The 135,049-nt window shown below is 40.3% G+C and overlaps 3 protein-coding genes across 13 annotated transcripts; all 3 read left to right on the forward strand.

The window, feature by feature from the left end:
- The first annotated feature begins 8,693 nt into the window (after nt 1–8,693).
- Nucleotides 8,694–56,731, forward strand: PTBP3 (polypyrimidine tract binding protein 3). Of its 4 annotated transcripts, none has more exons than XM_015849860.2 (16): nt 8,694–8,798; nt 15,976–16,084; nt 17,095–17,128; nt 28,528–28,603; nt 31,337–31,506; nt 35,224–35,370; nt 40,596–40,760; nt 42,424–42,534; nt 43,084–43,258; nt 45,610–45,687; nt 46,430–46,515; nt 49,198–49,231; nt 49,878–49,970; nt 50,507–50,723; nt 51,599–51,676; nt 52,363–56,731. In XM_015849860.2, exons 2-16 carry the CDS (start codon nt 16,038–16,040, stop codon nt 52,493–52,495), a joined length of 1,644 nt encoding a protein of 547 aa, XP_015705346.1. In that variant the 5' UTR covers nt 8,694–8,798; nt 15,976–16,037; the 3' UTR covers nt 52,496–56,731. The 4 variants fall into 4 exon arrangements, with proteins under 4 accessions (XP_015705346.1, XP_015705345.1, XP_015705344.1 ...); XM_015849859.2 differs by lacking the exon at nt 8,694–8,798 and adding an exon at nt 8,895–9,002; XM_015849858.2 differs by lacking the exon at nt 8,694–8,798 and adding an exon at nt 9,011–9,141.
- A 1,277-nt stretch (nt 56,732–58,008) lies between these two features.
- Nucleotides 58,009–66,181, forward strand: LOC107306577 (PHD finger protein 7-like). 2 transcript variants are annotated; one of them, XM_015849856.2, is made up of 10 exons: nt 58,009–59,849; nt 60,595–60,768; nt 63,268–63,359; nt 63,447–63,548; nt 63,773–63,897; nt 64,085–64,247; nt 64,339–64,445; nt 64,649–64,762; nt 64,913–65,031; nt 65,187–66,181. In XM_015849856.2, coding segments are annotated over exons 2-10 (1,623 nt in total). In that variant the 5' UTR covers nt 58,009–59,849; nt 60,595–60,767; the 3' UTR covers nt 65,987–66,181. The 2 variants fall into 2 exon arrangements, with proteins under 2 accessions (XP_015705342.1, XP_015705341.1); XM_015849855.2 differs by lacking the exons at nt 58,009–59,849; nt 60,595–60,768 and adding an exon at nt 60,775–62,996.
- A 6,199-nt stretch (nt 66,182–72,380) lies between these two features.
- Nucleotides 72,381–107,703, forward strand: SUSD1 (sushi domain containing 1). 7 transcript variants are annotated; one of them, XM_032441367.1, is made up of 17 exons: nt 72,381–72,657; nt 73,819–73,932; nt 74,533–74,688; nt 75,328–75,480; nt 76,221–76,397; nt 77,242–77,424; nt 78,513–78,692; nt 85,836–85,930; nt 87,523–87,712; nt 88,576–88,670; nt 89,667–89,853; nt 97,876–97,969; nt 99,034–99,289; nt 102,140–102,179; nt 104,459–104,552; nt 106,300–106,381; nt 106,616–106,728. In XM_032441367.1, the coding sequence occupies exons 1-16, from the start codon at nt 72,582–72,584 to the stop codon at nt 106,352–106,354; spliced, it is 2,145 nt and encodes a 714-aa protein (XP_032297258.1). In that variant the 5' UTR covers nt 72,381–72,581; the 3' UTR covers nt 106,355–106,381; nt 106,616–106,728. The 7 variants fall into 7 exon arrangements, 5 of the variants coding, with proteins under 5 accessions (XP_032297258.1, XP_015705348.1, XP_015705351.1 ...); XM_015849862.2 differs by lacking the exon at nt 106,300–106,381 and having other exon boundaries at nt 106,616–107,703; XM_015849863.2 differs by lacking the exon at nt 106,300–106,381 and having other exon boundaries at nt 72,431–72,657; nt 77,245–77,424; nt 106,616–107,703.
- The last annotated feature ends 27,346 nt before the right edge of the window (nt 107,704–135,049 follow it).

Below are 135,049 nucleotides of genomic sequence, written 5' to 3' on the forward strand. Positions count from 1 at the left end.
CATACCTGTTCATGGTAAACTGTTTTGTATAGTATTTATAATATTATAGTAATTGTACAGCATAGTAATATTCCTTCCTCAATTTCATGTTTCAACTACTTTTGCCTCCAAATGTTCCTAGATCTGTGCTTAAATCTTGTGTTTTGTAGCCTAGTTTAAGCTTTGAATTAGCAGAGAGCTGTTACCCAGTTTTGTCTCTACTCTCACTAACTCTTTGTCCAAGTGATAGAAATGTTTCGTTTTTTATTGAAAGGAAGACAGAAATAGCTGAAGGACACAGCAAAGAAGCAGAAGTTTTCATCGTATCATCCCTTAATGACTGTTCATTTTATAAGGATAAGAAAACCTAACCATCCTTTCCATGTCATGCTGGAGGATCGGTACAGAGCACCATTCCCAAGAACAACAGCACACCTTTTATCCTAGCACTTTTCATACACATAACTGAGCTTCAACAACTTTATTCATAGCATTTCTATAATCACTGTAAAAAAAAATCCTAAACAGTAACAGCACTGGAAACACACATTGAACAATTTCACTGTACACACCTCTGGCAAAGGAAGACAAACTTGTCTAGGGTGCTCTGATACAAGACTTTACTGAAACTGATCCAGTTCCCTTCTGGGAAATCAGCAAGAGTTAGACAAAACAGGAGTAAGAATCTTCATCAAGGCACTCCTGTTTCTTTTCAGTCCCAGGGTCATATTAAGCAGGAATCAACAAGGGTACTCACTACAGATAATTTTTGACTATGGGAAGGTCTTCTATGGGAAGGTGAAGCACAAGCCACTCTGGTACTTCCATCTGCTTGAACTGATTTCATACATAAAGAAACAGAGGCAAGCCACATGTTCGGTCCTGTTCATGTAATGCATGTCTGAGGTACCACTGAGATCAGTAAGACCGTTTGACAGAATACAGGGAAAACAGAATTTCACCTGCAGAATACATGGCATGAAAATACTAACTTTTAAAAACAGATTTTGTGTGAGAGTGTGCGAAGCTTGATCTTCTGGTGTGTTAAGTGAGTGGGAAGGCAGCAAGAAATTACCAACTCTGGATGAGCTGTGAATCTGCTCTAGATTTGTAGGACCTGCCCTCACTGTATTTATGACTGTTCTATTATCCACAGGACTCCTACTTCCAAAGGGGTGCACTTAATGGACTTATATTTTAAAGGACTCATAAGTATAAGCTGGGTGAATGACAACAGCAGTAGGAATTCTCTCTAAGCACACTAGGTATTTCTGAGGCATGTTTACCAAAAATACAAGAACGTGGTTAATTAACTTGGTTCTGACACAATGCCCCTTGAAAACTTCTCAAAAACAATACAATTAATCACTGTTACAACTGACCATATCTTCTATTAAAACTCTGAAAACACAGTTTGATACCAGAAATACTCCACTAATCACCTATGAAGACCTAGTAAAGTGTCCCCAGCTCAGAAATGAATGCTTTGTAATTTTGACCAAGCACCTCACAGAATTTGAATTCAAACTTTGAGTCTGTGCAAAGGTCCTGCAGAATTGGGCACTGGTGCTTAAAGCCTGACAGGAAGGTGCCCTTACAATAAGGTGGACTAAAGTGACTGCCACCCAGTGAATTATATGAATTCAGTTTGTATCTACAGCAGAACACAGTAAGCCACTGCTTTGTACTACATACTTCCTTCAAAAAGCAAAAGATATGATGAAGTGTGCTACAGGTCATGCTTATAATGTTGAAGTTTCATGCTGTGGTCAAATTATATGTGTAATTAAAAATAATGGAACATACCTGCTCACAAGATTTTCCTGCTCTGAGCTTTCAGGAATAAAGAACACCAAGAAATACTAAAATAATACGTGCAGACACTACTGCAGTTACTTGAACTAAGTTTCTCTCAGTTTTCTGAAAGAAGCAGAAATGAAAGTCCAAAAGGGTAATGGCTAACCCTTTCACTAGCCTGTCTTAAGAGTTGTAAGATTTTGCATCTCTAGCAAAATAAGACTGAGTCAATGAAGCAGTGATATGAACAAGAGGATTGAGTGCACCCTCAGTAAGTTTACAGATAACACCAACTTGGGCAGCAGTATTTTATGCTTGAGAGTAGAAAGGCTCTGCAGTGGGATCTGGGCAGGTTGGACTGATGGGTTATGTCCAACCATATGGCATCCAACTCAGTTCTGAGTTCAGTTACCAGAGATATTGCAGAGATGTGTGGACATGATGCTAAGGGACCTGGTTTAGTGATGAGATTTTGTAAACCAGACTGATTGTTGGATGTGGTGATCTTGAAGGTCTTTTCCAAACTAAATGATTCTCTGTTTCTATGGATTTAGTTTACATCACTGTCCATGAGAAGATTCCCCCACAGAAGCACAGTCAGAGTTGATTTGACATTCCTCACAACTCACAAGGACATAACTGAATGATTAAGAAAGAACAAGGGAAGTGGAAAGGCACTTTCCTAAAACAAGTGCCAAGTCTGCATTGGACAGTTTATCCCCTGCCAGATCATCAACTTCTTTTTAGCTCTGTTAGGTCAAGACTTTCTATGATGACTGGACTTCAACTGAGCTGAAGAAGCAATTTCCTTTAAGAAGGGAAGTACCTCTTTTATTTTCTAGTTGTGCCTAGAAAGCAAAATCACTCCATCTCTCATATTTCTTTTGTGATTTTATTGTTCATTTGACAGCCACTGAAAGAAATCAAAATACAGAAATTAGCTAAAAATTCTAAACTCTGTTCAATTTAGTGTACAGGAGAAAGCCTAGGACATAAGCTCTAGGTTTAACTCCTGCAGTTACCAGCAGCAATCGTTACCAGCAACAATTAAATGCTCTTCCAATGGAAGAAGCAAAAGACTGGGCACAAAATTACCAGTCATGGTCTCTGTTCTTGAGCATTACACAGACCTTTGGAGCATGATTCAATAAAAGACACAAGTACTCAAAAGCTGCATTATGCAGCAGTTGAACCAGTTTTGGGGTAGCTGGCTAAGGCTAGAAACTGAAGTCTTTTTAGACCCACACAAATGCAAGTGGAAAAATGCCTTTGTGAGTGCACTCTTAGAATGAAACTGTTTGTGGCCATACATAATCACATAATACACAGGTAAATGTCAGTGTGAACTCTGCAACAATCACCAAAACAGCATTTGGTTCCCAATAATTCCAAATGTCTGCAGAAACGTAGCCAAGTAATAGATACTGTGTGTAAAAAGCAACGTTGTGTGGTTACAGATATCTTTTATTCCAGATGCCCAGAAATCTTAACATTTTACAGTAAAGATGTGTTTCATTTTGCTAGATAATCACTCACTGAAAGTTTGGTCCACTAATGGAATGGAATACTGAAAGACTACGTATAGCACTGAAAGAATGTTGAGGAAATTGTATTATGGAGAAAGTTGTTGTGTAGCAATGATATTCCAATACATCAGCAAGTTTTACTTCCTCAGCACTTCCAATTGCATTATAAATAAGTATATAAGCTATCCAATAGACGTCACTATTATGTCAAGAGGAATAGAAAGGCAACTGGAGGTGATAATAAATCTACTACATGTGTTAGGTCAAGCTGTAACAGAAAGGCAACTTAAAGAGGTAGAAAATCTAATATATTTGAGCAGAGCTCTTGCTACATAGAAGTACAAAGACTTTTTCTGGAAAAGATGTGATCATTTCTCCATTATTTAGCACAGCAGTGGCCTCAGATACAAAAAAGCTTGACACAAGAGAAAACTAAAGATGTCATGACTTCCTGAAAAATAGCACTCACAAGAGAGAGGGCAGCACTTTGCACACTGAATGGCAAATCTTTATATGGTTTATTGTACCTTTCCCAGTCCGATTAGGTCCCACATCAGAACTCTTGGTCACAGAATGTCAAAATGTAGGCATGATAAATTATTCCCTGTCCTGAAAAGTGAGCGACTAAAACTGGTAAGGCAGGATAATAATAATTAAAAAAAACTGAAACAACAACAAAAAACCCATACACAAAGCAACAACAAAAATACATGTTTCTCTTCAGTCAACAATCAAAACGACTCAGAAACCTTTGGTCAAATGGTTTTCAATATTAAGAGTTTATTTAGTATTACCAGAATTATTAAAGCATCAAGATATTCTTGTATGTTACACTGTGGCACTAAATACTGCTAGATGCAAAGTAAATCATGATTTCAAAATGCATCTGTCTGAAAAAATAAAACAGACCATATGAAACAGAATTTTGGTGTTATTCAAAGGGCTTGAATATATATATACATATATAATTTTTTAATAAAGAAAAATCACATACACACAATGAAATAAAAAGAATATTTCACCCAAACAGCACAATAAAAATGTAATGAGAAACACTGGATAATATTTGATGACCATTTTGAGGCATGCGTTCTAAATTAGACTGAGAGCAGGCCACAGTCTTACATGCACATACAGAACAGCCACTAGATTTGCAGTGACTCACTACATACACACCCAAGATTCGTGCTTGTTGATTCCTGAGAGAAAAGCAGCAAAAGTGACTGAGAATGAGATCTCAGCTGCCATACTCACTGGATGGATCCTAGACAGTTTTATTTTTCTTGTACGACGAGGATTATCTCAGGACAGGCAGGTGCAGCAGGTTCTGTTTAGTTCTATTTTATCAGCAAACAAAACCAGCTATCTCCAGAGGTGAAACAGCAAGTCCCACGCAGTCTGAGCCTGCCACTTGTCTCCTGACCTATGTGATTAAAATAGCTCCCTCTGAGCTTAGAAATGGATTTGGGGTGGCATCCCAAGGGTTTCCCATGAACTGTCGAATGCCCAATGCTTAATTTAATAACAGAATTTATTTATTGCTCTGGGAGGTGGAATTTTGCAGCTCCAGGCAGTTCTACTAATATGCTAATTTTCTAGTATAATTTTATATATCCAAGCTTGTTAGATCTTGCGTTAGAGATTAATCTTTGGTAACAACAAACACAAATGATATATATATATTTTTGCCCTGCTATAGATCATGTACCATTTCCTAGTGCATTCAACACTCAGATCTGTGAAAATAATCTCTTACTGTCTTCACATGATCTCTTGTCTTCTGTGACTCAGACCTTGCTAAAGCATTCCAGCAGTTCAGGACTCGGTAACAGCAGTGCACTGCACTTACAGCTCACAAGTTAGCTACGTTGTTTTCATCACGCATGATTTAGTTGCTTTTGTCTCTTAGCAATTCCATGAGATACACAAATACTACTTTGCCAGTGGTCAACAAATGCTGTTTAGGTTCATTACTGCCTAAGAGTGGTTCTGCACCGAAAACAAAATATGAACCAAAACACTCAGTGGCAATCAAATCCTAACTAGAAAACATTTTCACACGAGCATATTTCAGACTTTCTTGCGAAGCAGTTTTAATTGAATTCCTCAGTAGAAATCTAATATGTAACTATTGCAACAGTACCTATAGTTTAATACATTTATTCTTTATGCTTACTAGCTGAGTGGAAATTTGTCAAGTTCATCTCTCAGGAAAAAATAAAGTTAAAATCCTTTTAAACAGCAGCCACACAAAGGCACTCCAGCCTGACTTAAATTTGGCATTCTGATAAACAGCCTGGAAAAAAAACCAAACAAATATTTCTCCTTTTTGTCCAGTCATTAAGAGCCTGCTAAGATTCTGTACCCAGTTTCTGTACTGCATCAGTCCTCTGAGTACAGGACAGAAATGTAAACCACAACATCTAATTGTCACACTGGTCCATTCAGCAGAATTATTTCACCTGGATGAAGAGCCTTGCTCAGCATCTCCCCAGAACCCAGCCCAAGTCAGAGATGCAGTTTGTACTGCAGGGACAGTGTACACAATCAGGAGCAAACATCCATGTGGCCATGGATAGTGATGTCAAGACTGGTGGGTGTTAAGTTCATGGCTGCTCTCTCCATCATGTCTGCTGTCCTCATTTCTGGAAATGATTATCCTCACTTTGGCCAACACGTCTGACCTCAACACAAAGCAGAGAATGAAGTAACTTTTTTAAACTGAGTTTGGGGAATGGCCTCAATAAGTAGTTGGGTTAAAACAGCAGATGACCCAACAAATTGCAATGAGTTGTTGGGCTTAACTGGAACTGCTACTTCTCAAGTCACAGTTGTTAGTAAAGTTCATGCATTGCCAGTTAAAAGCAAACTACACACCTGGTCATGTGTAATAAAACCAGATATTTATTCTCCCCTAACAAATCAAACAAAGAAAATCCCAATAGAAGTTGTATTGAATCTGTGGAAGCAGCACATCTGAGTACATAGAGCATTATACAGAGAAATGAAAAGGTTTAGTATGAGAATTTCAGGAAAGACAATGATGTAAAAAAAAATTTTAGGTAAATGGAGTCTAAACAAAAATGGAGAATGGGCTATTTTCCTCATTGCACTAAATACAGGTTAGAGGATCTTTTAGCTGCCAAAAACAAATGTTAAAAAAAAAAAAAAAAAACAATGGTAAAACCTTATAGAAACTATAAATATATACTTCAAGTAACTATTACTTGAATACTACGCAATGACTTTCTGGCAAACATTACAAACTGACCTAATCAGAATAGAGAAAATGTGTTAACTTTCAATACCATAAATGAAAACTTTTTAAAGAGGCTGGCTTATTCATGCAATTAGTTCAAAAATATATAGTTAAAGATGATGAAAATTCTGTTTATTAGGGATATATTAAACAAGTATTATTGATATTCCTATTGGCCCTATTGATAAGATACGAGTAAGATAAATATGCAAGGTACCAGTTTGTTTGTTTGTTTTAATCTGATATAAATAACTTCAAAGACAATTATTTTCCATAAAACACTTTGCTGCTGAACATAGGTAAACATTGGTTGTTGACATTATGTTAACTGATTTTGTCTATCTAATCATATTCATATACTGCGTAGAATAGCTACTGCACACCCAGGCCTTGATCCTATAATTGGATCTATGCATACAGACTGCTGCCATTGCTAGAAGTTCTATTTAACTAAATTACACCACACACTCCTTTCAAGTAAACAAGACCATCATCCAGTTTATATGTCTTTATAAAAGTGTTAGCTGAAAAACAATACATCCATCCAATATCATCACTCACTCCTTATTTGTAGACAGTACAATTCCACCAACTTCCCCAAAGTCACCATAAATATGAATTTGACACTTATCAGGAAGAGAACAATTTACAGGAACAGGAAAGGAACAGACACAACAGGCCAAGGAAATAAGCAGAAAAGGATGAGTAAAATTGCTGAACTAATAGAAAAAACAAGAAAACATACCAGTAAAAGTAGTCAAGAGAGGGTAGAAACAACTCCCAGTGCCTAATCTTACTTCCTAGAAGTGTTTTCTTTCACATCCTTTTTATATCCCTCTCCCCTTTTCTTCTTCCTTTCCATGATGAGAAAGTTTAATTTTTACTTTCTTTCTTCTGTTTCCTGCATGTGTTACATCCAGCTCACGTCTGATCACAAATGGTTTATTCTATTCTTCTACCATAGGATCCTATTAAAATTTCTATTGGCATAGTGAACAGCAGCTGGAAATGAATTAGAACGCATTCCTCAACAGCAGCAGGGTCTAGATAATTACTGATGAAACACATTCATTTCTTTTTTATGGTGTAGAGATCAATTACGAGAGAACACTCATAATATCTTCAAATTACACTGTGTATTTCACTTGTAACGTGTGGCAAGGAATTACACAGCAGGGCATTTTTTACAGCCTGACTTCCAGAGAGATGTTTCAAAATTGACCATGTAACACTGAAATACATATGTATAAACAACTGCTGATATATATGTATATTATAAAATGCAAGCAAATTCAAATGTGCATATATTAATGCATTGATATACTGGACACACTTGTAGATTCTGATGTATATAGACAAATACTCTTAATATATATTTTATCAATATTATTATATATTAATATAATATTAATATATAAATATATTAATATTTATTTTATTAATTTATCTCTGCGCTCTTTTATCATCCCAGATGATTTTGAGTTTGATGCTAGGACCAATATTCATCTCTTCAAATGCATGTTCATCGAAGTACTTCTAATCTTACCTTAACAGTCATTATGCTGGGCAGGTTGTTGTTTGCAAGAGTTACTTTTGAAAACTGACCAGCTAAAGCAACAAATACATTCATATCCTCATTCCTTCCACAGGTGTTAACAGCCTTTAAATTCTTATTTCAACTGGAAAATAAAATAAAAATTATTGTAATTCTGTTCACCCAGATTTAGACCAGTTTAAAGAAATAGCTTAAGATTACATGTTTGCTGCCTGACCTGGTACACTCAGCTTTCTGAAGCAGCGATAACACTGAATGTTTTGTTCATGGAAGAGTGGGACTGTGGAACCCATGGTGGTTTGGGACTGTCATTTATATCAGTGGCTTGTCATTTCAATGCATTTTGCACCACGTGCTGTGTTGCTTTCGCTAGAAGGCAGTTAAACAAACACCACCAGCTGATGGAACGGCACCACGGCCGAGGGTCTTCCCTCTTCTTTACTCCCTGAAGCGGGTCCCCCCCCTCCGTCCATCACCCCGCTGCCCCTATACCCAACACCCGAAGACCCTCCCCACTTTAACACCCACCCAGCGCATGCGCATCCAGATGGGATTGATGCGCTCCCTCACTGCGCCTGCGGGACCGACGGGGCGGGATGGCAGCGGGGGGTCCCGCCCCGCTCCCCGCCCCCCGACGGCGGCTGTCGGCCGGCCCCGCGCCCCAACATTGCGCAATAGACGGGTGAGTCCCCCCGGCAGAGCGGCCCTACGGCGGAGCGGCAGCGCGGTGCCCCGGCTCTGCATCCCGGGGGCTGGCCATCCCCGGGGGGCTTCACCTGGGGCGGGGCGGGGCGGGGCGGGGAGCGGCCTCACATCGACTCCCTCCTCCCACTTCGGGGGAGGGGAGAGAGGCCTGGAGGACGGCCCCGCCCGGGAGCGGAGAAAGGTGGGTGCCGGCCCGGGGGGCGGTGCTGGAAGGGGCCGGGCTCAGGGTGTGGGGATATTGCCGCCCGCCGCCCCGCCAGGTGGTCGGCAGGAGGGAGCTGGTTGACGGTGCGCCGTGCTGATCGCTTTCTGCTTCTCAGGTTCGTCTCTTTTCCCGTCTTGCTTTCTCCCTATCCGGCTCGGCAGCGATGCCGGTGCCCGGCTTCCCTCCGGCTCCGCGACTCTGCTTTTTTTCCCTTCCCTTTTCCTGGAGCGGCGGTGGGTGCGTGCTGCGGGCGGGCAGTGCCGTGCTCGGGGCCGGGCGGTGCGGCGCTCCGCTGCGCTGCGGGAGAGCCGGGTGTCCGGCTGTGCTGCGGGACCTGCTGGAGTTTGGAACTGGGTAGTAAAGTGGAGCGGTGATGCGTGCTGTCAGCTCTGCTTGTTGCTTAGGTACCAACGCGGTTGCGGATGTTGTTTTCTTTTTCTTTTTGTCCTTTTTCTCTCTCTTTTTCTTTTACCTGATGCTCTTCTCGGCGTGCTGAGAAATTTGGTTGTTCCGAGGAACTGTGCTTAACGTGAGTTCGGTGGGATAAAAGCGAGCCGTCCGTTCCGTTTTCCTTATGTCTGAAAGCGATCGCTCAGGGCAGTACGTCTGCCTCTGTGCGGGATGTAGGTGTAACCAACGCGAAGTTCACACGGTGACTTGGAGCAGCCGGGCTGCTCCTGGGATCCACGTACTCCGAAGCAGAGATTCGGAGAGCTTCCTTCTCTCTGTCTCAAGATTGGCGGCAGTGCAGCCCAGCCTTCTCATGTATCTTTCAGTGCGGTTGGGGTAGAAGCTGTGATAGGGAGGCAGGCTGAGGGGAGCACTCTTGAGTAAGCGCTAATTAATAAAAAAGAAAATGGTGTAAGGAAGTACCTTTTTGGGAAATATTTGGAAAAAAATACAATGAAGTGTTTGTTACGATCAGTGTTTTTTTACCTTTGCTTCAGATCTAGTTTTTTCAGAAACTTCCAAAGGAGACCAAGAGGCTTATCGCCGCGCTGAGAGTGAGGATAAGGCGCAGACTAAGGATGGCATTACAGGTGGATCAGTGGAGGATTTTGAAGGAAATCTTCCTAAACAGGGCTTTTCAGGTGTTTTGGGAGTGATGTGTTTTGGGGTGTTTTGGGATTTTCTGATGAAAATTGGGGGTTCACGCTGTGGTTTGTGAGGTGCGCCCTTGGCACTGCAGGGAGGCCTGGCCTGCAGGGTGCTTGAGGAGACTGGCTTTTTATTGGGAGGCGCTGAGGGCTTTCTGAGAGTTGGAATTGATAGCAGGATGTCTGAACTGTTAGGCACTTAAAACAGAAGCTCCTGAGACGCTGGAGTTAAAACTGCCCTAGAGTGAATAATTTATAGTAAAAACTTCTTATAACTTACGTTGTATTTTAGTTGATGAATACTTTTCAGAATAAGAAGGGTGGCAGAATAAAATTGTACCTCGTTGGAACCAATGGATATTACTTACTGGAAGCAGTTGTGTCCTTTTAGATGCGAAGGCTACTTTGAATACAAAACTTAATTCTAGTGAGGATAAGTTGAAGTTAAAGAAAGAGGAAATGTTTTTGTTTGGATCAGGAAGGTTCTCTCCAGCAGCAAGTTGAATCTGAGGCAGCACCGTGCCCTGGAGCCTGAAGGGCCAACCATGCTCTGGGGTGCATCGGGCCCAGCACTGCCAGCAGGTGAGGGGGGGTTGTCTTCTCTGCTCTATACTGTGTGGCCTAACCTCCAGCTTTGTGTGAAGGGTGGGTGCTGGTGCAAGAAGGACATCAGACTGTCAGAGTGTCTGAAGATAAAGATGGAGAAGGATCTGGAAGACAAGAGGTGTTAGGAGAGGCTGTGGCCCCAGGGTCTGCTCAGCCTGGAGCAGAGGAGCTGAGGGGAGGCCTCATGACAGCTGCAGCTCTCACATGGAGCGGAGAGCAGCAATGAGCTGTGCGCTGTGACAGCAACAGAGCCCTAGGGAATGGCATGGAGCTGTGTCAGGGGAGGGTCAGGGAAAGGCCCAGAGGGCGGTGGGCCTGGCAGAACTACCCAGGGCAGCGGGCACAACCCTGAGCTGATGGAGCTCAGGGAGCATTTGGGCACCGTTCCCACACACTGGGTTTGGATTTTAGGTGTTTCTCTGTGGAGTCAGAGATTGGACTTGATGGTCCTTGTGTGTCCCTTCATGTTTGGGTTGTTCTGTGATTGTATGAGAAATCTCCTTTTTTATGGCAAAGCAATCGGCTCTCTGTTTAATATTATTGCATTTGGAGGTAAATGTGATACAAGTTAAAGTGATTAAGTTGAAAACCATTAGCAATGACATAAGCTATAATTTTCAGTTGACTGTTGATGGCAGGCCTTGTGTGTACATGTATGTTCTTTAAGTGAAGACACTGACTTTCTTGTGTTTCAGTAAGAGGAAAAAAAAAAAGAAACCGAATATCTATTTGCTAGTTAAATTCATCCACTCCATTATCAGATAAAACCTCTGTGTTTAACAAGGCTTCTAAATTCTGGAAGGTGATGTTGGATGTGGACTCAGTGAGCATTAAGGTCTTTTCCAACCTGAGCAATTCTCTGACTCTTTGCTCAGGCTTTTAAAGAGACACATACATGTAATTATCCCAAGATTTCATAAATATTTACAGGATTGACGTTATGTATTTTTTTGTATGATATGAAAATGTAGGATATATAATTCTAATATAACTCCTCCATTGATATCTATTTCTAATGCAGTTAGGGTTTTATGTTTAGGAGAGAGGTTATATGTTTAGTACTAAGCATATTTTGGGTGAAAACATCCCTCCACATGAGAATGCTGTTCACTGAATGAACTTGCTTACTATGAACATCTAATGTAATTGGAGGTATGACTTGTCAGACATCAAAAACATGAAAATAGCAAATTTTAAGTCACATTTTCTTTACCAGTTGTCAAAATATTATTTACATTATTTTGTCTGCAGTCAAGAAAACTGATCTGTTTTGGTGCCCTGGGGGGGGAGATCAGTAATTGAGTATGCAGACTCCTGTCAGGGGCTGTGTATGAATTTTCCTTCTGTAGAAGTGCCGTGCTAGCTGGTTTGCCCCTGGAAGTACTGAGAGGCAAGTACAGATATGTGTAGACTGACTTGCTTTTTAAAGCCAGTGTTGTATCAGAACGTGACTTTCTATAGTGAAAGTAAGCCTGTAGCTCTCCTAAGGAACAGTGTTTCATGGAATGTCACTTTTGCTTTCAGTTTTTCCGATGTTGACCATCGTCCACATGTTTTTTAAATTTCATTTTGTACTGCATAAGTTTTGCATTTGAGCCTTTTTTACGTTTCAGTATATGGAAACAGAGTTAATAAGGCTGTGAATCCGAGTTTCCCATTGCAGTGGAAGGCAGCATTTTTGACACTGTGGATAGATGAAAAGGAAAAAAAGTGTTTTGGCTGTTCCTGTTGATAGCATTTTTCCTTGCTCTTGCTGTTTCCCATTTAACTAAAGCTGTTTTAACGGGACAGATGCCAGAAGTGCAGCACCGTACTCAGCAGCTCATTTCTGTACCTGAGTGATGGTGCAGCACTTGTGTGTGTAGGTTACATGGTAAATTGTTCTGGTACCGTGCTGCCACACTGCTGATAGGTTCAGGGAGAGCTGTGAAAATAGGTGGGTGGGGAATAGTATGGCTGGCTTCTCTCACTATAGCCTTAGATCAGCATAAAGTGACCAGGAAACCGCACCCTAAATTTCCAGTGATAGCCAATGGAATGAATGCTCATATGATTCAACAATCTGACTATTATCTCTGCAATTAACTTTCTTAATCACACCATACTGCAAATAATATAACATGGTGCTGTTATTCATTAAAAGACATGGTGTTTTATAGTGGCATTTGAAGTCTAGGAGAAGACAAACTTCCTCAAAAGTGCATACCAGAAGCACATGAATCAATACAATGCTTTCTTACATACATTCTGGTCATGTGATTGACCCCAACAGATGCTCACACAGTAAACCCTACCGAGATCTTACCACTGTAAATAAATATGACCAGCTCTTGGGAACCAGACTGCTTTTACCATGGAAACAAGGGTGATCCATAGACAGTTCAACTGGCAGAAATCAAATCTTAGGATTTCTCTTAGTTTGGGATTAGATCACATGGAGAAATCAGGGACTTGGTAACCCTTTTCTTGACTTTAGGGGGCATGGTTGCTGTGTGTACAGTAGCATGTGAAAAGTACACGAAGCAACTTCCCTCTGTAACCAAGACCAGACTGCTGCTGATTTATTCTCCTATATCTTGCAATGATTTGATTGAGAGCATTGCTCCAACTTTGATTCTTGCTTTCTTGCAGCTCTTAGACTCCAGCACTTTTGAAAAGCATGGAGGATTTGAAGAACCTTAATGGGAAAGTCGGAGAGACAATGTTTTTCTAGGGTTTCTTTTGAGTAAGCATGTGAATTAAGCTTCATTCATTATCAGATGACAGACTAATGCTTAGAATACAGTTTACCAGTCAGCATTAAATGCATGTTGTCGCAGTGACCCAAAGATCACTGCAAATTAAATGAATGCAGCGTTTGAGATGCATGCCAGGTGACTTAGTTCAATCTGTAAGCTGTACATAATCCTTCCTGATTTTCATAGGTCTTATTTTCCTACCAAGCCTTTCTTGGCTTGGTGAGCATTTTCCTTCCAGGTTCATTTCTCTGGGAAATTTTTTGTTGTTCATTTTTTTTCATTTTACTGCCTACTATAACGCATGCGTTTTCTTCCTTTTTTAAAATGTCACTTCCCTCTATTTTCCAATCTAATTTCTTTCTCTTGCTTTATGTATGTAGACCTTGTGCTATCAGAAGAATTACTCTAGCTTTACATATGTTCATTCTCTTTTGTTTCAGTTACCTGTCATTTTCTGAAACGCCATCAGATGGGAATCTCTAGGGTTTCTTTGTTTATTCGATTTCAAGTTATTCGTTGCACAGTTTAATACATTGGATATGGTAGTGTGAAGCTTCCTCTATGGAAGCTTCTTGAACTCAAAGGTACGTTATTTGTTATCTTTCCATTTGGCTTCTGTCAATGCTGCCAATCTTTTTGTATGATAGGAATTGGTAGAAGTAGACAGAAGCTTGCTCTCCATATAGAATTGGGCTATTTCAGAATATATGTATGAATGCAGATATCCTTATTCTCTTGATTTATTTATGTATTTATTTTGTCTTTTTAAATGTTTTATATCTCTCGCTCTTTCGTCTTTGAAGAACAACATATTTATAGGGAAAGGGTGCTGAAGAGTAACTGAAGATATGCACTGAAAAAATACAGATGTTGCCCAGTCTTATAGGTCCATAACACTGTACAGCTTGTGCCCTAAGGGAGAGCCTGTGAAAATATACATTGCTTCCTGATAAAGGAAATGAACTGGTGTCTATAATCCTACTTATTCGTTAGTTATACGTGGGGTTTTGTTTTTATTTTTTTTCCTAGTTGAAAAGCAGCTACTTGTTGCTTTAGAAATGGAGTTGTTTTATCCATCATTAGTCTGGAAGTGTTAGGTAGCTCAGTCAGTCCAGGCTGATCCTTTCTGTCTGAATGATACCACTTTATCCAATAACATATGTTATTCAATTTATTGAAATACAAGTTTTTATACATACAATGGCTCTCTTTTCCAAAAATAGAAAAATATATATGGAAATAAAATTGACTACTTAAAAAGTGTAGAAGTAACTTGAAAGTAGTTCTTGGTTGTTAAGTCTTGTCTGCAGGATTGCATGAAACAATGTTTTCTGTAGGCTGAAGGATGAGACAGTAGCAATGTAAATAGTGCTATAGAATTATCAAGGAACAAGATTGTGATTCCTTGGGAATTCTTATTCTGTGAATTTTATCTTGCAGCCATGGAATTTATCTTTTATCATAAATAAATAAAATTTATTAATGCTTATTGTGACAGGCATTATTTGGACTATTGTGAACAGTGTTCTCTTGGAGGTGCTCTTTATCGTGGTATCACTGTATTAGTATGTATCTTAAAAGATATGGAGGGAGACTGATAATAAGTAAAATCTCAGTAAGATCCGGAGTTCTCAAAAAAAAAAAAAAAAAAAAAAAGCCATCGGAAGCCTGGATTAAAACTGTTACAGTGTAATGAGTGTTAGTAACTTGATGTTTAACTAAAGCAATCTGATTTAAAACTATAGGCTGCTCAAAGGTGATAACTAATTTAATTGCTAGTGTAAATACCTAGAATGCTAACATGATCTGTGGATTTAAATACTAATAGAATTCAGAAATAGGTCTTCTTACCAGAATCAGGTCTGTCCCCTGCCAAAAGGAAGTCGCACTTTACATGTTACAATTAAATCACTTCAGTATACCTTGATCAGGAAAAATTGTAACTTTGCAAACAAACTCATGTATTCAATTCAGAGTTTCAAGAAATGAGGGCTGCTAGTCGATGCGTTACTGTAGGTAGAGCTGGAGGGGGTGTTGCGTTCTGTATGAGTGATGATATCTCTTATGACAGAGAGAGAGGCACTTGGTACTGCATACTGAAAAGATGCAGCATTCATTTCTACAAGAGATGTAGGCTTTATGGGTATAGGGAAATATGTAAACTACAGTAGAGTTGTGTGTTTCTTCACTAGGAGAGTGGTTAGGCCCTGGAATGGGCTGCCCAGGGAGGCTGTGGATGCCCCGTCCTTGGAGGTGTTCAAGACCAGGTTGGACGGGGCCCTGGGCAACCTGATCTAGTAAATGTGGATGTCTGGTGGCCCTGCCAGGCAGGGGGTTGGAACTACATGATCCTTGAGGTCCCTTCCAACCTGGGTCATTCTGTTCTCATGAGTCTGTTGACAATCTGAGAGATTATTTTGTCCTTATTTGTATAATTAATATGCTGTTACAAAATCCTACTTTCTGAATGATGATTCTAACAGATTCTATTACTTCTTATTTCAACAGGTGAAGTAGGGTTGGGCTGAGGATCGAAGGCTACTGCGTATGAACATACCATACAGGAAGAAATGGCGAGTGAGGATGAAACAAAGCGGACCAGAGGAAAAGAACAAGAGTGGGTATCATAGATGTGACTGTGCTTTTCTTGTGTACAACAATACTCTTCTAGAGAATCTTAAGCAGTAATTTAAAATTCAGCTTGTTTATGGAAGTATTATTCTCAATTGATAATCTTGATGCAAATCTTTTGTGTAGCTTATTCATGTGATGTTTAATTTACATGATGCACGTAATTGTGCAGTCTTCTGTTACTTTGCATTTGCTTGATTTCAAGCGTGCAATTCAGAGATTTTAAATTCTACAATTATATAATTGTTTGCGAATATGAATCTTCATTTAAAATGTACACGTGTATGGCATTTGTTGTGGAGAGAAGCTTAAAATGTGAATCCAGGAATTGAAAACTCGTAAAGAAAAATAATCTGAGATAAGCACCTTTGGAGTGTTGTGATTGAGGTGAGAATAGGATTACTTCTATGCTCTTGAACAATTTTATCACTCTGAAGTAAATAGTTACCAAAAGTAGTTTAATGCTTTTAAATGAATGATCATTCAAAGTGCAAATCAGTTTATAGTTGTGGGTTTTTTTTTTTTTTTGGATACATGGGAAGGGACATTGGTGTTGTTATTGGTTGTTTTGTTTTTTTTCTAAATATGCTGGTCATGAGCTAAGTTTGGTACGTTATTTAGTCTTGCAGAACAATAGAGATAATAACAGAAATGGGTGTCCTTCATTCTGTAAGGTGTAGCTATTGATAAATACCTGTAATCCTGTTTATTTGTTGTTGTTGTTTTCACAAGGAACTGTTTTTTAAATCCAATGGTAAAAAGGGTGGGGTATATATAGAAATTTTGTAGAAGTTTAGCTGGTTGCTTTTGTGATCCTGACTGTCATATGTTATTTTTTTTCTCTCCACACTGTACACTGTTAAATCATTTCCTTTGCAGGAGGAAAGTCCACAGCTCATCACAGTTTAATTGTTCTTTCTTTAGTCTATTTACCATTATGTTTGCAATAATTTGCCCTCTAACATCTTTCATTTTCTCTAATTTTTTTTTATACAGACTTGCAACAGATGTTTCACTTGATGGTGATAAGGTATGAATCATTTTTCATCTTTTACTGTGCTCTTGTTCCTTCTTTTAGTTTAAAACAACAAAACACTTGGGGTTGGCATGGACCTAAGATATATTCAAGGTTCAAACCCCTGTGCTGTCAGAATACAATGCTGCTTATTCTTACTGATACTTTATCGGTAGTTACAAGTCTCCTGTACTAGTTCTGCTTCCCTTAACCATATTTTTCTCAATATTAATCCTTCACAATAATATATTATAAAATAGAAGTGTCATTACTGGACTATCTATTCTTCAGAAGTGTGTGTAAGGATTGTTTTTTTTTTTCCCTGACCAAATGGAAAACAGCTTGCTGGTGGTTTAAGTAGGATACTGTTTGTTTACATCACGTAAATATCTTCAGACCTGTGGATAGTAAAGTGTAAAATACAGCAAAACTATACATGTTATCACATCATACAGGTACATTTGTAACATGGAAAAGGATTAAGCTTAAGGAAATGAGGTTCTCACAGTACAAGTTTCATTCTCTGTGGTATTTATTTACAGATGTACCCACATATTCAATTGCTTTTGAAGAATTAGGATGAAAGTTTTAGTAAGGATTGTATTGAGTATCATATTTGTTGTTTAAAGACAACAGCTCAGGACTATCTGCCAGCTAATAATGGACAACCTGGTAGATGCTTTCCACCTTGTAAATGTCTCATCTACCTTATTCTGAATGAGTGAGGTACAACTGTGCCTTCAGGGATACCCAGCCTTGGAGGAGGTCTGGGACACCTGGGGTCAAGCTCACGTGGCTGTAGCTTTCACACTCATTGCCTTGTAACTTCTGATAGTCACTGCTCCTTTTGACAACGAAATGGAGAGAACCGGTTTTCTGTAACTTTGTAATGATCCTCACATTAATTATTACCCTTTTACAGAAAGGATAAAAATACAAATACTTGATACTGGTCCAAGTTGTTGTGCACAAATTAATGCATTTATTCTGCCCTGATCAAAACCATGGCAATTTACAACTTTGAAGTCCATGTTTTATGAAGCTGAAATTCTTACTGCTTTTCTCTAGACCTCTGTGTTACCATCTGCATTTTTAGAGTATGATGCTTTGTAGATGTTTTGAAAGTTGTGTTAGTATTCCAGAGAGGGAAGAAGTGTGATTAGTATGCAAAATAATTTGGCATTTGTTAACTCTGTTAAAATAAGGAGATAATTATGTCTGTATTGTGTGAACAGACAAGGCGTTGCCTATTGGCATTGTCTCAGTGTTGTGATCAGCAGTACAGTCTGGTTGGAGGTCTGTAGCTAGTACTGTTCCCCAGGGACCAGTACTGTGCCCAATCTTGTTCAGCATCTTCATCAATGACCTGGGTTGGGGGATAGAGTGTACCTTCAGTGAATTTGCCAGTGATATGAAACCAAGTGAAGAGGCTGAAACGCTGGAATGCTGTGATGCCATTCAGCAAGACATGGACAGAATGAGTGGAGAGGAACCATAGGGGGTTCAACAAGGACAAGTATGGAATGCTACACTTGGAAGGGAATAACTGCATATATCAGTACAGGTTAGGGGCTGACCTGACTAGAAAGGAGCTCTACAGAACAGATGGTTGTCTTGTTAGACAGCAGGTAGAGCATGAGGATGTCCTTGTGGCCAAGAAGGCCAGTGGTGTCCTGGACTAAATGATCTCAGAGATCCCTCCCACCCCCTGTATTTTTTTTTTAATTTCCTGGCTTTGTTTGTATCCTTGTATCCTCTAGTACTAAAATCTATTTCACAAAGGAAAAAAAAAAAAAAAAAAAGGAATGTTTCAGGGATGTGTATCCCAGAAATGTAAGATTTGTTATCTGAATCTTAGTCCATTTTTTTTTTTCAACTGTTTTTTGTAGGTTTACTGCCATAAGCTTTTGAAAGGTAGTTTAGAGAGCAGTGAATGTTATTTAGGTCAAGACTCCTTGTCTACAATTAAGTATAAATACAGCTGGCATTTTTGATTCTTCCTTTACTTTTTTTTTTTTTAATTTTGTGTCTGGGATGGATAGGCTATATTTGCACGTTTGCTCTGTTTAATATGTTTATATCTCTAACATTTTAGTCTTATTTTTAGATGTGTCTGTCTATGTAGTTCTGTGGAGAGTACTTTGACAAAACATTGCTGTGTGCTTGTTTTCTTCTGAATGTTTGTACCAGGTAGTCTTAGAAGTGTTAAAGACAGCATTTTGGGACTTGTGAACTTTTGGACTGTCACATTCTCAGTTTACATAGGAATGGCAATGCTGTTAAACTAGACAAATACCTTAAGTACTTCTTAGTTAAATAACAACTTCCAAATCTGTTGAATGTATGTCAATGAAACTGAATTTCCTTCAGCAGATCTTTTTCCAACAACAGTTTTATTTTTGCTTGTTCACTTGCTTACTTCTTTTGATGAAGACTGTCCACTAATCGGATTACTTGCTAGCTTTGGCTGAAGTGACATAGTAATTCATGGACATTCACGAAACATGGAGACCCTTTAACCACATCTGAATTTGAGCCTGGCGCAAGTAAGTTGTGCTGAAGTCAGGAAATTCACAGTGTAAGTGTGAAAAACTGTGCTGGCAAGTGAACCTGCATGTGTAAACAAAGTTCTGAATTCAGAATCCAATGTAGATAAACAGTTTCAAAACTCAGGCTTGATACAGAACAAGTGAAGCTGCATTCATTGGGTTTTGTGTGTGAGTTGTAAAACTTTGATACTCATGCTGGTAGCTGTGAAGCTTGTGTCCCTGTCATTGGTATTTTCCTCCATTGTGAGAAACTGAACTTAGCATTTCTGGTGAAGTCCCCTTAACACCACTTTGTCTTGTCTGCATTTTACTTTTATGTTGTATGGTGCTGTGTATTCCTGTGTAGTTTTAGCAGGAGAAAAGGAGTCTCTCATTAAATAATAGGTGGAAAGCGACATGTAAATATTGCAAATGTTACATTTGTTAAACTATTTTTGGAAGAAAGATATTTTAATAATATTGATTGGCTGCAAATTTCTCCTGCTCAATGAAAAATAACTGTTAGTTGCTGAATTTTATTAAGTACTTGCTGTCTCTAATATGAGATATACTATGTACATTCTGACCTCTTTACTAGTAAGTTCTATGCAATATAGACAAAATTGCCTCCCCTTTGTTTCGCTGTTTAGTCTAGCCTTTGCAGAATGTTGCTAACTAATCATGATATGCTTTCAGAAAGGCCTTTTAACACTTCTACTGGTGCTGATAAAGTGAAGTTTCAATCAGATCTCTGTTTCCCTGACCTCCAGATGCAGCTCATCTGAATGTGGAGCAGTGCAGCTCCAATGCAAACAATCCAAATTGTTTATTACACATTCTCATATCACTTCACAAGTTTTCCTGTTTTAGCTTTCCCATTCGCCCCTGCAGCTTTCCCATCCACCTTTACACATCAACAGAGTGGTCCACAAACAATCTTCAACTGTTCATGCAAGTGCTTGTCCAATCTGAACCACGAGCTGCTCTTTCTTCGTCCAGAGGTGTCCTTGGTTCTCATGCTGTTTATCTTGCTCCACAGTTGCTGCTCTGTACAGCCCTTCTTGTATTCCCAAAGAGCAGACTGAGTATTAATTAAAGGAGGAGGAAATAACCTTGTCTTTATTTTAAAAATTGCTTTCCATCTTGGCTTGTTGAATTTGATTCCCAAGGTGGAGCAGAATAGAGAGAAAGGAAAAGATCTGATAAGCTGCTTAATTCACCTTTGAGTCAGTAAGCTGTTAATTCAGCTGGGGTGCATTGTGCCATCAAGTATGCAGGCACAGCTCTATGATTCTGCTGTAGAGATGGTAACAAGTTATTTTTCTATTCAATTAGCTTGTCCATTTGACAAACAGTGGGGAGATAGTATACAGTATGTGGGAAAAGGAGCCTAAGTTGGTATTTCTGTTAAAGATTTTGCATCAGAAAATTCAGCTCTGGTGTCAGTATGGATAAATTTCTGTTATCTCAGTTAACTGTTAGGTTTCTGTTCAAATATTGATCTTGGTTATGTCCTAATTTTATCCAATCTTCTGAGTGTTCTGAGAAAATGGGATAATAACACTGTTAGATATGGATTTTCTTGGTACATATATGTAGTATTTACAACATATTTTAAAGACCAGGTTCTAGTATTAAGTGAATAATTAAGTGAATGCTGGTATACCTTTTTCCATTCTGACCGAAAACTGAAAGCAGCAATTTAGTTTCTTAGAAAAATATTTTAACAAGTGGCCAAATTATATCCCTAAATGCTGAAGATGACATAGGCAAGCTGTCTTTAGAAAAGAGAAAAAGTGCACAGTATTATAGTTATGTTTAGAAAAGCTAATATTTGTGCTTAGCTGAAACAATGATTGAATTGCTGTCAGTTTAAGTTCTTCGCATTGCTGGGTCCTTGCATAGTGCTAGACTAAGGTCTGAGAGGGGTCAAGCAGACTAAATGACTCTTTAGTTCTTCCTGAGCTTATTGCTTCATGAAAACTCATGGTCCTCATACCTAACAAATATTTAGTTGCATTTTTATTTTTGGGAGAAGGGAAGAAAAGGATTTTTAGAATTCATTCTAAGATGGCAAGTGGAGGAAGAATGCTCAAAGTTATATCTAGGACAGGAAGACAAAGTTCTTTGGGTTCATTTTTTTCTACTCTTTGCATTATTGCACTTAGTAAGTACAGTAGAGAAACTGATCAGTTAGGTACAACCTTTGAGTGTTTCAAAAAGCAAATACCTTTATTTCTGGTTTCTGCTACAGTAGTCAGGGGCAAACATGATTATTGAATGTCTGTGGTGGAACTGTATGCAAAACATTGAAAATGGCCAGAGTATGACTCCAGGGTTTTAATTGAAAAAGTTGTTTTTTTTTCCATTTCATCCCCTGTATATAAAATCAGATTATGCATTATTTTGAGTTTGGGAGTTCTTTATTTTTGTCAAAGTCTAAGGAAGTTTGATTGCTTAAATTATGTTTTATCTCAGATCAAAGGAGTTAGTTTTATTCTACAGTAAAGCTGTATGACTCATACAGAATAATTTTCCTCTCAGTGCTTAGTTGCCTTTTCCATTGAGTTAGACCTGGATGAACTGTTTCTCTGCTTGGTCCAGAGTCTGTTAATAATTTAAGTGATAGAAACTATATAGGATTCCTTTAATTCCTTTAAAATACAATTGGTGCTTTCCATGCAAAGTTGATTGGCTTGTTTTCTACTTCTGGAGCTCCAGTCATTGTTGCAGATGCACTGGGAGTTAACAGTTAACCAGTTAGGATTCTTACTGGTCATCATGCTTCTATTACGCTGCCAGGTTTGAATACAGTTTAGAACCCAGATGTGGTACTTTCAGTTTCCCTGTATATTGGTTTGCTATGGGATTTCAGGCTAAGAACTTTGCAGAATACTTATCTTTAAATAATAAACACAATTTTGATTCAATAGAAGTGTTATTTGTATGCACATAGGAATAAATGAATAAAAATTATTTTCAGAATTAACCTCTGGAAACCTGACAAACAAATGAAATACAATATTGGCAGCCTCACCAAATATTGTTAGTAGGCCGGCACACTGAAAAAAGCTGGAAAATGGAAGAAAAAAGTGTTTAATGTTTAGCCTTAAGTGGACATAGCATATTTGGTGTGCTTTGGGAAAGGAGGAATGGTTTGTGCCCCTGAATGAAATCACTATAAATTTTTACAGCTTTAAATTATTTTTCTTTCTCACAGGGCACAAAATGCAAGTTGGAATTAATGGCAAAAGCAGGCAGCAGCTGAAGCTCTATTCTAGGCTGCTTGTTTCATCTGATGTAAAGCTCATTCCATTGTCACTATCACCCATATAGTTTTCAGATGTTGCTGCCCCATCCCTGGAGGTCCTCAAAGCCAGGTTGGATGTGGCCTTGGGCAGCCTCATCTACTGGGTGGCAACCAGACTGGCAGAGGGCTGAATCTCAATGGGCTTTTAGGTTCCTTCCAACCCAACTATCCTGTGGTTCTGTGATAATTGTAACTGCATTCTGGTTTGATGAAGAGAGTAACTGATTTATAGTCTTGTGATTTAGTATTTTTAAGCCCGAAGCAGAAAGGAGAACACTTATATTCACTACAGACATATATATCTGATTTTAAAAAGGCCAATTATTATTTTCTTTATTTTGATGCTTACACAGTAATAGAATATTTAGTAAGAGCATTTTTGTTGTTGCTGATGTTGTACTACTGGCAATCTAAGCAGCACTTATTTGAGGTTAATTTGACAGCAGTAACCCTGAAGTGTTTTACGGTGCATGAATAATTTGGCAGTGCTCTGTAGTCTAATCTGTTAGTCATGCTAGCTTCATTTTCCTGGTTAGTAGAGGAAAATTAAGGGCACTTGAAAGGGTGGAGGCAGCAGCAGCACATGAAACATGAACAGTCACATCTACTTTGGAGTGTTCTAATATCTCTCAAGTTATAGCACCTTAACTTCAATGTTTTAATAATTAAAAGCAAGCAAAAAGAAGATGTGATGCCAGTATTCTTGAAAAACACTTGCTCTTGGAAAAAACAATGATGACATTTGCTAGTTAATATTTCTAGCAACATTAATTAAAACAAAAGAAATGATCCACTGCAGGTAGTTATTTAAGTAAGGTGAGAGTAATAGGAACTTAGTTGCTAATGGTAGTGTCATCTGAGCTTGGCCAAGATTTAAAGGCTTGAATGTTACCAAGAGCACTGCTGCAGTTATCTCAGCCAGCTGATGCCAGTGTCGGTGAGGCTGGCTCCTCCCACATCGTGAATGATGTATGTGTCACAGCCAGGAATGCTGTCAGCTCATTCAGCTGCATTCCCTGTGCTTTAAGTGCTTAGTGAAAGCATTGCTTATCTGTTTCTCATTGTCTGCTTTAGAAGGCAGAAGGTAACATGTTAGTCATTGTTATCTGAAATAACTGATATATTTTCTAGATATGGAAGATAAAAAAAGTCTTTTTTGATGGTTAGTGTTTTGTTGCATTTTCACTGCTGTGAAGGAGTAGATGCACACAGCAAACACACCCTCAGCCATCTTGCCCCTGGGCAGCATGGTGACACCTCCTTCACCCAGCAGGATCCCAGATGAGTCACTTGGTACTTTCTCTTCCCAAGAAGCCCTCTGTTACTTGCTCCCTGCAGCAGGGATCATAAACTGAAACTCAAAACACTTCATTTTTATGCACTTTGGCTATGCTTGGTGAAAACAACTGAGCGTGGAAGAATTTCTCAGTATCAATTTGTTTAGTAATTCTTGTGTCTTCTATGTTGTACACTAAAGGCATGTAGCATTTTTAATGTGAGTTGTTCATGCAGCAAAGTGGGTAAATGGCCTAGGTGTATATTGTGCAATATTACGTGTCATGCTGGTTGGCACGGTCTCAAATGAGAAATGCAATGGGACAGTTTTCAGAACTATTCTGTGTACAGTTCTTGAAACTACTGACGTTGAAATTGTAGCTAAGTACTTCATGCTGTTTGTTTAGGGCTTCTTAGAAGTCTGCATGGTAGCTTCAACTTCAGTATGGCATCTGCCCCTAGAAACTTTGTTATAGCAACTTCATGCTTCAGCAGTGTACGTTGTCTCAGCTTCACTAATTATTTGATACTAAATCTCTTCTTCTGAAGAGAAACCTTTGTCTTTTTGTAATGAGATCAACAAAGCTAATACTTTGGTTATTTTTTATTCCCTCTTTTTGTCTTTTTTTTAAATATATATAATTACTATGGCATGACTTTAAGAGTGTACTGTATCTTGTTACTGGTGTAGCAAGGAACTTCAATAATTGATAACAGAGACAGGAGAGCTCGCTGTGTTGCTAAAAGAACCACTGAGAATTCAAGCCTACAGGAGAGCAGGTATCTGTGCTAAAACAACTTTCTTTGATGGTGTCTGATGATCAGGCTGTTGAGCAAATGTGTTTGGGAGGGAACTTTGCAGTGGAGGAAGGAAGGTTTGCCTGTTTGTGATGACTACCTATAATTTTCTTCCATTTCAGCATATTGAAATGTCATCTTTCTCTGTGTTTATTTTTCATGCAAATATATCACCTTGAAATTTCTATTAGTTTAACTTCCATTTTCTTTGAAATGTTTTTATTTTGACACTGATAACACTGTACTTCACCTTAAATCTTCACTTTGAAAGAATTTTCATCCCAAATAGTTGTACATTTTTAATGATGACTGTTTCCACTATTGTAAGAGACTCAACACCTTTGTTAGATCAAGTAGAACGGCTGACAAGGTGATGACCTTGTGGGTTAAGAGAGCTTTCAATGTCAGGGCTACCTATATTCTTAAGTTAATGGCTATCAGAGAACAGGTAGAATACATGCAGCTGTGTTGAGTGATGCTGGTTCAATGATGCATCTGCTCAGGTGCAGGCACATGTCACCACTGAATGCTGTGATTACACTTTTCATTGGAATGATTAGTCCTTCTTCCTGGAGCAGTTCATTCTATGCAGCAGTGAGCTATAGCTCTCTGCAGTTCTGCAGAGCTGTAGTATATACTTCTGCAGACTAGGTTATTTTATATGCCCATGTGCATGTGTGTCAATAACTTGGAATTGTTTCCTTGATCTGGTTTGCAGCACAATTCCACAAGCAATATGGAATTCCTTGCTAAAGGAAGCTGCATTCATGGAATAGCCTACAAAGGATGCAGATTTATTAAGAAGGACAACAAATCTGGTGAGGGGTCTGGAGCACAGGCCATATGAGGAGAGGCTGAAGGAGCTGGGAATGTTCAGCCTGGAGGAGGCTCAGGGGAGACCTTATTGCTATAGAGAACAGTTAATGTTGGTACTGAGACAGCAGTTTCTCCCATTTAGGTTTTGGCATTCGTAATAATAAGTTTCCTTGTTTGCCCATTTCTTTCCTAAAACCCTTTTGGTGATGGGGATGACAGAAAGGGTGGTCAGGCACTGGAATGGACTGCCAGGGAGGGGGTGGAGTCACTGACCCTGGGGGTGTTCAAGGAAAGACTGGATGTTGTGTTGAGAGACATAGTTTAGTGGGAGCTATTGGTAATAGGTGTGTGGTTGGACTGGATGATCTTTTAGGTCTTTTCCAACCTTGGTGATTCTGTGATTTATACTGACTCATGGATGATGGCAAATGCCTTTTGGGGTGGTTACAACAGTGAGAGCAAAATAACTGGCAAAGAAGGGGTAAACCTATTTGGGCTGCTGAACTGTGGAAAGACATTGCTGCCTGAATAAAGAATATGGTTGTAAATGTGCGCCTTATAGGTGTTCAGTTGCCCAAGAGTTGGGTTACTAAAGAACAATAAAACAACCATTATGTAGACCGAGCTGCCAGAATTAAGGTGGCTCAAATAGACTTGGACTGGCAACACAGGGTGAATTATTTCTAACTTGGTGGGCCCATGAGACTTCCAGCTGTCAAGGAAGAGATGCAGTGTACAGGAGATATAACTCCTGGCAAGGTCATGGGATGTCTCTTTTCCTTTGCCTTTCCTCACTGCTGCTTGTCCCAGTTGCGTGCATTACTTCAGTATTAGTGTGTGGCCTTCAGCCTTTTGGGCAGTCTTTCTCTTATTTTATTTGATTTATTAGCTTCAATTCTAGTTAAATTGTATTATAGTGTGTTATCTTGCCTTCCAATACCATATTTAGTTTTCCAGAAGCGCAGATTTTGTGAAATCCCTCTGCCCCACTGGTCATGGAACTGGGCCGAGCCAGCCCATAAACCATTGACAGGGATGAAAACAGTCTTGTTTTAATCCTTACTCTAACACGTGTGATGTTTTATGAGCAGCCAACTTTGCCTGAGAAGTTTTTTCACCACCCTAACTCAGACAGAGCAGTTTTCTGATATCAGAAGGGGGTCCAGAGGAAAGCTGGAGAGGGACATATAGTGACTGGATGATGGGAAATGGCTTTAAACTGGAAGAGAGTAGTTCTAGACTAGATATTAAGAAGAAAATATTTACTGTGAGGATGGTGAGTCATTGGAACAAGTTCCCCAGCAATGCTGTGGATGCTCCCACCCTGGAGGTGTTCAAGACCAGGCTGGATGGGGCTGTGAGCAACCTGGTATAGAGGGAGATGTCCCTGCATGTATCAGGGGGTTGGAATTAGGTGATCTTAAAGGTCTCTTCCAACCCAAACCATTCTATGATTCTGGGAACATGGGAGAAGCAGCTGGAATCCATGGCAAACTGCAAGAACAAAAAGAACCAAACAGCTTCTTTATGCACAGTTTATAATCAGTCCTCAATGGCAAATGCTTCTGCAATGCATGCCAACCAGTACAGTGGCTTACTGCTACCAAAAGGATGTCTTCATAGAGACATCTCTCCTTGCCCCTTCCCTTGCTCTGGATTTTGCTTTCAGCTGATAAACTTAATAACTTGATTCATACTGCTGAAACTCACTAGTGGAGGGTTGAATCATCTTATAAAGAATCTCCTGGGCACCAGAACTGATGCAGCACAAGCTGCTTTTTTTATGGAGCTGGTGAGAATACTGGGGCAAGGGCAATAGAAGCTTGTCCTTCCGCCAAAGTGATAATGTACTTTCTGGATCTGCTTACTTCATTTTCTAGTTTATGTCCCTTAGTCTCAATTTTTTTTTTATTTTATTTTTTTCATGTAAATACTCTCACAGAACAGTGTACTGCAAATTTCAAGAACGCTCATTGTCTTAGGAAGCATCTTTCTGGCATTTTGAGGAACTGTGATGTGAAAGAGATGATGCTTTACTGGCATACTAGAGTAAACCTAATAGCTAAAATCAGTGCCCAGTTGCCAGTTAAGTCTGGCATGCTGAATTTGGCATTTTTGGATAAAGAATCTGTGTTGCTCAAACTCTTCTCTGTTAGTGGTTAGAGCCACAGATTCTCCATATTCTTAAAGCATGTATTTTTTCACTGCTTTATTTTATTTTTTTGCAAGTACAGGAAGGATATCCACTGTCAAATGCTTTGGCTGATGATTAAGTTTAAAAAACCTGTTACATGTATATTGAAAATGTTGCAAGCTGGTGTTCTGAGGTCAGCGCAACTGCTGATCACTGTGGATATTTGTATCTGGAAGCAAAGTTGAACATAGACTCAGAGCCTGCAACTAGCTAATTTCTTTTAACAAACATTTGTTAATCCTTTAAAACATAAACAATAGTAGGATAAATAATCAGAGATTAAGTGTAACATGTCTGAACTCGCTAACTAACATAATGAGATAGAATGAACTGTTGTATTGTTAGCACTGTTTTACTGAAAAATAAATTTACAGCAATAGTGCATATTACACATAAAAAGGAGATGCTCTTGGGAAGGAGTTGTTAAGTTTTTTTTTATCTGGCTTTTCCTCTGTAACAGCATTTACCAGTAAAGCTGTTTTTTGTTTTTCAGCATGAACTTGACAATTCGCTTTCGGCTAATGTCAGTGGAAGGTCTCGTACCATGAGCACTTCTACTCAAGCTACAGGTACCTGTAGGAAAAAATGTATTTTTATCACAGTTCTTCTTCAACAATGTTTGTATTTCTCTGTACTTTTATTTACTTAGTTAGTTCTTAATTGTCACAGTTAACAGCCTCACCAGTCCTGAACTGGGTAAAGTGACTCTTAGAGGCACTGGAGTCTACCCTGTTTTGCTCAATTGCAGCTCTAAAGCTGATTTGTTGGTATGGGCCAAGAAATACCAATTAAGTGTAATTGTGATCAGGCTAGTAACCTTCTGTGGAGATACTCTAACACCTGTTCTTTCTATAGTTGGGAACTTAAAGGAATTTATTCTAAAGTGTTCAATACAGTCTGGGCTACATAGCTAGAAGATGAATACCTTGTAGTGGTGTCAATTTAGTGGGGTATAAGGCATGTTGTGTGGATTTATGATAAACATTTGAGTTGGTTCCCTTAAATGTTCTTGTTCATGCTATCTACCCCTCTTCTAGGACTTCTTGAGCAGCAGTATCTGATCCATCAGTATCTGATTTTGTAGGGGTGCAAGGGGCAGAGCAAACAACCTCTTTGTAAGCATTTAAGGACTGCTTGCTGTGTTTCCAATGGGAAATAAGATTAAGGGAGAGACAAAGGAGCTAATCGGAACATTCATCTTTTCTATTTCTTATTTGCACATGTTGGGTTGTTCATAGTTCTGTTAGTTTAGTATGACATTCAGAGGCTTCTGCTTGTTGTGAAACTGCATCAGTCTGGAATTCAGTCATGTAATAGCTGAAAGATATTTCAGGCCTGTGTAGATAATATTTTTTGTAAGAACTTGCCAGCTGGCAAAGAATATATATTTGTATTTGGTTCATTTGTCTTTTATTAATTATCAGTGTCATCACTGATACTTCATAGTGACTTCCAGGGTTTCTAAATGCTATTGAATTTTGTTTAAAGGCTTCCCTTATGAATATCTATTTTCTGTTTTTACCCAATTGAGTGTGGAATTCCAAAGAGGTGACGTGATGACCCTGGGCCATCATTGGCCCATTGAAGAATATTGAATCCATTTTGAAGTTTAGGTGCCAGTAAATCCAAGTGAATTATCAAGATTCATATCAGGCAATAGCTAGAGATAGAAATACAGTTTGAAGTGTGCTGAGGTCTTTGTGTTTGGGATGGAAGGAAGGCTAGGTTCTATCACTAATTTAGTGACTTAACTCAAATTCCACAAAACTCGGTGTATTTACAGCATTACAGAAAAGATACGTATGACATTTTTAGGCCAGATGTAAGTCATTAACATGTACTTGCTAATGGGTAGATGGTAAAATGGATGATGTACACTGCGCACACACAGGCTGAAATTGTTCTGTTAAGTACTGTCCTTTTTTGCTGTATGCCTGATCAGTGAACTCCTGTAACAGGCAAGATGCAGGGAGATAATGCTGTGCTTTCCACTTAGTTCCATCTTGTCACCTTCAGTAATGATTCAGAACCCACAAGAGATCACTCTTGCAAGAAACACTCATCTTAAAGGCAATATCTTTTTTAGGTTTCATTTACTCCTTTATATAGTCAAGCAGTACCCAGCTTAATGAAGTCAAGGACTTCATCCTGTCCTTTTTGAACCTTATAATTACATCTAACAAAATAGTACAGATCATTAGGGTTTAACACTAATATACTGTGTCCTGGCTTTGCACTGATACATGTTTAGTATATTTGTCTTAAAATCTCCTCCACAGCAAGCTTGCCACTTTTTCATATTTTCTAGAATGCACAGAGAGCATACAATAGCAAGTTGTTTGTAGCACATAAATAGGAGGAAGACAAAACAAAAGCTAGTATATTTTAGTAGCATGCAGTTAGACTTTAAATTCAGGTACCAATGTGGTGTCTTCCCTCATGTTTTGGGGTATTTTTTCAAGTCTCTTGTACCACCGTGTCTTACTCCTGGAGTATCTATTACTAGGATCTGTAGATTGGCTGGTGAACCTCAATTTTATTACTTCAACAGTTATTACTTCATTGTGATAGAAAAATATGCCAGTTTTAGTTGTGGTGTTCTGCTTAAAAATGCTCTCAAGGACTGTGAATCAACTCCATGGAAAGTGACTGTTGGTTACTTACCTGCTACAGGATTCAAATAGGCAAATTAAAAAATAATGATAAAAAAGCCAATTAAAAAGCCATCAATCTGTACGGATTTCATGCTTCACTGCTGTGTATCCTTTTCAAAGGGAATTCTTTTAAACTTAGTCATATGGACAGCAGTCTTTCTTTAGCGTTGCTGTTGTTACTGTTGTTAATTATTTGAGGTAGCAGCCAAGTCTGGCTGAAGAACTAACAATGCAGGAAGATAAGTTAGTAATAAAACAATGAATGTATCGGCTCCCGGTTACTACTAACTTGTCCCTCTCATGTAATTAACTTTTTGTAAATATCTTTCATGCGTGTTTGGAAAGAAGTGTCTAGCATCTCCAGTTGCAAGACTTCAAACAAAAGCCAACAGAAGACAGGGAAATGAAAGAGAAGGAAAAAGGAAAGTGAAAGGACCTCACATTTATTGTGGAGTTTTGGAAAAGGTGAAGGGAACCTTTTTAAACAGCCAGTGGTTTATATATGAGCTGACCTTTCTTAGAATACAAAAAGCTATAGAAAACAGTTAATGTTGGTACTGAGACAGCAGTTTCTCCCATTTAGGTTTTGGAATTCATACTGCATATTAAGTTTTCTTGTTTGTCCATTTCTTTCCTAAAACACTTTAGGTGATAGGGATGACGACAAGAAACCTAAAGAAGTGAAATCACTTTGCTCACCTTCTCGTGTCCTTCATCTTCGTAAAATTCCGGGTGATGCCACTGAAGCAGATGTCATTTCATTAGGACTCCCTTTTGGCAAAGTAACCAATGTATTGATTCTAAGAGGAAGAAGTCAGGTAACAATTATAACAGCAAGCCTGTTGCTGTCATTCATTTCTATAATGCTTTTCATACTGTGTTTGACTGAAATGATTGCAGTGATGTCCAAGTATTTCATCCATGGCTCAAAATTTTCATTTTTTTCAATTGGAAAAATGACTTGTTATTAATTTATTTTCATATGTTTTCTGATTACATAATGATCTAGAAACTTGTTGCCATTAGTCACAAACATGCATCTTATGTAAGAACATAAGATGATGGAGAACTACTTTGCTACTATTTATGTTGACAGCTGTCTTGAAATTATCAGCTCGATAAAATAATTAACATGGAAATTATTTTTTTTATGTGAAATTGTTTGTTTTTTGTTTGTTTTTCCCTAAACAAACTTTTAGGTGATGGGTAATTTACATCATGTATAAACACTGAAATCCTAAAAATAATGATAGTCTACAGCACTGGACTGGGATAATATTGTGCAGAAACCAATAGATATTCAGTGTCCTCTTCCTACTGCTTCAATCAGAGTATGCATTTGCAACCTAAGCAATAATGCTCGTATTCAGGATTCTAATAAATTTGTTAGCAATGATTTTTTTATTAGCATGTCTTTCCATACATCGTACTTACTCCAATTCTTCTTTAATAGTATATCATACTTAAAATGTAGAAGTCTATTCAGAGATTGAAATAAAGTATCTCCACAAACTTGCATAAATGAATACCTTTTAATGTAGCACTATAGAGTCAGAAGGTTGGAAAGGACCTACAAGATCATCTAGTCCAACCATCCTCCTGTTACCATAGCTACAACAAGCCACTAAACCAGATCTCCTAGCTCCTCATCCAGATGCCTCTTGAGCTCTGCCAGGGACGGTGACTCCCCCACCTCCCTGGGCAGCTATTCCAGTGCCTGACCACTATCTGAGAGAAAAAGTTTTTCCTTATGTCTAATCTAAACCTCATCTGATACAACTTGTGGCCATTTCCTCGTATCCTGTTTGTTGCCTGGGAGAAGAGGCCAAGCCCCTCCTCATCACAACCTCCCTTCAGAAAGTTGTAGAGTACAATGAGGTCTCCCCTGAGCCTCCTCTTCTCCAGACTAAACAATCCCAGCTCCCTCAGCCGCTCCTCATAAGATTTGTGCTCCAGACCCCTCACCAGTTTCGTTGCCCTCCTCTGGACATATTCCAGGGCCTCAGTGTCTTTCCTGTAGTAAGGGGCCCAAAACTGAACACAGAACTTGAGGTGTGGCCTCACCAGAGCTGAGTACAGGGAGATGACCACCTCTCTGCTCCTGCTGGCCGCACTATTTCTTATATAGGCCAGGATGCCATTGGCCCTCTTGGCCACCTGGGCACACTGTCGGCTCATGTTCAGCAGAGCATCAACCAACACCCCCAGGTCCATTTCCTCTTCGCAGTCATCCAGCCACTCTGCCCCAAGCCTATAGTTCTGCATAGGGTTATTGTGGCTAAAGTGCAGGACCCTTCATTTGGCCTTGTTGAACCTCATGCCATTCACCTTAGCCCAGTGATCCAGCCTTTCCAGATCCCTCTGAAGGGCCTCCCTACCCTCAGGCAGATCAACACCACCTCCCAACTTGGTGTCATTTGCAGACTTACTGAGGGTACACTCAATTCCCTCAACTAGGTCATCAATGAAGATACTAAACAAGATGGACCCCAGTATCGACCCCCGGGGGACACCACTTGTAATGGGTCACCCGCTGGACTTAACTCCATTAACCACTACCCGCTAGGCACAGCCCTCTAGCCAGTTCCTTACCCAAAGGAGGGTATATCTGTCCAGACCATGGGAGGTTGTTCAAGCATGACCTGCCTTTCATGAACCCATGCTGGCTGGGCCTGATCCCCTGGATGCCATGCACATGCTGTGTGATCTCACCCAAGATGATTTGTTCCATAACTTTCCCTGGTACCAAGGTCAGGCTGATGGGCCTGTAGTTCCCCATATCTTCCCTAAGGCCCTTCTTGTAGATGGGAGTCTCATCGGCAAGCCTCCAATCCTCCGGGACCTCTCCAGTTAACCAGGAGTGCTGGTAGATGGCAGAGAGTAGCTCAGCAATCACCCCTGAAAGTTCCCTCCGCACCCGAGGGTGGAGCCCATCCAGTCCCCTGGACTTGTAACAATCCAGGTAGAGGAGGAGCTCTTTAACTGTCTCCATCTGAATCACTAGGGGTGTATTCTGTGTTCCTTCCCAGGCTTCCAGATCAGGGCATAAAGTGCCCTGAGGATAACTGGCTTGCCCATTAAAGCAGATGTAAAGAAGACGCTGAGGACCTCAGCCTTCTCCTTGTCTTCAGTGGTCACATTCCCCAGTGCGTTAAGTAAAGGATGGATATTTTCCTTGGTTCTTTTCTTACCACTGATATATTTGTAGAGCGTTTTCTTATTCTCTTTTACTGTAGTGGCCAGTCAGGGTTCAATCTGGGCTTTTGCCTTCCTAACTTCCTCCCTGCATACCTTACCAACTTCCTTGTAATCTCCCCAAGTAGCCTGTTCCTGCTTCCAGAGGACAGACTCTTTTTCTTCTGGAGTCTCAACGATTCAACAGTAGTTCCTGGTTCATCCACACTGGTCTTCTTCCCTTATGGCTTGCCTTACAGCATTCAGGGACAGCCCATTCTTGTGCTTTCAAGATTTCCATCTTGAGGAGCATCCAGGCTTCCTGGACCCCTTTACCCTTAAGGAGCAACTCCCAAGGGACCCCTGCAACAAGCATCCTGAACAGGTCAAAGTCCACCCTCTGGAAGTTCAAGAGAGCAGTTTTGCTAGTCACCCTTCTGACATCTCCAAGAACAGAGAATTCTACAATTTCATGGTTGCTCTGCCCAAGACAGTCCCCAACCTTCACATCACCCACCAGTCCTTCACTGTTAGTGAAGAGCAGGTCTAGCAGGGCACCACCCCTGGTAGGCTCTTGTACCAGCTGTGTAAGGAAGCTATCTTCCACACACTCTAGAAACCTCTTGGATTGCTTCCTCTGCACTGTATTATATTCCCAACATATATCAGGGAAGTTGAAGTCTCCCATGAGAACAAGTGCTGGCAATTGTGCAACTTCCACAAGCTGTTCATAGAATGCCTCATCCATCTCTTCATCCTGATTAAGCGTTCTATAGCAGACCCACACCAACATGTTGCCTCTACAGGCCTTCCCCCTGATCCTTACCCACAGACACTCCACTTTATCATTCCCAACCCCAAGCTCTTCAACGTCAAAACAGTCTTTAATATGAAGGGCCACACCACCACACTTCCCTCTTCGTCTAATTCTTCTGAACAGCTTGTAACCACCTATCGCAGCACTCCAGTCATGGTAGCTGTCCCACCATGTTTCGGTAATAGCAACTAGGTCATAGTTCGCCTGATGCACAATCGCTTCCAGCTCCTCCTGCTTGTTGCCCATGCTGCATGCATTGGTGTAGATGCACTTCAGCTGAGTCATCTGCCTCACCCCCAGCTCAAGCATTGTTCCCCTAGGCTCATCTCTGGTGAGCCCTGTTTTGTCCCCTCCCCCTGTTGTAGCTAGTTTAAAGCTCTTTTGATAAGTCCCTCTATGTTGGTGTGTGAAGGAGAAAGAGATGTACCCTAGTCACTTTCACACTTTTTCTAATGAGAGTGAAATTAGGAATAAGTTATGGTTTGATGTTTTGTTCTTTCCTGTAAACAAAGCAATGTTGAATACTGTTATAATCCTTTTGTAGGCTTTGTTGGAAATGGCTTCTGAGGAAAATGCTATTAGTATGGTGAACTACTGCTCTACTGCTTTGCCTCACATCCACAATCAGCCTGTGTATGTTCAGTATTCCAACTACAGAGAACTTAAGACGGACGGTCTACCTACTCAGTCTGTAAGTATGATATTTTCATTTAGTAAGATAGAATTATACATAACTTACATTACTGAACAGATTATTTTCTACTTAAATACTACATTAATGATCATATCATAATGGATATATTTTTTTTTCTGTCAGTTGTAATCTAAACAGAGAGTTGTTTCAGAAAGGGACTCGGTACCTCTAAAATTATTGTGTAGGAGCTCAAGTTCAAGAATGGCCGCCCTCATGGCCAGGAAGTCCAGTGTAGAGGGCAGGAAGCCTGCATGGATGAACAAGTATTTCCTGTCAGAACTTAATAAAAAAGGAGTCATAGGAGAGGTGTAGGCTTGCCCAGGTGACCCTGGAGGAATATAGGGATGTTATCTTAATATGCAGAAAGATGTCATAGCAGACTGACCATGAGCTAGCAGTGTGCCATTGTGGCCAAGAAAGTCAATGGTATTTAATGGAATTAAAAAGAGCGTGGCCAGCAGAGTGAGGGAGGTGATCCTCCACTTTGCCCTAATGAGGCCACATCTGAAATATTTCTGTGTCTATGTCTTGGCTCCCCAGTTCAAGAAAGGCAGGGAACTGCTGGGGAGGGTCCAGTAGAGAGCCACAAAGGTGACTGAGAGCCTGGAGCATTCCATACATGAGGAAAGGTTGAAAGACTTGGGGCTGCTCAGTCTTGACAAAAGACTGAGGAGGGGTCTTACCAGTGTAACTATAGCAGTAATAACTACAGGGAAGGAGTCAAGTGGATGGCTCTTTTTGGTGGTGCCCGGTGACAGGACAAGGGGTAATGTGCACAACCTGGGACTCAGGAAGTTCCATCTGAATAAGAGGAAGAACTTCTTCACTTTGAGGGTGACAGAACACAGGATCAACCTGCCTGGAGAGACTGTGATCTACTTCTCTGGAGGTAATCAAAACCCACCTGGTTGCTTTCCTGTGCAGTCTGCTTTAGGGAACCTACTTTAGTAGGAGGGTTGGACTTGATGGTGTCCCTCCATCCACAAACCCTGTGATTCTGTGGTCTTCATTTTCATAATGATGACATGGGACACATCCTCAGCATGTTTTTGGGTAATGATAATTGCAGAACTGGGAGGAGAGTTTGACATCCCAGGTGGTTGCACTGCTTATTCTTGAGAGGTAACTAGACAAGCTGGAGAAATGGACTGATAAGAATCTGATTAAGTTCAACAAAGGAAGATGCTAACTCCTGCACTTGGGAAGGAGTAGACTTGAGCAACAATTGTGTGTTGGGGTCAACTAGTTGGAAAACAGCTAGCTAGCCTACAGAATGATCTGTGTTTGCTCATGGACTCTACTGTAAGGCAGTGGTGTTTCATTCTAGCAAAGAAGGCCAACAGCATCCTCATCTGCAGAAAGCAGAGGACTGCCTTCAGATTGATGGGGAATGACTCTTCCCCTCTGTTCAGCACTGGTGAGACACAAATATGGAGTCTATTCCTGGACTCCTCAATACAAGAAAGACATAGATGTAGTGGAGTAAGTCCAGCAAAAGGCCATGAAGGTAGTTAAGAAACTGTAGTATCTGTCATACAAGTGCAGAGACAGCTGGGTTTATTCAGTCTGGGGAAGAGAAATCAGGGGTATCTTACAGTGTGTGCTAATACCTGAAGAGGAGTGAGGCAGCCTCTTTTCTTGTCACTGAGCATCTCTGAAAAGAGTCCATGTTCATAAACTGAAATAAAAAGCAGGCAAATAAAAAGCTTTTCATTTTGAGCATGGCCAAACATTGGAATGTGTTACTCAGAGATGTTATGGAGTGTTCATCCTTGGAGGCATTTAAAACTTAACTGGGAACAGTCATGAGCAATCTAAGCTAGGCGACTTCTTTGAAGCAAGGATATTGGACTGGACAATCTCTGAAGGTACCTTCAACCACAACTTTTTTTTTTTAAATAGTATTTTCAGCTGGTCAAAGACTTGGGATGCTCTTGTCTTGCTTACACAAAGTGAGACTGAGACTGTGCTCAATTAGAAAACAAAATAGAATCATTCTACTAGGTCAGTCAGCTGACATGGATGTATGTTTCTGAAGAAGCAAATCTATTCACTGTATTTTTTGTATGGTGGACTTTTTCTTAAGTTCTACTTTACTTTTTCAGGAGAACCTCATTTCCCTCTCCTATGAGATGTAATATAGATACAGTAGTGTTTATTACCTACTGCAAAAAAGTTCTCTAGTTCTTCTGGAAATGTCCCAGTTTGTATTCAGGGCTGAAGAGTAAATTGTTTGCCCCATTCTGCTCCAGAGCGTCAGTTAAATACACTCTTTTATTCTTGGGGAGGAAGCATTATGCGCTCTTATATGTTCCAAAGGAAAAAAATATCTTTTTTCCTTTGAACCACAGATTATAAATCAAACAATAAAATATGAAGGAAGAAGTGCTTCTGTCTCTCTCTCTTTGTAGATTCTAAGAACTTCATAAATTTTCTGGGAATTAACAGATAAAGTTAGTGAATTCTTCAGAGCTCTCTGTTCCTACCAGTTGATAAATAGTCAAAACTGCTGCAAAATTATTTTTCTGTTTTCAAATATATCTAAAGTGTTGGTACATGGAAGCTATTATCTACAACTTCTTTCTCGCATATACTAATCTTATTTCCTAACCCCCTTTTTCCTACAGTTGGCGATAAATTCTCAGCAAATAGCTATGTAGCCATATTTGTTTTCTAAGAGGCATATTATGTCTTGCAGATGTAGAGATAACAGCTCTTAGTATTATTTTCTTATATGAAACACAGACAGTTGAAAAGTATTTATCTTATTGGCACCAAGATATCTTTTTGTTTTCTTGTGTGTAATGTCAGAAGGAATTGCTTTGTGATGTCCAGTTCCATGAAGATATTCTAGATAACTTCCTGTTCTTAAAAATAAGATAATGAGTTATTGTTTTGTTAATGGTATTTGTCAAATGTAAACTTTTCTCTGGCAGAGCGCTGCATCAGGGATCTTGAAGGCTAACAGTGTGAAAGACCTTTTGTCATAGGATGATTGTGCCTTCATTTTGAAAGAACAAGCCTTCTGTATAAGGAAAAGAACGGGAATTTTTACTGAGAAGGTTTAGTAGGAGATGCGCAAGTGTCTAATTATATATTCAGTTTGCATTGACTGAGTATACTCTCTATTGCCCTTTTTTAGTGGATCTTAATGCAAGATAAGGGCTTAGATTCATTTACCTGAATCTGCTGAAATTTGTACTAATAATAGTCATATAATGTCAGGGTTTTGATCTCTAGAAACTACATGCCCATGCTCCATTGATGGACATATTATATTTTTACTTGTGCCCTTTGTACAAGCTGACATTTGTAATATCTCTCAATACATAGAACTATACAAAAGCAAGCTCTTAAATGATGAATTTATGAATTGGAATGGAAAGTACGTAATTTGTTTAAAAAATCCTATGTTTAATGTTTTATTTATATTTTACAGCACTAGTGTGATCGGTTTTACATTCAGTATTGAACAGTTGGGGAAGAAATGACTAAGGGATATTTCCAGAGACAGCTACTCTAAAGACTAATTGCTCTCTAATTGGACTTCTGGATGAGGTTTCTAGCAGAAATCTGACATTAATAATACTTTTTTAATGAGCATTTCTTGTTAATTAGCAGTATTAAAAACTGAAAGAGCTTGAGATATCCTTGGAGTAGCGATTCGGTGAGTAATTGAACTCACCTACCAGCATTTTACTGTCAAAATGAGCTAGAAATATTTCTCCTGCTTCCAGCTTTGTGTTCTACTCTCTGCTTTATAGCTCTGGTGCTTCCTGGATTCTTGTGATTCAGCTTGTAACTCGGCAGTTAAAAAATGAACAGTTTTCTGGAGAAATATGCTGAATACATTAGGATTCAGAGGAAAAATGTAGCAGAATTGTCTCAGCAATAGTGATCTCTATGGTCAGCATATTACACCTTAAGGAACTGCACTTGGAAGATCAGTTTACCTAGAAATCTGTCATGAGCTTCATTATTGTTAAAGTAACCATGGTACTGTGATTTCAAGTACACATTTATATGCCTGTCATGTGTAAACCTTGAAAGTCTGTCAGGTGCACACTGAGCTGCATACTCCATCCACAGCAGGACAAGAGAAGGAAATATCATGAAGAAACTCATAAGCTGTGATACTGACAACTCATCTGCTGCCATCACAAATAAAGCTCGTTTGACTTGAGGAAGATGGACGTAATTTTTTGCCCTTTAAAAATAGAGTAGGATAGTGAGAACTGAAGAGAAAAAGAACAAAAACCAAACAAACTACGAAACCAAAATCCAACACAACCCAAACCTCTGCCTGCAAGACTTTCCTTTCACTTCTGCTCCCTTCACTGCTGACTGTTGCTTCCTCCCCTTCCCATTCAGTACAGGAGAAAGGGAATGGAAGTTATCATTTGTCAATATCATTTGTCTCTTTGCTGGGTTGGTTTGTTACCTGCAAAAACAAGTAAATAAGGCAACACGATTCAAAGGTATGATATGGGTCACATCCTCTACAAAAACAGTATTGCCTACTTTTAAAAATACATATGTATATATTTAAATATATATATTTTCAATTATGACCCTTTCACTTGAGTATTTTATTTAAATTTTAGAGAGCTTAGCAACTGAGCATTACGTTACTGATGTGTTAATATCTAGGCTCAGCTCTGAGGGACAGTTTATTCTGGAAGCTTACATGAAACTCGGTAATATCCACACCTTGTGTCATGGTTAGTCATTCTTCCAAGAGAAGATTATTACTGAGATATGGCTTCAAGTTATAACACTATGTTTGGAAACGTCTTTCTGCAAGGCTCTTAGAAGTAATCCAAAAATCTTTTTGAAAAAAGCCCATCAAAAATGAGTATACAGACTTCTCAAATTCCTGTGAGGTGGCGTGAGTGAATTTAAAGGTGTGTTATTTTGTGGCTGGGAAGAGAAAAAACAGGATGCGCGCCTTTAAGCTTGTGTTTGTCAAAACTCAGTTCCTGAAGAGAATCAAATCCTAATAAAGCAAACCAACCAGTTTGTGCTTTACAGGCTGGTTGGAAATCCATTACCATGTTGTTGTACTTCCATAGACATTTACAAAGAGGGAATATGCCTATAAACGTTGCACATTAAATGCACATGCTTTTTTTTTTTTTTTTTTTTTGTAAGAGATCTTTGTTTAAACACAAATAGTTTGTATGTGTGTATGTTAATTGTGATCTGCTGTGTCATGATTTCAGGGTGCTCCAGCTGCATTGCAAGCTATGAATGCTGCGCCGTGTGGAAACATGGCTGTTACAAGTGCTTATCCTGCTGAAGGTGGGCTCTGTCCAGGTCAAAGTTCTGTTCTTCGAATCATTGTAGAAAATGCTTACTACCCTGTCACTTTAGACGTGCTGCATCAGGTAATAAGAATTGGTAAAACACATAGAAAAAAATCTGATTCTGTGTTGCCACTATAAATAGTTGTGGGGTTTTGTTTTTTTTAAAGTACCTAGGTATCTTCAGTTTTGCATTACTCAGTTTGAATAAAGACTGCCACTTCCAACATGATTTACTGTAATTTAGTGATCTAGGCTTGAACTGGTTTTACTTTAAAAAAATCCAGCTAAACAGGACTTTTCTAGTTGGCTTTTCATGACTTTTTTCTGTTTTGGTTGGTTGGTTTTGCTTGTTTCTTCTTTGGTTTACAGTTCTTTAACTTAGTTAAAATCATAGCAAGAATTCTGTGGAAGGAATAATAAACTCAAATTGCTGCTTTGAATTTATATATAGTATGGTATAGTTGTTTGGTCAAATATTTTAAACTATCATCAGCTTTTAGAATGTCACTTGCTTTACTCAAGGAGAACTATCGTAGTGGACTATAGCTGTGAAAGACATTACTGTAACTTCTGCTTGTGGTTATCAAGGATTTGTAAATATTTTTCTTCAGGTATTGCAAAGAATTTCATACTTGAAGCTTTTATAAATATCAGTAAATCTTTGCAACAGAAAACATGCCCCTAATATGATTTTCCTGAGTTAATGTGATTTAAAATGATTATCAATATTTTACAAGGAGATGCAGTCTGGACAAGGATGTTTTTGCTGCTTTACTTAGCATCTCAAATGCTTATTATCAACATTTGCTTTTTCCTCTTACCTCTTCATTTTTTTCCCTTTATCTCCCCAGCCAATATGGATTAGTTTGTATGCTACTAGTTGTCACTTAGAAGTCAAAACTTTTGTGATCTAAACTTTTGTTTATACCTTCAGATGTTATTTACTCAGTAGTAAATCACACGGCTTGCATGTCAATTGTTTTAAACTATTAGTGTGCTCAGAATAAACTATCAGTTAACTATCAGTGCATAGCAGTGCACAGTTATCCATGAAACAGCGACTCCTGGATCTAACCTTGTGTGCTTTTTGTTATTGCTGGTGTTCTGTTTTTCTTGTTTTGTTGATATTGACAGACAGTGGAAGAAGAGATTCATATTATATTACTTTGATCTCACTAACATTTACTTCCATGCATCAAAACTGTATTTTTCAGTGTTTGAGTTGGCCAATAACGGTAGGTTAACTATTTTTGCAATAGGTCTTGAAAATTAGGTAACACTTGAAAAGGGAACTCAAATGGAGTTCATAATAAGGGACATTGTCCTATAATTAAAGCAGCACTTTGTGCGTGATACATAGCCATAGTGCTGCAAAGAAACCTATCTGTGTTATTGTGGAAAGTTAATGGAATTGACGTTTCATATATTACGTGCTCTCATTCTGAATGTGTATATGTATATATATATATATATATGTATACAAAATTTCAGCCTTTAAAGACTTTTCTACAGTGTCTGCTTTTGGAGTAAATCAAACACCACTCAATTATAAATTGATACATTTATAAATTAATAAAAGGATGGGGCTCAAGTGAGTGCTTGTCTTCCTTGTTTCCTTCTATGTCTTCCACTTAGGACAGTGGATCTATGTTATTAATTTGTAGACACATTAGCCCTTTAAGAGATATGTTTGATCATCAATTTGCAGAAATTGCTTGAAATTTCCGTATTTCTTTCTTCTCAGATTTTCTGTAAGTTTGGATTTGTCTTGAAGATTGTCACCTTTACAAGAAACAATCAGTTTCAAGCCTTGATTCAATATGCTGAACCAGAGAATGCATATTATGCCAAAATGGTAAGTGTAGTGTACTCAGCTGGTTTGTTTCACATGTAAAATGGCCATTATGCATAACGTTACTGATAGCTTGCTCACTAACTGACTTCCTTTCATTCTAACTGTCTTGTTGCACTAGAATGACTTTGACAACCCTCAATAGTAAGAGAGTGGTACTCTACCATCAAGTGTAAGAATGTGTATAGCACACAGAACTGCTCCAGGATGGCGTGTAGTCATTCAGGAGCAGACTGGTTTCCCCATGGGCTGCAGTCAGCTCCTGCTCCACTCTGGGCTCCTCTCAGCCCCTGCTCCTGCAGGGGTGTTAGTGGTGCTGTGGGCTGTACCTCTATAGGCCACATCCAGAGCTGCACCAGGGGTTTCTTCACAGCTGCACAGGAAGATCTGCTCTTTGCAGTGCCCACAGCCATGGGCTTCTCCTGGGCTGCAGGGAGCAGCTGCTCTGTGCATGGAGTGCATCGTACCCTCCTTCTGCACTGACTTTGAGGCCTGCAGGGCTGATTCTCTTGTGTTTCCTACTCCTCCCTAAACTTAACTATTTGTTTCCAGATTCTGAATGGCCGAAATATCTACAATTCATGCTGCACATTACGCATTGATTTCTCCAAGTTAACAAGCCTTAGGGTGAAGTACAACAATGACAAAAGCAGAGATTTCACTCGCTTTGACCTTCCAACTGCTGAAGGACAGCTATCCCTAGATCCAGCTGTAATGGCTGCCTTTGGTAAGAAGCCCTTATTTTTAGTGATAGATATGCATTATGATCATTATGCTTTTTATATTGCATACTCTTAGGATTTGTATTCTCAGGCTATGTAACAGATTCTTTTAAAAACAAATAAACAAAAGAACATGTTATGTATTATACTGATTGTTAGATTCAGTAAAGTTTGTGTGGAAAGCAGAAAATCCTGTTCTAGATAAATGAGTATCTGAAACCTTGTTCAGATAAATGGTTATCTGAATATATTCAGATGAGCAAATTAAAAGCATTATCAAAATCTGTATCTTTAGGATGGTGTGGAATTGTGTCATTCGTGTAAGGCAATATAATGAGCATTGCATATCAGAAAAGTCAGTGGCAGCCATCCAAAATTGACTGATTCCCTAAAGCTTCTTGAAAGTAAACTTTTTAAAGTATGCTAGCTCTTGTTTGCTGATATTTTAGAATGACTACTTACTTTAAGGAATAAGCCATAAGAAATACACAAATATTACAATTACATTTTGTAGTTGCCTTTTAAAAGAAAATTTTAGTAAGTTCCTGTAGTAAATTTTAGAAGTCACTTCCATTGCATAGAGAAAGCATTATCTGTTTGAAGTGACTTTGGGGAAGCTTTTTTTTTTGGCATAAACACCATGTGCGTGCTTGTTTATTCAACTTTATTATTCACTTATTGTAAGTGTAAATCATCAAAGAGATTACTGTGTTATGCTGCCATACGTGTGTTCAAATAGCACATAGCTGAATGATGTGATAAAAAGATATTGGGAGTCATGTCAGTACTTGTGCTTCCTATTTTATTACAAGTATAAGCAGATGTGATGGAGAACTATCCGAGCCATTCTATAATTCTATGATAAAGCAGGTATCAGAGTAATGCATCTGATTTTACTGTAGATTTGAGGATATCTTAATAGTAAAATTAGAATTTTTGAGATACTGCACTGCAAAAAAGCATATTTTATGAATGTTTTGAAGTTTAAAATCTTCCTTACCCATTGAGCATGGGTGAGATACATGAACAAGTATGCTTTGAAAGCTACCTTCCAAAAAAGCAAATGATTTTACGAATACAACATGCATGAAAGAGTTCCAGATCTACTTTTACATGTATATTTTTGGTATCAGTGTGCAACATGCAGATCGCTTTTGGCAAAATGAAAGCTCTTTATCTCTTCATTAACGTTTCCATTATCATTTTTGGACTGTGAATAAGTTATTCATATCTTTATTGCCAGAACTTGTCAGCATGATGCACACACTGGTGTATTATAAAGAACACAATGACTCGCTTTGGTTTGATGAATGTATTCTGTTGTTTAAATTAAAGGTGCTTTGACACTACAGATAAGAGGAGGTGTGACATTATGCAATACTTATGAGTACTTGATCTACGGTGTCTGTTTCATTTGTTGTTATTGTGATTCAGAACTGATACTTCATAGGGTGTTGTATTATTTGTACTGACAACCATTTGTTAGTGAGCACAGCTGTTTTAGTCAGTGATGGAAGTTTGAGTACTAAAGCACTGCCAGATTTGTAGGTTTCATATGCTCATTATGTGTGTACCAAATTGTTAAACGAAAAAGCCGACAGTCTAGAGTACTAACATATGAAAGAATTCAGAAATCAAGCTTGCATTTAGCACAAGCTTACTTGTTCCCCAAGGTAGTGCTTAACTCTGCTTAGTAGCCTGAAAGCCTGTGAGCCACCTTTGAAGCTAGATCTTTCTACACTGATATTCCAAGTCTGTTAATGCTTGTAACTACAGCTGCTGGTTTTTTGATGTATTTATACATACTGGAAAGGTTCTACTGCTTGAAAAGAAAAATATACTGTAATAGCTACTGGAATTCAGAAGCTCAGACTGGCTTTGGTTGTTTAATTATTTAGCCCATACTTTCTCACAGATATCTAGGAAACAGTGATATCTCATCATTGTAAAACGTTACATGATTTAAACTTACAGAAAGTTTCTAGAATGTATTTTAGTTTTATGAACAAAAATATACTTAGCAAACATTACACCATATATGTCTGAACTTCAATGAATACTAATCTGTGCTGGGCTTTCATTGTCAAACTTGTCTAAATTGCATTTTAGGGAGGGACACTGAGAGACATTTAATATTAGACTTAAAAAGTGAGTAAAAAAATGTAAACACAGAAATGTAGATTTCCATTATAAGGATTTTTTATTTTATTTTTTTTGACTCAAACATTTATAGAAGATGTAATCACAGATGAAAGTGAAAATAGCAGTGCTGGCAGCTGAGTCTCATCCCTGAAGTCTCTTCTGTTTTCCAGAAATGTTAAAGTCTCTGTTTTAATTAGATGTCTTATGTTACTAGGGTCCCAAGATATGATCTTCCAACGATATGCGGGGACTGGTGGATTTGGGCCGGTCACATGCTATCCTCAAAATGCTGGTAATGTTCTATCTTCAATTAAAAAAAAACAAAAACAAAAAAGCAAGCAATCAAAGAACCAAACATGCATGCACCAAACAAACAGACAAAAAAAAACCAAAGCCATCAATGCTTGCATTGCAGTGTATTAGAATAAACCTGGTTTCAAAGCAGTGTGTTTTAAGCGTAGCAGTCAGAACACATCTTGGTCATTCTCATTCTCCTATATAGCACTCTGTAAAATTTCTTGCCGTAATAAAAAACACATGTTGATATAATTTTTAACTTGATAAGTGAAGAATTTCAGTGCTTTGGAAAAGATTACCTGCAAGAGAAGAAATTCTAAGTATCTATTTTTCTGAGAATTAAGTCTTCCTTTATATTCAAAGGTGAAAGGGGAAGTCTCCTCTTTCGTAAGTATAAAACTGAGAAATAAGTAGTCTTCTAAACTTGGCAATCTCTTCCTTTCTAGCACAGGATATACTTTGGTGCTAGCTGATTTCTGTTCATTTCTGGGCTGCAATTAAACTCCCCTTTTTAGTGGATCTGTTGTTGTGGCTAAATATTTCTTTATCAGTAGAGGGAGGTGCATTTTGCTTTATCAATGAGATACTAGGAATACCTTAATAATGTATAAACATTATTTTTTACTGAAGATCAGTTTTTTTGAAGAACCTAGTCTGCTTTTGTTTTCTTTAATGTCTCAAGTGAGGCTATAATCTTTCAATTTCACATCTACCTGGAGTACTTTCTTTTCTTTCAGTCACCACATGTGTGGCATCCGTACAGATGTGTAATCCAGGTGTTCCAGGAAATTCTGTTTTAATGGTCAGCAATCTGAATCCCGAGGTAGGTTTGATCAATAGTACTGATGCAAGTGACCACTTGTACCAGCTGCCAGAATCCTTACTGCAAATTAAATTTAGCTGAAGCTACAAATGAGTAAAGCTCTATGCTGATAATACCAAAATCAGAGAATTACTTATGGAACAGATTATCTTCAAGGAGATCACATGGCATGTGCAGGACAACCAGGAGATCAGTCCCAGCCAGCAAGTTCCACAAGTCCAAGTGCTGAGTCTTGCTCTTTGGCCACAACAACCCCAGGCAATACTACAGGCTTGAGGCAGAGTGGCTGGAAGACTGTGTAGAAGAAACAGACCTGGGGATATTGGTCAGTGCTCAGCTGAACATGAGCCAGCAGTGTGCCCAGGTTGTACATGCAAAATGGCATCCTTGCTTGTGTCAGAAATTATGTTTCCAGCAGGAGCTAGGAACTGATCATCCCTCTGTATTCAATATTAGTGATGCCCACACTGTGAATATTATGTTCAGTCATGGACCTTTCACTGCAAGAAAGATATAGAGGCCCTGGAATGTGTTCAGAAAAGGGAAATGAAGCTGTGAGGGGTCTTTATTTTTGTTCGAGCTAATTTCAATTATTGATGAACCTTAAAAATTTTGTTCAGCAGTGAAAAGCTTTTAAACACAATTTACTTTAGAGAAAATAGTTTAGCAACGTAATTGTGAGTTTGTAATTAGTGAATGGTCTGAGGCTGTACATGCAAAATGTTTGAGGCAGTACACAACATAGGGCTAAACTCATTGATACCTCAGTGATATGACAGTTCTTAAGGTACCATTTTGTCATTAGAATAGCTAAAGAATTTTTCATTTGATACATGAGAAATCAGAGAAACCAGAGGGAAGAGAAATGAAGATAAAAACATGAGAAATGAGTTTTCTTTGAGAACGTTCTTAATCTTTCATCCCAGAGCAGAGGAGGCCTCATGGCAGCTGCAGCTTCTCACAGGGAGCTGTGTCAGGGGAGGTTCAGGGGGTCAGGGAAAGGCTGTGCCCCAGAGGGCAGTGGGCATGGCCCCGAGCTGCTGGAGCTCAAGGAGCATTTGGGCACCTCTCTCACACACAGGGTTTGGGTTTGAGTGGTGCTGTGTGGAGACTGGGCTTGCAAGGAACCCCCAAGGACCACTGGATCCAACACAGTATATTCTATGATTCCAGCATGGCAAGCTTTCTCAGATTGAAAGGGAGGGGCATGTGCGTCCCTTGGTATGACATATCTATACATCCATTTTTTAAGGTCAATAAATATGCATATTCACTTTTCATAGTACCACACAATTGTTTTTATTTCTTGTATGTGTTCACAGTAAGACTGCTGAGAATGACTTGGGTAGTTACTTTTACAGTGGTTTGTTTCAGAGGCTTACCCTTGTTATTCAGAATTTACACACTGATCTACTTACTTAGAAGCAATCAACATCTCTTAATTAATAAGTAAGTTTAGGAAGGCCATAACATAATACTGGGTTTTACTTAACTGCTTATAAACAATTCTACAACAGTGATGTAAAATTCTTTGTTTTACGCCCGTGTTGGATTCACCTAGCCATAAAACTGATGAAATTAAGAGTAATTGTCAAAATGCAAATTATATTCATGTTAACAAAAGTTTAAAAATCTGTTGATCAATTCCTTTAATCTTTAAGTAATTGATGTATTTCATACTTTTTTTTTCTTGCTAATGATTGAATTTCACATTAAGCATAAAAAGAAAGCTATAGATTAGGTCTGTAAGACAAAGCAATTACACTGTGCTTTGTCAGTGTATCTTATCAAGTAATTACAGATTTCTGTTGAGCTTTGTACAAATAATTATTAAAGATGATTCTTTGAGCCACAAGAGACTATGCTTTTTCAGGATAAGGAAATGTGAAGCATAGATCGAACTTATTTTTAGGACTTTGCTGCTTTACTTAATACTAATTATATCTGTGATTATATCTAAAAAGTTACCATTTAGAACTTTATACTGCAATTCATCTTACAACATAAATTTTTAGTGCCCGTTACAGGCAAAACTCTTGTCTCAGCTGGATAAAGTTTGGATTGATTAGAGTGGAAATTCATTTCTTTGATGACTGGGGAACTCGATACACTAGGATTTAATGAAAAACCTCTGAAGAAAAATTACTTATTTCAGGCTTCCTTTTCAAAGCTTTTAATCAGACAAAATTAAAGTATCACTCTGAATGTGCTTCAAGTATAAACAAATAGTGTGCACATTACTAACAGGGGGCCATGGGGACCAAATTTAAAACAGAGCAAATATACATCGCAGCAACAAGTTTTAGTTTTTTTAGGTGGGAACTGCATTTTAGAAAAGACAGAGTTAATGAATGCTCTTTTCTATTTTTAGCATAGATAAAAATTATTTATTAGTGTATGAAATGCTGTCTTAGAAAGCTTGGAAATAACAATTTGAAGTAATTAAGCCACTTAACATATTAATAATTTCTCCAGCATTACAGACTCTGAGTTTTGAGTGATGAAAATGCATGAGCTGAAGTGTTAGCCTGTGTATGTATTTGATATGTGCATAAAAATATGGTTTAATGGTACTAGTGTTCAGAATCTCTCCCATTCTTTTAGTTTACCATGCACTTAAGGTCTATTTTTCTTCATTTGCCTGGCTTTAAAAATAACACACTCATTTTATCATTTAAACAGGCCATCACACCACATGGACTTTTCATCTTATTTGGTAAGATATGTCAAATATACCTTTAGAAACTACAGGGCTAGAGTTCTTTTTATTTAAGTGGCAAGTGGTAGTTAATTAAACTTCAGTTAAATTTCTGGTTTTGTCCAGAAAATGCACAAAAGAATGTGCAGGTTTTAAATGATGGTGTTTTGAGCCAGTAGCTGAAAGACACAGGTACAAAAGGACAGAATTGTTGCAGTTTCAGAAGAATTTCAGAGTGTGTTCTGATTTCTTGACTACAAAGAGTGGCAAAGCAAAGTAAGATGAAAAGGTAAAGGTTGTCTCGGAGGAAATGTGCTACAGAACTGGCGTATTTGTCATTTGCAGGGAAGAATGTTGACACAGTAGTGCTTTAATACTTCTCTGTTGAGAGGACTTTTAACACCTGCACTACTTAACAGATGAACATAGACATGCAATTTTATGACTGACATTCTGCTTATTGGTTTGTTTTTTTCCCTCCTATTTCTGAGCCTCAAAAAATAATATACAAGCTTGAAATATATTCTTCATACTAATGTTCTAATCAAGCTGTTTAATGGGGTGATTGTTCATCGTTAAGCAGATTTTAGTGAAAAGTGACAGACTTGCACATGTGCTTTTTGAAGTAATACTCTGGACACATTTTCTTTCTGAATTTCCACAGGTGCTTTTGGTGATGTGCTTCGTGTGAAGATCATGTTTAAGAATAAAGAAAATGCTTTGGTTCAGATGGCAGATGCAGCCCAGGCTCAAATAGGTACTGATTTTAAAGGCAGTTATGGTCCTAACTATCATGAATATGATGAAGTTCAGTAATTTGCCTTCTGTCAGTGACTATCATAACCAAATTAAATCCATCATTGTGAACTCTTCTATATATGAACTTTTGCTTTCAAATGTTGATATTGATTGGCTTGCTTTGATGTAAACAAATGATTTGCCTATTGTGGTACAAGTCTTAATCTGATAAATGTTTCTATTAAAAAGTTGTACAGTTTTCCTGTAGTTTATCATATTAATAAATCATACACTTTTATAAATCATACACTTTTCATATACCTTACCTTATATCTAGCTGTTTAAGAATAATGCTGTTTTGCATTTCCATTGCGTTAAATTGTAGTGATAGGAAGGGAAAAAACTTAGCCCATTTTGTAGAGATGGAGCTTGCTCTTTAAATTGAGAATGTGAAATCTGTCAGTAAATGGAAGGCAAGAGCAGTATCCAAAGAACCATTTTTAGTTCCCCTCTGACCATCTCTTTTCATGTCCAAATGATATTTCCACTGATTAGCTATCAGCTACTTGAATGGACAGAAGCTTTATGGGAAGTTCATGCGTACAACTCTTTCAAAACATCAGAGTATTCAACTCCCTCGTGAAGGAGAGGAGGACAACGGTCTGACAAAGGACTATAGCAATAGCCCATTACATCGCTTTAAGAAGCCTGGCTCTAGGAACTTCCAGAATATCTTTCCTCCATCTGCAACCTTACATCTCTCCAACATCCCGTGAGTACCAATGTGTATGATCTTCTTGGAAAGATAATGTTTTTTAGGCTTATGTATATATGGGCTGAAAGTTATTACTCTTCATGACAAGTTTTAATAGAGCATATATTTTCTTGAGCAAATGTATTTTTTCACATCTGAAGTTCTGTGTTATAAATTTTCATGGAATATTAAAGATATGCTTTTTGAGAGCTACACTGCATCAGATTTAGGATTAACGTTGTTATGAAATGTTGATACAGTTTTTAATCATTCTAACACTTTTTAAAGAATGGTCTTCACAGCATTCAGGAAGCTTACAAAAAGGGAGTTATTAAGAAAAAGTTATTAAGAAGCATATTCTCTAAAATTGAAGCAACCTTTTTTTCTTTGCTTGAGCATTGTCAACAGTGTGTGACAGCTCAATGTAAATTTGCACAGGCTTTTTGTGTTCTCCAGCTATTGGGGGGAAAGGAAAAGGAAGAAAACAATAGGATTTTGTTCAAATCAGAAAAAAAAAAAAGATGATATAGGATAACTCTGAAAGGATACTTGGAGTAAAATATACTTTCAAAATAGAAGATATGTGAAGTGCATTAACAGTAATTAAAAGACAAAAGTATTTCAGATGCTACCAGTTAATTTTTATGATTTCTGAATTTGTCCAAGGCAGGAATGGGATGAAAAGCAATAGATTGTGTCTGGAATATTTCTGGTAGCACAACGCAGTGCTAAATTGTAGAGTCAAAGCCAAGATGTTTGAGCTGGGCTAGTGTTAGTGGGGGTGTTACTAGATGGTTAAATTTAATTTAGTAGTAAGAACTCGCAGTGTGATACTATTAGACTGTGCGCTATTACAGATTGAGCTGATTTTCATTTGTTTTGTTTTTACGCAGGCCTTCTGTTTCTTTTGATTATCTTAAGAGTCTTTTTGCACGTTCTGGATCTACTGTGAAAGCCTTCAGATTTTTCCAGTAAGTTCTCATGTAAAAATGCTGGAAAGTCGTTCATCCTGAAAGATGGCTAATTGCTTTTTGGAGAAATGCCATTTGTGTATAACACTGTCTATAGGCAAAAGCTTAACAGCTTGTGACAATGCTTATGCTAATTCTAATCTTAAAATTTTTAATCATTAAATGAAAATGTTATGCTAGACTAACTAAATGAAAAATTGTACATTTGTTCAAAGTCAGGTAAGTTTAAGGAAAGTGAATGTAACTCCCGCTTCTTTGGAAAGAATTACAAGACTTGTACAAGTAAAATGTCAAGTAAAAGATTACAATGAATCTGTTCTAGCATTCACTAAGATATCTTGCTATACTGTTTTGACATGATCACATCTGCTAGAATCTCTTATACAGAGGCAATACCTGTGTTTTCCACGGGGTTTTGAGGCATATTTCTAAGTGTTTTTATTGGAAAACAATGTTACGGAAGAATGGCTTGGCTGTAGGTTATCAATCAGCAAAATTGATACAATTCTGTTATTTCCCTGTTTTATGAGGTGCATTACTAAATCTGTTTCTGTCACTGCACCTGTATTTTGTGTAGAAAGAACTTTATACAATGTGGCTAAAAAAATACTTATATCACTCTTTTTGAATTGACTACTACATTGAGAATTTGGTTCAGATTAATAATGTTTTTTGTCATACTTCAGGAAAGATTGCAAAATGGCTCTTATCCAGCTGGGCTCTGTGGAAGAAGCAGTTCACGCTCTCATTGATCTTCACAATTATGACCTAGGAGATAATCATCACCTCCGAGTTTCCTTCTCAAAATACACAATTTGACTTCTGTGAACAGTCCTCTTAAAACTGTTTTGGAGTTTTGTTAATATTATCAAATAGAGACTGAAATTGCTGTGACCAATTCTGCCTCTTAAAAGAAAAAGCTCGTTTATACACACAACAAAGAATTAGGGGATAATCTTTTCTGATTTCAGCTGCCAGTATATGATCAAATCTTACTGTTAATCAGTAAAAAGACTATGTTTCTTTAGAAATAATATTTATCATCGTTTCCTATTTTAACTTTACTTTTGAGAATATATTTTTAATTTTTGTTTTAAATTAGCCTTATGAAATATTTTACAGTGCTTTTTCAATATACCAAACTGAGAATGTTTCTAACAAAATGGTAAATCCACCCTACTTGTATGAAACACTGATTTGAATGTGAAATAGTGCTTGGCTTTCTTGAAGAAACCAAGCACTGATTGCAAATGCCCTCTGAACAGTATTTATGTTACTAGAGTGTGTGTTCACACTTTGGCAAATCTTTACAATAACTTTTTTAAAACATAGATTTTGTGCTGTTCATATGGTATAAATTATTAGAGGAAAGGCAGTGCCTTTTCTTAGTGGAGAAAAAGATGTTTGATGAGTTTCTCCAAGCTATGACATTAGAGTCTTAGCTTGACTTCATCCTGGAATAAAAGTTTGATGTGCTATTTTACTATGAAGTGATATTGTGTAATAGTATTTTGAAGAAAATAAGAGGAGAAAATAGTCCTGATTTCAAAGAGTTTTTTACATTTCTTTAAAGAATAAAATGTTTACAATCTTGTAGAAAATATTCAGGTCTGTGATGGCTTAATGAATTTTTAAGAAGTTATTTTTGGTAAGGTCATCTTTGGGGATGAAAAATTAAACCTCAAGAGTTTTTTGTACCAATGAAGTTACTGAGTACTTACTTAATTTCTTATTATGTGCCTTACTGTGTGCTTATGACACAACAGCTTTGAGTTTTATCTGAAGCATCTTGAAAAGTGTAGTGTGGGCTTTTAAACCCCTCCCCCCGCCCCTTTTTTTTTCCTGGTAAATATTTTCTCAACTGCTACTTTTGTGTTTCCTCTGCTCTGCTCTCCCCTGTCCCCAGTAATATTCTAACTTCTAGTTTCTGATGCTTTAGTATAGAGATAGGGTAGAGGTGCAAATTAAGTTTAAACCATTATACAGTCCTGTAGTCCTCTTTGAATTTACCTGGTTGCAGTTGTCTGATACCTAAATTTGGCTGGAAAAAAAAAAAAAATATATATATATATATATATATATTTATTGGAGTTGGACACAATGATCTCTAGAGGTCCCTTCCAACCCCTACAGTTCTGTGATTCTGTGATATATGTATTCAGAAAATGCCCATTTCTCTTTGGAGAATGAGCTGTGATGCAGTTAGACTTTGTATGGGAAGCAGATATGAATATTACTGAATTTCTGTCATGAAAGAATTCTTCTTTTTTTTTTTTTTTTCTTTTTTCTTTTTAAGGGCTACTCCTTTCAGAATTTACCAAAAACACATCACTTTTTAAAATGTGGCATCATTACATTTGCTTGTTTATACCTATTGCAGAATTTTTTGCCACTCTTTCATTTTTTTTTTTTTTTCATGATTGTTATTAGTTGTAAAATTTCTCCTACCTTTGTAGAACAAAGGGTATAATTCTGGAAATATCTGAGTGTTTTGGAGTAGGCTTCTTCAGACTGTTACTCTAAATTACTTCTGTAAGATCAGTGATATACTCACTTGCCTTACTTTAATATCTGTAACTTGAGTTGAAGCAGCTAATCATACTAAAGAAGGTTCCAGGTCTCTAAAACAGAATGAAGGCATTTGACTGTAAGTAAAATGCTGACTATGTAGGTAGATGTGTAGAATCAGAGCTCCCAGAGCGCCCTATTAGAAAATATCATCTTCATGTTTTTAGCAAAGTTCCATCTTGTAAGAAGCCTTGTTGAGAAAGGTCCTATCTGCACATGAACATGATACCTAATTTGTAATTCATGTCTGTGTTTAAACTTCTTAGCTCTCATGTTGATAACAGTTAAAATAGTTGCTAGGAATGTCCCCCGTTACTCACATAGTGGTTTGTTAATACTGAGACATTATTCATAACATATGATTTATCACTTTTTTTAAAAAAAGAACTACAGTTAAAGAGCAGAGCAATCATCCTAGACCTGAATGTAATTCTAAAGAGGAGAAATGGAGCCTTAATTTGAGAATGAATATTGACACACATTGTATGTGTATTCCATATCACCTTATAAATGTATACAAACATACAAATTACATGCCCTTTTAACTTGTTGATTCTAATGGCACTTAATGCTTAAACAAATGTGAAGGGATGAGAATGTACATCTTTTTCACAAAAAAAAAAAAAAAAAAAGAAATACTCTTGTTATTTTGCCTTAATGTTAGAACTGATGTTAGCTCTGAAGTATTTGCAGTTTGAAATGAGGAGGCCTACAGTTTAAGCTGCCAGATTAGTAATAGATACAGATTTGTAATGTTAGAAAAATCTGGATAGTAGTTATTTCTGTTAGGTTTTTTTTGTTATTTTTTTTCATGACATATTTTTCCTGTATCTCTTTTGTCATTATCTCTGTTTCTTTAACTGAATCATTCTTGTCAGCTTACATGTAAATTTATGTATTTCTCAGCAATGCTGCCTCTTAAAGAGTTGTGCTTTAGAAGTGTAGATGAGCCTCAAAAATAGCTGCACATCTTATTGTTTCTGTAACAGAATGATGGTACTAGATAAGGCTTGCTTATCTCATTCAGTATTCTGCCTTGAATAATTAGAAGCAAAAATGTTACTATTGCACTGTTAGTGAAGGATAAGGACAAAATGAGTGATTCGTAATTGTGCTTGACTCATCAAAACCACTATTGCATCTCAGTTTGGGAATCTCTAAAGAATATGAGCTCAGTACCTCTGAGAAGAGCAGGCTTTATTTAATAGATTCTTATGCTGAGGTAGGTTGAAAATGAAACTCCAAAGGCCTTAATCTCACTTCTCCCTGGGATTAGGGCCAACCACTTGGTCAGAGACATTCCTAATTTCCCACCTAGCAATATGTTGCCTACTTTATTACAGCACAACTCCCTGAAAGATTCTGGCTTCGTCCTCACTATACAGTGGTGTTAAGTTATTAAATGTAGGTTTATAATTTCTTTAATATTAATTATTAATTTCTGTTTAAGTCACTTGTGTAGCATGCTGTAATATGTAACATGGAAAACACCGGCGCTTGAATTGTGATCACAGCTATCAGAAATGGATGAGGGTAGAGTCCTCTTCCTTTGTGTATTTTAAGTCAAAAATGAGCCTTGGGTTACTTCCAACTCCTACTTTTGTTTGATGGCAGCACATTAGTTCGAAGTGTAGTAAGGCATTCTTAACTCAGGAGAGAAACTTGGTGGCTTTTCAGATGACCTGTAATACGTTGACTAGTAGTAAAGGTTCAGCTTCTTTGAATTACTTTAAATGCCTTGGAACACTGGCTGAAAATTTGACTTTTCGTTTGATTTGGTTGCACTGTCTGCTGGTACTACATTTCTATATTTTGTGCTCTTAGATAGACTTATGTCTTTTTTTTGTACTTCAGTTACTCCACGGATCTGAAGAGACTTGCCTATATGACACTTTCTGTGCAGGTGTTGCCACCTGTTTGTGTACAGAAAAAACTGTTTACCCATGCTGAAAAAAAAACCCACAACACAACAGGTGCATCTTCTCCTCCTCAGATTCATTTATTTTGACTTATAACATAAAGAGATTCAGGTATTTTTCTGCTAAGGATGCAGATCTATTTCTTGTGATTGTATACAACTAGCATGTACTGCTGTTCTTCAAATGCTTTCAACTTTTGTCCTGGTCTGTTTTTATCTAAAGCAGATCTATCACACTTAAAGTTTTTACTGTTGTGCTGAAAAGATACTGTTCAGATTACACAGTTTTTCCTTTATATTTAACAGTCTTCTAATGATTTCTTTGCTCTGTACAAGACTTCACCTGCTCTTTTAGAAGAAAATCCTAATGGTTGAAAGTTGTGAATTATTTCATGAAAGAATGGAAATATTCTCAAGCATTTAATATCAGGGCTTGATTGTGTGAGGTGAGTGGGATATAACATAAAGCGGGACCAAAGTTTATGTGCCTTCAGTAGTCCTGTGTGCAGTGTTTTCTCATATCTACTTCTGTTTTGTGTGCAATAAATACTCTGGTTTTTTTCCCTTTTCGCTGGGAGTTGCATATTTATATTGTTTAGAGTGAAAGTTGTCCACTAACTATACAGGCCATCAGTTATAACTTCAGTACAGATTTAATGATAAAATTGTCTTCACTGCTGCAGGTTTGGGTTCATATTTTGGAGCGGCATGCTGCAGAATGCCAGAATCCAAGCATAATCCACATATTTCCAACCTGAATAGTGACAATAGTTTGTGACCCCGACAAGGGAAATGCTTACATAGCTGAAAGTCCTTGACAGATGCTGAAAGCTTTCGCATTAGACTAATGTCATCTCATTGCTGTAAACAGTTTTTCAGTTCCTGGAAGCTGTGTTACTTATGATGAGTGGGAATCTAACCACTTAGTCTATTCTAAGCACTTTCCAGTTTTCCTTGAGCATGTTATCTGCTTTCTGCAAAATTTCAACCTAGAACTGCAGCAGCAGACAAAAAGTTTACTAAGCAATCAGATTCTTGTATCAGAACATCACCTCATTTTCTGACCAAAGACTGGCTATACTGGTTTTAGTGATACATTATGTGAAAAATTTTCTCTCAAGTTCCTCTCTGAAGGGAAAACCCAATGCAAAGTGGCCTTTACTTGCTGTTTGTTGATGAAACACTTAGTCCATAAAGAAAATGAGACTGTAATGTGAAATAGTGCTGTAGGCAAGGGGTTAGTGGACTACTTTTAGTACTGTATCCAAGACGTTCAAAAGCATGGTTAGAAGTTGTTGAAATTCCTTCATTTTGCATTATCTGTTCACAAAAATCCCTTTTCAGATTATAAGAACGTGGTTCCAACACAAGAAAATAATGTAATCTTTTGTAACATCTTTAAAAAAAAGAACAAACAACTGGTAAAAATGGCTTTAGTGGGCAAATGAAATTGTAAAATGGTTTTATATAGAAAAATCAATTGTCTTGTATGATTTAATAAGAAACAGTTTCAACTTTCACTTGTAAAGCAGCTTCTGGCATTGAAGGAAAAAGAATCCATGTTTGCTGATATATAATATGTGCAAAGAAGATGTAATATTAAGAAGAAACCCTATTTTCTAGTTGTGTAGTGCATGGTTAGTTTGAACTTGTTTTGCTGCAATATATTGTTTCATTTAAGTTCACATATATGCTGATTAATTGATACCTATACCTAACTTCCTAACTCTAGTTGTTATAGCATGCCCTTTAATAAATTACATCTGCACTCTGAATTTTTCCTGTGTTCTTGTCTATTGCTTTGCTGTTGTTTTTTTCATCTTGTGCAACTAATAATTTTCCACTTTTTTTTTCTTTTTTTTTTTTTTTTTCTTCAGCAGCCATGGCTGTCTAAGCAAAAGCACATTATATCAAATGTATTTTGGGAGGACTAATATAGTTGAAGTTAAGCAACACCTTAACAGGGTAGGAATCCTCATTTTCAGTAGGATGGAAATAACTCTGAGCTATTTCAGTGGTGGAAGACTGCTTCATTCTATGAGGCAGAGATGAGACCCTTCAAGCCCTGGGGTTTCATCAATGAGAAATGTTTTGTGTTCTCTTTAACATGGCTGCGCTCTTTTGTAGCCATAGGAATCAATTCCGTAACTCTTGCGCACAGATTTCCAAAACTTAAGTACTGGCTGAAAAAGGTGCTCTGCTTTTAGCTTCCTCTGCCTCAACTTTGTGGTTGCTTCTCTTCCACACTGCCTGCTTGTCCTTCTGTGTGCTACACAACAGTAATTTAGATCTAGAATTGATGGTAAACAGGCAGGAGTCTAAGCGACTAAATACAAGCATTGAAGTGACGAAAAAAAACGTAGTGCCACTTTGCTGAGCCAATCTGCAAATGTTTCATTGTCTGTTACTGAGTCCAAGGTTTAGCAGGTCTTGAAGAATCAGAAGTATCATAGGTATACTTAATGTGAGGCTGAGTCTCACAGGTAGGAATCCAGAGCACTGAACAAAGCTAGTGTAAATTATGCCATTATTGATCTCTAAACAAAGGTGGCTTTGCGAAGAGAAAAACTGAATTCAGTTTAGAGGGGATTGCAGCTTTGAGCAAAATGCTTACACTGTGAAGGCTTTGTGTGTTCTTCCCAGCGTGACGCTTCGTTTTTGCCCTTGGTGCTAACTTTTGGCTAAAATCTGGCTTAACTTCTTTGGCCAGGTCTGCATGAAGCACACTAAGATAGTCCTCCTCTTCCCTCCTTTTCAAATCAAAAGGTAATTCCCATCTCAAATTCATACCTGCTCGCAAGTATTTGCTTTTCCCTGGACAGTTAATATGTCTAAATAGATACTGTGTCTACCTTTGAAAGTCCTTTCTGATGTTCAAGAGTCGATCCAAACTTTCTCTGCAAAGTTTCATCTGCCTGACAAGCAGCGTTTGATCTAGTACTCCTTCCAAGAACTCAGACTTTTTGGACTCAAGAACAAGGTGATGCTGGAATGCACATAAACTCAAGTCTTCCTTGGTTATGCAGCATATGCAAGGCTCTGTCTTCTCAGACTACATAATGGATACTTTCCATGCCTGGAAAACGCAGAGCTAAGCTCCCAGGAAAATCAGCTACCTCAAGGTTCTAGTTGAAGTAGTGCCTTCCCAGACAGACCAACAGAGAGATTCCAAAATACATCTTTATTGAGGTTAGTGTTTCAGTTTCAAGCTCATGATCATTCCTGCTGCTTAAGCTATGTCAGCTGAACAGTGTAATGCCTCCAGGTGCAGTATGTTTCACTTACAACCAGTAGGTGTTTATATGACAGAATTCTGACTTTTAATGCAAGTGTTAAAATGATTTGATTGAAAAGACAACACAACATCTTCTGTAGGACTTGGCATTATATATACTCTGTAAAATATTATTTCAGCTGCAGTTTAACAGATTCTCATGTGCATGCACATTACCTGTATGCTGAGGAATCTACAGTGGATTATAATGAGAGTTCTCTTTATTTCTTTGTTTTTATCTCCAAAGCACAGCTTTGTCTAAAAGCCATGCTACTCTAATGCTGGGAAGCTTCAGAGGAAAACTGGCTGAAGGCTGTGGGATAATGCTTGCAGCTCTGTGATGGGATGCAGTTTCTGTTTCTATCCTGTGTGCTACCTACTTCTCAAATGATGCATTTTGCTAATTCTGCTTGGTAAGTAAATGTCACCACTTAAAATTCTGATCTTGCAAGAAGAATGACTTTTAAAGTTATTTCAAAAGGAAGAGAAATCAGGGTAGTTCTTCTGTTCACTGCTGTGAATTCCGTGGAAGGCCTGGGCAGCACTGCCTGCAGCTCTTGGTCACTGCAGTGTGGATGGGTATTGAAGTGGAGGGTTGTGGGATCTTTTCAGATTGGAAACTTTTGGTTAAGTAAGGAGAAAGGACAGAAATCAGTGGGTTTAGCTCTTAGCAAAGAACACCAGAATGTCACTGGCTGTTTTTTCATCTCTTCTAACCTGTTCTTTCCCTCTACACCTGTTCCCAGTTCTCTCCCATGTTCAAGTAGCCCAACAGCAAGATGATGTTCTGCAGCTCAGATATAAACTGTTCATGAGAATGTCATTTCTATCTATGCAGAATTTAACAAATCTGATCAACAAATTTGGAAATACCTTGTAAATCATGTATCTATGATTCCTCATTTACAAATCTGTGAAAGGAGTTTTTCTATTCAGCAGCACACTGAGTTTTCAGAAGGGCTTTGGTAGCTGAGTATTCTATCACATATATTGATTGTAAGTTGTTCCTACAGTTTTCTTAATTTGCAAATTGCTGCTTTGTGTGTTTTCCTTTTTATGTGCTTATGCTGACTGGATAGCTTCAGGTTCTTTCTTGCTGAGGCACTAATTACCTTGTCAAGAGTATAAACAGTCTTAATGTTCACATTTTCCCCTTAGGTGTTTCAGTAAGTTTCAGAAGCCTTCATAGATGCACTTCATTGGTCTAATCGCAGTTTTAACCAGGTTGAAAATCAGTTTTAAGTTCATCGATTATAGACTCATAGAATCGTTGAAGCTCAAAGGACCAAAAAGATCATCCAGCCCAACCATCTGCCTGTATCTGTGACTTCAGTAAGTGTCTTGTCAGCAAGAAGTAAGGGGTTGTGCCATTCAAGGTCTTATGTTTAAGCTTCTTACAGGACAGGAGCTTTTGATATTAATTCAACCACAGCAACATAAATATTAATACACAGCACCATGCTGTGTGATGTGATGCTAAGAATTTTTATGTATAATTTTTTTATTTTTTTTATTTTTTTGAGGAAGCTTTTCTACTACTGCCTATCTTTATCTTCAGCTGTTACATAAGCTGCTTGTTATTCTGTGGGGCTTATATTCTCCTGCCTTTATTTTATGGAAAGAGTGGACTTCTTAGATAGGAAAATTTTAGTCAAATTCCTTGAAAAATATTTTCACCATCACTGTGAACACCCATCATACAGAAAATAAAAAGATAAGCACTGAATTATTTCTGAAAGGTCTGACAGAACGATCAGATGTTAGCAGTAACATCCTGTCTTGCCTGGGATATCGTAGTTGCCTATTGTCTCACATAATCTAGCAGGAAAATCGCTGATAATTTTGCAGACCAATTGCACAGCTGAAGGTTCTGAACACGTGTTGATAAATTCTGCTGAGTAATCTTGAATTTTATCCCTTCTACTGCCCAGGATCCAGTGTAAAGAATGACACTCTTATCCTTAAATATACATCCCTGTTCATTTAACCAGTAATGGGATCATGTCATCAGCCTAACTACATAATACTCTCTGCTTATGACATGGGAGACTGGGAGGAAGTCACTTACCTGGATCTAAATAATATGTTAACAAACACTGGTTAATCCTGAAACAGTTTTAAGTTGGGATATTTGATTTATATTACTCCATAAAAATCATAGGATTGGTTTGGGTTGGAAGGGAAGTTTAAGATCATCTGGTTCCAGTCTCCCTTCTACCTTGCTCTAGACCCAGAAGGATGAAATACCTGTATTTCAAAAGAACTAAGTAATTAAGGTAATTATAATTAGACAGTGAGATGGTATATTGCGTAGCAGAAAAAAATACTTGGTCTAGCGGGGGACTAAATAGGAAGTTATCATTTAGTTACCACAGACTTGCATTGCTTGAATCTCAAGTTCTTCTGATGTACTTGAAGATCCTCAAGAAGGCTAGTGAGTATTAAGTGGGAGTACCTCCCACTTAATAACAGGGCTGTGTAGTAACTGTATGTTACCCACAACAAATCAATTTAATTGCAAGACCAAAAAAGTAGCCTAGGAACAGCAGTTGCTGATGTATCAGATGTTTACTAACTACTTTGGCCAGGTTAAATGTGGTGGAATCTTCAGGAATGTAAGTCATCCGTGCGTTCCCCAGGAAGATTACCAAGTTTTAAACGTGTAGTTTAAGATTTTGATTCCCAGTATTAAATGTTTATTACAGGTCAATGTGTTCACTTAATGCATAACTGTACTTGGTATAAGTGAGAGCTGAATTACTTTGGGATTAATACATACGTATATATATATTGTAGTTCTGAATAAAATTTGTGCTCTAAAGCATGAATTCCTAAGATCTGTAAGAATTCCTACCTTGAGATAAGCTCTAATGGATAAATATAATTCAGGGACTATTAGAAAAGCACAGTTAATAAGCATTATACTTTACCTATGTGGAAAATTACAGCAAAGTGGTCAGACTGTCATTAAGGGTCATGTTTTCCATACAAAAAGTTAAAAAATAGAACTAAAAAGGCAGACTAGTTTGTTTCGAACTATGATGTCCAAGCTGTAGTTATTTTAATTTGGGCATAAGACATAATGCCACTATGTGATTCTGCGCTTCCAATGTGCAGATATCTTGAGTGTCTTCCTGCCAGTAATGCTGTTCCCCCTTGTCCTGTCGCCATCAGAGCATGGGAAGTCGGTCAGCACACACACTAGAAATGCCGGCTGTGCTGTTGACCCTCAGGCTTTTACTAGACTCTCTGCTGTGCTGTCCCAGCACGGGCGCGGTGTGAAGGCCTGAGGGAGGCCATCCTTGCTCCCCAAGGATGATGTCAGCACCAGGCCACTGTGTGCCGCACCCTCAGCCCCATGAGGTGGTGACCGTGATGTCACGGTGGTGGCAGGGAGCGGCCATTGTGACCCACAGGGCCAGGAGCAGAGCTAAGGCTGCTGGGCTGGGGTTCAGTGCGACCTGGTGTGGTGTGGAGAGAGCACTGACTCTCTTGTTTCTCGCCAACGATGCCGAAAGTGTTCAAAGGGAAGAAGGAGGCCCCCAACTCTGGGGAGCCAGGTGAGAGCACCATATCCCTGCACACAGCTCCCCACTGCTGGGCTGCTGGGGGTCTGCCTGTAGCTGGGAGGGGAGGAAGGGGTGAGCAGGGGCTCCCCAGTGCCGCGGGCAGGCAGGGCCCCTCTGCTTGGGCCCAGCCAAGCTGTGGCTGCCCACTGGGACCACTGGGCTTGCAATGCCCCCTTCCCCTCCAGCCCTGCCCCTCAGCAGGCACAGCAGGCCCTGCCAGGTACTCACCGCTGCTCACGGTTGCTCTCTCCTTCCTCTGCAGTGTGCGTGCTGTGCCGCAGGACACAGGTCAACCCAGACATCTGTGGGGAGACATTTACCAGTGGTGGGCTCTGTGCCCACCAGTTCTGCTTGGTGAGTTCCCTCAAGGCCTAGGGCTCCTGCCAGGGATGCTTCCTTCCTTCCTGGCCTCACGAGATCACACTTTTTTCTCTCCTACAGTTCTTTGCCGATGGCCTCTTGGAATGGAGAACCCCAATGGGAGGCATTTTGGGCTTCTCCCTTCATGCAGTCCAGCGCGCAGTCCAGCTGGCGGACAAGAAGGTGAGGACCTGAACTGAACAGGGAGCTTGGTGCTGGCAGAGGCTCGCACTGGCTTTGTCTGGACCCAGAGAAAGCAATTGCAGCCCTTCTAACCGGCTCCGGGACAAAGTCCCACCACAGCAGACAAGCCTCTGTGGTGGGACTCTGTGCCCTGCCCAGAGAAGTGGAGTCAGCCATGGAGGCCCCGAGCCCTCCACTGATGGGGACTGGTCTGCTCTTTCCAGTACTGCTTTGTCTGTGATGAGAGGGGAGCCACCATCAGCTGCGCTGAGACCAGCTGTGAGCGCAGCTTCCATCTCCCCTGCGCAGAGGATGGGGAGTGCGTCACCCAATATTTTGGGCAGCACAGGTAAGGGCTGGCAGCAGCATCCAAGTTGCCGTCCCTCCCTGTTCCTCCCAAGGAGGAACCCGCAGCAACACCTCCCAGCATCCTGCCCGAGCCAGAGCCAGAGTCCAGGCCTGGAGCTCTTTCCTGGTCCTCTGCGCTCCTCACAGCACTTCTCACTTTGCCCATCCCTTTCTGTCCTCCTGCCCAGGTCCTTCTGCTGGGAGCATCGCCCTGGACAGGCAGCAGAGGCAGCTCCATCTCACAACAACATCTGCGTCATCTGCCTGGAGCCTGTGGGGGACAGCACGTCCTACCACACCATGATGTGCCCGGATTGCAAACAGGCCTGGTTCCACCGGGGCTGCATCAGGGTAGGAGCTCTATCCTCGCCCTTTGAGCACAGCCGGTGCTCAGCAGTACCCAGCCCTGCTCATGCTCACACTGCTTGTGCTTCTCCTGCAGAAACATGCCTTGCACGCTGCCACCATGCGTTTTTTCTGCCCTGTCTGTGGAGGAAGAGCACAATTCCGGTCCAAAATGACCATGCTGGGGATCCAAATCCCAGTCAGGTTGGTGTCCTTCTGCCCAGCTCTGCAGACACTCGGGCACAGGAGCTGTGCCAGACCCGGCAGGCCAAGACCCTTACCATCCTGCGAGCATTGGTCTCAGCTTCATGGAAAAGCTGGGAATGAGCTCAAGGTGGATGAGCAGGGATGCCCCAGATCTGCCTCACACCTGCGGGACTCATCACATTCCCCCTGTTCTCTGGCAGACGACCATCTTGGTGGGACGATGAGGAGTACCAGTTGCTGCGAGAGAGGCACAGGTGGTGTGATGCCCGCATGTGCATCTACATCGGAGGCAGGGAGAGGGCACAGGAAGCAGGGTGAGTGACCTCCACAGTCCTCTGGGGCTCTGCATGGGATCTCAGCCTCACCACAGGCTGGGGGAGCAAGGACTGAGCACCAGAGCCGTGCCGGGCACTCCCTGGCTCAGAGCACTTGGTCTTCACAGCCACAACCCGTTGCTTCCACAGGCCATGGCAGCTGCTCCTCTGCAGCTCCTGTGGATCAGAAGGCACACACCGCTACTGCACCTTCTGGGCCACCAATGGCAACAGCTGGGAGTGCAACACCTGCGCTGGTGCGGGCACTGGTAAGAGGCAAAGAGCTGCATGCCGTGGGGCCGGGGCCAGGCAAGGCCTGGCAGCGGGTGCTCGGGGTGGCCTTGCCCTTGCCATGAGAGATGGCAGCCTGTTCTGCCCTGGGGCTGCATGTTCATCCTGCTAACCTTCCTGTCTCTCCTTACAGCATCCCACCTCAACTCTGACCTTGCCAGCCCCAGCGCTCCCAGCCAGATGGTACTGGGGCCATCCCACAGCACCTCGGGACCTGAAAACATCAGCTCTGGTCCTACCAGCCAGGCAGCAACTGGCCCATCCTGCACCTCCCATCTGCCTGAGCCCACTGTCCAGCCCGATGTGCCTGCAGCAGAGCAGGGGACAACCTGCCCAAGTTTATCTGCGGGGCAGGACACCACTCAGCAGTTCCAAGGACGTAGGAGGAGGAGACGGGCACGAGCTGCAGGTGCTGAGACCTGCTCCAGGAGCCCCACCAGACAGAGAACAGCGCGGTCCTCCAGAAGCTCCCCAGCAGCTGCACGCACAAAGCGTCCCAGGCAGCGGGGGACCGGCCGCACAAGGAGCCGTTACCCATTGCAAGGCCGTGCCTCGGGCTCCCAGAGTCAGCCCCAAAGACAGCGTGGACGGAGCCGTACGAGAGCCCGAGGTGCTCAGAGCAGGTCCCGCTCCTCGGCCACACCAGCGGCATTGAGGTCCTCGAGGGCTTCCCCACTGCCTGCACGCCGGAGACAATCCAGGCAGCGAGGGCGAGCCCACACTCGAAGACGACCCCCAGTGGGACGTCGGGCTTCATCTTCCCGCAGCCGGCCCCGAGGAGTCCGTGGCAGCCGGAACAGGCAGCGGAGAACGACCCGGGCACAAAGCCGCTCCCGGGTCCAACAACATCCCCACAGCCAGTCCCAAAGACGGCGCAGAAGCGGCCGTGTCCCATCCCAACGTGGCTGTGGTTCCAAGCGGCCAAGAAAGTAAACCTTGAAGACAGTCCACTAGAGCTAACTTCATCCTTCAGTGGACCAGCCCGGGCACAAAGACACTCCCGGGTTCAACATCAGAGTAGACATCCCCACAACCAGTCCCAAAGGCAGCGCAGAAACAACCGTGTCCCATCCCTGCGCAATTTTTGTGATTCCAACATAAAAAAATAAACCCTTAATATACACCCTACATCTTGGCTTCATTCTTCTCTGCTTTGTCCTGTGGTGGGGAGTGTTATCAGCCGAGACTACGGGGTTGCCAGCGCCTTCACAGATGTTTGCTAAGCAGTTATCTTTAGGTCCATCTGCGTCTGTGACGGGGGTCAGCAAGCCCGCAGGTCCAGTGGCCTGAAGAAAAAGGGGTGGTGACGGAGGTGCCTCGATGGTTTAGGGGCCAGTTCAGGCCATTTCTGTGACCAAAAGAGAAAGGAGACCCACAGACCCACCCCCTGGGGAAGGGGAAAGGGGAAAAGGAGGGAGGGGTAGGGAGGTGGGAGATGGGCCTGAAAACAAAACAATGTCAGCAATCTGAGGAGGAAAGTCAGTTTCCTAAATATGATATTGGAATGCAAGGTAACACAATGTAACACTTGGTGTAACCCTTGACTGCCAAGATTGGCTGCTTCAGAGCCACCCTGGCCAGAACAGCAGTGACTGATTGCAAGGTACAGGCAGCGGGGTTTTGGTCCGTTCCTTTACTGGGGGAACCCCACGCCAACAGGGCAACCCGACAGCTCTTGTGAGAGCGGCTGATGTGGGTCAGCATTGCCGGGACAATGGAACTGCATCCACACCCCTTGCCTTAGGAAATCTTACAGGAGGTCCTCAATACACAGCTGCCCACCAGGGGCAGAGAGGAGAAGGCAGCATGTGTGCAGCACCCACAGCATGCTGCAGCAGCAGGAGTGGTACCTTGCGCATCAGGGCGCAGAAGCGCTGTCCCTCCCCGCTCCGGAGACCGGCTGACCAACCTGCAGATTTTTTTCCAGGCTGTGTCACCTGGGAAGAACATAGGAACATTGTCTACATATGTAGAGATAGGATCAGGAAAGACAAGGCTTTTTTGTACTCAAGGCTGGTGAGGCTGCTTCTCAAGTACTGTGTCCAGTTTTGGGTCCCTAAGTGCAAGAAAGACATCGAGGCCTTGGAACATGTTCAAAGAAGAGCAACAAAGCTGGTGAGGTGTCTGGAGCACAGGCCATGTGAGGAGAGACTGAAGGAGCTGGGAATGTTCAGCCTGGAGAAGAGGAGGCTCAGGGGAGACCTTATTGCTCTCTATAACTTCCTGAGGGGAGGCTGTAGTGAGCTGGAGGTCAGCATCTTCTCTTGTGTCACTAGTAACAGGACTAGGGGGAATGGTAGGAAATGTTACTTCTCAAGAAGGGTGGTCAGGCACTGGAATTTACTGCTCATGAAGGTAGTAGAGCAGCCGACCCTGGCGGTGTTCAAGGAACGATTGGATATAATGTCGAGGGACATGGTTTAGTGGGAGCTAAACAGGTGATAGGTGAATGGTTGGACAGGGTGATCATTGTGGCCTCCCAAGACTTAAACACAACAGGGAATGGCTGTTTGCAAGAGCGGACAGTGATAGGACAAGGGGGAATGGTTTTAAACTGTGACAGGGTGATCATTGTGGCCTCCCAAGACTTAAACACAACAGGGAATGGCTGTTTGCAAGAGCGGACAGTGATAGGACAAGGGGGAATGGTTTTAAACTGTGACAGGAGGGGTTTAGGTTAGATATTAGGAGGAAGTTTTTCACTCAGAGGGTGTGATGCACTGGAACAGGCTGCTCAAGGAAGTTGTTGGATACCCCATCCCTGGAGGCATTCAAGGCCAGGCTGGATGTGGCTCTGGGCAGCCTGGTCTGGTGGTTGGAAAGCCTTCACAGAGCAGGGGGATTGAAACTGGATGAGCATTGTGGTCATTTTCAGCCCAGGCCATTCTGTAATTCTGTGATTCTGTAAAAGCTGTCAAATGTTCATGTTTTTGTCATTTGACAAGCAGTGTCCCAAATCCAGTACAGCAAAAATGTATTTCCATGCAGACTTTTCAGAAGTGTTTTACTATAATCTTCCAAACTTCGGGTCTGCAGAAAATAAAATGGAACAGATGACCAGTGTACCTGTGTGTCTTTGTTCAAAACTTTTAGAGTGGTAGCGCCAATCTCCAAAATATTTTTTTCTACTTTTGTAGAGAAGTTTCCATCCACTTCAAGCATACCTCTGTTCACCAGTTTTTTATGTCATAGTGCATAAGACATACTGTTCCTGGTGGAAAGAAGCAGGTAGTAGACAAAATCTCAGTTAAGATTAATAGTTTTGTTATGTAGCCACTATATTTTAAAGGTACGATAACAAACATTCAGTACAAGACAGAATTCAACATTTAATTACCGTGGCAAATAGTATTTTATTGGCAATACATTTCTTGCTAGCCGTCTTGAACAGTCTTGAAGGAATATTGTAAAGTACTGGAAGATGAACAGAAGTAAATAAATCAGCTTTGTTTTTTATTAAAATAAATAGTAGTTTATATTCATTTGCAATTAATATATGTAAATGAAAGACTAGGAGGCCTTCTCTTTAGAACTGTCACTCGTACATGTTTATTATAATTTAAGACAATGTTTTCACCCAGGATCTCTTTCTCTTCTGATTGACAGTAAACTTAGAAATCATAGAGTTACATCTAAATGAATTTTGAAAGACCCAAGAGCAGAGATCATGCTGTTGTAACTGAACAAAAGCACTCTCCGTTTGTATATCAGAAGTGATTGCATAATGTTATGAATCTGAGGCTCCAGCTCATCCTATTGACTATTGACAATAGTTAACTATTGTCTAACTATTACCTTCAGTCAGTATAGCCTTCATAGAATCATTAAAGTTGGAAAAGACATATAAGATCATCTAGTCCAACCTCAACCCATCCCCACTATGCCCACTAACCGTGCCCATCAGTGCCACACCTACAGGTGTCTCGGACATCCCACCATTACCTTCTACAACCTGTTGCAATACTTGCCCACACTTTCAGGGAAGAATATTTTCCTAATATCCAGCCTGAGCCTTCCCTGGCACAACTCGAGGCTACTACCTCTCATCCTATCAAAGTAAAGACACAAGTTGCATGAGTTAGGAGCAGTGACAAGTCAGTAGCCTTCTCATGTGATCTCCCAAGATCTATCAACATGAAAGTGCTGCCTCATAAACTGACTGGGCTGAAGTCTTTCTGTCTGTCCTTATGATTTAAAAATTGGGGCAGACTGTGGTGACATCAAAGGCTTTGTCAGAACATTTTACACTCTATCACCGCAGGCCTGCTCTTATGGTATTAAGCCCGAAAACATCTCTGCCAGAATATTATCCCAGTTTCACAGCCAAGGGAGGAGGAAGAAGCCAAGAGAACTAGAAAGGGGTTATCTTATCTGAGGTCACAGTGAGCTTGTGCAAAGCTTGGTTTGGGCTCTGACTCTGGTGGTAAAGACGCAGATAGCAGCCCTTTTGCTCTGTAGAACTGCTTTTCTGATTAGCAGCAACTGTCAGCAGGCTTTATCGCCTAGCATGCTCATGCTTTGAGATGAGTATGCTGTGGTCTGAGGTCTGCTTCATCCAAGGCCTATCCTCCAGGGAAGTGCTACAGAAGCATTTAGTGTTTAATAAGGTTCAACCAAATTCAGATATCTCTAACTCCTTAGCAAAGATTTCTTTCTTTCTTTTTTTTATCTTGACCTTATTTGTCAGGAGTTGAGGCAGTGGCATAGATAAAGGCATTAAATGGCCCCTGAGAGCACACACAGATATGCTGCAAACAACTGGAGTGGAACTATTTCCTCTGTAGCAAGATGCATTACAGGGTAATGTTTATCCTCCCTGTGATATTTACTGAAGTGTTTTCATGAGACGCTGAAGAGGGCCAGCCAGTTTTTCAGTTGTTTCAAACTGCTATTGCTTGTTCTGTACATAAAGTGGATAGGCAGAAAGCAGTCAATAACCTGACTCATTTTTAAAAGGGCTGAGGAGGCAGAAAGTACCTCTTGTCAAGTTACAGTCACTCCTTGTTGCAAGCTGGAGGGAAGGGCTGGATAGCGAGCTACTAGAGAATGCCACTGAGTTATGCATAGCTGAGTGATCTGTTAGCAAGGATGTTACGTTACTCATTCTGGCTGAAGATGTTTGCTGTGCTTTTAGAAATCTGTTTGCTGAAAGACCATTAGTATCAAGTATTTTGTCTTTGTATGTCAGAATAACTAGTGCAGTCTGTGCCAAACATCCTTACAGAATGAACGGGATTTAAGTGGAGTAGTGACATTCTCTGTCTACTAAGGAAACAGAACAAACACAGATGACTGAGATCTTCAATCCTGCTTGCCTTTTGGGTTTTCAATTATCTGCATTTACTCATCTGCAATGAAGAACTGTGCAGGAAACTTCCAAGTGTCTCTGGATGAATTCAATTACTTTGATCATCACAATTGTTTTCCCTTCACAACAAGAGAAATGGAGGAAAATACATGTACAGTTGCCTGCTGGGTAATGACATGTAATGCTGTCAGGTACAGAGGAAACATAATTACTTTGGATTTGACAATGAAAAGATTAAAAACCTTGAGCTGTGTAGAACAGAAATCCTGTCTGTTTTTCTATATATTTAACAGATTTTTTGTATGGAATAAGCTGAATGCACCTAAGTGGTTTGGACAGCTATCTGACCCTCCTAAATCTTCATCCTTCTGAATAAGTATCTCAGGACTTAAGCAGGTGACCACAGAGCAGATATGATATGTGGCATTTCATTATCTGATTCGCATCTGAATTCAGATCACAAAAGCTGTTGTGAACAGGACAGGTGAAAGTCTTAGCATCTTGGCAACTATAATTTAAAAGTTGAACAGATCACCTTTACAAATTGAGTGGATTGCCATTTTCACACTACAAAGGAAGTGAAGTACTGGAACAGATTGCTTGTAAATGCTGTGAATCCTATGCCGCTGTCACATTAACCATCAGGCTATGTCAGGAATCATTTATTTACAGCTGAGCTTGAATTAGAGCAGAAAAATGGATTAGATGACCTCTCAGCATCCTTAAGTTCTTATTTCCCATGACTGTGCTTTGAATTTAGATATGTGAACAACAGAGATGTAATTTAAAATAGACTTGTGTATATTTTGATTATTCTGTATTGAAATATGCCTTATATAACAACTAAGAAGCACACAAGCAGTTTTATTCCAGGTCCTGTATTTTCCTCAATCAATACACATTTCCTTGTAACTCTCTTTAAAGATTGTTTTCTAACTTGTTCTCTTTAAAACGTAATGATATATTTATTCATGCTTGCAGCCAAAAATATTTTCCTGTTTCCTGTGTAAAACATTTGTAACTATAGGGAGTCATTCCCACTATTCTCAATGGAAGGCACAGTCGAAACTGCAGTGCATAGTGGGTTTGTATCTTGCTGATCTGCTAAGGGAGGGAAAAGAATGCCCTTTGCAAATAGCTTTCAATATGTTATAGAATAACTGAATGGGTTGGGTTGGAGAAGACCTCAAAGCCCATGCAGTTCCAACTCATACCATTGATAAGGCTGCCCAGCCCAGCCTTGGGCACCTCCAGGGATGGGGCACCCACGCCTTCTCTGGGCAGCATGTTTCACAATCCTCACTGTGGAGAATTTCCTTCCTAACATCTCATCTAAATCTCCCGTCTTTTATTTTAAAACAGTTTGCTCTTGTCCTATCGCAATTTACCTATGTAAAAAGTTATTTTCCCTCCACTCCACCATCTTCCTTGTGCTGGGGGCCCCAGAGCTGGATACAGTGCTGCAGCTGGGACCTAATGAGGGCAGAGCAGAGGGGTACAATCCCTTCCCTCTCCCTCCTGCCACCCATTGATGGAACCCAGGATGCTACTAGCCTTTTGGGCTGCAACTGCTCCTGGTCTGTTGGTGTTGATTAGAAATAGCACTTGGGGACATGGCTGTACTTCAGGGAAGTCCTACAAGGCAGAAGATTTCCTCTATTCCAAGCACAGACGCATAACTCACATGAATTTGTAGAGTTTAAGGTGCCCTTCTAGCAGTGCCAGGTGTTAAGGCTGCCGTTTCCCAGTTCTCCACCAGTATGTCCAGCTTACAACGGGGGTTCCCCAGCAAGCACGGGGTGCCAGCAGGATACATGCTGTGCGAGGGGCGACCTTCCCGCCGTGCTTCCCCCTTTCCCAGTAATCATAAATAACCTTCCCTTCTGCATGCCCCCCCCCTTCGCTGAAGGCCGGCCGCTGCAGTGCGCGGCAGCCCTTATCAGCGCTGCCACCCGCCCGGCTGGGGCAGAGGCGGTGTCCTGGGGAAGGAAGGGGTTGTGCCAAGGAAGGGGGGTTGGGGGAAAAGAGGGTTTTGCGGGCAAGGGCTCTTCGTTGGAGGGACGAAAGGGGCTTGGCCAGGGGAAAGCGATAAGGGTCGGGGGCAGGCGCTCGGCGCAGTGCGACGGTCTCGGCCGGGGGCAGCCGCTCTCTCCCTCCGGGCCACGGGATGCGGAGGTGCCGGGTCCGAGCTGCAGCGAGGGGCGCGGAGGCGGCGGGGAGATGAGTGCGGGGAGCAGCCGGGCCATGGGGCTGCTGCTGCTGCTTATGGCGCTGCCGCCGGGAGCGGGGCTGCCGGGTGAGGAGGGGGGCTGCCATGGGGAGGGGGCGCACCGCTGGTGGACAGCGGGGGTGGGAGCGAGGTATCTCCTGCGGCAGCGATCTGAGGAGGGCGCTCCCGTCGTAGAGAGGCGTCCTCGGGGCGCTCCTCAGTTTGGTTTTGTAGTCGGCGCTGGCTGTCGCGGTGGTGCTCAAGGGGTTTTGTTTTCTGCCCTCATTCGCGTGAAAGCGGCGGGGTTGGGGTGGGAGCCGTGGTGCTTCCCGTGAGTTCCGTGAACCCACCGGAGACTGAGGTGTCGGGGCTAACTGGTGTCGTCAGCTGCCTTCTGACTTGAGGCGTGATACGTGTTTGGAAACCGTGTAGAAACACATAGAATTTTGTAACGCGTGCGGTAAGATCTGCATTTTGTAAGAACCACAGCGTCTCTATTAGCCCTGCCCGCCGTAGGAAGGTGAGAACTTCACACAGCTGCGACAGCGCCCGCTGCTCCCAAGAAACACACAGCGGCTGTGAGCGTGGCCATGCTCTGCATGCAGCCCGTCCGTTCTGGGACTGACTGGTCTCTCGGAAAGCTCATGTGTGCCTGAAGGTAGAGAGACAAACTGGCAAAGAGCAGAGAGAAAGGCACAACGTGCCCCAAAAGCATGAATGCAAGTAACTAACTTTGCATGTTATTTTAGTCTATATATCCCTATCAAATTATGCTGCATTAGGTTGTGTGCAGTCATTTTTATGAATCCCTTTCATGGTGTGTGTGTGTGTTGATGAGTACAATACCACCAGAGAGCCTGGTGCACTGAGGGACATGGCTAATGGGCATGATAGCGGTGGGCTGGTGGACGGGCTTGGTGATCTCAGTGGTCTTTCCCAACCCTAATATTCTGTGATTCTATCCAATGATTCTGTGAGTCAAAATGAGTAGCCAGCATTGCTGCCATGGAAGTACAGCAGGCCTGCTGTCCAGTGAAGAAAACTGTTGTACTTATGTTGTTTAATCCTTTTTTCTATGGTTTTCCTTTGAGTTTGAAAATGAACTAGGAGGAGATGGGACTTTGTTCTGTGTTCCAATCTGGACAGGTTTTATTTACACTTAAGACTGTTCTAGCTACCCATTGCAGACCAATCTTATAGCTCTTAGTTTTGTTTTTGAAGTAATTTTTTCCTTTTTGTTCTGGTCAGTTTTAGATGTCTGTGCAACTTGCCACATTCATGCTACGTGTCACCAAATTGAAGGAAAAAGTGCCTGTATCTGTAACTATGGATTTGTGGGCAATGGAAGAACCCACTGCCAAGGTAGGCTGTCTCAGTAAAATGACAAGAAACTATGTGCATCCCTCAAATGCCCTTTTGGGTGATCTTACTGAATTCTTCAAAGTGTGATAAGAGCTTTGTCATTTTGTGGAGTGGTTTACTTTGTACTTTTTATCAAATCTCCAGGAAAAAAAGAAAAAAAGAAAAAGAAAAAATCAGTTTGACTTCATTATTGATTTCAACATACGTATTCTTGAACTGAGGGCTAGACTATACCATAGAATCATCAGTCTTCACTGACTTTTTTCTGGTTATCTCAGGATAGTGGGTAATTACAATTGAGTTTTGTAAGCTGAAAGCCTATTCTTAGTCAGAGTGTGCAAACAGACACAGATTCATTAAGTGTCAGTGTTTCCTATGAGAAATGTTCCATGTTTTTAATAACTATGGTTGGTTAACCATAACACCCTTCTGGTACAACCTCACACAGCAAATCAATCTGTTTATCAGGGTGATGTCAAATTCTGTGTCTGAGCTGGTTAGAGGGAGGTCCTTCAACCTAGGTCTCTACTCCATGAAGGAGGTGCAGAGGGTATTCTGATTTCTAATCTCTCTCCAATGTATTTGTAAACCTGCTTTTAGATAAAGACGAGTGCCAAATAGGAGCCAGCAAGATCTGTGGAAACCACACGCTGTGTCATAACACACATGGAAGTTTTTACTGCGTTTGCCTGGATGGATTCCGGGCCTCCAACAACAACAAGACATTTATTCCCAATGATGGCACCAACTGTACAGGTAGGCATCACAGGAATCTTGGCCAGCAGGAACACAGAACTCTGTTTTCTATTGCAAGAGTCTTTCTTATCCCCATAGAGATTACTTCTCAAAGCTGAATCAGAGCACTTTCTGCTGTATGATGCACGTAAACTCTAACAGCTATAAATTAGTTCAATTTTTTTTTTCTTTGTCAATATAAATGGTTGCTGCAAAATCCCACTCAAGCAGTGGTCTCACCAGAAAAGGCTACCTACCTATAAATGTAGGAAAATATGATGTTTATCATTCCCTCTGAAATGTCATGATTTTGTTCAGTGGTGGATATTATTCTGTTCCTTGTTGTGTGTGTAAACTTGTTACTAAGGTATTTGCTGGAATGGGATTTTGGTGGGATTGCTGTAGCAGGAGATGCATCAGAAACAATCTGTCAGGTGAAATCAGTCAGAAATTAACTCAGAGTCCAGCTAACCACTTCTTCCAGATGCTTGGGTGCCAGACATGGTGAGGTCTTTTGTTTTCCAGAAGAGCCAACAGAAGATATGTAGAACCTTTCAGGGAAGGACGCATCTGTTTTAAGGTTGGGTCCTGTGGTGATTCATTTAAAAAAAAAAGAAAAATCTGCTATGAACTGCATGTATTTTTTCTCTGAATTTTTAGATATAGATGAATGTGAGGAGCCTGGGCTGTGTGGTTACAATGCAAGGTGTGTTAATACTGAAGGAAGCTATGAGTGTCACTGCAACGATGGTTATAAACTAGAAAATGGAGAGAATTCTTTTCACCCTAATGAGAGCAATGCTTCATGTAAAGGTGAGAGCCTTTGGATGCTGTTTGTGCTAGCAGATAAAATCAGACCTTTGGTGATGTAGTAGCACCTGCTGTGACCTGTGCTTCTCAGTAGCAGGCAGAAACTGTCTCCATGGGCTTGATCTGCTGAATGATATTTTTTTCTCCTTGGGTTCAACTTTTTCGTGTGATGCCTATGTTAGTGTCAGCAAGGGATGGGATTGCTGCAGACTCTCAGCAGTGGGTCGGGTGTGCAGCACCAGCAAAGCTCAGAAGTGCTATAAAGATGATGTAGTTAGTTTATAAATAGCAAAGAAATACGGTGTAACCATGTGCCAACCTGATCACACTGCTTGAGGAGACGGAAAGAGGGGACAAATGGCTGATGGGAAAGGTCAAGTGAGTAAAACAAGCCCGGGGAGAGGAATAATAAGGTAATTATTTATATCTGTTGCATACTGCGCCACCTGCCTGAATGAACTGCTCTGCTTATGTTGCTGGGAGGGGGAAAAATGGAAACAACCTTTCAGTTTGAAACTGTTCCTCCTCCTTGCTTCCCTGGGGTAGACTTCATAGATGCAAAGGGCTGGCAGTGTTACAGGTAGAAGGAACTGCCTTTTTGGTAACCCAGCTCCTCTTGTTCCAAGAATCATCAGTGAAACTTGCTGCCTGGTTTGCCCAGTTTACCCAGCTGGAGCGCTCTGCTTTGTTTTGGTTATGTGCTGTTTTTGTGCTGTTAAAGCTTCCATCCTGATCTTTTGCAGAAATTAGATGTGGCTCCCCTCCTGAAATGAAGCACGGCTACATTGTGGGGAACTACAGCCTGTTACCAGGAAGCACGGTTCACTACGAATGTAATGAAGGGTTTTACAGCAATGAGGGAAAGTCCTCGTACTGCACTGCGGACAGAGCTTGGGAGCCTGCCACTTTGAGCTGTAAAGGTGGAGTGAGCTTTTGTAGTTTTATGTTTCTTGAATCCTCTGCTAAGGATTTAAATGGACGGTGAAGTGCATTGGGGAAAGGTAGTAGACTTAAAAGAAAAATAAAAGAGAGAGAAAAAGAGGACAGGTTATTCCGGCTGTTTTGATGCTTGTGGATTTCAATCCACTTCAAAATCAGTATGTCACATGTAGCACAAAGAATGAATTCCTGCTTCTGTCAGGATTCTTTATAAAGGTTTATTACAAGAGCAGTCTTATTTTTTAATAATTATATAATAAAATTGCATTTCTTTTTGTTTTTATGATGACATTTTCAGTACTGGTCTTTACACTTCTACAGGTGTATTTCCCCTCTGCACTGCGAGGTCTCCTGGATTTCAAGCAAGAAACCAACCTGACTCTCTCTTTTATTATTATTAATGTGTTTAGTTATATATCTGTAAAGGCACCTTTAAATAATTATTAAGGTCCAGCAAATTCCCCGATGAGTTTTCATTACTAACTGAGTAATTTCTCCTGGCCAGATTTAATGTCTTCACATTCAGCACAATCAACAAGTTTGTCTTTTGTCTTCCTTCCTATGGGAATTTATGAGTTTGTTCCATGTGATGCTTAAACTGGCCATTGGTGCTGGCCAGGTGAAAGAGAGGCAGACATAACTCACTTTGTTTGGAAGCAGCATTGAAGTAGATACAGCTCTGTCAGTTTCAGGGGCATGTCACTGGGAGAGCTGGATAACTGCAGAAGAGAACTGATAGTGGTGAAATAAATTGGTAAACATGAATGCAGCCATCCTGACATCTGCTGTTGACTCACAGTTTATGTTCCTCTTTCTTTCTACCAGTAGGTGTGGATTGTGGAGCTCCACCTTCTATCCTAAATGCACATCAAGCATCTCTAAGTGGGACCACGTATGGAAGTGAAGTTACTTACAGTTGTGTTCATGGTTACGTTATTGCAAGTGGCAATCAGACTGCAGTGTGCAATGTCAAAGGACAGTGGGATGGTGCTGATTTGGTGTGCAAAGGTAAATCAAGTCTTCCTTAGCCCATGGTTGAAGCCCCTGTTCAGAATTTGAACCATCACTAGCTGTTAGCATCCCCTTAGAATTCCCATGTTCAGACAGCTTCCAGTTGCTAACTGTGACTGCTGAACTTGAAGTTGTTATTTGGCATGAATTATAAATTATTTTATTGTTATGGACTGAAGATTGTAGCCTACCAAGTTCCTTGTTAAGAGGAAACATAAAGGTACATTAAAACCTTTTCTCCCCCCCCCCCAAGGAATGTGGGTAAGTATAGTCTTCAGTCAGTTTTTACACAGGCACAATTTTACTCACTCATTTGCAACATAATGTCCCATCAGCTCAGTCCAGCAAAGCCAGGTCTTCCCTTCATTGCAATCAAACATAGTCTCCCTACTATTAAAATCTTAATGTTCTTGTCCAGGGCTACCTACCTAAACAGGGGGTTTTCCCTCTTACACATATATGTACTTCTGCATCTCTGCTTTTCAATCTCATTACTGGATGGCTGTATGCTTATAGCTGTAGTTATGGAGGGGTATTTTTTGCCCCTCAGTGCACACTGCCCTTCTGTAATTTAAACATATTTTTTGCATGCAAAATAGCTATTCTAAATCTTCCAGATGTTTTGTGGCAGATGTATACACTCATACCAGTTGGCATATGAGAGGGCAGGTTGTGGCTGTGCATTCCATACTGCAGTATGTACAATTAATTTTTCCCACACAGTTCTCATTTCTTATTTCTTTGTTTTATTGAGTAGAATTTTAGAATCATGTAAGATTAAACAGTTTAAAAGCACCTATTTTCTGCTTTTAAGCTGTTGTGAAGATAAGATCTTTAATTCTTTCACTGTTTGTTTCTCAAAAAGGAAATACAAAAAATGGGGATTAATGTTCATTAGCTAGAAAGGGAATTTTAACCCCAAAATAATCACTAGGAGGTAAATAATAATAATAATAATTTAAAAAGGAAGCGTTATTTGCTGTGATGATTCACATCTCTTGCTTAAACTCTTTGACATGCCAATGAAAATTTCCATTTTCAGGCTTTGTTATCATGTGTGGTTTTTGTTTTTTTTTCTGTCGCAGAAATAGACTGTGGCAAACCTTTGCTGATTCCACACACAGAAATCATCTGGGACAATTCTACCACTCTGTTGAGCAGAGTGTTCTATAAGTGTAAAGAAGGATATTATTTCAGTGGAGAGAGGAATTTTTCAGAATGCACACTGGACCAGAAGTGGGAGAGTATTACTTATGAATGCAAAGGTAAATATTACTGTCTGCAATTCTTCTCGGATATGCTATTTAAACAGTTTCTAATTCCTGTTCTTGAGGTAGTGTGAATGGAGGGCAAGAAATCCCTTTTTAATTTTCAGTGGATAGAACATGATAGTACTTTGTGGTGGGAAAAGTCAAGAAAAACAATGTTAAACATACAGCAGTTTCTAGTGGAGCTTGTGGTTACATCTTTCTGTAGCTGATTTGCTTTTTATCTCAAACTGGAAGGGTCTAATACAACTGGAGTTCCACTGCTGCACTGAATCCTTAGTGTTAAAAGACAGAAAACAGTAGAGGAAGTGGGATTTAGTAATACTCTGCTGGGGGCCTGGTAGGGTCATTGTAATGGGCGTTACAGTAAAGCTGGTGGAATTCAGTAGTCTTTTCTCTTCTCTCCTCCTAATACGCAGAATAGATTTGGTTTGGGGTTGCCTTTTCAGCCAAATCTGCTTTTCTGAATTTCAATTGAAGAGGATTTTCTTTCAAAAGAATGAGAGCTGAGAAGGGAGGTCTGTGAGGAAGGCACTGTCTGTTTTACATGGTCTTGGAAGCAGGACATAATGACATTTAAATAATAGTTCAGAATTAGCAGGTGTTTGGCATTTGTGCTCCTCAAGTGTTGCTCTGTGTGTGAAAGCAGTTTAATGTGGTATCTTTGTGGCAGTCCAGATCTTGTTTCTAAGCAGCAGCGCTGTCTTCTGCAGATGACAATGAACCTCCAGATTTATTTCCACCATGTGTTTTCCAGAAGGACTGGAAATGTGCCTTTGACTGCTGCTACTTCACAGACCCAAACCCTTACAAAGCATTGCCACTTGATGCCTCTGTTGCATCGCTTGATGTCTTGGGAATGCCTTTTATGTGTATTCCTTTTTGACTGAAATATTTGGAGTATGTGTATTTGTGAACATTTAACAGTATCAACTTTAAATATTTCAAGAATTGCTTTTAAAAATTAATTTTACGTAGGGGTGCTGATTGGAATGAACCATCAGCAATGAAATCTGGCAGTAGTCAGCTGAATTTGCACTGGCACTTGCAAAGGGCACAGTGTGCAGTGTATGTCCCAAGCCATTGCCAAGTTTCAAGGAGTAACTTATTTGAGAAGAACAGGGAGAGGTATTGGAGCATATTTGAAATGAAAGAGTAAATTGAGTTGGTTCTGTCTTTTAGCGAGCTTGGATACAAGTGCTTCTTAATTAAATGCCAGGAAGGACTATGACAGTGATGTAAAAACTTTTCCCCTCCTTATATGTATGGATGTGCTCATATGTACCCAACCAGTCCAACCTAACTTTTGAGACCTTGCCTCTTGAACATGCAGGGAAAATTAGAAGTAATTATTGTGAATTGGGTTCATATGCAGAAGAGAGAGTGTCTTGAACGCTTTTGTATGATAATTGGATAAACTTCACATTTTTGAGGAAAATGGTTCCTATTGAAGCTCTCTTGATTCTATTCAGAGTCCTCTTTTCCCCTTCTTCCAATTTCCTACTCTGAAGTCTTAGAGATAGCCCTGTTGTGGAGAGTTTTCCCTTATTAGATGATCTTCCTGTAAGAATTTGCCCTCACTCTGGCTACAACATATAGAATCATGGAATCGCCATATCACCAAGTTTGGGAAAGATTTCCAAGATCACCAAGGTATTCATGCATACCTCCATGGACAGTGATTCCACCACATTCCTGGGCAGCCCATTACAGCACCTAATCACTCTTTTGGAGAATAAATTTTTCCTAATATCCAACCTGACTTTTCCCCTGGCTCAGCCTGCAGCCATTTCCTCTTGTCTCATCGCTGTTACCAAGGAGAAGAGGCCCATCTTGTCCATGTCTCATTGTAAGGCTTTCCTATCCCCACACAGATCAACACTTCCTTCTATCTTCTTTTCACCTGCAAACTGCTCTCCATTATTATAGTCCCAGAAAACTTCTCTATGCTTGTCTTCTGTGTGGGTTGTTCATAGCAGTACTATGCTTAACATCTATTGATGAGGGTAGTGACAATAAGGGATCTAAGAAAGGAAAACAGTTTACCCAATTTCCTTATTTTTATTCAATGAAAAATTTGTGTTAAATAATAGATTCTCAGTATTTAAATAAGTTTCCAGTATCCCCATTCACTATATTTTTAGAAATGCATTTACTAAAGATTTCTTGGATGTGTTAAACAAAATGTAGTCTATGCAATGGAAGCAGCTGCTGCACATGGGAAGGAAAAATTCATTAGCATGAAAAAAGAGTGGATCTGACTTGTGTAGGAAGGTGTTGCACATTCCTTGCAGAGCAATCCAAAACTCAGGCAGTAGGAAATAGCTGCTGGTAGTCAAAAGGGGAATTTGACCCCTGCTCCCTGTAGTGCCAAGTCTGACAGCACAGACTTTTTACTGACTGGTTGTGAGAGCCTCCCAAAGTAGGCAGTACAGATGTCAGCAGTTTGCAGGTTTTGGTGCACAGGGGAAAAGGTGATTCAGCCCCAACATACTGTGAACCTGGAACTCAAACTGAAGCTTCTCCTCTTCCATATCAGCATGTAGTGTATCTCATGCTGATGTTGGAGCTTCTTATGTATCTTAACTTTATATGTGCATGCTCTTTTTTACAGTGCTTCCTACTTAATACATTGTGAACTGTCTCTTTTTCTCTGAAGATTAATTTTATGTTTCAAAATATTTCATTCTTCTGTGATGTGGCTCCATATCTACAAATATGGATTGTCTGCATGTCTTGACTTCTGAAGCTTGAATGTTATGAATATAGCTATGTCCCAAATGTCTAATATGTGTTAACACTGAAAACCCCATAGGATGGCATATATTTGCTGATTTCTTATAAATGCTTCTTTAGAGACCTGAAGGCATGGAAGATGGAGCAGCTTAATGAATCAGGCATGACAGATTTTCCACACTAGCGTACTTTAAACCCTCCCAGTTGCACTGATATTATCTTTATTTTACAGCTGAAAAGGGTGGTCCTTCCTTGTTTTTCCATGTTCAGATTTTACTCTTGATTTCATAGAATTATCGAATTGAGTTGGAAGGGACCCTTAAGGGTCATCTGGTCCACCTCTCCTGAAGTGAACAGTGACACCTACAGCTCCATCAGGTGCTCAGAGCCTGGTCCAGCCTGACCTTTTTTCCAAGATTTCTTTGCAATATGGAAGTACTAATTTCCTCTTCTGAGGTGTTTTAGTAACTCACTTTTTCATTTGGAATTGTTTTTCATTTGCTTTCACTTTCCCTTTTTCCCCTGTGTTTTATCCTTATTCCCACTGGCTGTTTTCCCCTCTAGCTAGATGTCAGTTCTTACATTTTCAATTATACAATAAATATAGAAAGACAGCTGGGATGTCTCTCTGTTGGCAGTGTCAGTAATTTCCACACATCAATGAATGACTTAAATGTCATTCTCCTCCTAATTTTTATTCCCAGCCATGTGTAAGTAATTCATGCCAGGAGATATGATCTTAATAGAAAAGGTGTCACTCACATCTGTAGGCACTGATTCAAAACACATGGTTCTGTAGGAATAAGGATCCCATCAAAACAATTATGATAATTATAGTTATCAATGAACAGGACCTGACTGGCCTGAGTTCTTGCAAAGGGCTAATTGGATATGTCTAATCCAGACGTGTGGCAATCAAATAATGTCTTTAACTGCTTGGAAAAGCACAGGTGGAGTCTGTTTTGGGAGGTGCTGCTCCTTAGATCAAAGCAATGCATAGCCCAGTGACATGTAAATAAAGTAAAATAAAAGAAGTACAGCTTTTTGCTCGGTAGAACTGCTTAGGCTTTTTGTTTGTTTGAAACCAGCTTGTGATGGCACATAGCAGTTTACAGAATCTCTTTCATCTATGGAGTAGATCATATGCATTTCTAGTCCCACTCCAGGTAATCCCATCTAATCTCACACTATTGATTGATACATCTTCCCACTGTAAGTAGACTTACAGCCATATCTCTTTATGATTTGTGGTAGTCTTGTTCAGTACATGAAATACTCTGCATGTGTTTGTTTTCTGGTAACATTTCTAGATCAAAGAAACTGTAAATCATTACTATCTGTCTCCTTGCTACATGGTTGTCTTCTGCCTACAGACTGGCTGTCTTTTGTGGGTTTTCTCCGTGTAATTTTAGAGCAGAAGGTGAAAAGCTGCTGAAATTTGTAATCTTAATTAAGCTGGATGCAAGAATGAACAAACCTCATAAAAAAAAAAAACATGCTATGTTTCAAGATACGTACAAATGCTGAGAGTGTCTCTTTCTAAATAAATTCTGTGTATACCTGCAAAAAAGTACCATGGAAAATGGATTTGCCTGTATGGTGTGGAACAGGTGCCTTGAAGCAGATCGAGCAGAAGTCCCTTTTGAGATACTGTTTGTCTGAACATGTGTGTAATGCATGTTAGTAGCAGGCAGCATTTGCAGGTTTCATGGGGTTGAAAGTGAAAAGCATATGAAAAAAGGAAGACAATATTTTTATTTCTCATCAATTGTGTGTGTGAGTGAAAAACAGCCTATGCACTCATGTGCCTGTGTGGATATCCCTTTAGCTACCTGCAAAAGGCAGAATGGCAGGTTGGAGCTGGTTCTGTCTGCATGCTGGTAAGTATCATTTTTTATTCAAGCAAGCTGGGGAGTATCTCTCTGGTAAAATGTACCTCAGGCTCACCTCAGTGGCAGCAGTGGAGGTCAAGTGCTTTTTCAGCTGAGACTAATGGATGGTATATGTGAAAGAAGTCATGTGGTCTTAATGACTGTTCAGGCATACACTGTCTGCCTATTATGTTTCACTCCCATTCTGCAAATAACAGTTGAGTGCTGGGGCCTGAACTGACAGAGACTGAGGATATAAGAGTGCATCAGCACCAGGTTTCAGAAGGTCAGCATGACAGTGCAGGTGTTTACGTATTGGCTGTAATTAATACAAAGGTTTTTTCTGTGCACTCAAGCAGAGGGAGAAATTCTTCTTCCTAGCAATGCTTTTAAAATTGGAGCAAAGAAGGCATTGATCTTCACTTCTTCTTTTTCTTCTTAGAGTCAGTTTCTGCGGTTTTCCTAGCATGATTTCTTCCTCCATGGTCTTGCTGCACTGCTGAATCACTCTGTTGCTTGCTTTTTGTGCTCTCCCATTTATGCTCTGTGAACCAGCACCTGCCTTTCCTGGAAGCTGATTACCAGGTGTTAGTTGTGTCTCTCAGCCCTATTCCAGATTTGCCTTTCAGTATCTGACACACCCAGGGTCTTTTTCCAGACTGTTGCTGGAAAAGTCCTTAAAGATCAGGTCCAACCACAACCTAACCATGCTACCCTAACAACCCTCTGCTGAATCAGTATTTCCCTTCCTGCTATACTCTCTAATGGGTAATCACTGCCACCCCCTTCTCAGTAAAAATGATTTATTAAATTTAAGTGCTTGATTTTAAAAAAGTAAAAGAGTTGGATGCAGCAGCATTAATAGCATGAAATTTCTAGGCATTGCTATGAAACAAGTAACAGGAATAAACATTTAAATGCAGTGAATCATGCAGCCAACTGTAAAGAAATTGCTGTGGGGATGGCATGCAGGTTCTTTTTTTTCCTCTCTTCTGCAGGAGAGAAAAGTTTCAACAGCAATTTGGTATTTAATGTCAGTCTGGAATGGGGGTATATAAATGAGCTAGTAGGTAGAAAAACTGATCTAGTGAGTGAGGCATCAGTTTGCTGGACACTTGGAGATGTTGGTATTGTTTGAAAATAGCTTTGTGGCAGCGTTAATTAAAAAACAAAACAAAACAAAAAGCCAAGGGCTGTACTTAAGTACTTTAACTGTTACGCTTCAGTTCTAGCAGCTTCAGAATAGGAATTTGGGGGATTTACCTCTGTATTCATTTATTTCAGTGATAGGTTAATGTCTGTGTGCCATGAAGGACTCACATGAAATGGTAATGGAGTGGACTTACGGAGGAGGAGCTGTGCCTGCCTTTACACCAGGGCATTACACCAACTTCTTCATGAATATTTCTGATGCTTCAACAATGGCTGTCATATAAATCCACTTTGTGATTTCAGTAGCTAGTAAGGGCGTCTTGGCTTAGAATCAGCATCAGCTTGGATCTGTATGCCCTTGTTCATGGTAGTAAGTCTGATAAGAGAATACGGCAGAATCTTGTAGTTACATATTTGAGGGCTTGTGAAGGCAAGGAGAGGATCAGATACCTTCCCTGTCAATGTAAACTGCAGCAGCTATGTTCTTAGCTCTGGGAGGGTATTTGATTATCTTGTCATGTGAAGGGAACTGCTCTGTGTCTGATGACAGCAGTGAGAGAACTGACTATAAAAAGAATGGATGAGTAGATCTTTCTGGCCATGCTGTTTCTCTGAGACACAAACCATATCTAGGTTTGTAAATGAGGGTTTGTTTTTCAATTGGCTTGCCCCTTTTTAGTTATGAAAAGATCTTTTAAAACATTTTGACTTTTTTCTTTGCTGTTTAATGCAGTTTCTAATGTATGAGATTCAGTGGTCTACAAAGTTTTCAGGTTCATTTGTGAATGGCTCATGCATAAAAAGACCATTGCATCTCATGAGAGCTAGATGCTGGCAGTCAGGTTCAAGGAGGTGGCATTAGTTGTGGAACTGGGGCGTTGTTTCTTGCTCTTTGTTTTTAGTGGTATAATAGTGTCATAAGCACAAGTTAATGGATGTATCTGGCCAGGAGTACATGCTGATGATATGAGTGCAGTATATTATGACCAAGAGAAGCAACCAAAGCAGAGCAGAATCTCTCTACTTGGTTGTTCTTTTGTCTGGTCACCCTGAAGTCTGATAGGTTGAATGACTTTTTGTTTTCATTATTCATGTTTTGTTTTCATTATTCATGGCACTTTTATATGATGGTGGCTCTGTGTTTAAGGACTTTACAGCCATTAGATCAGAATGTGCTTTTTCATTTAACCTTGTATTTTGATTTTAAGAGCCACCACAGTTAAGGCAAATCTTGCCACCCAGTTTCTGCCTGCTTTGTTTTATTTACCCTTTGTGAAAGAAACTGGGGAAGTGCAGAAATAAACAGTTGCTCCAAACATATCAAGGTCTATGTGAGAAATAATAGCTGTTTTTGTTCTTTATCTGTTTTTTGTTCTCACAGAAGAGGAACTATTCAGTAATTTGACCGTATTCAATGAGACTTGTCTGAAGTGGCAAATGAAAACTGGAAGACTGGGAGTGCAGAAAACTTACACAGTAAGTAAGGCAGCGTTTGAGGCTAAGAGAAGCCTTGTTCTAGTTACTTTCGGTGAGTCATTACTGAAGATCATTTCTGTGGGTTTTGCTTGTATGGTTAATTTTTGGCTCACTCTTCCCCGTGAGCCACACAGGAACCTGAGTGTGACTGTTCTAGGAAAGAAACATATACCTATCCTAATGTTAGTAGGAAGGCTTAAAAGCTGCTAGATTCAATTCCTGTAAAGCATCTTTATGCCTTCTTGAAACTACGGGAAGCTTTTCAGTGCAAGTTCATGTTTTAGTGAAATTCCATTGCAGAGGATTGACAAAGAAAACACTGCACAGTTTGCTCTCTGTCCCTATCTGTGTTGTAAGTGTTTCAAGCAAGCAGCATATCGCTTGTAGACATGGGATGTTACCTTGAAATACAAGGAAGTTAAATATACTGTGCCTTGCTCAAGAGATTCAACCTCCTTATCATTAGAATAATATTTTATAACTGTTTTTCTTGGAAATTGAAAGCAGCCTTTGTAATTACTATTGTGTGCCATCTGTAAACCTACAAGTTAAAATATAAATTCTTAGAAACAAGTCGTTCCATCAGTAATTATTCAAATCCCAAACAATGCAACAAGAATTCTCATGTTTAGGAATAAAAACAGCTCAGGAGGGGTCATTTTTTGAGCATGTCCAAATATGGAAAAATGGAAAAGGATGGGGAAATTAATGTGGAAAAGCATTTCAAGGTAGGGTGATAATTTTGGAAAACAACCTGACTTTCCCCTACTGCATTATAAACCAACAACCTGACTTTCCCCTACTGCATTATAAACCAATGCTATTTTAGTTTGAGTGCTTTTATTGAGCACCACTGAGATGGAAAAAAACAAGTTCCAAATTATCTTGATAGTACCACATTCGAAGCCAATGTTTTTCATTGTACCTGTGGTACCTGGCAAGCTGTGGATCTCTAAGGTAATGTGATCTGTGTATTTGCTGCTGCCTGGAATCAGTCCTCAGCAAGACACTTCAGAGTAGTCAGAACTGAGGACACCACACATAGATGCAGTAAAGTTCCAAACACTGTCTGGACTGAACTGCCTTCAGCTTAACTAGATAAGCTTATTCTATCCCTTCACCTCAAACGAATATCAGATGTCTACTTCACAGTGCTGGGAAGGTCAGCAGAAATGTTGTCTTTTGCTGTTATGTAGCCTTAATGCTGCTTCTGCAGGGCAAGGGTGAAGATCTAAGGAAAAAACAGAAAGCAGTGACTTGTTCCATGCATGCTGTACACAAGGAGCATTTCCTTAAAGCTCAGTTTTTGTGTTGGTTGTGGTTTTTGAATCTGTGTTAAAGACTTATTTTATTTGTAGTAGAAATAAGCAAAATGTATTATTTGTTTTAACAACCAGAAGAAATTAAAAGTCTAATTTAGTAGCTGAGCCATCTGACTGCATCGAAGTAGCTGGTTACAGGCCTGCTTTTTCAACTGAACTGATATTCTAAAATGGGTGACACCTGGATTCTCTAGACTTGTTTGAACTGGTGTTCTGAATTTTGGAGAGACACAACCTTCTGCAAAATTATTTTTGTCAACCCTTCGACAGTTTCATATTCTTGGCCGACGATGGGACGAAAAGGCATTCTCAGAAGAGGTGATACTTAACATCACTATGAGTGAAGATAATCCAGAGGTGTGTTTAGACCTCAACTCTGGCAGTAACTACGTGGTGAATATTACTACCATCTCTTCCACAAACGTACCTGTTTCAGTTACAGCAGCAGTTCAAACAAAGGGTAAGTTTTGTGTTCCCTGTGCTTGTAGAAGAATTTTCTCTGGTGCAGAGTTAACTGTTGGATCCTTGCAGAGATGTTAACAGTTTTTTGCTAGACAAGGTCCTTATTGCTGTTCACTACAGAAGTGCAGCCACCTTCATCACCATCTTTTTCTGCAGGTGCTTTTCTTTCTCCTCACTGTAGCCACTGAATCTGTACCCAGAGCTGTGACAGTAAGTGCCCTTCAGAAAAAATGGGAAACGTGCTTTTACAGAATTTGTCTTTTGCTTTTAGCAGGATTGGTACAGTGGCATTGCTGGTTACATGCAAGGATATCAGCCCATGGCATGGTGCTTACTATTTTCCATTCCTTGTCTTTATAACCAGGTCTGTGGGAGAGTTCGCTGTGGTAGAGCTGTGTGATACTGATCTAAGTGACGTGAGCATTACAGATAATGTCCTTATGGTTAGTGCTGATGAGCAATGTTCTGGCAGCTTTTCAGTAACCGCGAAAGGCATGTTCTAACTGCAGGGTTCTGTAATATTTTGGTCATGGTAATGTGAAGTTTGCCTTCTGATATTTTAGTTTTAAGGGGACAGACCTTGAGAAATGAATGTCTTTGAAATATTTGGTTTTTGGTTTTTGTTTTTTTTTTTCTTAAAAGTTTTTTTCCTGAAGGGCAGCAGCTGTCACAAATGATTCCTTGATAACTTTATTTTCATCAGAATCTCTGAACCACTGGATCTTTGTCATTACACCCTCCCTTCGTACTCAGAAAACTATTAGAAGTGGATCCTTCTTTATTTTATCTGCGTGCATTCAAATTGTTGAGGAATGTGAAGTTACTGTGATAAGTTTCTCTCTATTATTATTGTTTCTACAGTAAAGGAAGCCTTCAATAACGTGTTAATTTTTAATGATACCTGCTTGAAATGGCGGAGAAATGTAAGGGGAGCTGATATGGAAGACAGATACTTAGTAAGTAATAATCTGTAATTTGAATCTAAGACTCTTTTACCTCTCTAAGAAAAAGTGTATGTCAATCAAATGTGAATAACCTTGTCACTTGTTCCTTGTTCTGTTGCTGTCTCTCATAAAAAAGCCAGGGAGTATGCTTCATAGCAACCTTGTCACACTCCAGCCCCAGACAAGGCTGTTCCCATTCCAGGCAGTACATTCTGCCTTGTGATGTCCCTACTCATTTCCTTTTGTCCAACAAGGCTTTTCTTTGTGAACTGCCTCTACAAGGACTCTGACCACCTGTTTTTGTCTCACACCTCCATGTTTTAGGTGGTGCTCATTGATTATCCACAGGCATAAGATCCATTTAAAAGACTATCAGCAGGAACAAAATAAATCAAGCAGTTCAGTTTTGATTTATTGAAGGATCAGGAAAAGACTTAAGTTAAAAACTTCACAATCATTTATGACTTCAACAAGAAAATAACCACACCAAAAATCCAGCTGAAATTAGAACAATGGGTCTGTAAGTTTTCCTGGAGCCATAGCTGTTTATCGGAACATTCTGGAGGGCACTTGGCATTTTGGCATAGGTTAAAGTTGCTAGATTTTCACTTATTCCTCCTTGCTAAACCATGCATGTATGCATGTGAACTTACTTTTGTAACACATCACTGTGCACCGTGAAAATATAGTGCATTGGAAGTGCACCATTACTAGAAGCCTGTATGTTAGGAGACAAGAGAGACTTGGGGGAAGTTATGGTTCAGGTAGAAAATAGGAAAGACAGACTAGGATGAGAAGTGGAAGCACTATCACAGTGTCAGAGATGATCAACAGAAAGACTGCACTTGTCATATTTTCTACACATAGGAACAACTGTCAGTGCCAGCAATTTTGGCACTCTATTCAGTGATATGTTTTTGTGCCATTCCTTCTAAATAAGAGTGACATGAACAAATGTAAGTAATATATTAACAGTCCAATTTGCATGCTGTGATTGTTTGGTTACAGTTTCATGTGCAAGGCCGGCGTTGGTATCAGAAGGAGTTCTTTCATGAAATGACCTTCAACCTCACCACACGCAAGCAGGCTCCTGAAGTTTGTTTCGATTTGCAGCCAGGCACCAATTACTCTGTTAATATATCCATGGTAGCTTTGAATTTTTCACTGGTGGTTTCCATAACAACGCAAATCACAGGTAGGTCCTGCCAATTATTTTTTGTGTTTTCAAAAGGATCGATTAGGTACAAGAGACTCAGGTGATACAGCCTGGTTCATCTCCATGTTGAATGGTGGGCTGTCTCTTTCCATGCTTGAAATAGGTGAAACTCTCCGGGAGCACATGACTCTATTCAGCCACTAGATGGAACTGGTCCTCTTTTGAGTGCAAATGAGGAGCTAGAGGTTGATAGTTGATATAAATTTATATTCCTACAAGGTTTTTAAAAGTAAATCTTTTTTTTTTTTTTTTTTTTTTTTTTTTTTTAAGCTTCACAAAAGGCAGAGTGTCTCTTGTTTTCTGAAGGAACAGGTTAGGGTATACAGTGACTGGGACTGTTAGCATGGTTTGCCAGTGACTTTGCTGTGATTCAAAAGTAGTGTACATAAGTAAATGTATCACAGAATCATAAAATCAGAATCATGTAGCTTTATGAAAACTAATTACCTGTCTTACAGTTGGGTTGGCTGAAGAAATATGCACTCAGAGTAAAGGCAAAGTGTTTACTGTGTCCTCATAGTTCTGAAACTCTGTTGGATCACTTACCCAGAAGAGCTCAAGAGAACACTTTGCAGTAGATGTTGTATGAAGTGGTATTAGTGATTTGTCAGCTGGCATCTTTCCTTCTCCTTTGAATCACTGCTTAGCAAATGTACTTGCATAGCCCCAGACAGAAGCAATCATCTCATAAAAGTTAGGTCATTTCCATTCTGAAGGGAGATCTTGCCACACAGGATGTTTTTATATCTGGTAGTTAACTTCTTTCAGTGAGCAATAGAAAGTAGAAATTCCTCTGCAATTAGGAATCTATATCCAAAATATGCCTCACAAAACTACCGTGCCAAGAAGCCTTTATATGCTGCAAAATTCACCAAGTAAGGAGAATCTAAATAAGATGTTATGTTTTATGCTATTTCAGCTAATCTAAGGTGAAAAGGAAACAGCTTATATAATTATCCTGGCGGTATCTCTTTGACTTCCCTGCTTTCTATTTGGAGAATTGTATTAGCTTACAAACAACTTAATTTACATAATTATTTATAATTTTAGAGTAGGTATGTAATTTGCTTCTTCATTTGTCCAGCTATTTTGTAATAATGCATGTTGTCAAACCAGATGGTTATGTTTCTGTGGTGGGTGGAATGATCTCAGTTTTTCTGCCAGCTTAACTTTGAGAAGTGTTGTCTGACTCTGGCTTTTTTTCTGGCTAAACAGTATTGTATAAAAGTAAGATATGTCTTAAAAACAGAGGCTCTAAAGAAGCTGAGACACACACAGATGTTTAACTGTTAATTTATTGGAAGCAATCTCATTTATTGTCTAAGATTTCATATAGCATCTGTTAACAAATGCACGTTCAGTTGGTCTGCTTCCCAGATGGGGGCAAATCCACAATCTGGTATGTGTGGATGGCTTCTCCCTGGCTTCTCAAGAGGATGTTTCTCACATTTTAGGAGTTTGGGAAATTGAACCTGTGTAGTTTCAAGAACTGTCAAGAGCCATGTCCCAGATGGCTGGATAATCAGGTTCAGTTTCCCAACAATGCATGTAAAGTATTCAGAGTGTTGCAAAATACAAAACACAAATACAAAAGACTTGTAAATGCCTGCTGAGAAATTTGCTTCCAGCTCATATATCCTGAATGAGTATGTTTTGTATCCACAGAATTTGTAAAGAAATTAAAAGAAACAAACAAACAAACAAACAAAAAACCACGCACAAGAATTTGGAACTCAAAAGCCTGCTTCAATTCCTGGCAAGAATCACCCTTTTAAAATAGTTCTGTACTGAGCACATAGTTGTTTTTGCCTATCATCTTGTGGATGGTAAATATAGTCTACCAAATGCTTCATGGACTGTTGAAGTCCTGCTCCTTTCATATTTCCAGTAACAGGCATCTCGCATAGTCTTTTATGTCTTATTTTAGATGAGCTCTCAACATTTGTCTACTCAAGATAGAAAATTAAGTCAATTATGAAGTGGTTTGCCAGCGATTACATTGTAGGTGTGAAATGATGGTAGCAAGACTGTCTTTTAATCAAGGAGGAGCTCTTGTCTTTTTCCAAGAAAGAGAAGGAATGTGTGTTATGAGAGTACTTTATATTTTATAGTTTCTGTCAGAGTTATTCTAATTACATCCGGCTTGGTTGTTCTTCCATTTTGTAGTTTATTTATGGAGGCATGCTTAGACAAGCCCTTGTTAATTTTATTACTTGCTTTCACATATGAATTTAAGCAGACAGTGTTTTATGACCACTTCCAAGAGTTTGAAAAACAGAATAATAAACAAATTTGTTGTGTGTGCTTTCTCTTCTAATAGTCTAAATAATAGTAAGTAATTCATTTGTGACATGAAAATAATGCTGATATTTCTTTTGGGATAGATTCTTAAGGACCACATGACAAAATTTTAGTCTTTGGGATGTTAGTACCTTATTATTTATAGTATCTGTCGAGTTTTCTGTGGTTTAAACCTTATCACTGTGATCTAAGACTTCATACTTGTAAGTCGGAACTTTCTGGGCACTAGGAATAATCTGAGTTATATGAATATGCCCGAGTTTCTGAATGGAAAAGACCTTCATTTCCTTCTTGTAAAACGGTTTATAATAGGTCTCATTACTCTTTCCCCCTTGCAAATTTTGCACTGAATCAGTCGTATTTGGAGTAAGTAGTATGCTTACTTTTCCCACTTCTTACCATTCTGTACGTATTTGTACATGCACTTTCCAGTGGCTTTGGACAGGTTTGGCTTATGCCCTGAGTATCTCAGAAAGCTGAAGTAGTTCTCGTGTTTCTCAAAAGCTGCTGTTTTTGTTTTTACTCCAGGATATACATGCAGTCTACAGACTCCTGAATGTATGTCCTCTCACACTTCATATGAATATGTACATTGGAAAGTAGACTCATAAGGAGGGAGTTGAGGAAAAGATTTGAATTAAAAGAGAGAATTTTATCACAGACTGAGTATAGTCACCTAGAATCCTCTTCTTTGGACTTAGTAGGTGGAAGATGTTCTTCATTGGGCTTGATCACTTTTAAAGGTCTTTTCCAAAATAAATGATTCTACAGTTCTACTAGAGTACATGTGGGGAAGTCTGATGTGTGAGTGCGCCATATATACACACATATAAAAGATGCATTGTTTTTATGCTCTGTGATATGATGGAAAATATTTACACTTTCTTTCATAGATGGAGTTTTTTGACATCTAGAGAAAGGGAGGGAAAAGTCAGATCTCCTTTCAGTGAGGAAATGGAATGACTGTTGGAGCTGTAGTGGTATGACAACTCATACTCTCACAGCACATTAAAGACCTCCTGAGAAATGGGGAGTGAATAAAACCTGTGCATGAAAATTGTTCTTTTGTAAGGAGGGAATTAGACACTGGTCCTGTAAATGTCTATATATAAATTTCATGTGTACACTTTGTATTTATGCAAAGATCATTCAAATGCATATTTAAGTTCATAAAAATCCTACTTCTCGGTATTTTTTTTATGATTTCCTTAATAAAAAGATTTATTTATTTATTTATTCACAAAGATCTATGAAATGACAGTCATTCTCATCACCAATATCACTGTTCACAGGACACTTGATATCAGTGTGCTTTATAGCCTGTGCTTTATATGCTCACCGAAACACTTGCTCTAGTATCTTCCATCTGGAAGATGGAAGGTCTTTAATATTGCTTTAGGTGCTCATCATTCTTTGCAGATTTGTAGCGATACACCTGCATCCACTGTTATTTTTCTTAACCAGTTACCTTCATTGACACTGAGTAAAATGGATGAGATGCAAAAAGGAAAGAAGCAAAATAAGAATAGGCTGCCCTGTGGAGTAAGGTAGATCTTAAAGCCTTTTCAGCTGTGATTTTGTACACACATACACACACCCTGGTATATTTCCATTTTTAGGAAACAGTATTTTAAAGGAGACTTAAGTCATTGTTTCTCCTTTTTCCTTTTCCTCTGCTAATAAAGTTTTTCTCCAAAGTAAAAATCTTTCCTCTTTGTTAAAGCTGTTTTACTGAAATGCGTAAACTTAGTTTCTCTTCAGACAGTAATGCAAATAGTAAAAAAACAAAATCTGTTCTACTGCATCAATGCTTCTACCTTACTTTTTGTGTATGTTTTACAGCAGCTTTTTTGACTACCTTGTTTTAAAATTCAGTGAAATACTTTATTGGGTATAAAGCCCTGGAATGACCATTTAACCATCAAACAAACAAAACCAACACAAAATCACAATAAAGCAAAAGAGAAGTCTCCCATTTGATTTCCCCAAGCTTGAGAAGAGCTACCAACTGTTTTTTAAATTTGTGATCTAGTTCCATTTTTATTCTTAAAGCTGTATCAGTACACAAAATAATAAAGGGTAGCATTAAAAGTGCTATACTGTCCCTGAACAAAGGTTGCTCAATAAGATACAAGTTATCTGATTTAATAGGTTTTATCTCTAATGCTATTTGAAGTGGGATAGAGATGAATCTGTGCATCCATTTTTGACATATCTGTGTATCTGACAAGCCTATGCTTCCACTTTGCTGATGTTATATATCCTAAAGTAAGCAGCACAGTGCTGTCCTAGAGTTACAGCTTCAGAGTTGCACATAAAATCAGGTGGCAGGAAAGGTATTAAATATTCCTGTTACCACATCTGGAAGATTTCATAAAATACCTTCGTACTACAGCAGTTTGCAATTGCGTTCTTGGGCTTTAGCAATAAATAGTGCTGGCAAAAGTCATATCTATCAAGTAGTACATTTCCAAGATTAAAGAAAAAAATATACCTGTTCCATTATGACTTTTTTCATGATTATTAATGCTTCCAGCATTTTCTGAAGAATATGATTACAATATGAAAGGTTTTCACTCCAGCTTTGAGGCATGTGCTGTTTTCCTGTATTTTGCAGTGGTACTTGAAAAGCAGGTGCACTTCTTTCCTGGAGCCTGGCTTTGTGTTCAAAGGGAGGCTCAGCAGGTCGATCCTTATTGTGGACAATGAGCATGACAATGAAATGTCATAGCAGTCCTGGGTTACTAATGCTTGGGCAAGTACTCGAGTGGGATTGCCTTTGGATGTGCTAATATTTCTTGCTAAGTTCTATTGCATCTTCTTGGCACTGATACAGAAATTAGTATCTTTTGGATACTAATTTCTTGGTGGATTGGTGGAGAGCTAAAACCAACTTATAACACAGTGAATGCCTACACAAAAGTTAGTTGCCAATGGCACCTGAACACATCTGTGAGTCTTGCTTTATTCTCACAATCTACCATCAGTATTCATCCATCAGTGCTGTTCCTCTTCTCCCCCTAGCTATTCTAGCTAACATTCTTTCAGTATTTTTTAAGCAGATTTTAAAATCATAACATTATGATGGCTTTAGAACAGACATCTATCTATCTATTTATTTATGTGCAAATTGAATTTCTGGAAAGACGCTTTAAGTGCTTCTAGTTGCCAAATACTGTATGTGGAATAACTCCCTCAGAGTTTCCTTTCTGATTACTGAAGCAAAAATGAAATCCATTCCTTTCACGTGTCCTTATTATCATTACTTTGCATTGTTGCAAGCTGTTTCCTGTTCTTATCAAAGCAGGCAGGTTGTCTTGTGCTTGACAATTTGTATTTCTTACCAGCAACTAAAAATGGAAAAGATGCTGAGCTTTAAAGCTAGTGTGGTACATACATTTTGTTCCCTTTTGCTCCTGTACTAGGGCTGTCAGGGGTGGGTGGCTGTTTGTTTACGTATCTTGCATTTTTCCTGTCAAATTCTGGAAAATATAACTTTCGTGAACTGAGCCGGCAGTGGGTTTTGCCCTCTGCTCCCCTTTGCTCTGCTTGTTTGAAAACAACACAAACCATTCCAAGAGCTGGGGCTGCTCAGCCTGGAGGCTGCAAGGTGACCTGACAGAGACCTGTCAGTATCTAAAGGGAAAGAAAGGGAAGAAGAGGGGAATGGACTCTTCAGCAGGGTCTGTGGTGATAGAACAAGGGGAAATAATTTCAAGCTCAGGGATGGTAGATTTAGATTGGATACAAGGAAAAAAATCTTTTACAGTGAGGGTGGTGAGGCACTGGAAGAGGTTGCCCAGTGATGTGGTTGATGCCCCATGCCTGGAGACTTTCAAGGTGAGGCTGGATCAGGCCCTGGGCAACATGATCTAACTGTGCATGTGCCTATGCATTGCAGGGGAGTTGCACTAAGTGGCCTTCCTTCCAACTGGCCTTTTGGATTTGGGATGTTGGGTGTTAGGAAACACTTCTTTACAGAAAGGGTAGTTAAGTACTGGAATAGGTTCCCCAGGGAGGTGGTTGAGTCGCTGTCCCTGGATGTGTTAAAGAGCTGTCTGGATGTGGTGCTCAGGGATATGATTTAGCAGAGGGTTGTTAGAGTTAGGGTACTATGGTTAGGCTTTGGTTGGACTTGATGATCTTCAAGGTCTTTTCCAACCTGGGTAATTTTATGATGATTCTATGACCCTAGTGTCACAGAGAACTTGATGCTTTTTAGAGATATCTCTTCCTGCTTATTTTTTTCCATTACAATTCTAATGACTAATGCTCATTCTGAGTTGTACTAGCGTGCTCCTACTACTACTCAAGTGAACTTAAAAAATACAGGAAAATACACCACAAAACATGCTAGTTGTCCCATATCACCTTGCATGTTATGCTATTGCACCACCTCTTTTCTTCTGAACAACAACTCTCAGGGTTGTACAATTCTTCTGTAACATCTCCATGCTACTTTAGTTTTACACTGTCTAGCATTCGTTGAGCCTAAAATTCATCTCTACACACCATGATTTTTTACCATGATTGTTTACCGCATGACTTAGTTCTTGATTTCTTTAATCTTGGAAGAAGTATAATGACCTTCCTGAATTCAAGTGCTTTCAACATGTTGCTTTTTCTAGCTCCCCATTTACCAGTTCTTAACCCACTTTACAGATTTTCTACCATCTGTGCTGATGCCAGCTATGCTGGTGATTTACTTGCATGTTAACATATGTGTGCACGTGCCTCTATTCCAGTTGCTTGAAGAATCCACATATCTCAGTAAGGATTTTCCTGAAATGACTTTCCTTCTGCACATCTGCAGTGACTTTGTTTGCCTCCATGATGTTGATTCTTTTCCCAGAGGTACTGTTTTCCTGCAAATAAACACTGCATTTATTACTCTTCAGTCAGATACCACATCAGAGGATTGATGGACCAGTTTTCAAACAGCACAGCTGTACCTGTAAATATCCATGCTAATTCTTTCAGACTTCCAGGGTAGGTACTAAAGAAGCTTCACACACTGCTCTCTCAACTGCATGCACTGAAGATCTCTTCATTTCCGCTTGTAGGCTGACACTGGCAATTTCCATTTCCATAGCATCAGTCTCTGTCAGAGTGCAGCTGTCATCATTGCTGTTGAAACTGGCAGCAGGAGTGTTTGTTCAGTTTTGGCATAGATGCACATTCCCATTAGTACAAATCAGAGCACTGTACCCATATCAAAATCCTGTTTAAGGGGCATGGCATTGCTAGCTGACTGTGTGCAGTAACTAAGGAAGTTGTCTTCTTCAAAGTGCTTTTGGCTCAGATTGATTCTTCTTTATTCATACAGACTTCTTTCTCATAATGAGTTGTGTGCCCAGAGATTTATGCTTTACTTCTTCTTGGACATTTATTTAGTCTAATAATTAATACTTCTTCTTCCTACCAGTCTTTCCTCTCTCATTTCAGGGCAGGCTATCATTCTGGGATTTCTGTGTTTTTCCAAATAGCACATATACCTTGCTACAGGCAGCTGAGTCGGGATTAGAACAAGTCCTTGTACTTGCCTGGTGTTAGCTTGACCAGGTTCTTTTTGTTGTCTGCAGACTTAATCTTTTGATGTTTGAAGTTCAGTGGGAAGAAGAAGTTTTGGGGAATAAGTATTTAGGAACCCTCATGCCTACAGTGTCACTAAAACCTCTCTGTCATTTGCTTGCTTTTTAGATCCCCTCTTCCCAGATATAGAATTTGTTGCAGCAAAAGGTTCTGCACCATTGCTCAGACTCCGGAAAGCAGAAGATCGAAATGGACCCATCAGGTCTGTCTCTGTACTCTTTACCCTCTCAAACAACATTCTGTAGACATATATTACACAATGGAGCTTTTTGTTTGCTTTATATTATCTTTTTTAGCAGCCAGTAAAGAGTTAAGCTGCAACTCCCAGTGTTGCCTCCACTGGCAAAATAATACTTAGCTTCAGATCCTTCTTTGATTTCATGACCAAAATTTTGTTTTTGAGAATTGTGAACTGTGTTTTTCCCCCCTTTACACAATGAAATCACACTTACTGTTTATTGATGCACTCAAGAGCAATTCTACCCCTGTTGTTTTTGTTTTCCGAACAACTTAATGCAACCAATATTTATTTTATTTTAGGAGTCAGAGGAAATTGAGAGCAAAGTCTGTATTTGTGCATGTTCTGAAATGTTTCCTCACTAAAATATTACTACCAAAATGTATTTCTGGTGAGAAAGGATTTGCACTTTACTAACTGCTGTTTGTGAAAGAAGAAAGTAATTGTAAATTCTGTTACATTAAAGCAAAAAACACTTGAAAGTTTTGTAATATGGGAAATAGTGAGGGTAACTGTTCTAAGAGTTACTCTTCCCATGTTTGGATACTATAAACTAAACATTGTTTTGAGATAACAGAGATGGATATTATCAGTTTTCTAGAAATGGTATCTGTCCTTTCCATTAAACAGAAAAAGTTTAGTTTCATGGTAATTATGAATGAAGTGTTCTGTTTCATAGGTGAACTTGTATGAAAGGTGGGAGGAGCAAATGGCCACCTGCAGTGACTCCGTTTGGTGGTCTTCTGAGCATGAATGAACGCAGAATGTTACTGTGCATGTCATGAAGCCTCACAGCTTTAAATTGTGTCTGTATTGCATTTTGTTCAAAATGCAAGGTTGAACACACACAGAGAAGTATTTCATACAAGAAGAGTTTACTTTGGGCACTGATGATTAAAAGCAGTTAATGGACTCAAAGTAGGAAAGATAATATAAAATGCAATGAATGTCTGATGTTTTATGCACTGAAATGAATGCTAATGCTTACTTTTTTTTTTTTTTTTTTTTTTTTTCCTTCCCCACTCCAGTCTTTATCAAGTGATTGTGCTTCCACTTGGTTTGCAAAGTACTTTTGTTTGTGAGTCCTTTGCCACTGCGACTTTCTTTAGCAACACCACTGACGCTAAGGGATATGTGGCAGCTGAATTTCGGGCAAAGGATGTTGCTGATAACATGTCAGTTGCTCTTGGAGACAGACATTACTACGGAAAGTTTTATAATGCTCCTTTAAAGCTGGGAAAAGAATACTGTGTTTTTTTGAGAATAATAAGCGAGTGGAATAAGGTAATGGATGTTATGTAAACTTTTCTTTATACTGATTAAATGACATGTTGCTGGAGAAGAAAGGAAAATGTCACTTTCCTGTTAAATTTTTATGATTCTAACGGACAGAATTAGTTTAAATCTGATGCTTCTTTAAATAGCTCTTGTAACTCCTTGCAGATATTTGTGTAATTGTAATTCTGGAGCAACTCTGGATGCCAAAAGGCAAACAATAGGAAGTTTTTAAAGCAGAGGGCCATCTCTTCCCTCAGTAACTAGGGGCATCTTTTGGGCAGAACTTAGTGGAAGAGATTAGGCTTAGAATCTAAAAACCACTCCTCAGCAATGAAAAATTCTCACAGTACTGAACTGTAAGTTATATGCCAGTTCTCCAAGTGATAAGGGAAAAATATGTTTTGTAATGTGTATTGCCTTCCAAACAGCCAGCTCCTTTGAGGAAGCCTTTGTTTCTTTTATTTAGAAACAAAATGTCTCTAAGGTATGTTCAATGTTTCAGTGTCTTACCTCCCATTATGTCATGCCACTGGTTTTCCAGTCACTACCTGCCTTAGTGGTCAAGAACTTATCATTTTTTTACAATAAATTCTTTCTCTGTAGGTAGTTCTTCTCACATGCCATGTTTTCCACTTGCACACAGTTCCTGAATGTCAAAAGTAAAAAAATAAAACACCAACTAAGGAAAACACCTAACTGTATCTTGGCCTACCACCCATAATGTGAAAATAAGAGTTCAGGGGCCTCATGAATGAAGCATGAAGTAAGGAAGGAAGCAGGCAAAAGCTCATCTGTGAGTCACTTGTAAATAATTCCCTACAATTCTGGAAATCTGCTCCCAAAACTGAGTAATTGAACACGGTTTCCAGTAAGAAGTGTGACTGCCTCTGCCCAAACCAAGTGAAATAAAACAAGTGAACTTAAGAGCTGTTACTGACATCTCTTAATTTGTGTTATTCCTGTATATTCTGTGTGCTATATACTTTACGTAATAGTCTGAGAAGTTTCTGTAGCACAGGCAGTGTGGCTTCTGATCCTGATACAAATCTGTTGGTTATCATAAATTTTTAATTAACTGCATGAGGCAGAAAGTAGAGAAACGACATCCAAAGGCATTTGGATCATAAATAACAAGTTGGCTTAAAATATTCTGGAATTTGGTTGTTCAGAATTTACTCTGTGAAGCCTGATTGTTAATTAGTCAAATCTGTACAAGTTTAGGCTCTCTAAGTAAGTCTTTGAACTCTTTTTTTTTTTTTTTTTTTTTTTTTTTTTTTGCATCCTAGAGTTTTATGCACTGATCCTGAAGGTGTCATTCTTCATAAGGGATACTGGTAGTTAAATAGCTCAGACCCATTTGGTATCTATTTTAGGGTCCAGTTGTTACTTTCTGGATTCTGTGTTGTTGAAAGAGCCAAAGCTGAAGGAGAAGGTCCAGAACTAAATAAGGTGCTTGGATTTTAAACCTATCTGAAATTAATTTATTTACCATAACTTTGCACAGTCTTCAGAGTCAGCATCAGCTTTTTGGAGCAGACAATGTGTGTAACAAGTAAGACTAGACTTGTGAAAGAGGAAGATAGTATATTCTGTACCTTGTGGAATTTTCAGTAAAAATCTGGGAGGTTTTTGTTTTTGTTTTTGAAAATTGGAATCAGAATGACCTCTTCTTTGAGAAAAGTCTGCTAGAAATAGCCCAATTAAAAAAAAAAACAAACAATCAGTTAAGAAAAGGCTGGATTTCATAAAACCAGAGTATGTCACAGAGGCAGATGTCTCAAAATGATGGCACTTGCATGAGTGCTTGACTGAATCTGGCATTTGCTTGAGTTTTTATATCCTCCCTTTAGTCTTTTTTTCTGCATTCCCCAAGAGGATTTCCTTTGCCAGTGCTTTTGTCTTCTTAAGTAAATAAAAAGTTCTACGTAAAAAGATATTTTAAGAAACATGGAGATGCTGCACTCCAGCATGCAGGCACTTGAAAGGAAGATAATGCGCGCAGATATGCTTGTGCCCTTTTATGCAAACACTTCAAAATATAGCCTTCAGTTTCACAGAAACATGTTGTTATCCAGAGCAACATAAAATGTATTTTGCCAACACAAAAGTTATGTATGTATTCTAAAAAAGTCTGACAGTTGTGGCTGGAGAGCATGAGCAGAAGCACTACAGAAACAGAGTTCACAGTGATGGTACAATGGAACTATTAGAATTAAACTGGTGTTTGCAAGTGTATGAGTGTGAACTGCTGGACAAAATAGCTGTACAGGTACCAAAGGTTACAGTAAAATAACAAGCTTACTAAACTATTGCAAAAGGAGACCTTTGACAAATATTTCTTCAACTGCTGTGTACATTAACTGCTGTAGGTACTGTATAAGAATATTTTAAAATTACCCACAGAGGTGTCATAACTTGGGGGCTTTAGTGGAAATAAAGAATGATGTGTTGTATTTGAAACCACAAGTGCTGTATTTCAGTGTATTTGTGCTACATGGATATAGAGTTAATACAGCATGTGCAGCCTCGTCTTGGCATTTCATAAATTCTGAATCCATATCCAAGCAGCTTCAAAGGTCCTTTGATGTCTCTTACATGCTTAGGCTGTAGAAAGGAAGGAAGAATGATGATCTGAAAGACTACTGCCAGGCTTCCATCAAAGCTTTGTCTCTCATCTCATCTTTATAGTTCATAATCTCTGGAGAAGCTGTAGGGGTTGTTGCCAGGGGAAAAAATCATCTCAACTTCCCAAAGTAAAAACGTGCAGTATGTTGTGGGTGACTGCCCTTGCAGAGAGTGTAAGTGATGATAAATTTCTCTTGCAAGAAACAGTGATTTTTATGCTTTCATTTTCAGGTAAGAACACAGTCCTGTGCTGTATGGGCACAAATTAAAAGTAAGTGAATTTTAACTTCAGTGAGAAAGCAGAAGGTATCATGTCTGTTCTTGGCAGCATAAATAAATAACTGCTGCAGCTATTCTTTCTTTTGCCATTTATAATCAGTTGATTTTGATGATTGGGCAGGTTAGAGTCAGAAAATCTGCTTTGCACTTAATAACTAGATGACAGTGTTCTAAGTCAGTTTCTGTTTGTTTGTTTGTTTGTTTTTTATGCATCAGTCTTTCTGGAAATTCCCTACAAATGTTACATAAATTGGCACAGGAGACTTGAAGTTTTAGTAACTATTTTTAAAATAGTTCTATATTGGCTTAGAGGTTTATTTTATTTTGTTAAACATCTTCTAGCTATTAGTAGCCACTTAAGACCCCCTACAGACTCTAAATTCTGCCTTGGAGTTGAAAGACTTAGTAATGCAATGACACTGGAGAGTGACAGTGCTTTGGAATGGTGCGTGGCTCTTGGTGCACCTGCTCCTTTTTCAGTAGAAGACACACCTGGCTGCTATTTCTACTGGCTTTCTGTTGAGAACTGCATATTTATTTCTAGGCTGCCTGTTGCTGTTTACTCTCATGACCTGTTTCATTTGCTGCCACAGGGAAAATGTCAGTTAGACAGCCTGTAGTTATGAGAAACTCTGCTAAGGTCAGAATTCAGTAGGGTTGAGAGCTCTGTTTCTGGTCTAAAATGGCAAGAGATGTCAAATAACTCTGGAAAGATGAAAAAGTCTACTCCTGCCGTTGGAGAGCCTGAGAGTGTTATTGTCTCACTGAATCCTGTAAAGGATATTACTTAATGTGTGTGAAGAGCAGGACTGTAAATTAAAATTGCAGGGTTTCAAGTCCCATGTAGACACACCTACACATTGTTGGATAAATCATCATAAAAAGTGGCATAATGCTGATACAACTGTACTTTCTTCAGTTACAAATAGTTGTCTGAATACAGCAGATCTTGAGTTGTTTCACAAAACAGGCTCTACCATGTGTAGGGAAAACATTTATTTCATTTTCATGGAAGGCTAATGTCTGTTCTGTGTAATTAACATATGGAAATTGACATCACAGTGAAGTAAAGATAGATACTATCTGTACCAAAACTGAAAGTTCGTGTGGATTAAACACGTGTTCCTTGCAGGGTCTCTCACAGAATTATCACAGAATTATCAAGGTTGGAAAAGACCTAGAAGATCATCTAGTCCAACCATTACCAATACTTCCCAGCTAAATCATATTCCTCAACACAACATCCAAACGTTTCTTGAACACTCCCATGGTTGATGACTCCACCTCCTCCCTGGGCAGTGCATTCCAATGCCTGACTACCCTTTCCGAGAAGTAATACTTCCTAATGTCCAGCCTGAATCTCCCCTGGCACAGCTTAAAACCATTTTCTCTAGTTCTATCACTGATTACATGAGAGAAGAGGCCAACCCCCAGCTCACTACAACCTCCCTTCAGGAAGTTATAGAGAGCAATAAGGTGTCCCCTGAGCCTCCTCTTCTCCAGGTTGAACATTCCCAGCTCCCTCAGCCGCTCCTTGTAAGGCCTGTGCTCCAGACCCCTCACCAGCTTCGTAGCCCTCCTCTGAACACGTTCCAGGGCCTCAGTGTCTTTCTTGCAGTGAGGGACCCAAAACTGAACACAGTACTCAAGGTGCGGCTGCACCAGTGCCGAGTACAGGGGGACAATTACCTCCCTGTCTCTGTCTGAAAATCTTTGTTTTCTATTTTTCCAGACTCACAGTAGGCTAGCAGGTGACAGTTTAGTTTCTCTTTTGTCAGGGTACCTTCACAGGTAGTTCTTAGTAATTCCGTTTTTGAATGTAAATCACTATAAGCCTTTTATTCTGTCTGTTGGCGGCTACTGATATGATGGACTTGGGTAAGGTTACCATTGTCCTGGAAAGAAAATAGGATGGGAAAGGCAAATTATGCCTGAATTGCAGTAATTATGAAAAAGATGCATAAAGCCACTTAATAAAGCATTAGAACTGTTTGGCACAAGAGACAACCTTGGCATACAATGTTGATCGAGTTGTTCATGAAACTGGGGAGTGGAGAAAGATAATAATTTTTGGGAACTATGTCTGTTAGTCTTCCTCCTCAGCCTTGTAGCTACTGAATGGTCAGCTCTAGGGCTGCTTGGTGGAGCAGCAAGTCCAGCACAGGAGTTTTGCTGGAGTACTTCAGCTTTGAGCAGACTCGGGTGGTCCATCACCAGACTGAAGCTACACTATTTGATCTTGGTTCATTTGATCTGGTATTTCTCTTTCAGATTCATCACCCACCCTTGTGTACATGACTGCTGCTGTATTAGGGTCGGTTGCTGCTGTCTGCCTTATACTGTTCTTGTCATTCTCAGCAGCACGGTACGTATTGTTTGTATCTCCACCTTACCAGTCATCCTGCACAAAGTTTACTTGTTTTGCTTTTCAGTTAGTCTCTATTGCCAGTCTGCTTGATTAAGGCCTCTTGGGTGGTTGATAAACTTTATCAAGAATTATCTCACTGGCCACTTAGTTTTACCACTGCTTGGATGAATGTTGTGTATATCTTTCCAGCCACTGGGGAAGCATCTGAAAAGTATCAGGCTCATCTTAATTAAAAGGAGGATTCAGAAACTGAATAGCATGAGGAATTTCATTCAGATATGTTTTGGTTTTATGGTTAGTAAAGATTTTGGGGTGTGCTGCTCTAAGAGTGAACTCATTACCAATGGAAGTGTTGCTGTATGTTTCTGATTTAGGAAGCCATTTTCTAACCTTGCCAACTTCATTCAAAGTGCCTGGAAAGATCAGTGGTGGTTGATATTTAGCTAAGGCCAGCAATTATTGAAATCTTTAAGAAGTTGATTCTTGTGTATTTTGTGATCCTTCATACAGGGACAATGACACTGTATCCATCCTCTTTTCAAAACTAAAATAAACATGTGCCTTTCATCAATGTTGTGTGTCTAGGTACGTGTAAAATCTCCTGTCTACAAAATGCATTTAAGAATATTCTGTCCTTGCACAGACAGGAGCCTATATGTTGGCAATTTGTTATTTCGGAAACAGAGGAGATATTCATTCTACAGTGGGATTATTTGGATTATTTGTAGATGTCTACATTTCAAATCAGGTCTTTCCATCTGAATTCCAAAATAAGGGTTCCACAGCTTCTCACTTCTTTAAGTAATTAAGTGAGAAAGCAATCTCAGATTTATGTTGACACTGGGATTCGGTGGAAAGCACGTGGTCTAGGCTGGTTTTGTTTCTTGAAGGACATATTCAAGGTCAAGCTCTGACATTCAAGTCAGAACCGTCTAAAAATAGCTGTACTTTTATCTAAACTAGGGGGTCCTGGCAGAGGGCTTACTGCAGTGTGAAGCACATCCCTGATCTGTCACGGTCTGAGAGGCTCTTCATTTGCTTCAGAGACAAAAATGTGACAAAGGGATATAAGGACTTTCTGAAATTCTTTCCAGTCAGTTAGCATCAATGTTAGAGTGAGGTGTTTAAATAATAGGCTGCTACAAACACTCAAAAAGCAATTATGGGATGACTAACGTACTCCTCCTGCTCATGATGCCCATGCATACTCCTGTGTACCTCAGAATGATGAGGGAGAGAACTGCCAGAGTAAACTGCTGTGAATGCTGTGAAACTGGCTTCTGTGTAGTCTCTAAGAGCAGACTAAACAATTATGGTCTGTAAGAGCAGATTAAACAATTACTTTTCAGGAATGATGCAGCTACAGCTGGTCTTGCCAATGAGGTCAGGTGGCTGGCCTCAGATTATTTCTTGGGATCCTTGTAAGATTGAATTTGCTTTGATATCTGTCACAAAGATCCATGGTATTCAAGCATTCTCTGACTTGTCATGTCTGATGCCTCAGGAGTTATGTTACCCCATTGGCACAGGTTCTGAACTCCTACTGTTATGGTTGCTGACTGTCCCCCTGTGGGTTTGCCTGGCACTGGATAAACACTGTACAGTCTGGCTCCTGTATGCCATTTAAACTAATAATATTTTTTCATTAAAAAAAGTGTATTAGTCAATAGTTGTTATTACTAAGAACCTTGTCATACATTCAACTTTCTTCATTCATTTCCTTCCTTCCTTCCTTCCCTTTCAGATGTAAAACAACAGTGTTAAAACTCCAGCTTTGTGACAATTTGCATTGGGCCTGAGTGTTGTCATTATCAGGATTCACCCAGGTCAGGCATCTAATGCAACGGAAGTGTTTCCTTCTTATATAACTTGCTAGGCCTAATGTTTAGAATTTATACTAGCATCTCAGGTCTTAAAATAAAAAACATCTTACAAACTGTCTTTTACCTCATCAGTATGAGCGAGACACTGGCTGTCATATCTGTGCTTCGGTCTTCAATGATTTTGACAGTTTGTTGGTTGTTTTGGTTTTTTGACTGAAATTTCTTCTCTTTCTTCAGCTCTTATCTCTACAGGACAGTGCACTCCCCACCTGCTGCTTTAGCCTGCGAGGGTGTACGTTTATCTGCTACCATGGACACGGCACGAGCCTCGTCATTACTGGAGACTGAAAATGTCTCTCTTCTCTAATGTGGTATCCATTGAAGTCAGCATAGAGAAAATACAGTCTCCTTACCAAAGCCAACAGCTGTCAGGATGTATCTGTAAGGCACATCTGCACTACAGCACTGACATTTGAAATGTGTTTGTTATTGAGTTATTTATTGTATCCTCTTGTTTTTAGACAGTGTGGTGTATAAAGAACCTCCCATCACAGATGCGTTGCATCAGAGACATTAGCATGCATATCATGTGTTTGGCCACACATTTAGCTATTCCAGCTACATGGGTGCCTGGAAGTCAGTGTGTTTATTATACCTGATTACACAAATAGTCCCCCGATCCAATTGAGACTATCTGAAGATCAACTGCTACTTTCAGTGCCAGACGGAATACTAACTGACCTACTATGAGAGAAAATGCAGATCAACCCTGATGACAGAGAAAGTGCCTATAACGTAAAAAGTAAAAAGTTTTACCCAGTAAAAAGGTAGATTTTTATCAGTTACTTACAGATAATGCAACTCCAATAACAAGTACAGAGCTTTTAGTTATGAAATTGTCACTTGAAATAGTGTCATCACATGGTGTGTTCCAGAGATATTGCAATCATTGTTCTTAGCAATTAGCAATAATTGCAAATAGAAAGAATAGGTTTAGCGGCATGTGAAACTGTTCTAAAGTAAGAGCTACCTGTCTTCAACACAGTTTTAGTTTTCTAATCTCTTTTTTATATTTGCAACAGAATAAAAACTTTAAAATTATTGTCTGTCTTGTGGTCTATATGTAACATCAGGTTAATGTCAGGTAGTAAAATGGAGTTCAGTAATTTCTTACAACATACTCAGAGCTAATATTTTCCCCTCTGTAAGCAAGAATCAAGTGCCTGACCTTATTTCCACTCCTGCTCAGAAGCTGCTTTGAAATATGTTAGCAAAGTCATACTGTTAACTAGTGAAATAAAGAAGAAAGTGTGTTTTGGTTTTCAGCCATTTTGTTTCTTTTCCAAGCTATGTTTTGTATTTCACGTTTCAAATATATGATAGCCCTTTCTGGAATTCTAAATGTTTCTGATTCCAGTTGACTTTTTTATTTCAGACATGCTGTCTCTCTGAGTTATGTAATTCTCTTTCTTTCTAGTGTTCAAAAAGGATATTTTAAAGTGTAACAGCAGGCTTTCATAGTTGGTAAAGCAGAGGGGGGTTACAGTCAAATTGCATGCAGCAAGGGTTATCTTATTTTTAAATTTGATTTTATGAATTTTTATTTTATTTTGAAGTCTGGGTAATAGCAATGCTCAGATATTGCATCTGTTACCCACAATGTTTTTCCACTGATTCCCACATCTGCTCATGACATTAGTAAGACTTCAATAGTTGGCAGCAGAGTAAAAATGCCTTTGTCTACATTAGTGATTGTGCGTTGGTAGCATTTTCCTTCACTGATTAAGAAAGAATAACTGAACTATTCTTGTTGGTTTACTGTTACTTAATTTTGCAGTTTCTCCTCTGGAATTCATTCTCACACATTCTGTTCTTAATTCCATTTCTCAGTGGCATAGATGGCCATGGTTTGGTGTAGCTGTACGAACTGCACCACCCTGTTGTGGTTCATTTTCTTCCTGTCCATGTCCTCTTGGAGTTCATGAGCAGCTGTTTCTGACTAAGAGAGAACTGGAGAGTCAGGAAATAATTAAGAGACATGCCATCGTCTGCAAGAAAAAACTTCCTGCACCTGTGCTGCAGTTGCATTATGTTACACTGGACCAGGAGCATGAAGTCTCATCTCATTGGTGGCTGGAAAGTTTGAAATCTCTGTATAAGTCTGAGTAACTCATCCCTTCTCTGTGGGCCTCTTTTCAGCAGAGGTTGTCTTTTCATAATGTAAACTTTTTCAGAGCAAGTCTTTCTTACTAAACATCCTCAGTTCTGCTGTCAATTACATAATGACTCATATGAACTTCTCTGCACAGTGGAGTGGTGCAGCACATGTAAAACCCAGGAGTGGGCTGATCAGGGAGAAGCAGTGAGGCGGGAGTCCCTGCCAACTAGTTATCCAAAGCAGCTATGGTCCTGCAAGATTCCTTCTTTCTTCCTCCTTTGTCACTTGGCAGACCTACCTCTGGCTGTGAGCCTGTCTTCATCTGTTGTGTACATATCTTTTTTTTCCACGTTCATCTGTTCCAATTTAATGTCGAAATCATAGAGAAAAAACAATTTAGCATTGCCCTCTTTAGATCATTTTGCAAATGTTAACACTTCTCTTGTTAGAATCTCTGTTGCTACCAACATTTTCCAGTGCTTTTTAGTGTATTTCAGGAACAGGAAAAAGGTTTAGACAGTGCTTAGAAGCAGATTCTTGAAAGTTCTACTCTGAACAGCTATTAATGGTCTGGACAGAAAAGATGATATGAAATTATCCTGTCCATCTGTTACAAAAGCATGTTTGCACAATACAAGGAATCTGGTTTAAGAGCACTGCTATTTTAGGCCACTTCTCTGAGATTTCCATCAGGGGAGGATTTGCCTTTATTTTGTATTTATTTCAGTATTTTGATTGGGATTTCTTTATCCTGGACATGATAGATATAATCAACAAGCCAAACAGGCATTTTTGATTGTGTGTTTCAGTATTGTCAGTCTTGGTTGTATTTTAGGAAATGGATATTAAATGTAACTTCTTAAATAATCATTTGTGCTCCTTATAAAGTAAGTTTAGATTGAAAGAAATTTTCAGGAGACCTAGAAGTCAGCATGCAAATATCTTCTCTATGTATCTACAGGGTCAGGCGCATGAGGCAGTATGCTTGTTATATCTGCATGTGACTTCAGATGTAGCTGTTTTCAGTTGCTGTTCTCATACCGTAGGTCTTCCACTGTTCCCTGGAACTGCATCACCTTCAGCAGAATTCAGCTGGAGTCCAGCATGCGCTGACAGACCAATGGTCATCAGTTCAGATGAAAGCATTGCTGTTCTAGTGATAGCATTGCTAGGAAATTGTGAAAGTCTCTGCAACAGGACACAGAAGAAACCGACAGTTGCATTGCTTTTAAGATGACGTCCTGAGGGCTCCATGAAATTAGCTGGTGATCTCAGTGCAGAGCTGTAGTGGAAAGGAACAGATGCCAGCATCGCAAAATCAGCTCCACAACTGCAGTTCCAGGCAGCAGGAAAAGTGGCTTTGTGGACATGCAAATGCTTGTTCATTGTGGCTCTGCCAGAGGTGAGGTCTGAGGAGGCAGATGGTCATGACAGTACTTGTGGCATTACCGTTACAAAGCTATTTCCATTTTGAGGTTAACAAAACTGTCAGCTTTATTGTTGCAGAAAGGAGGACTTGCTCTGAAGTTCTTTCTTATTTCTTCTCCACACCTCAACCTTTATGTCTGTTTTTCCAGAAATACTACTCTTGTTCTTGGATTCCTGCAGCTGAACAGGGAAGAGTGACCTTAATGGTATTTCAGCACTTTGAGGAAGCACAGTTGGTGTTTTTCAGTTGTAGTGTTTTATACTCATTGCTCTCTTTTATTTGATGACCTCCTGTGAAAAGCTATATATATGTGTATACTGTGTATATATATGCATGTACAGTTTTTCACTGTTTCACTCATTTTACTTTAGAGTTACCAAAAAGCACTATCTGAATTTCACATCATAGGTGGGAAAGTTCTGTTTCAGTCTCACACCAACAAAGTAAAAGTAGTGTAAGCCAGTTCTCAGCTTTCCATTTTAACTGTGTGAAATGATCTATTCAGTTTGGCTGTTGGCTGAGGAAGATGCTAGGAAGTTCTGCTTTGGTTTGCCATCCTGTGACTTCTGAATCACTTTGGATATCATATTTCCACATGTGAAATTGGCCAATCCTTTCCCATCACCTGGAATATTGATCTGGGCTCACAAAACCTGAGCCTGGTGAACAAGAAATGCCAAATGAGCAGCAGTTATAGATTCCTGTCAGGGACATAACAGCTCAGTAGTAGTTCTGCCTTTTTGCAAACATTTGCTGGCAAAGGAATAAAATGATATTTAGGAGATGATGCTGCATGTTTTGGAATGGTGATACAAGTGCTGTGCTAAATGAAACTGGGCTTTATCTAGTTCTTTTAAGTAGTACCTCACTACCTTTATTCTTCATGGCTTTAATCTGCCAGTTATTCACTTTTTTATTGCAATAAAGCAAGTGCTAATTGGTCGTACATCCAGATATTCTGATAAATTCAACTTTCTTTCCCCCATTTTTATGAAATTCCCTTGAAATCATGGAGTAATCCATATTCTCACAGTTTCTTTTAGCTCAGTTCTTTCTAAATATAGAGCAATGGTGTGTACTTACCTACTTTCTGGTAGGTTTTCTGGGAATTAATTTTTTTCATCCCACATCCCTGACAGTAATTGTTAGGCAGGATTGACTGATATCTTTCCATCAGTCCAGGCTGTATGAACATATTTTCATACATAGACTTTGAGCATTTTTCTATAATAAGCCATGCCATCTTTGATAAGGTACAAGTACTTGTACAACAGTATGACTTAATATTTAGGTTCTCCACCAAAGCAAAAGCCAGAGTTCACGTATTTAAAAAGGATTGTATGACTGTGATTTCATAGTCAAAAGGATGATGAAGCTAGAACACATGGTAGAAAACCCATCAACAGGCAGCAATGCTACTTTAATATGAGAAATGGTCCAATTGAATCCCAATTAGATGTTGAATGGTATTGCATTTATCCATAAACATGTGCCAGCAGATAACAGTAAATCACTGTAACAGTGAAATACTTTTTGCCTTTAGACTTTTTATTTGGTACATGGAATTTCCATTCCCAGATACTTCCTTGTATGTCTTCCTGTAGTTAGTTGTATTGTAAAGTGCCCTTTCTGAATGAGTACAGTCTCTGCAGTCAGGCCCCTCCTCTGCAGGAATAGTGGCCACCTAGAAACAGTTGGAAGTGGTTAGGTACTGTGTGTGGAAACAGATACTAAAAAGGAGACTTTATTTTGCAACACTGGCCCTCTGCAGTTTTAAAGTTTTTGTTTTTGTTTTTGTTATTTTTTTCTTTCCTAAAAAACCCCAAATCTAGTACAATAAATCTCAGTCTGTTTCCTCCCATAATAATGTCTTTGCCTATAGAGAAATTCAAGAGTGACAAGAATCACAAAATAGTCACATTGTGAGTTCAGTGAAAAGGCAATTTAGAAGGGCAGGAGCCTTTGTTCTCGTTAGATACCAAAGAATCCACATAAGTAAATGATGCTGAGAATGCTCTGCCTATATACTTGGAAGCTGTGCAACATGAGCGAATCCATTGCACAGTCAATTGTCTTTGTCTTTTTCTTGCAAAAAGCAATGGAAGCCTTTTACTGCCCAGTATGTTTTTTCTCTTTATGCTAGAAGATGTGCTCATTTAAAAGCAACCCTTCAGGAAATATGGTATGTACAACATTTGCAAGCCAAATATTTTGGCATTCACAGGAGCAGAGGAAGCAGACAGGTGTATGCAGTTACACTGTGTTGAACATTTTCATTGTAAAGCAAGGTGTGATTAGATTCGTTAGGTTAACAGTGTTGTTGTGTCTCACACTCTGACAGACAAAGGTGACTTCTAAAACCCTTCTCTTCACCCACACTCAGCTCTTGTCTTTCCAGGAAAGGCTCTGGATTGGCAGGCACCATCTCAGAGGCTCCATACTAGAGGCACTGCTTAGAGGCCCTTGTTAGCTTCAGTGCATGATTGCTTTTTCAGCTTACTCTTAATTCTCCTGTTATGCAGATCAAGCAAAATTGAGCTGTTTTTCATGAGAAATTAGTAAACTGGGTATCAGACTTTTTCAGAGTAGGTTCCTGTTGCAGCTGTAGAAATCTGTCTAGTGGCTGTTAGGAAATCACAGGCTACAGATTACAGGTCTTGAAACTGCAGAAGCAGCATGTTTCTTTTCAGCCATCTCAAGGAGCAAATCACTATAATCAGTCCTTGCTTTTCCAAATAAAATGAGCTTTAAAAAAGAATATATGCCTTTTCTTGTCTTTGATATCCACAAGCAAACACACTGTTCTGTAACTTTCACTCTGTTACCATTTTATCTTGCATTCATTTTCTTTTATGTTCTACATTTATTTCTCTTTGTCTTTTTCCCAGTGGAGTCAGAGTGCTGTGGGAACATACAATAACATCTTTTCCCGTTTGTTTTGAGGAGGGGATAATGGCTGTTCTGTTGGAAAGAGGGATTTTCTTCAATTGAAGCCCTAGGAAGCTTGGAAATACATTGTATTCAACAGATCTTCGGGGCAGAAGGAGAGACCAGAAGTTGAAATGCATTTGCTGTAACATTTTCTGTTTCACTGTGTTCTTCTCATGTTTCAAATCAAGGCAAAACAAGTGTGTGACACACTTTGGAACTCCCTGTGAGGCAGGGAAGTCACAGGGAAATACAACAGTGCTTGTTATCCTCATCTCACAGGAATCCTTGCAATCTGTTACCAATAAAACTTTTAGCTGTTTCTTCACTATGAATGATTGATCTAAGAAAAAATGTAGTTTGTATTTTATAAGTACAGTGAAAAAGCAAGTTGTTCCACGCTGCTTAGGAGCACCTTCTCAAAAGGAATGGCCACTTTCCTGTCATCGTGTGCTGGAAGACTTTGGTCTGCATTCACTGTGGCTTCCTACAGGGTGTTTGGTCATTGCATATAAGAATACATTTTACAAAATCAGTTCTGCTATCCCCAGGCTTTGCATTTCTCCACAGCATCCCTAACAGACTGTGGCTCAGTACTGTTAGTCTTTCCAGCCTGTCTGGCAGGATGTTTCACCTTCACCAACAGGTTTTTTTAATCAAGGGACAACAAGGGGGACATAAAGTAAATGGCAGAACCTCTCAATTCCATCTTCAGGCTGCAAAAGAGCTACCTTGCAGACAGATGCTGTCATATGTGTCTGTAGGAAGGCATTACTTAAGTCAGAATTAGAGATCCAGCCATAGAGAAGATCTGGTGTTGCTGTGAAGCTACTGTAGCTTCAAACCTAAGGCCACCATGGCTGGCTCAGAGAGAGACTTTTGTTATTGAACTTGTTTAGATTCTGTTCCAAATCCTGTATCTTCCCTCTTGGCATCCCTTGGGCAGGGTGGTAGAACTTCATTAAGAAGGAGAAGAATAAGATAGAAAAGATCTTAACACATTCCTTGAGTAAATCAGTTTTCTATAGAGCAACACTGATAAGTTCTGCTGTAAGGTTAGTATAAAGAATACAGCTTTAGAAAACGAGAGCTACTTCTGACGTGGGACTTGAATGTATGTCTGTGGTCAGGATTTGCTCATTTGCTTATGCTGTTCCACATGATGGAGGCACTGGAACATGGATTCACACTTTTGAAGAATATGGAGAAGAAATGTGTCTTGTTTCTAAAAATACAAGAAAGCTGAAGCTTTATTTTAAAAACGTAATTAAATCAGTCAGTTGTGCAAAAGAAAAAAAAAAGAGAGAGACGGAGAGAGACATAGACAGTAGGTAACACTGCACTGTTAAGTGTTTTCTGCTGCATGCATTTCTTCACTTGTTTTCAAACAGCTTCTTTGTGCTTGGAAATAAACTTGTCAGTACCCAACACTCTTCCTAACCTTTGTACAATAGACGTCTTTTTACAGTGTTTCCTCTGCTGTTAGGCTAGGGTTAATCATCTCCATCTCACTGATAAGAAGAACCATATGCTGTGATCCTGAATGTGGATAATCATCTTACTCCCACGTCTGTCAATCTATTCCTACTGTCATTGCCTGTTCTTCATAGAGCATCTTTTTCCTGAAGAACTTAAAATGGTGTACCATAAAAAGTGTGAGTAACTGTACTGGCTGTCACAGAGCGAATCAGTAAAAACATTAAATTAAAACAGCTATAGTTTGATTGCCAGTTTTATGCTGTGAGCATGGATTTAGACAATGCTATCTCTTTATCTTCCGATTATTGTCTTTTATGGCTCAGAATGTGTCTGCCACGTACCTGTCTGTGATAAAGATCTGGTTTTCAGTAGTTTAATACAGGTTGTTTTCACATTACTTTGGTGAATGAGAAGTTGCATAAGGTGCTTGCTATTAAGGGAGCAGACTGTTACTCCTAGATTTTTAGTCACCTTTGTGTGGTGAAAATACAGTTATGAAAATCATTATTTACAATATTATATACTGTGTATTCTCTGCTGAATGCCTGAAATAGTTCCTAGGAGGAGGCAAAAGGCTTGTGACAGAACTTTTAGTTTGCTTACATAAAGAAGCTACCAGTAGGCTGCTTCTGCAAAGGTAGTGTCAACACTGTGCCATGATAATGGTACAGATCCCATCAATCATAGAGTCTTCTGGGCTGGAAAAGATAATCAAGAACATAAAGTCTGACCATTAACCTGATCTGCCAACTCCTATCACCAAACCATATTGCTCAATGCTCCATCAATGCATCTGCCTGCAGGGATGGGAACCCTTTCTGGGCTGCCCCTTCTAACACCTGGCTGGCCTCTGAAGAAATTCTTCCCTATACTCACTGTAAAAACTCCCCTGTAACCTGAGATTTTCCTCAGGTCCTGTCACTGTTACCTGGAAAATGAGACTGACACCTTCTTGCTGTAACCTCCTTTCAGGTAGCTATAGAGAATTCCAAGTTCTCCCCTCACTCCTCTGTTCTTCTGAACAACTCAAGCTCTCTTGACTGCTTCTCTTAAGACCCATTTTTGAGTTCCTTCACAAGATTTGTTGTTTCGCTCTGTATGCATATGTGCAACTCACTGTCCTTTGTTCCTGTGGAGGAGTAAGAATAACAAATTCAGTCAACTTTCTTAAATCTAATTTTTCCTTTCTCCTCTTATGTGAGAAACAGAACTTACTGACAACTGCAGAACAGTGCTAAGCTGTAGCTGACAGTCATCTCCGGTCCACAGTGAAGTCACACATGGAAATGTTCTAGGACAAAGGACAGTTGCCATTAAATAAAACCTTCAGGAGAGGCTTAGGAAAAGAAGCTCCTATCACAAGAAGATGACTAAGGAGGGGAATGACTTGTACAAGAGGTAGCAAAAGCAGACAAAATCATCAAATATATGCACCACTTCTGCTTTTTGTTTGATTTTGCAATATTCATGTTTCTTGTAGTCTACCACAGCCAGCTATGTTCACTTGTCCATGCTGGGGAGAAGCCAGACCAATCTGTGGCACTTGTTCAGCCTGGCTGCCACACATCCCTGTAGGAAGAGTGTTATCCTTCCAGGTGGCCCTCACACCTTGCACCCAGGCTGCTTATCCTTCAGGTCCTTAAGGTTCATATTCTGCCTTAGTTTGTTTTTGGAAATTGGGGTGACAAATCATGTGGAACTTAATTCAAGAAATAACACCAGCTGAGGGTACATGATACACCCACAGACATTCAGCCAGAGGTTGGGTTTTAGCTAAAAGAAATCAGGAAAAGAGAGAAAAGAGAGTCAGGGTCCTCTTTAAACTGCAACCAGTCTGTACAGTGTTGAGCCAAAGAGCACACATCATACCTTCATCAGTCCATCCAGCACCACATAGAATCACTACCAGTTTTCCAGTGTGTGAAACCAAAGCCCAGTGAGGATTTGGTTTGTGTGGATGTTTTTTTAACAGTCTTTTTGGAGCCCAGCTGGCATTCAGTTGTACCTGGCACCAGAACTTCTCATCTCTGCAATCTACAGGCATGTGACTCCCTGCTGACAACACCCATAGTTCTGATCCGTGACCAAGAATCACACCACCCCTTCCATCACAGTGAAAGCAGGAGTCAAACAAAGCACAGTAAAAATGTGAAAGCTCCAAGGGTCTGGTATGGCTTTGCTGGCCATGGTGTGCTTGGCCTCCTGCTGGTTTGGCTACTGCACTGTGCATGGCTGAACCCTGCTTTACAAAAGCCCTCTTTCTCTGTAAGAGCATCCTCTGTTCCAGGACATCTTTCAAGAAAAAATGGTTCTAGAGAAAGAAAGATAAAAGCAGGGAGATATTGTTTATAGGGGATCTCATTGCAGAGGTCTCAGTCTCTAACATACATCAGGTGACCTGCCAGCATACCCAAAGTTACTGAAGATCACAGCTGTCACATGCACTCTGCATCAAAGCAAAGCAGAGAAGGGCTTTGTGGGCTTCTTGAGCTGCAAGCCCCAGGGTGTGCTGGCTCAGGGTTTTGCAATGCATAGGGTGGAGATTCCCACATAGTGTCATGAGTAAGACAAAGAGAAAGTTCATTCTGGAGCAGCTATGCCTCCCTTGCTCAGACTGTGAGGATAAACCTTATGAAGCAGAAGTTGCAGGAGTGCTCAGCTTATTTGCATGGCCGCTTTCCACCTGAGCACCCTTCAGGCATTCCAAGCCCACCCTCCATCCTTCAGCATCATACAACGGCTTTGTGAGGACTTCCTCAAATGTACTGTGTGATATTTGCCAAAACTGCTGCTCTTCTGATGTGAGCTGGTGCTCAGCATGTGAGGATGAGAAGCTGAGAGCTCTCCTGTTGGCAGCCCTGGCTGTAGCTGCGTATATACTTATCTGAAAAATGTTTTGTTTTAAGGTTCCTCTGGGAATATATAAACCTCACAGTGAACAGATAGAGCTATAATTCTTGCATATTGTTATTATATATTTTATTGTGAGGCACTGGCATGGCTGCCCAGAGAAGCTGTGAGTGCCCCATCCCTGGAGGTGCTCCAGGCCAGGTTGGATGGGTCCTGCTCTAACCTGACCTGCTGGGTGGCTGCTCTGCCCATAGCAGGCACTGCAGCCCACTGCCCTGGGGAGCTGTGCCATGCCCACAGCCTTCTGGTGCAGAATCTCTCCCTTCAACAATAGCAAGAATATATAAATGGAAGTAGAGCAATTTTCACTACAAAGTTACTCCATCTAAAGGATTATTTAAAAACAGGGCACTGAGTCATCCTCTTAAATGCTGGGAGGCTGTTCCCAAAGGTGCTGTGTAGTTGAAGAATTTAAAATGTCAATTCAAGAGACACAGCAATGCAGCTGAAAGTAGGATGGTCATTCTTACATCTTAAGGCAGGGCACAAGCCTTCTGAGTTTTAGATCTCGTTTTGTTTCTGTTGTGATGCTGGCTCTAGTGGTATTTCACATGGCCTAACCAAATAATGAAGTATAAGGCCATCTCACTAGCAGGTACACTTTTCCTTGTGTTCCCACACACAGAGTTTCTGCTTCTTCATTTCTTCTTCTTACTTCCTTCAGTTTTCAACCTTCCTCCTGCCACAGCTTGTTGCTGGAGGGGTTGAAAGGCAAGTCATATGAACTGCATGTGCACAGGGAGATGAAACCCCTAGAAAAGAAAAGACAAGGATGATGTTGATGTGCATTGGTGGCACCATGCCTGGCTGGGACAGCAACATGTTTCCTCCACACATGGAAATTAGCAAGTGTTCTTAACAGCTATACCTCATTCCTTAGTGCTTCATCTTACACTGGCAAAGAAGGTTAACTAATAACATATAGGCTTGGGAGTGCAAATTTATTGTTTTCTATTACTATTATTTTAGAGTCAGTGGGGAAACAACTTCTGTCTGTGATTCACATCCTGAGATGAAATTTGCTATATGAGTGAGAGCCTCTCCTATGAGGACAGGCTGAGAGGGCTGGGGCTGTTCAGCCTGGAGAAGAGAAGGCTGAGAGGTGACCTGACAGTGGCTTGTCAGCGTCTGAACGGGAGCTACAGGGAAAAGGGGGGCAGACTCTTTAGCAGGGTCTGTGGTGACAGAACAAGGGGAAATGATTTCAAGTTTAAAAATGGTAGATTAGGTTGGATAAAAGGAAAAAAAATACTGTGAGGGTGGTGAGGCAGTGCAATCATTGCCCAGATATGTGGTTGATGTCCCATTCCTGGAGACATTCAAGGTAAGGGTGGATCAGGCTGTGGGCAACCCGATTTAGCTGTATATGTCCCTATGCATTGCAGGGGAGCTGGACTAGATGACCTTTAAAGGTCTCTTCCAACTCTGAGGACTCCATGATTCTGTGATTTCTAGGTCATAATTTATCCTTGAGGAGCTTTATGTATTTTGAAAGACACAGACTATAAACACACTTGACTCTTCCACAAGGGCATGGAAGTGCATTAGGTACAGAGTCACAGTATCACAACATATCATTGCACCATTCTACAACCAGGGATTTAATATCAGCTTCTGTGGTGTTTTTGTCCATGACCTGGCTGTAGATGTGATGCCTTATTTATATAAATTGCTAGACAAAAGCCAAGATGTGATCCAGCTCTGGAAGATGCTTTCTGAGGCACCTGAGAAACCTTGCTATGCTTGCAGGTGCATACTTGATGCACACTGGTGTGAGCATACTAGCTGTGATTTGATTTCTTATTTTAACACTTCTCATTGTCCATTCAGATGCCCACTTTTGAGCAATATTAAAGTTGAGTAGGTGTCCAGCACCAAACTCTGACACTGGATTGCATCTTTAAGGAACATAGCCTAAAGCAAACCATCTATGGTAAAATGTGATTATTTTACCCTTCTTTCCAGGAAAATGGTAATAGTGACTTATTTCTGTGGCTTAACACTGATGGACAGCCTATCAAATAACAGATGCTGAGAAAAATCTTGTGCAAAACCAGAAGTCTTCCAGCTATTTCAGACCAAATAACAAAGCTCCCAATCAACAAGGAAGAGTGAAATAGCAGTTCTCAGGTTTCAGGCCCAGAAATATCAGCTCAGGAAACAGGTTTCTGTATTTGATATCCAGGAGGTCAAGCTGAGCATAGGGGAATGCAGCAGTAATTAATTTGTCAGCTGAGAGCTGCCAGCCACATAGTAGGCAGCAGCCCCTGGTCTGAAGTCAGGCTGCCTTTGTTCTCTCTTCCACCAGAGGAAGGCCCCGGGGTGGTGGTTTGCTGGCTGAAGTCATGTCCTTGTGGTTTGTGGAGTCAAGTGACTCCCCACATATCAGCTGAGGATGATGAGAGAAACATACCCTGCAAAAGGAAAACTTGCCTATGCCCCTGGCAGCTTGAAATGTGGTTGCTGATTGGAAAACAGCTCCTTGCTCTAGGACAAGCTAAGAGCCCCAGAAAGAATTTGTGACAAAATACAGGCAAGCTGCTCCCAGTATCAGGGCTGCTTTGCCTAAATAAGACTCAAATCAGCAAAATCTAATAAGCAGGATAAAAAATGCCCTTTTATAAAAGTTGAAAGCTCTTACTAATTGAGGAGATAGGGCAAACCTTAAGATAGCCACCGTGTGAGTGCCTTTTGATTTCCACTCTGCTTGCTGCGGCATCAGCAGGGTGAGACTCTTCATGGCAGCATAATTTCCAGTGCATGGTGAGGGAGCACAGCATAACTTTGCTCAGTATTTCATGAAACAGGCCTGAGTCACTTTCTGCCAGCATTGGTAGCCTGTGGAACATTTTGCTCACTTCTTGGGTAGGGAGGGAATTCAGTATGTATATCTCTTTGCTCCCGTAAGCTTCCAGGTAACCAGAGAACCAACAGCACTTGAATATGGCAGTGACAGACAAAAGCAAACCCAGCCCTAAATTTAGGACACTGCAGTGTGGAGCCTTTTTTCTTAATTTGTAGTTCATTGCAAGTATCTGACAAAGCACTGGTAAGAACAAGGTTTTGAAAAGGATAAAAGTCTACCCCAGCCCTGAGATAAGGCTTAAATATCTTCTGTGTCTGTATGATGTTCTTCTCTGGGGACATACAAAGGAAAACAAAAAGGAGAGAGGTAAGGAGCCCTACAAGTACTTCCTGATAGGTGCAGGGTCAGATATGAGATCAGATGGGGTTGCTCGGGGATCACCCAGCTGGTGCTTAGAAATCTTCAAGATCAGGCCAGCACATCCACTGGTCATCCTTCTGGGGGAAAGATTTTCCTCCCTTTCTGCCTTTCTGACCCTGCTCAACTCCATGCACAGGACCCAGGTCCTTCATTCCAGAGCATCCCAAAGCCCAGGGCAGAACAGCTAGGGTTCTGCCTACCCATGGTCTCTGCAAGTGCTCATTGAGGTTCAAACAATTGAGACCAGGAAACTCCTTCAGAAATCTGGGAGGTGCTGGGTGGGGGGAAAAGGGAACATGGAGCTCCAAGAGGCCAGACCTCCAGACACAGTAATGTGTAGACCACCAGAGTTTGTATGCACTATGGAAAAGGCCCCAAGAACTTTGTGAAATGTGGGAAATTTTCTTCCTGCTCATAAACAAGTAAATCTGCTGCTAGCTGACATTTCCAGTTTAAAATCAGCATTCCTAACAAGCCTATCTTGCTGTCTGATAGATCTTGTGAGAGGAATTATTTCAGCTATTCAGAATTTCAGCGGGGAAAATAAAGTCCAGTCTGAATGGAAAGAAATTGCTGGAAATGTCTGGTCCAGCTTCCTGTGCAAATCTGTGCAAGCTTTAGTGCTAGGTCAGACTGATCAGGGCATTATTCATTCCATTTTGAAGTCTCCCAAGGAGAGAAACTGCAGTTCTCTCTCAGCATTGTTCCCTACTGCATGGCCCTCCCCACAGTGAATTGTTTTGTCTTTGTACTTCACGAGAATTTCCTTTTTTGTGACTTCTTATGGATAATTTCTGTCCCTTTTACTTAAATCTTCCTCTATAATCTTCCTTTAGATTTTGGAGTAAAGGCAATAATCACTAACCTTAACCTCCTGCTGGCACTGCTGCCTCACAGCCCTGCTTGCAGCCATAAAATTCTTGAAGGTCGTCACAGGAAATTCAACCGAAAATGCAACTAACAACTTCACACTGCCTTGGTTAGGAGCATCTCCCTGCCTGCACTATTATTACTGTCCTTTCAGGAAGGTAAAGTAAGTGCCTTCATGACAAGGCAAAGCTGTTCCTTGCTGTGAGCAAAGGAAGGCCACCTCTCTCTGACGTCCTCTACCAGGGCCATATTGCCCAGGATATGTGGGAGACTAAAAGTTTTCCTTAAAGCGAAAAACAGAGACAATACTGAGATGTTATATCTTGCACTCTGTCTCCATGAGTATTCTTCTAATTGCAGGCAAACCTGCAAGCACACAGTTGTATGCTGTCATTGAGCAGCCTAGAACTGATACATATCATTCCCACTTCCAGTCCTTAGGGCTGTTCTCAAGCCATTCTCCACCCAAGCTGTATCTGTACTTGGGATTGCACTGTCCCAGGTGCAGGACCTTGTGCACGGCCTTGTTGAACTCCATGAGGTTGGCATGGGCCCACCTCTCAAGTCTGCCTAGGTCCCTCTGCATAGCATCCCATCCCTCTGACATGTCAACTGCACCACTTGGCTTGGTCATTCATTTGCAGAATTCCTGAGGGTGCACTCAATCCTACTGTCCATGTTGCCTACAAACATTTTAAATAACGCCAGTCCCAGCATTAATGTCTGAGGAGTGCCACTCCAAGTGGTCTCCACTTGGACACTGAGCCATTAATTGCAACTCCCTGAGTGCAACCATCCAACCAATTCCATATCCAGCAAGAGGTCCAATATGGACCAATTTTTCTCCGATTTGGCAACCAGGATATCATGTGGGACAGTGTTAAACATGATGCACAAGTCCCAGAATATGATATTGGTTACTCTTTCTTCATTCACTGATGTTGTAACTATCACAAAAGACTACCAAGTTTGTCAGGCATGACTTGCCCCTTGGTGATGCCATGTTGGTTACCACCAGTCACCTTTATTTTCCATGTGTCTTGGTAGGGTCTTCAGGAGGATCTGCTCCATCATCTTGACAGGCATAGAGGTGAAACTGGCTGGCCTGCAGTTCTTCATCAGTGTCATCAACAGCAGGGTTGAGTGCACTCTCAGCAAGTTAGTGGATGTCACCATCATCCATTGTGTGGTCGACATGCCTGAAGGATTGATACCATTCAGAGAGACCAAGATAAGGATGTTGTAAGGGTGGTGAGGCACAGGTTGCCCAGGGAGCTGGTGGGTACCCTGACTTTGGAGATATTTAAGGTCAGGCTGGACTGAGTTCTGATCACCTGATCCAACTGTAGTTGTCCCTGTTCATTGCAGGGGAGTTGGAATAGATGACCTTTAAGGATTTCTTCAACTCACAGGATTCTGTAAGGATCACACGATTTCTGATAAGGATTGTGTTTGGGCCCTAGACATACCAAAACAAACATCTTAGCTCCCTAGGGACAGCCCTGTGTGATACTGCTCAACTGCAGAGATTTCCTAATTACAGACAGCTTTAACCAGGAGGCTGCCTTATTGCTCTTAAATTTGCGTGTGAAGAAGGGTCACCCATGGGGACCACAAGTATTTCACAAGCACAAACAGTAGCCTGCTGGAGAGCTGAACTCCTGTCTCATGTTTGCTACCAGCCTTACATCTTAACTGTCTCTCTGGTATAAACATCACTTTTCAGGTCTTTCAAGATGACTCCTTCAGTAAATCTGTGAGTTTCTTCATTAATGAGTTCTCCTTGGGCTTGTAAACTTTTCTGCACCTAATTATTTGCTGCTTCTGGACAGAAGTCTTCCTGGAACTTCATTAACAAAGATTATCATTGTGAACCATGACTAAGTCCTCCCAAAGCACTTCTCTCTCTCATGATCATTTTTAAGTTTAAAAATAAATCCCAGCTGTCCCTCTTTGCCGTAACTTGTGCAAAGTACAATGGCTGCCTGATAAGATTATTTCTGCACTGATCACATGCTGGTCTCTATCATAGGCAGCGGAAAGGGCGTATTTTTTTTCTGTTGATCAGAGAAGAATTTCTGTAAGCTTCAAGGGAAATAAAACAAACAAGCTTTCCTTTACATTGCCATACTGACATGCTTAGAGGAATGAACCTCATAAACATCTAAAAACTGAGGCTGGGAGATAAACAGTTGTTCACTTTAAATAAGGTGGGAAAAGATGTGACTAGGACCAATGACAGTGACCTAGTAGCAACAACAATGCTCTAAGGAAGAAATAAAGAAAACAGCAAGCTTGTTTTCTTCTCTTCAGAGCACAGATAAACTCTGGATGTGTTTGGTTATGCTGGAAGAACATGAAGACTTTGGGTACAGTCATTATTGGTTGTTCTTTTAGGCTAATGATAAAAGTAGGTATAATGAAGTCCTTGTTCTGTGCCATGGCTGGCTGCACATTTACATGAGTTCTTCCTCATATTTGGAAGTTCCCTAGTGACACAAGGAAGAACTTCACTGTGGGAATGGCAGAGCACTGGAGCAGGGTACCCAAAGAGTCTCCTCCTGAGATATTCAAAAACAACCTGGATGATTTCCTGTGCAGCCCTCTGTAGGCTTTAGCAGGGTTGGGCTGGAAGATCTCCTGAGGTCCCTTCCAACCCCTATGACCCTGATTCTCTGTGATCTTTCCACTGCAACCAGAGCAGTAGTGTATGTAGGGAAACAAGCCTCCTAAAGGCAAGTCTTTTACACAACTAGTTCTTCCAGTGCATATCAACATGTATTTCAGTGAGTTCAGGGCAGTAAACAAGAAGTTTGTGTTTGCCTGGCTTTGCTATTACTTTTTAAAATATATATATTAAAAAAAAAATAAAAATCAGTATGCTGCTGTTGTGCAGAAGGGCATCAGGCATCTGATTGCCTGGTTTGACTGCAGCAGGATGGCAATATGAATTAGCATGATTTACACAAATTTGAGAAGTCTTTGTAATGAATGTTAAAACTGGAAAAGATGTTTGCTGTTTCCTGGGGGAATGGATTCACAGTTCCTCTCCCCCTCCATCCTTAGCTGGCAGCTCCTTCTGTGTCTTGCTGATGCAGAGATGAGTTTGCCCTTTTGGTGACTGGTTTTGTGCAGGTGGGACTGATGATAAGGACTCACATTAAAATGTCTGAGCTTGAACATCTCTCCTTAAAACTGTGCTGTTTTACCTGAATTTTCTAGTGTTCAGAGAGGCTGTCAGCCTCCCAGAGCAACAACCACATGCTTTCAGGATTTAAAATTTCTGTGGGTCTGACTGTGCTGGATGGTTGTAGCCATGCAGTACATTCCTCTATTCTGCCTCTTCCTCACTTTCACACCACAATGGTAACCACGCAAGCAAACCTCACCTGCAGCCAGAGAGAATTTATTACTTGCTCTCAGCAGAAGGCATGTATTGCTGTAAAATGAGTGCAACCTCTCTAGTTTCAAGAGGCTCTTAGACAGCTTCTGCTCTTCCTCTTGTACCTTGCAAATAGCTCTTCACCAAGCTCCCCTGACATTTTATAGCTTTCTTTCTGTTGGTTCATTTGTTCGCTTTCAGTGGGGTTGGCCTTTCTGCTGTAGTGTGAGAGGCAGTCAGTGAGGGTCAAGGAGATGCTTGAGCACATTCACAAGGTAATCTGGCTTGGACTTCTGCTCCTGCTTTAGCTACAAACTGCTCTCAGCTCTACAACATTGCTACTTTTGGACTAAAATAACTAAAAGAAAATTGTTTCCAGTCCAGTTCCTCCTGTTCCTCTCCAGTTCTTTCTGTCAGATTAATCTCTTCTTCTTCGCATTTCTTCCATCTCAAAAAAATGATTTCTCTACAGTGAGGGCAGTTGAGAGGAGATGTTTGCTTTCAAAATCTTGGCCATTAGTCTTGATTTTCCATCTTGTTGTAATTAGAGATGGGCAGGTACCTCAGTTGAGGTTGTCTGCACTGACAGACCAGTCCTTCCAGACTAATCATACTCAAGTTTCTTCATAGTGAATGATGTTTCTTCCAGGGGACATGTGGGATCTGGGGACAATCCCTTTTTTCCTTTCTGCATATGTACAGCCAGCAAGCAAAAGAGTGGGCTGTAAAGGCGACTCTATATGGACTTCAGAAAGCACCAGCAAACCTTGGGTGAAGATCCTGCTCCATGTTAGTTCAGCCCTCCACATATCCATTGGCAGCCATATCTGCTTAGTAACAGGTCTGACCATTGTGGTTCGATGGTCCTCCTTCCAGAATTTCTGCATAAGAAAAGAGGCACGGTTTGTCCTTCCAGAGGAAAACTTTTCTACCCATTCCAAGGTTTAGACTTCTTAGAAGGATACCAAACTTATAAGCTTTTTAGAGACACGTGCATAACTGGCCTTGATTCAAATCCTCATAAAATCCAGCCTCTCTGGAAAGAATGGAGATCAAACAACCATGTAGAAAGTCAAAGGTCTGATTCTCTTTCAGCCATGTTATTTGGTCTTGGCAAAGGAAATCTCACCACTGTTATGGTGAGCTGACCATGGTGAATCCATAGGGTCTTTAGGGTGGACATGGAAGACCGCCCATAGAAGAAACAGCTGTAGCAGAGCCATCACCCAGCCTGCAGTAGCATGTTGAGATGTCCTAGAAGCTGACAATCTGGCACAAGGGCGACAAACTCCTCACCACAGAGGGTTGTGGTGTTGTTGATTTTTAGTTTTATGCAGCAGATTTGCAATGCACTCTTGCATTGTGCTCTCTAGAATATCTACCTTAAAGAGTATATGGTACTAGGTACAGACATTAGAACATCCTATGCTCCTGGCAGCTTTACTGTTCCTGTTTTTCTTGCTGTGATCTGAACCTGTTCAGCCTTCCACTGAAGCAGGATAGCATGAGTTATCTTGATGATATACTGTCTGATTTTTCATCTTGTTTTCCATGGGAAAATTCCACTTACCACAGAACATCTGCTTTAGGAGAGAGCCTTACCCTCTCAGATGTACATTTTTGGCATGTAGGGAAGATGCTAAGCTTGGCTTGTTCTTTTGCTATGAGATGCCAGAATGGATCCAGACACGTGGCTCTAGGATCAAATACCAGGAAGCTGCTCTTTCCTCTGCAGCTGTCTGACTTAACCTCACATAAGTAAATTGCTCTGCAGCAGGCTTAGGTTTGTAGATCCATTCTGTTTTCTGCAGTCAGTCAGCAACAGAGAGACAATGAAATCACTGTCACAGTGATGCTTGGCAGTTCAGTGCTTGAAGCTGTCCAAGATCATTAGTGTGGACTATGGTCCTAATACTGTGGTTTCCTATCTCCATTTGGGTCTGTAAATGGATGTCTAGAGAGCCATAAATGGGTATCTAGGAACCAGCAGTAGTTCTGCTTCAAGAAGTTATGCTGTATTTCCCCTGAGCTGTTTCCCAGCCTCATTTTGGCTTCAGGCTTTTCCTGTGATAGATTTCTCTCTTTTTTGTAAACACCAAGTATTTTATTTCCTAGTCTTGACCCATCTGCCTTTGTCATAGTATGATTTATGGTGGATCTTTGAAGAAACGTTGCAGTGATTCATCAACACTGGCTCACTGTCAGGTGTAAGATAAGTAAGTGATGGGTAAGCTTGATGTGCTTTTATGGAATCATCAAGATCATGAAGCTCAGCCATCAGCCTGACCTACTGAGTATCAGCACTAAGCCATGTCCCTTAGTACAATATCCCCACACCTATTAAAGACCATCAGGGATGAAGACTCCGTAACTCATAACATCCTTGGGCAGCCCATTCCAATACTTGACCACATTTTCCACAAAGAAATTCTTCCAAATATTTAATTTGAACTGCTCCTGTCAGAATTCGAGATCAGTTCCTTTCTGTATCATAGCCAGCCTGTGGTTTGGTCTATATTCAAGTTCACTGCATGAAGGATGAGACAGTAGGCTGATAGATGTCTTCTTCCATCTCTGGGTTCTTCAAATACACCTCCAGTGCCCTTGGGCTCATCCATGAAAGTCATGCCCCTGACAGCCTGTGGGGAAACATTTACTGGTCCTGCAAGGTACCATCTCCCCTGCTTTGCAAAGGGCCTGGCTGCCACTGACTGCCAGATAACCTGGGACACCTTCCACACTGTGGAGGGCAAACTGGCCAGAAGGCCAGAAGAATAAAGGGGAATTATGTCAGTCTGAAAATGGCCACAGATTATCTAGAATTACTGGGGAAAAGAACAGAGGTCACTGTCTTAAAAACCCCAGCAACCACACCATCCCATTCTGTGTTTTGATATGGCCAGACCAGATATACACATCTTGTAATGATGCACACTTGTAATTAGCAATGTATGTTTTCTGAAGTTTTGCTGATGAGGAAATCACCAAGGGGTCTACTCACTGTCAAACTGCAATGTTTCAAAGGCAGCAGAAACTATGGTTTCCTGGAAAGTGATGTTCTTTATCTCACTTGATTCCTCTGCCAGAGTACACTGCTGGATTGCTGGAGAGGGGAGGAAATGTCATTAACCTCTGTTTGAATGCAAGGATTTGGAGACTACAGGTTATCAACACTGGCAAGTCACCCCACCTTGAACTAGATGAATGTCTGCCTGAGGGTAAGCGGGCACACTGTGCACCTCTGAGGCATGGGAGTGAAAACAATGCTTGGGCAGCAAAGATCTGGTCTGCTTCCATTGATGCAGACCTTTAGAGGTAAGTTTTAGTTGTGAGGCTGCAAACATCTCTGGAGGGAGAACAAAAAGCACACTGGTTTTGCAGGGTATTCCCTTCAAAAAAAAACCACACTATTTTTGTATTTGTGTTAAAATGCCTAGGCTATAAAAATCCCCTCTTTCCCGAAAATGCTGACTAGTGTTTGTAAATAGACCAAAACTTCCCACAGGATATTTTCTTATTCTTTCCACCCCAGGTCAGATATTCTGCAAGTTTCCCTGGGTCCACATTTCTCTGGACGAATTCCTGTTATTTCCTATCCAATTGCTGCTGAACATGGAATGCCTTCCCTTGCACTCTGTTACAGCGCAGTTGTTCTCTTGTTATAATTGCCACAAGCCACTTGTCTCCTCATCTTTCTCTTTTCCTATGTTACCCTCTCTTACCAAAGATCCACCAGCTGAGCTGTGGTGTTTTGGTCTGTAAGCAGCAAAGATGCTTGTAGAAGCCATCAACAAAAACGTGGATCTTTACATTTGGGCTCTGGGAAATTACCCCCAGCCCTGCCCCCAACCTTGTTTTCTAAACTGATCGGTGCATTTATGTTTTGCGTATGGTCTTGTCAACCCTTGGTGTTTGGACATGGCTAACAAAAATAACCCTAACCATAATCCTAACACTAACCCCACCCCAACAACAGCAGTTATCTTAAGTGGGCAATGCTTTTGCATTTTATGTTAATTCCCCTGGAGATACATAATACTTGTTTACAGATGAACATCGCTCACACTTGGTGCAAAAAGTACACTTGGAACAGATCAAGCAACCATTGCTTGTGAACTTCTAGTGTATTTACCAGATTTGATCAATGCTACCATCATTCTATCTGTGCTAGGCATATGATTTCTCTTTTTTTTCATACCAAAATGAATGGTTTTATAAAGAATTAAACTGCATTAAGTAAAAAATATGCAAGCAGAGCAATATCCAAGACTTACTTTGATTCTATTTTCAGTGTGTTAAATAATACATATTGTTTATTTCCTTCTGTTTCCCAAAGCATTTCAGACATTCAGCTGTCTCCTAGTGGGAGGTCCAGATGTGGAGAAGTGCAAAAGAAATGCCTCTTGCAGTGTAGATAAGTGGTTTGCCCTGTGAACAGATTTTACCTAAGTCATGTTTCCTCCAAAAAGGCAGCCTGATCTGGCTGATCAGTAATGCTGCAGTGAACTGCTTGTTGTGGCAGACCTAACAGGTGTGTTTTATGCTGAAGTACTCAAGATCCCATCCCAACAGATATTCCACACCTCTGTCTCCCACTCCAGGCAAGATGTTGTGCCTGTGGCTTCTGGCCAGGAATATACGAGCCCTGATGATACAGCATCACATTTTCCTATTTATGTGAAGTCACTGCATCTGCAGCAGGAAAGGTATTTGGCCAGCAAAATGCTGGCCCAACATATGGGGGAGACCACCCATAAAAAAGTACTGTCCACTTCTGCAGATCTGGTGGTGATGGTGCCATATCCTTCCACAGCTCACTGTTCCTCACAGTCCAGGGACAGCACAGAGCAGAACATGTAGGGACGGTTTGGTGTGGAAAAGCCTGTTCTTCATAAATAGATCATAAATGATAATAGTGAAGGAGATAACAGTGATGAGCAGTTGGAACCATCCACCATAGTAATCTTCTCTTGCTTTAAGGTGAACTCAGCTCTTGGTTCCAGTGGAAACAGGATCATTCATTTCACTTGGTTGACTCATGCAGTCAACCAAATGAAAACCGAAGTCACACCTGCAGGTCATTCTGCTTTCACTGCTGAATGAAACCTCTCTGTGGACAAAAAAGAAAGCATTTAACACTCTGGGTACTTTCCAGCCTTACCCCCTAATCCAGTTTCACTTCTCAAATGGCAAGGCTTTTACTCATTCCCACATTGTTTTTGCTAAGTGGGTCAGAAGTGTACAATTCATTCTCAGAAGTAAATTTATGCTCAGAGGGAAACTCTGACTCATGACCTTTCTGCTTTAATTAAATGAGACTGAAGTGTCAATGCACCATTTATTTAAATAACAGACACTAGCAATTTTCCTAGCAAGAGGGAGAGGGGCTTGCAGCTCCCACTTTCCCTAGCACAGCCAGCACCAGTCATCCCTGTTGCAGACAACAGGTGTTCTGCAAATACAACTGTACTGCAACAGTTCTCCCTAATAAGAGGTCAGCTATCTCTAATACCAGTTGCATAATGCCCAGAGTAAATCCCACCACTGCAGCTGACAGCAGGGGCTTTGGGCAGATGCATCCTTCTCTCACTTACATCCCAAGAGTCCAGCTCCAGCAGCCAGAGCCCCTGTGCTCTGATAACACCTCAGGAAATGGCCACCTGTGGGTTCTGGCTTTGTATTTCTTAGGAGTGCTCACCAAGAAGAAATCAAATCATTTCTCTGGTGAGACTGCCAGTTGGGGATGCGGAGATGGCTCTTTAGAAACATGCAGTAGCTTTCTTTTTGGTAGAAAAAATGATTTTCCTTCTATTAGACAATTGCCTCCTTCATTTTATTCTCATTTCCTTAATTTTATGAACATAGCATTTTGAAGCTGTGAGAAGAATACACTCTTTGTGTCTCACAGCAATTTTAAGAGCTGTCCTACTCCATAGAGAACATACAGGAAGGATCTGGTGTCTTCATGGGACACGGTATGGTCTACACTTCTTTCACTCCAACATTTGGACCTTTGGAAAACTAGTAAACCATTAGACATTCAACAGATTCTGAATGATTTTTTGCTTTGGGATCTGATTTTAGTCAGGTTGCTCATGGGAGAGTACTTACTGTAAACACCTTGCCTGTACTTTTATCCAGGACAAGCAATGTCAAGGAAGCACAGGCTGAAGGAGAACCACCAAGAGAATGCTCACTGTAATGGTAACATACAAGAGTGCCACCATGTATTGTCAGAGCAGACAGGGCCTTCACCAGTGATGAATCCTGTGGGGTCTATTGTATTTCTGTCCCCCCACTGCAGCACTGTACATGGCGTGTGAACAGACTTGCTGCAACTGAATGTGCAGCCGAGGACAGCTCAAATTATGTTATTTTCCTCTGTTTCCTGTGTCTGATTTCTGAAAGGTCCACATAATAGAAACCAGAAGGCAGCTGGGCAGACATCTCCCTGGCTTCACAGCAATTAGCCAGCAAAATCAATGAAGCCTGGCTTTTCTCATGGATCTGTCTAGTGGCTGTACTATCCTGTGAGCCCTAACATGGGCTGAGCTCATACTTGAGCTGGGAAAGTTCAGAGAAGGACCCTAATAATGTGCTTATTTTTATGAAAAGGGCAAGAACCCACACTGTGACCTCAGCTCATCTCCTTGCCCAGTGGTACTGAGCTCCCTGGCCTGTCAGTTATCTCATGGGACTCTCTTCTCTGTCTTGCTGTTAACTACATAATGAAGAAACATGCACATCCACACTAACCATTTACTTCATGCCACACTGAATAGTCTTTGGCTTCTGACCCAGTAGATGTATTTGGTTATTTTCCTCAGAAGCTGCACAACCATAAAGAGAAAAGCATTCAGAGTGACAATATGAGTCTATATATAGCCAAGTTCCGGGAGGGGACTGGCTTTCTGGAAGATGTTTGCTCTCCATGGGAGCACCATGTCCTAGGCACTGGGGGCAGCCTGGCTCCCCCGGAGCTTCCCACAGGGTCCCTGAGCATGAGCTATTTGTGTTTGGGCCTCTTCAGCATCAGACCAAGAGTGCCAACCCCACTGAGACACGCCTCTGGAGCCAGTGCACACAGGAGACCAAGCCCTTCTGTCCCCTTGTCATAAGAAATTGTCAAACACGCTTCCTCTTTTTCTTCTTTTCCCACATTTCCCCCACTCCTGCTTCTCTCCCAAGGGAGGTGGTGCTCTTCTTTGGGTGAGTCTGACCACTTCTTTGTACAGTTCAGATGCATTCCTTCCTGTAGACGCTAGCCATCTCCACAAGCCTGTTTGATCTGATCATTTGACAGATGACAATCTGTTCTCTGACTGAGAAGAGACAAACAGAAGGCTGTCCCTGGCTCCTTAAACCCTACTGGGAATACTGCTCATTGATCTATGGGGGCTGAGAATGAAAAAATGGAAGGGTCTTGCAGGGACTTGGAAATGGAGAAAAAGCTTACAGACTGCAAGAGGCCAATGCAATTACCAACCAGCTTGTCTTCATCACTGTGGGCAGCCACACCAATGGCTGAACTTAGGCCACAGCCACAGTTGGCTGGACCAGAAAACAGAGAAGCAAAAATCTGTGTTGTCTGGATGAGCAGAGTCAGAGAGCATCACAGGAGAAATGGGCAGAAATGAATCATTGGATGTCAGAGATAGAAGCAAGGTGGAAGTAGGTAAAGAGTGTTTTGGGACTGATAGTAGAAGTCCCATTCAAGGAAGTTCATCTTCGCTTCAGCACTAAGAGATTTAGATGCAGTGGCATGCAGATGTGAGACAAGGAGTTTGAAGAAAGAGATGGCAGGAGGAATTGAATCTATACATAAACTTTAGACATATACTAGTTGCTAGGAAAACATCTTCACTTACTGAGGAAGAAGACGACAGACATCAGCTTCACTTGTTTTTTAATGAATATATGAGGGCACAAATCAGTCCTCAAGTCCTGTGGGAAGTTTGGCAGGCAATCAGCCTCACCTGCTACAAGTGTGATCTGACCTGGCAAGTGGAAAAATGCTTTCTGCAAGGGCAGGGCAGAGAAATACTGCCTAGAACTACATAAGCTACTGAGAAACCTACTTCCCTGACAGCTATTGGGTGTGTTTAGATCAAAGCCCTTCAAGTGACTTCAAGGGCTGTTGCATTTCTGCTCAATGTAGTTCTATTCAATATAAGTTCTTTCCAGGTTCATGTTCCTATGACTGCAGGAACCCAGTGACTGAAACTGCAGCTTTCCCCAGGAGACTGGGAGGAATCCACAAATGAGGGCACCTAGAAGGTGGCTGATGGATCTCTGCTTCCACCTGAGCTGCAAAAAGGCTCTGCTTGTCCTGGCTATATTTCCCTGTACCATCTGTGCAATGCTTGACCACACAATGCTGTGTTTAGGTTACTGGTTGCTGGTGAAATCATTGTTTTTGTTTCCCTTCATCTGTAATTACAGGCACTGGGAGCTGCAGCATCAAGTGTGCATTGTACCTGTGCAAAACAGGCTCTGTGTAAAATGAAAACCAGCCAAAATGACAATTATACTGAGGTACAGAAATGGCGAATAGGGAAAAAGAAAAGAAGAAATTGCACGCATTCAAATCAGTGAGTTTGATAGTCAAAATAATACGTCGAAGTTAAGATCTGTTTACATTTTAACAAAATCCTGTTTTCCAAAATCCTAGCTGGAATTAGACATTATGTATGACAATGATATTTCCCATTGGGCTGGACATTTTCCCTAGCCCACATAAGGAAATGGGTAAATACCCCCTGGGCTACCCAGCCTAAGGTCCCAGACTTCATATCTTCAGCAGAAAATCCCTGTTTTCACCTTGTGATGGAGGTCTTCTGCAGGTAGAAAGGGCAGAGCTTGTACACAAACAGCTTAGGCTGTGCTTTCTGTAGATGAAGCCCAAGAGACTCAAATTGCTTTAGCTTTCCTTCTGAGCACTGGCCACTTTGACATATCTCTTCACAGCTAGCTGGAATTTTCTTTTTGTTAAACTGTTTTTCTAGCTGTTGGGGTCACTTTAACATGCATCGAGAGTACAAAATGCTAACATCAAAAGCTGAAAGGAATCAATTCCCTGAATTGCTCAAGTGTTCCTATAATGCCATTTGGAAAGTGATTTCCTTTCTGAAAAGCCTGGTCCAGTACACAACCAAAAGGTGATGAATTGCAAATGTTCTCAAGATTAAGAATTCACTAAGAAAACAGAACGTACAAACACTTTAATATTCATTTTCCTGTCAGTGTGCAAGTATTATGCCTCTGGCTTTATGCAAAAGAGATATACAAATGCACATACAAGTCCAAGTTCCAACGTGCCTTTTCTTTTGCAAATAAATGTTGCTGTTTTCAGGATACTAGATAGGGAACTGCTTGGTTTTACTGTCTGTACCTGGTGCCATTTCAAGGAACTGCTAGCTGTAGCCATTTCAGAGGGGAGATTAAGATGGGGAGAAAAAGTGTGTTCCCTGATCTTTCCAGAGGGACAGACATGACTGTGTTTTTCCATTTACTTTCTGTCCCTCAATCCAAATCAGAAACTCCTCAGCTTGAAAGTCCTGCTAATTACCCTGTTAACATCCACATTGCAGAGTTCTGTGGTTTGTGTGCAGCCTACATGTGGGTGGCTGTTCCTTAATTATGGCTCACATTTGTCCCATCTCATCTCACTTTGACACAGCAACCATAATGAAGGCAATGGAAGCTCTGCTTCAAGCTATCAGCATGCCCACCAGCTTGCAAATATTAGCATGATGGTGAGGAGCTCTTATGTGGGAACATGAGTCACAGGAGCAGTCCTGGCTTGTCAGGCCACTTGCCTGTGATCAGCTCGTGGCTTTCATATTGGCTAGGCCATGTAGTCCTGCTGTACTGACACCGAATATCTTTGGTGTGATAATATCACCCATCACCCATTATGCTCAGGATGTGAGATCTTTGAACCAAAGAACCCCGGCTGGAGATAGCTCTGCAGTACACAGCCCTGACATCATTTTGACCAAGTCTGTGACTCACACAGAATGTTGCTGTACTATTTATCTGTTTTATGGCTGATGAATAACATGGAAAATAGTCACAGAGCACAAAGAAATGCAAGTCAGGGTCAACCAGGGCACAGTGCTTAATGTGACAGGAAGAGAAACCCTCCCCATCCAGTTCTTGAACCCTCTTCCTGCCCCAGGCAAGCAGTTCCCTGGGACTCTGGAGGGGCAGAGCCAGCATGGAAGGCTCCCAGAGGTACAAGCCCTGCCGATGGATGGAGCTTCAGGAAGATCAGCTCTTTTTCAGGC

This window comes from Coturnix japonica, chromosome Z, assembly GCF_001577835.2.
Source record: "Coturnix japonica isolate 7356 chromosome Z, Coturnix japonica 2.1, whole genome shotgun sequence".
Classification (NCBI taxonomy): Eukaryota; Metazoa; Chordata; class Aves; order Galliformes; family Phasianidae; genus Coturnix; species Coturnix japonica.

Bases quoted from the DNA above. Each gene is read 5' to 3' on its own strand.
- LOC107306577 (XM_015849855.2), top strand. From the start codon at position 62,945: ATGCCGAAAGTGTTCAAAGGGAAGAAGGAGGCCCCCAACTCTGGGGAG. The intron at 63,360-63,446 runs GTGAGTTCCCTC...TCTCTCCTACAG, and splicing joins GTGCCCACCAGTTCTGCTTG to TTCTTTGCCGATGGCCTCTT. The intron at 63,549-63,772 runs GTGAGGACCTGA...TGCTCTTTCCAG, and splicing joins TCCAGCTGGCGGACAAGAAG to TACTGCTTTGTCTGTGATGA.
- PTBP3 (XM_015849860.2), top strand. From the start codon at position 16,038: ATGGCGAGTGAGGATGAAACAAAGCGGACCAGAGGAAAAGAACAAGA. The intron at 35,371-40,595 runs GTAAGTATGATA...TCATGATTTCAG, and splicing joins ACGGTCTACCTACTCAGTCT to GGTGCTCCAGCTGCATTGCA. The intron at 45,688-46,429 runs GTAATGTTCTAT...CTTTTCTTTCAG, and splicing joins ATGCTATCCTCAAAATGCTG to TCACCACATGTGTGGCATCC.
- SUSD1 (XM_015849862.2), top strand. From the start codon at position 72,582: ATGAGTGCGGGGAGCAGCCGGGCCATGGGGCTGCTGCTGCTGCTTATG. The intron at 74,689-75,327 runs GTAGGCATCACA...CTGAATTTTTAG, and splicing joins TGATGGCACCAACTGTACAG to ATATAGATGAATGTGAGGAG. The intron at 75,481-76,220 runs GTGAGAGCCTTT...GATCTTTTGCAG, and splicing joins GAGCAATGCTTCATGTAAAG to AAATTAGATGTGGCTCCCCT.